This window comes from Delphinus delphis, chromosome 6 (genome assembly GCF_949987515.2).
Source record: "Delphinus delphis chromosome 6, mDelDel1.2, whole genome shotgun sequence".
Taxonomy (NCBI): Eukaryota; Metazoa; Chordata; class Mammalia; order Artiodactyla; family Delphinidae; genus Delphinus; species Delphinus delphis.
This window is the reverse complement of record NC_082688.1, coordinates 99,242,721-99,386,899: the sequence shown is the minus strand read 5'-3', so window position 1 is coordinate 99,386,899 and position 144,179 is coordinate 99,242,721. Positions and strand designations below refer to the sequence as shown.

The 144,179-nt window shown below is 42.1% G+C and overlaps 2 protein-coding genes across 4 annotated transcripts in view; both read right to left on the bottom strand.

Moving 5' to 3' along the window:
- SLC39A14 (solute carrier family 39 member 14) overlaps positions 1 to 45,516 on the bottom strand; it is a 47,946-nt gene extending 2,430 nt beyond the window's left edge. Inside the window, exons 1-9 of one of the 3 annotated variants that reach the window (XM_060015140.1) lie at positions 45,342 to 45,516; positions 13,276 to 13,553; positions 11,143 to 11,329; positions 10,148 to 10,317; positions 5,501 to 5,623; positions 4,830 to 5,018; positions 4,505 to 4,712; positions 2,977 to 3,161; positions 1 to 951 (exon numbers count right to left, since the gene is read on the bottom strand). The exon at positions 1 to 951 is cut by the window's left edge and continues 2,430 nt beyond it. In XM_060015140.1, the coding sequence (XP_059871123.1) occupies positions 805 to 951; positions 2,977 to 3,161; positions 4,505 to 4,712; positions 4,830 to 5,018; positions 5,501 to 5,623; positions 10,148 to 10,317; positions 11,143 to 11,329; positions 13,276 to 13,539 (1,473 nt within the window). In that variant the 5' untranslated portion in view covers positions 13,540 to 13,553; positions 45,342 to 45,516 and the 3' untranslated portion in view covers positions 1 to 804. Of the gene's footprint in view, positions 952 to 2,976; positions 3,162 to 4,504; positions 4,713 to 4,829; positions 5,019 to 5,500; positions 5,624 to 7,926; positions 8,097 to 10,147; positions 10,318 to 11,142; positions 11,330 to 13,275; positions 13,554 to 45,341 lie in introns of all 3 variants that reach the window. The other 2 variants (XM_060015141.1, XM_060015142.1) reach the window with 2 other exon arrangements.
- An 8,277-nt stretch (positions 45,517 to 53,793) lies between these two features.
- PIWIL2 (piwi like RNA-mediated gene silencing 2) lies at positions 53,794 to 142,442 on the bottom strand. The gene is made up of 23 exons (XM_060013563.1): positions 142,388 to 142,442; positions 140,383 to 140,581; positions 138,730 to 138,817; positions 138,445 to 138,583; positions 137,737 to 137,943; positions 137,002 to 137,112; positions 134,597 to 134,714; positions 134,018 to 134,142; positions 132,879 to 132,959; positions 132,476 to 132,589; positions 94,187 to 94,375; positions 93,526 to 93,610; positions 92,753 to 92,842; positions 91,126 to 91,266; positions 88,552 to 88,665; positions 87,146 to 87,334; positions 84,744 to 84,845; positions 84,088 to 84,204; positions 83,417 to 83,505; positions 82,193 to 82,298; positions 55,303 to 55,556; positions 54,746 to 54,853; positions 53,794 to 53,950 (listed from the first exon to the last, which is right to left on the bottom strand). The coding sequence occupies exons 2-23, from the start codon at positions 140,572 to 140,574 to the stop codon at positions 53,794 to 53,796; spliced, it is 2,916 nt and encodes a 971-aa protein (XP_059869546.1). The 5' UTR covers positions 140,575 to 140,581; positions 142,388 to 142,442.
- Between the last annotated feature and the right edge of the window lie 1,737 nt (positions 142,443 to 144,179).

The window sequence follows — 144,179 nt, the reverse complement described above, 5'->3', positions numbered from 1 at the left end:
CGGATTTCTCACAGGTCTCTCTTCTCTGCCCTCCAGTCTGCCAGTGTTCATCCAAAAGGAGGGGAGGTTCAGGCAACAGAACCTACCTGCTGGCTCACCTGGACGGCCACGAAACACCAGGTGCAGAACCGGTGCCAAGCATCCCAGAGGGAACAGGTAACCACCCTGACAAGACACACACCCCCATCTCAGGGTGATCCTTGCCTCTCCCTCCCGCCCTTCTCATCTGTTTCCAGCTTTCAGTTCTCTTTGAAAGAATAGGCAACTGAACAGATTTTGAAAGAATAAGAGGGATTCCTGTCTTCTATACCTTTTCTGTAAAAATAGGCGGATTCGCTTAAAAATGGGTCACCTTGAGGCCGAGGAAACACATTCAGATTTGTGGGCCCCAAACTATAGATTCACCTCCTGATATTTCTAGCCAAGTTGTGAGCCCTGGCTATCTTTTTGCATTGTCGGGCAAAGGATTCAGAAGGTCTCAGTGCTGGTTGGAAGAGAAAGAGGCCAGGGCAACCAGAGAAAAAAGTTAGTCTTGTCTTTTAAGCTGCATTCAGTTCCAGAATCACTCTGAGAAAGAAGAGGAAAGGGGGAGAGGCACTACCTAGAGGCTGGTTACCAGGGCAGCTTATTCCTAGGATACAGCATTTTAAAAACAGCTAACATTTGAATGCAGGGATACAGTCTCCATGTCACAGTTTTTAATAGAACTGCCTCTTCCGAGGTGCTTCCTGGATGAGGAGTCCTTGGGCCAGGGATCAGCGGCCAAGGGCCCGACTGCCAACCCCGCCGGCTCCTGGCAGGGCCCTACCCGATCTGGATCTGTCCCGAATACATAGTGAGGACCAGCATGATGCTGAAACCAGTCAAGAGGCCCACGTTCTGGATGACAAAGGGGATCAAGACACTGCCGTTCCTTTCATCCTCTTGGCAGACCTCGTTCATCTCAGGGAACTGGGGAAGAAGAAAAAAACACGAGAGCTGCAGTTCCTTTCTTAACCTTTAAGTGCAGGACAATTCAGTCATATGTATATTACCTAACAATTATTACAACATTTACTATTATTATATTTTTGCATTATAAGGCTACCACAATCATTAGTATAAATATATGATTATAATAGTTATAATTAAGATATATAATATACGATTGGTTTACAAAGAAAATCAACAGCACTAACTTCTAGAACTTAAACATTAGAGCCTTTCTCCAAGGTGGTTACCACTACTTTACAGCTATGGAAGTGAAACAAAGTACGACACGTGCATGTAACCCTGGATGTGTTTAGATGCGGACTAAAAATAACCACTCTGCTAAAAATTACTGTGATCTTTAAAAACACATCAAAAGGTCTTTTTGCTATCAGAATGTTGTCGCTTGTTTGGGAAACTCAGCAACCATGTAAGGGGCCAGAGAATGGAACTAAGCATTGCCGTGACTCAAGGCCTCTTGCTGCTGGCCAGCAAGGCAGGTGACAAAAATACCCTAACCCCAGGGAGGGCCACCCACCGGAGGAGAGAATCTAAGATGTTTCCATGGGCTGAGGATGGACCATGGTGGTCAGTGCTCTCATCATCTCATCAAAAATACTACTTTCCGGGACTGCTCTGCTGGCGCAGTGGTTAAGACTCTGTGCTCCCAGTGCAGGGGGCCCAGGTTCGTTCCCTGGTCAGGGAACTAGATCCCACATGTCACAGCTAAGGAGCCCGCTTGCTGCAACTTAAGACCCAGCATGACCAAATAAATAAATAAATATTAAACAAAAACAAAAAACTGCTTTCCGAGGATATGGAAAATAATTCATGCAAACCTGCCAAAGAACCGTCATGCCAACAAGGAAGGAAATCAACCTTGTTAGTTTTAAAGATGCAACAAATCAGGTATTAAACTAGCAAACGCAAAACTACTTAAACGGTTATACCAAACGTTAGCGGGTACGATGTACACTTTCAGACACCGCTAATGATGTAAATTAAAGGAGGGTAAGCTTTTTAGAAAGCAATTTGGCGATACATATTAAAACCTCAAACCACGCATCCCTTCTGAACCAGCAATTCTTGTTCTGGAGAAGGTAAATCCCCTCACCAAATACTACTGATAATGAGAAAAGGATGCTTTTAAAGAGTATGCAACATGAAAAATGTCTAGGATGTAGTAAGTAAAAAAAAAAAAAAAAAAGAAACCAGGACATAAAATTGTGTACTCCATGTGATTAGAGTTATTTAAAAACAAACACAATGCATTGAGATGAAAAAGAAACAAACCCAAGTGTTGTTATTTTGGGGGAGAATAATTATGGGTAATTTCCTCTCCCTTCCTTCCCTCCCTTCCCCATTCTTTATCTATAAGTCTCTATTCTGTAATACTTAAAGTAAGGACCCCGGAGTTGAGATACATCATTTTCTTTAAGGACATATGCTAAAGGAACATAGGCCTTTCATCCTTTGAAATCTAATGTCCCCTTAAAAGGCATTGAACAGTACACTTTTATTTACAAATCGTGTGGCATGTGACTTGATTCCTCAATAAAGTTATTATTGGTGGCGCAGCGGTTAAGAATCCACCTGCCAATGCAGCGGACACAGGTTCGATCCCTGGTCCGGGAAGATCCACATGCCATGGAGCAACTAAGCCCGTGTGCCACAACCTCTGAGCCTGAGCTCTAGAGCCCACGAGCCACAACTACTGAGCCCCCACACTCTAGGGCCCGCGTGCCTAGAGCCCGTGCTCCACAACAAGAGAAGCCACTGCAACAAGAAGCCTGCGCACCGCAACAAAGAGTAGCCCCCGCTCGCCGCAGCTAGAGAAAGCCCGCGCACAGCAACAAAGACCCAATGCAGCCAAAAATAAATAAATAAATAAATAAATTTTAAAAACAAAAAAACTAACTAATGCCCCTTAGCTGTCCTCCCAATCCAACGAATTTCATAACCCGATCCAGTTTTGCCTACAAGGCATTAAAACTATGGAAGACTTACCATATCAGCCAGAGAAATATACAAGAACATTCCTCCAGCCAGGGCAAAGATCCAGTTGGCAGAGAAGTGGCTGCCAGCTAAGATGCCGAAGGCCAGGCCCACGTAACAGCAGCAGGCAGAGAGGAAGTTGAAGAAGAGAGCCTGCTGGATACTCATGCCGGCATTGAGCAGGATGACAAAGTCTCCTATGGTGGGGACAACAAGAGGGGAGGGTGTGGACAGAAGATTCATACTAGGTCGTGGGACACACAGCTTGATGAGGACATGCTTAAACGCTGGATGGAGTGTGGGTGAAAATCAAGATGGCCCCAGACTGGAGATCACGGTGACAAGACTAGGGCCCCCTTCACCACCACGCCGAGGAGCTGTCTCCATCTGTGAGGCTGGGAGCGTACAACCAGCCTAGAGGCTGAAAACAATGCACAGGATTTTCAAAAGAGAAAACCATCTAGCAATGGCCTCATTTCTCTCTTTTCTTTCTTTTTTTTCTTTTTGCAGTCCGCGGGCCTCTCACTGTTGTGGCCTCTCCCGTTGCGGAGCACAGGTTCCGGACGCACAGGCTCAGCGGCCATGGCTCACGGGCCCAGCCGCTCCGCGGCATGTGGGATCTTCCCGGACCGGGGCACGAACCCGTGTCCCCTGCATCGGCAGGCGGACTCTCAACCACTGCGCCACCAGGGAAGCCCTCATTTCTCTTTTGATTGATGGTGAAACAGAAGGAGCTTCCTTCCTCAAAACTGTAATGAATGGTATTTTTCGAAAACAAAATTGAGACCGAGAGAAATAGTAATTTGCCCAGTCACAAGCCAATAAATGGCAAAGCCAGGACATGACCTTGAGTGTCTGAGCCTTCAAAAAGTCTAGGCTTTTTACACTCTCCCTCTGATAAAACCAAGGACCTTCCAGCCCCTGGTTCATCTATTTCTTCTACCCACCAGACTTCTAACATACATCTCAGCCTTTGGAAGATTAATAGGATGTAAGAGATAACCTATATTGAGCACTTAGAATAGCGTACGGCACGCAGTAAGTCCTTTTCACTATTTTTTCCTTTTGCTTTTTACGATGAATCAATGAGGTAGGTACCAGTATTAAGCCCAGTGTAGAGGTGAGGAAACAGCCACAGGTTATGGGACTATGGGGAAACAACCATCCCAGTAAAAAATGCCATCATTTCCAATGATCAATTTTCTTTCTTCCTTCCTTCCTTCCTCCCTCCCTCCCTCTCTCTCTCTCTCTCTCTCTCTCTTTCTTTCGCCATGCTGTGCAGCATGCGGGATCTTAGCTCCCTGACCAGGGATCGAACCCGTGCCCCCTGCAGTGGAAGCGTGGAATCTTAACCATTAGAAAGCCAGGGAAGTCCCGTCCAATGATCAATTTTCAATTATTAACTCAGCTGTTGAGAATTAGTGGTTTGATTTCACATAGCATAGAAAATGTGTTCATTAATCATAATGTGTGTTCTGAAGTGGGGGGAGGAGTCGGCACATGCGGAAGGGGCTGGGGGGCGGGGTGTGAGCACACTTACCTAGCTCGTGTGGGAACTCCTCGCAGAGGATGGCCACCGAGGTGCTGATGCCTTGGAAGACAGACACGGTGAAGGAGGCACCAATAGCCAGGCCATCGATGAAGTTATGGAGGCCGTCGCTCAGGGTGATCATCCAGGCCAGTGTGCCAATGTCAGAGTAGCGGACACCTTTCAGCCAGTAACAGGCGCTCTGGGAGGCCTGCAGGTCCTGCAAGAAAGCCCCCCTGTCAAAGGGTGGACGACGGACCTTCAGGGTAGGCCCGAGTCATCAAGGCCATTACCACTTAAGGGCCCCTGCCCCCCCAGCAGTGGATGGCCCACTGACCTGGACAGAGAGGGAGCCCACGATGACCTTCTCGTCCATCACAGGGGCCTTCCCATCCAGCTCGCCACTGCAGCGCTGAGAAATCATGTGGTCCAGATCCCCGTTCTGCAGCTTCTCCGTCACCCCCTCCTCCTGGTCCTTCTGGGAAGGGAGCGTCTCAGAGGCATAATGGCTGTGTCCGTGATGATGCTGGAGGGACCACAGGGAGGGGTCGGGTCAGTGCAACACTCACCAAAACCACCCACCCGGCAGGAGCTCCAAGCACCGGGAAGACCTCACTCCCACCATCCAAGAAAACACAAGTAGGCAATAGGACAGAAACCTAGGGCAAGGTGTTGGAGAAAGCTGAATCGAAGGGCACGTGGTGCTGCCACGGGACGGATCTCAGAGGAGGGACCTCAGGGCCAACACTCATCCCTGCCAGGAGGCACAGCAAAGAACATTTACAGCTGCTCCTCGCAATGGCTAATGATTCGCCCTCACCCACTGCTAATACCCTCCCGAGGTGAAGTGAGACATCTACTCATGAAATAGTTTGTGGGTTTGAATCCATGGCGGGAGGATCCAGGTAAGCTCACTGGGTTGGCACTGAGGTAACACCACCACCGGACACAGTTCTGAGATGGATGCTCTCCCTAGAGGCGCTTCTTTTACCAACGATTAGGCCTCACCTCATTTTTCTGCTTAAGAAGCATCTTCAAGACCTTCTCTGTGAAAAAGAAGAGATAAAAGCCCCCAAACACCACTGCAGACTTGGAGACATAATAATCTTCCAGAGGGTTGAAACCAAAAGCCTGTGGATCCAAGAAAACAAAATGAGTTTAAGAATATAGAAAATCTTCACTGGTCCCCTCTCATCTCTTTAACCACTTGACTCTAGGAAAGGAAGAGACCGGGACAACTCTGCCATGTACTCAATCCCTTTCCAGCAAAAATCTAACCCTCGATGTTTCCCTAATGTCACATCACCAGACCCGCTGGGTTCTCTCTAGCTTATTTGCTGATGCAAAAGACAGATCGTCTTTAGAATTTTACTCTCAGGAAGAACAGCCTTGGATGTGGCCTTTCTACTTTTAATGAGGACTCTGTCTTCACTTCTCCTGGAGCTTTGCTACAAGGACAGACTCTGCCGGCAGATTCCATCTTTAAGGAGGAGACACTCGTGTTTGTTTTCATCGTTATATAGCGTTCCTGGCTGATCTGCCTGTAAACACACAGGGAGATGGTACAGTTATACTTTCTAAAATGGGAAATCCTTTCTCCAGTTAAATAGTGAGAATTGCGGCATCTTTCTGACCGCAGACCTCCCAGTGACCACAAAGCCAAGAAAGCAGACTGTGTGACTGCACGTGTCAATTTTGGGGGTTTTGTCTTGGTTTCTGGAAACTTCACTTACTATGGCCAAAAGAAAGAAGGAAAAAAAAAAAAAGAATCCATTGGGAAGCAGATAGGAGTAGAAATGAGGAGAATTCCATTCTCAGTGATGCTCCTGACTTGTGCGGGGGGGCCCTTGGGAAAGTGTCTGCTGACCTGCTCCTAAGTTTTCTGATAGGAAATGGGCCTCTCGAATAAACGCCAGCCTTCTCGTGAATAGGTCCCAGATAAAAGACCACCAGTACCAGGAACTCCGGGCTGCTTTAAAGCTAAGTGTTTGTCTTTTCTATTTTAAAGGGACGAAATGCAATCTCTTAGGGTAGTTTTCTAAGAGACATTAAAAGTCAAGTTCTAGAATAGAAATTACTCATTCCGGCCAACTTTCCAGGAGAGTCCAATCATCTTACGGAAAAGTGAGGTGGAAAGAGGCAACTAACAGTTCTCCACAAAAAGCACTAAGATACGAGCTCTTGTGCAGGTCAGATTCTGTATCTGTTAAATGGGTACAACATTCCTTGTTTCCTACACATCACAGAGGTGATCTAAGGATCAACTCAGAAAACACAAAACCGCATCTTGGAAAACAAAGTGCTCTAAGGAGCCCGGGGCGTCATCTTTCTGCTTCACCTCTGGCTCATCCAGGCCCGTCAGACTACCCAGTGTAGTGCCTCAGGATTCCTGCCATCAGCAGGTCTACGCAGAGACCACATGGGATGAGAAACTCCTCCAAGGCCCTGCTAATAAGCCTTACAAACACTGGGCTCCTCCTCTCTCATGGAGGGTTTCCTGGTTAGCCCAGGCGAAGGGGCAAAGGTACCATCAACATGTGTGAGGCCAGACTGGTGGGTTCTCTCCAGCTTATTTTCTTTCTTTTCTTCTTCTTCTTTTTTTTTTTATTTTGCCAACAGCAAAACTTTACTGCGCACCTATTATATAAAGGCCCTTCCATGGATTAGGAGCTCGTTATTTAATCCTCATACCTCTCTAGCTTATTTTCTGATGCAAAAGACAGGTTGTCGGGCTTCCCTGGTAGCGCAGTGGTTGAGAGTCCGCCTGCCAATGCAGGGGACACGGGTTCGTGCCCCGGTCCGGGAAGATCCCACATGCCGCGGAGCGGCTGGGCCCGTGAGCTATGGCCGCTGAGCCTGCGCGTCCGGAGCCTGTGCTCCGCAACGGGAGAGGCCACAACGGTGAGAGGCCCACGTACCAAAAAAAAAAAAAAAGACAGGTTGTCTTTAGAATTTAATGTCCTACTGAGGAGAAGTGAGCTTTTCATTGAGACCTACGGATTCTGTTTTTGGGGCCAAAAGCTCCAAATTGGGAGCCATAACGTGACCTAACTACACTACCTCTGTTTACCCAACAGATAGCGAGCACCAGGTGTTTAAGAAACATTAACTCACGTAACCCTCACGGCATCACCCTGAGGTCCACCCTTTTTATTCTTCCCGTTTTACGTATGAGGAAACGGAAGGACAGAGAGGTCAGGTGACTTGCCCAAGGGCACAGAACTTGTGGCCGGTGGAGCTGGGATTTGAACCAGCTCTCAAAGCCTTCTCTAAGCTGCCTCTCCTCGCTCGTGCCTACATCCTAGTAGCTTCACTTTCCAAAAGGAGAGGACCTCCTCTCTAGGCCTTCTGTGGAGATGGAGGGCCCGCCCACTGTGTCCCGCCATCCCCCAGGAGGCGGCGTGCTCCTGTGCAAGGGCCCTAGCTTGCCATACCTCGGGGATGAGCTGGAAGAGGGCGTTGGAGTAGAGGGTTCCAATCGCCAGAGCTATGAAGTAGAGCAGCAGCCTCTTGTAAAAAGTCTTCTTCATGAAGGGCACCACGCTGGCCCCCATCAGGGAGCAGAGGGAGATGACGGTCACACAGAGGAGACCGTACCCCCAGACTGCCGGGGAGGGGGAGCCAGCCCCACCCAGGACAGGGACAAGGGCAAACGCCCCACGGCACGGCAGCCACCATTCAGGGAGAGAGGTGGAGAGGGCGGGAGGTAGAGTGGGAGGGGGTTTTGGTGGATATTAACAAAGGAGGCAAAACAAGAAAAATCAGAGAGACAAGCAGGGAGGGAGAGAGAAACAGAACATTTGTTAGTGATTCAAGTCCAATGAAATTTCCTTCAATCGGCTCAGGAGAAACGGGGAGGAACTCGCGGTGGCCTTGGAACCCCGCGTCTCTCGCCCCTGCTGCCTGGTGGCTGCTGAGTCCCACCTGCTAGCTGCTGTGCCTGGCAGGGCAGGTCCTGCCTTGGCCTGTAGCCGAGGTGTGCTCAGGCCTAGCCAGGGGCTGCCTAGCAGACTTTGGACTCGAGAGCTCTAGGGAACAGGAAACCAGAGCAAGGGGAAGAGACCGACAGATCACTGGGCTGCCGTGTTGGCACGTCTGACCCTCGCTATGCAGGCACATGGGACACTCCCCACACCTGGTCTGCTCTGTGCAGGGCAGAAGGGACGGACAAGTAAGGCCCGATGGCCACAAAATCCATTCTCTTAACATCTCAGGTTTTGTTTTTTTCCTATGACCTTGTTTTGTTTTTTCTTTTTGTTTTCGGTTATGCCCCGAAACTTGCAGGATCTCAGTTCCCCGACCAGGGACTGAACCTGGGCCATGGCACAGGAAACCTGGAATCTTAACCACTAGGCCACCAGGGAACTCCCTCAGGTTTTGCTTTATTTGTTTGTTTCCATTTGCTTTGAGAGGGCTGCAGTGTAGAGAACAGAGTTCCAAGATCACCCGTCAAAAAATATTTCCTCTACCATTTCCCAGTGTCACACACTCCGGGCAGGACAAAAGTGAGCCAGGATGAGGCCTCCCCTGTGAGCCCAGGGGCGGAGTATGTACCATTATTGTATTCCCATTCAACAGGCAACACAGCATTTCATTTCCAATCTTGAAAAAAAATTAATAAATTTAATTTCTGGAGCCGAAAAAAAAGTAGCCCAAGATGAGGCCTGCCCTGAGAAGTGCTTGCTAGATTCATGTGGAATTCTGACATAGCATCAAGATGGTTCACCTTAAACCAGATTTCTCTCCTCATCATGAAGAGGGAACAGGCAAGGCAAGGATAGGCATCCCGTAGAGTCTTTTGACTGGAAAGGCCAGGCAGCTGCCTATGGAAGGCGGCCATTACATTCCCAAAGAAGGTCCACACATCACCCATCGCCCCACTGCACGTCCTTGCCTGAGCTGACAGGTGGGCAGACTGTCACCTTGGGTCTTATTTTTTTTAGCTCCTCAGTGGTTACAATTAAAGAACAAAATCAACAAACATTTCAGAACAGTCAAGTAAGGGTGCCAGGAAGTCAGTCCTATCAGGAAAAAGTCAAGATGCAAGGTGTGAAGGACGGTGGGTCCCTTTCCTTTATTTGGTAATTTTGATTTCGCTTTTTTCATTAAATAGTCTTGATTCTATGTTTGGCCCTCTATACTGTGGATTAGGGCCTGCTTAAAAAAAAAAAGGATCACGTACTTTTTAGGTCAATACAACTTTTCAGTCGGTAACCTCTTTCCTTCCACTTCATTCCAGGTGGATCATCTCTTGGTGGCCACACCTGAGTACGGCCAGGTCCTCTACTTAGAACAGAGGGGGTCTGGAGGACCAAGGGCAGGGACAGCCACCACCGGCTGCTTTCCTTTCCAGTCCTGCCGACAGGGTTTAGGAAAGGCACCTCCTTCCTTAGGGAAGGAGGCTGACAGGTCCCCAGCATGGGGGACACGTGCTGAGAGCCTTGCATCTGACATCCCCTGAAGAGGCCAGAGGCAAACCTGGGTGCCCCAGGAGTGAGAGGAGGCCCTTGAGATCCAGAGGCAGAAGTCATTGCACCCCTTGACATGAGGAAGAAGTTAATGTTTCAGGTGGCGGCTGTCAGGTGCCTTGGAGCACAGGGTCGGGGCGGGGACGCCCCAGGGAGACAGGACGCGCACGTTTCTTTTCTACTGCACCTCTGGGATGAGCTGGAAGAGCGCGTTAGAGAGCAGCGTTCCAATGGACAGGGCGATGAAGTAAGTGAGCACACGGCTGAAAAACGCTTTCTCCGTGCACGGCAGGACGAGGACTCCCAGGAGAGAGGCCAGGTTAATCAGTGAGACACTGAGGAAACCAAAGCCCCACACTGTGGAGGAACAAGAACAGACGAGGGCCTCCATTACTGAGGGTGGAGGTACTCTTGCTGCCGGGGGGCAGCCCGTTCTGAACTCAGCGGCAATCGGGGCAGAAAGAGATCTGCCAACCCATCAGTAAATGCTTGTTGAGTCCACCTCTTGCTGGGTGCTGTGGAGAAGCCTAAAAATATACACCAAAGCTGCTATCCAAAAGCAGCTTACCTTTCAGATGGAGGGGCAGATGAAAGGCTATAGACCACAGGAGTTAAATAACGACAGCAGGAAACGACGTGGGGTGTGACACAGGTGGCACATGCTAGGTACCAAGTGCCAGGCTGCTCACACCAGCACGACAGGATTGCAGAAGGTCGATCCAGGCCCAAGGGAGCCGTGTGCACACACAGGCCACGGTGAACCACTGCGGCTGGAGCAGGGGTACCAGGCAGGGGAGGGGGAGGAGGGTGAAGTGGATGAAGTGGGCCGAGGGCAGACTGTGAAAGGCCTTAAATGCTAAACTCAAAAATCAAGGTGTTGGCCCCCTGGTAGTTTAATGAAAACCAAAACGGAAAAGTGACCAAAAAGAGCACCTCGAGGCTGGTCCAAAAGCCCCACGACGGAACGCTCACCAGCCACGCTGCCCGGCCTGGCAATGTGCTGGACCGGTCTTGGGAGTACAGGAGATACCGGTATAGTCATTACTCTAACTCGCCCCTCCCAACGATGATAAGAGGATGATAACCGGTCAAACATTCAGCGGGCAGCTCTATCTGATCAGCCCAGCGGTCCTCATGCAGACAAGCACGGACACCAGGCCCTGCCTTCCCGTGCTGGCTCACCTTCAACTGAGCTGGGCCTCCCCTCTTCTGTCTGCTCGTTCTCCTCATTCTCCTGGTTCTCGGAGGAGCAGGCCCGGGAATCCAGCTGCTGGAGGATGGTGGGGCAGAACTCCTGGAACTCACGCCCCCCAATCCGCAACTGGTCGCTGAGGTTGTGGGCAGCAAAGAGGTCTCCAGAACTGAAGCACTGAAACCAAGTGGGAGGGGCAGAAAGCTTCTTAGGACCCAAAGTCACACCTTGCCCCTGATGAGCCTTCCAAGACGGAAAACAGAAGATGCAACTGTCCAAATTTCACGGAACCTGCAGACTAACGTCCAAGGATGAGAGCAAAGTCGGCCCTAAACTTGAAAGACTGATAAGTAATCTTAGAGATCAGCCACCCATACATACCTTCCACTCACCCATCTGCAAATGGCTACCTAGAAGTTCTGGGAGCAACCGAATTCCAATCATTATGACCAGGGTGTGGCTTCTGGGGAACATACCTCTATGTGCATACCTGAAGATACAGCTTCTCCCAGATACCAAATCTGGCCACATTAAAACAGCCCAGGGAGCTATGACAGTAAAATGCAGATTTCACATACTTCTCCAGAGCTATTGAGCACAGGTGTCTAAGAGGAACAGCAGTCTCCTGGACCATATACAGTAACGTCCCCAGACTGCAGGATGTGTTGGCGGAGATTGGGAAAGGAAGCGGGGGAAATCTGAAGACTCAGGGTCTGCCATGGAGCAAGTGTGGGCTGCCCAGTGGGCATGAGCTCTGAGTTCCCTTGGGAAGCATCAGGTTAAGTGGTTCTCACACACCGTTCCCATGAAACACTGCCATTCTACTTCTAATTAAACAGTTACACGTCAGCCTTTCGCTGAGTTTGGTTTTACGTGGCTCTGTCTCTGAGGGAACCAGCCCGCTGGGAGTGCCGACGAGTGAGGGTTTCTGGGCCTGGTACTTCCATGGGGTCCAGTGGTTAAGACTTCGCTTTCCAATGCAGGGGGTGCGGGTTCAATCCCTGGTCAGGGAGGCTGGGATCCCATATGCCTCGCGGCCAGAAAACCAAAAAACAAAACTGAAGCAATACTGTAACAAATTCAATAAAGACTTTAAAAATGGTCCACATCAAAAAAATCTTAAAAAAAAAAAATGCTGGGGGCTGGACTCAGTGACCCCAAGATCCTGCTGCTGAGCCGGGAGGCCTCTGGGGTCAGGCTGCATGAGCCCCCCAAGGCAGCCACCCCTCCGACTCAGACGTGCACCACGCCCCTGTGGTTCTGCATACACGCCACATGGCTCCCCCAGCCTAGCGACTCGGTCTCTCCAAACTCCGCTCTCCTTCAAGGCGAAGCTCCAGGACACCCCACACAGAAGCTTCCTTGACCATCTAGTGCACACTCACCCGCTTCTCTCATTTCTGAATCCTATAATGACTATGCAAGCCACAGCATCTAGCACTTCATCTGAATATCAGTTAACTCTATTCTTGGTTGGCTGAGCTCCCCATCTCAACAGTAAACTCCCTAAACATGACTCATTTTCCTCTATTTCTCACCACACTCAGCACAGGGAACAAAGTAGATATGCAAAGACGTTGCTGGCTGACTTATATTTGGCTGCCACACACAGCCTCAGACTCTGATTAGCCAAGAAGATATGGAAGACAGAACAGAGAACCAGCAGCCAAAAGACCTGAGTCTTAATCCTGGTCCCTCCAGAACTCACTGTGGGTCCCTTAGTATCTCAGTATATACAGGATATAATGAAGATCTGCCACCTGCACGTAGAGGTACTTTGAGGCTCACCTAGGATAACGGGCAAAGGGCTTTGCAGAAACTCTATAAGAAATATTAGCTGACCCGGGAGCTCCAGCTTACCAGCAGTTCCAGGAGATCCCAGTGCGGCTCTGAGGAAGGGTCTGGAGGGCTGAGAGCTCCTACTTCATGGCTGCCCTTTGCTAAGGGCTTCAAAACACCCATGTAGGAGGTTGGGAGGTGCTGCTGGAGACTCAGACTAGCTGATCCCGACCGCAGGGGAAGAATTGGCCCCTCTGCTCTGTCATCAAGGCTCGCCCGCCCCCAACTAGATTGGGAACCTTGAAAGGACAGAGACGGTGCTGGGCAGAGCCAGGGAGCCTTACCGTCGAGAGGTTCCTCGGTCCCTGCACGGACTGGGAGACGTTGTCCCGGCCCACTCCCACGTCCAGGTGGTTGAGCAGGGCCTTCAGCTGCTGCAGGGTGAGGCTGTCGCCCTCCCCGTAGCGATGCATGAGGTTCTGCAAGAAAGAGGCTGCGCTGATGGCGGGTGTCCCCATGGACACAGCATGAGCCTCAGGAGCAGCTGTCCACACAGCGAGCAGAGCCAGCAGGAGGCAGTTGGGGAGGGCTGGGTGCAGCAGCTTCATGGTGACAGGTGAGGCTGCAAGAGGAGAAGGCCAGGTGAGGGCAAGGCTTAGGACACCCATCCTCTCCTTCCACACCAGACCCGTCAGCTGTGCTCCAAACAGGAGGGTCTCTCTTCAGACTCTGAATCCAGTTGGTGTCAAAACTGACCCTTCGGGCTTCCCTGGTGGTGTAGTGGTTGAGAATCTGCCTGCCAATGCAGGGGACACGGGTTTGAGCCCTGGTCTGGGAAGATCCCACATGCCGCGGAGCAACTAGGCCCGTGAGCCACAACTACTGAGCCTGTGTATCTGGAACCTGTGCTCCGCAGCAAGAGAGGCTGCGACAGTGAGAGGCCCACGCACCGCGATGAAGAGTGGCCCCCGCTCGCCGCAACTAGAGAAAGCCCACGCACAAAAATGAAGACCCAACACAGCCAAAAATAAATAAATAAAATTTAAAAAAAAACAAAAAACAAAAAACAAAACTGACCCTTCACCCCTTCTATAAGGCCTCTGCCTAGCTTTTGAGAAATATCCTTCTTTTGAAACAGAAGATAAAAAAACAAATTCAATAGGTTTGACCAAATTTGAAAAGAAAAAAGTACAGAAAAACTATGGGTGTTTAAAGTCCTTATCTTTTTAGAGATACTGAAATCATCATGGATTAAATATCTTACTTGGGATTTGCTTCAAAATAACCAAGGAGTGGATATTTGCATTAGAGTACAGATGAGACAAGACTGAGCATGAGTTGATAATTGTTGGAAATGAGTGATGGGTAGGTGGGAATCCATGATACTATTCTCTATACTTTTGTATATGTTTGAAATTCTCCAAAGGAAAATCTAAAAAAAAAAAGAACACCACCACTTAAAGAGGGGGGATAAAAAACAGACTGGAAAAATTATACACCATCAAACATGCCAAAGGATTATTTCTATACTACCTAAATTCGGGAACCAACATGAAAAATACTCAGTCTCCCCGGCTTGTTAAGAATACAAATTTAAAAGATGGAGGGTGCTACTTTGCTACTTATTAAAATAGCAAAACACATTTTTTAAAAAAGATATAAAACCAAATGTTAGTGAGGTTAAACAACAGAATAACATACTTCTGGGGGCTGTATACATAATATGACTCTGGAAAAGTTATATGATAATAAATGTATTTAAATCCTTTAATAACTCTACTTCTAGAATTTACACTAAGAGAAGCAATCCAAAAATAAAAAGGCTATTGGCAGAAAGATGTGTTGTGGTCAAGTGGATTACATCAATTTCATGCAATAGTATGCAGCTATAAAAAGGAGAATCGTGAGTTTAATGTTAAATAAAGAAGCAGAACAATTATGTAATCAGAGTTAAGAACTGAGAAGGAACAGAGAAAAAATGAAACCTTCCAGTAGCAGGATGGATGATTTTTCTTTTGTTAATCATTTCCCTTAGTATAGTTATAATTTAAACTTGTGAAATAAACAAACACCAGGAGGGGAAAATGAGCCTCCTATTTAATCCAGGCCTAGGAGCCCAGGCACTGTAGCTATTCCCATGCTTCCTCGGGGACACCCGGGGCTCTGGCATGATGCCTCACGTGGATCACTCCATCTCCCCGACCTTGCTTGGGACAGAGGAACCAGAGCAAAGTGGTTAAGAGCAGGCTTATCTGCATCCTGACTCTGCCGTTTACCAGCTGTGTGATCTTGGGCAAGTTATGTAACCAGAGTCAACATTCTACAATCACCCAGAGCGGTGATAGAGCGTACCATGGCCTTTAGGGTCAGGAAGACCTGGCTTGAATTTCCACACTGCTGCTTCCCAGCAGTGACCTTGGCCAAGTTACGTAGCCTCTCTCTCCACACCTCAGTTTTCTCATCTATAAAATCTGTACCCGCCTCACTGGACTATTGTGAAGATTTAACGACATGAGCTTTGGCAAGGGACTAGACTCAAGAAAGCGCTCGATAAAACATGGCTATGATTATCGTAAGACTTATAATTGGCAAGGCTCCTCCGCTTTGACTCCCTCTCAGATATTAAGCTGCCAATGGAAGCACAGTGGCCGACTTTACTCCACGCCTACATCGCACAAGTCCCCGACCGCAAGCATACCCGGGACATTCCAGGCTTTAGGTTCCACATGTGGGGCACGCACAGAATCTGGAAACATAAACCATCACTCTTCAGTGAATATACTTTGAGTCACACAAATGAATGGATTAGGCATCAGCAAAAACGATAGTCTGTACAAGTGCTACTTTGAAACTAAAAGCTCTCAAGTCTCCACCAAGACCCAAAAGTTAACTTATAGTGAGTAGGGTGGACCTTATCCAAAACAGCTAAACCCCACTGTACAAAGAAAGCTGTTCTCCACCCGACCACACTGTGATTTGTCTAAGGCGTGTGCTGTACTGTTAAAACAAAGGGGAGGAGGGCTGCATGGGTTTAGGAAAGGGGGGGCAAAGAGATGAGGACAGCAGTTAGCAGTCCCAGTGTGACCTTACCTGAAGCACCTGACACTCACTGATTCCTTTAAAAGAAGGCAGGACATTTATCCCCACAAAACAGATGAGGAAACTGGGGTTTGGGGATCAGGGAACGTGGTCCATAACCAGCAAGTAGACCAGAAATCGAATTCTCCGTGAACTGAAGCCAGGTCTGAACGACACTAAAGTCAGGGCACTCTTAGCCACTGTCCCCTCTGTGTGGAGACACACACATACATGCCCCAGGTCCCATGCAGAAGCCACCAAAGCCCGCGTGTCTCTGGGCAGATCTACCCCGGTTTCTACCAGTCCCAGCAAGCACCCCAAATCCAGGCGTAAGGTGCCCTGAAGACCTGTGAAGGAAACCCCCCAAGTGTGTGACACAGACAGGCTGTGTTACAGGGTTCCCTCTGCCGAATCACTTCAACAAAACAATCAAATCCATCTGCAGCAACTTCAGAACACTCACAAACAAGAGACATGTAAAAACACTTCAAGGCCGAGACACCTGGGGTACTTGTAGCTCTACCTGGACAGGCGTTCAGGTCAAGGTAAGCATCGACTCGGCATTTGCTCTTCAGTGACCCAGAGGCCCCTGGGAGTGGGTGGGGAGGAGCCCTCCCACCTGGCCTGCACTCCAGACAGGATGCCCACCCCGGAGAGTCAGAGGAGAATGTAGAAACAGCTGGAGGGCAGTAAGGAGTCCTGGTCCAGGGACCCTGGACTCGTTAAAGACACTTCAAATCCAAGTGACCCTGGCTTTTTGGCAGACATGAAAGGGGAGCTTTCTGCTCCAAAGGAGATGTAAGTTATTCTTAGGAAAAAAAAGAAAGTTTATAAGAGATTCTTTGGAGGAAAGAAAGAAGAGAGGAAGAGAACACATACAGCTCCGGAGCAGCGGGATGGTGAGGCTGGGCAGGGGTCCTCGCCTCCAGCTCCAGCTGCAGGCGGAAGCCCAAGCCCGTTCTATTAAGTCCATGGAAATGGGCGGCCCCAGGTGGGCCGTTCCCGCCGGGGAGCTGAGCCAGCCGCCCTCAAGACCACCTTCCTTCCAGGAGGAGTAAGAAGAGCCCATGGGGCCAGGCATTAAAAACAAGCTGCAGGGCTTCCCTGGTGGCACAGTGGTTGAGAGTCCGCCTGCCGATGCAGGGCACACGGGTTCGTGCCCCGGTCCGGGAAGATCCCACATGCCGCGGAGCAGCTGGGCCCGTGAGCCATGGCCGCTGAGCCTGCGCGTCTGGAGCCTGTGCTCCGCAACGGGAGAGGCCACAGCAGTGAGAGGCCCGCGTACCGCAAAAAAATAATAATAATGAAAATTAAAAAAAAAAGCTGCAGACAGACAAAGGCTCGAGTATACTGTTGGCTCAGAGGACCAGGCTCCCTGACTAAAGAGAAGCTGGAGTCTTCTCCACCCCTTTGTTCACCTGGCTCAGGTTCCAAGAAGTAAATTATTTTAGTGCCTTAGGTCTGTCTTCAAGGCACCAGACCCAACCTCCCCGGGACGGGGTCGGGTGCAGGGTGAGGTGAGAGTCGACAGGAGATGCTTTGGCTCTGGACCCTCTGTGGAGCTTCAGAAGTGCCTTCCTACCTTGGGGGCTCCCAAATCAGATTCCACCTGCCTGTGGTCCCTTCACCTGGCTCAGAAATATCTCATCCTGGAAGCGGCACTTCTGTCCCGCGGACATAACTTTACTCTTATATTTACCATGCTGCATTTTTTCCATGCCCACCCACTGTCTCAGAGATGAGCAAACATTTACTTCTCTTCGTGGGGACAGAGTAGTGACTTTCCGTGATGCTTGGTCCAGGGACTGGACATTGATGTGAGCAGAACAGGCAACGGAGACCTGGGGGGCCTGGGAGCTGCTGGGCCTCCCAACACCCACTCCCTTCCCTAACCATGCACTGGCCAGACAGCCCACTGTTCTCCCTCTCAGATTCCTCTGGGCTGAGGAATGGAACGCGGAAGGTAAGATCTAATGCTCCAGAGACAAACATGGCTAAGGCACAGCGGTTTCCAAGGCCAACTGGTAAGTCACAGGAAATGGGCAAAGGATGTGTTTGGGACCCTATCTTCTCTGTGCAGCACCCTATGCCTACTCTGTGCCCCCTCAAAGCATGGGCTAGGTGGGAGCACAGTGAATTGGAAGACTCGAACTCTTCAGCTGCGATGCTAGTCAGCGGCAGGCCAAGGCGTGGCGTGTGTGCAAGGGCAGTCTGAATTGGGCTTTTGCAAAGCACTTGAGTTAAAACTGAGAAAAGACTGATGGTCCAGGACTTCCCTGGTGGCACAGTGGTTAAGAATCCGCCTGCCAATGCAGGGGACATGGGTTCGAGCCCTGGTCCGGGAAGATCCCACATGCCGCGGAGCAACTAAGCCCGTGCACCACAACTACTGAGCCTGTGCTCTAGAGCCTGCGAGCCACAACTACTGAGCCCACGTGCCACACCTACTTAAGCCCGCGTGCCTAGAGCCTGTGCTCCACAACAAGAGAAGCCACTGCAATGAGAAGCCTGTGCACCGCAAGGAAGAGTAGCCCCCGCTTGCTGCAACTACAGAAAGCCTGCGTGCAGCAACAAAGACCCAATGCAGCCAAAAAAAAACAAAAAACAAGACTGATGGTCCACACTAAAGAATGACCAGGGGGTCAGATGGGTGGATAAGGAGGTGCAGGTGAGGGGGCAGGGGAAAAGGAGAGGCTACAGTGACATGAGTGATGGCTCCCGAGGTCCTTGGCTGCGCTACTGACTGGCCTTAGTGAATCATCTTAAGCCTTCTCCTCAACTGTCTCCTCCCCACTTGAAATCCAAAGGATGTAAAAAGAGGCATCAAGTTCTCTTATATTCCTCTTGGGGACAGACAGCAGGGGGTCTCTGAGGTGCCTGTGCTCTCATACCCAACTAACAACCACAAGGCGGCTGCCATCTCCCTGGGGGCTCTCTCCCCACAGCTCATTGCTGCAGAAGACTGTCAGATAGACTGGTCTTCCTCCAGTCCCCATCCCCTCCCCATTCTAAGGCTGTGACCCGTCAGCCTAATAGGAATGTCTCCCCAGTGGACACTCCCCACGAAAGGTTAACCGGTGAGGGGTAAAACAGACACACATGGTCTGGGTGAGCCAAGGGGGCACCTTCCAGAGCCCACCTCAGGAGACGTGTATAAAAATCCCCGAAACTTGCAGACCAAAGACAAAGCCAGGCCTCAGGGTGGAGGTGGAGGCCCTGAGGACTCAAAAACTCTGGCCTTTGTCTTCCCTGCTGTGGGTGCTGGTAACTAGGAAAAGTGCAGCTCTGGCAACAGAAGGACCACTGGGTTTGGTGGGAGAAGTCCAATCTGTACCTCACTGATCTCACTAGGTTGCCTTCCTTATACTGGAAAGAGGAAAACAAACCCACAGAGCTTTCTTTGAGTACTAAGAAAGATAAGGTATGTTGAGACACTATATAAAAATAAAGATTTCTGAATTAAGATGGAGAACTGAAATGGCAGCATTTTCCCTTCAACTGATAACTAACTTTTGAGTTAAAAACAAAAATAGTAAAAAGCAAGCCAAAAAAAAAAAGTCACCCACAGCAAGCAAACAAGGAAAGAGACATAATCTGATATAATAACTTCCAAACCAGAGGCAAGGAAAGGAATGCAGGAGGTACCACACGTGGCTGGTCTCCTAGCCCTGGCCCGGCCCCAGGAGGATTCTCACTAAACCGCCCCAGATCTGAAGAGAGGCAGACTGCCGCCAAGTCTTCCTCCCCTTCCACTGGGGAGTAGTGGGAAAAGGTGCTGGGAAACAAAGAAACAGGTGGCAGGGGAACAAGAACAACAGGCTGACTCCCTCTGAGGGAAATAAGGGCTGCAAGGCTGCAGGCTGAATGAACTGGGGAAGCTGTCCAATTCCAGTGGGTCCTCCTCCCCCTCCAACAGCACCTCCCCAGTCCAGGGTCGCCACCAGGGCCACCACCAAAGTCCCAGAACACAGGCCCAATCCATGCCCTCCACCCCCAACTCAGGCTACAGAGGACACGCCATAAATACCCAGCACTCGGCACTGCTGTCACTGGGGTTGGGGACAAACCAGCCTCAAAGTGGTGGGAAGAAAGTCACTGCCTTATTTTAGAGCCAAAAGAGCCAAAAAGCACTAGCATGAATATGACGAGGAGAAGCTGCAGGCCAACCACGCAGAGACAAAGATGTCGATGGAAAGGAAAACATCACTCCAGAGACAGCAATCCCTCAAAACTGCCCACTCTGTGGAATAACTCAATTAGAACATGCACACAATAAAACCAGGGCTCAGAGGTGGGGCTGTAAGACAAAAGGAGATGCAGGCTTACCAAAAAAAGACCAACAAAACATCACTGAAGAACTAATATACAGATTCTAATGAACGGAGAACAGAATTCTGCCAGAAATTTCAAATAGAGATACTGACAAAAGAAGGTTTGAGATAAGCACAGTGAATGCGGACGGAAAAGACAAATTAAAGCACATAGTGACGACACGACACCAACGCCAGGATAACTGGTGTTCCTGAAGTAGAGAACCTGAGACCGGAATAAAAAATATGCTCAAAGATAAAAAAACACATGATTTCCCTGAAATGAAAGGAAAAACAGAATCTGATGATTGCAATAATACACTGTACTCCACAAAAATTTCACGCAGAAGGCTCAACACTGGGATGCTGCCTAGTGAAGTTACCGAACTTAAAAAGAAGGCTTTTCCAGAAATCCAGAAGTAACTCCCCCGTCCCATAATATTTTCTTCCAAAAACTGTGAAATGTACTAAAACTTCTTTTAAGTGGCAGAAAATTCAGACTGCCGTCATCTTCTCCATAGCAACATTTAGCATCAGAAGAAATGCAACAGTGTTTACATAATTCTGAGAGAAAGAAAATAGGAACCAATGAATATTATTCCCAGCTGTGATGTCGTACAAATTGGTAAAGACAACAGGCAGAAATTCTCAAGCATGAAATAAGTCAGAGACTTCAGTCCCCTTTCTAGGGGGGAAGAAAATGACATGATAATGAAATGCAGCTAATTAGCAGAAAAATAAAATGAAGGCTCAGGAATGCAAAAACCATGGGTAAGCATTAAAACCCTTCAAATAAGAAATAATTAAAAACTATGGGGATTACGGTTATAGGACAGAATCTAAACGTTATAATCATGGACAATTTAATAATATAATTAATATAATCAAGAGATGGAAAGAAAGGAGATGAGAAAAAAATGTGAAAATGCTAATGTCCTGGGATTTCCCTGGTGGTGCAGTGGTTAAGAATCCGCCTGCTAATGCAGGAGACACAGGTTCGAGCCCTGGTCCGGGAAGATCCCACATGCCGCAGAGCAACTAAGCCCGCGTGCCACAACTATTGAGCCCACGTGCTGCAACTACTGAAGCCTGCGCACCTAGAACCCATGCTCCGCAGCAAGAGAAGCCACCGCAATGAGAAGCCCGCACACCACAACGAAGACCCAACGCACCCAAATAAAGAAAAAAAAGCTAATGTCCTCATTTTTCATAGCAGAGTCAATAAATACCATCTAAAATGGAAACAAGTAATTATAGATATGACTCACAAGCTTTTTTTGTTTAGTCTTTTTGGGGTCTTTTAGGAAATCATCTCTCTTGTGAAAGACACATTTCTTCATAGTTTAATAATTCCTTTAATTTTACTATAGTTTTTCTTTGGTTACATTCAGGGAAGTTTTCATACTTTTTTATAGGAGTATTTTCTTTAATTTTTATTGAAGTATAGTTGATTTACAATGTTGTATTAGTTTCAGGTGTACAGCAAAGTGAATCAGTTATATATGTATATATATATATGTATATGTATATATATTCTTTTTCAGATTCTTTTCCCATATACGTTATTACAGAATATTGAGTAGAGTTCCCTGTGCTATACAGTAGGTCTTTATTAGTTATCTATTTTATATATAGTAGTATGTATATGTTTATCCCCATCTCCTAATTTGTCACGTGCTCCCACGTTTTGGAGTATTTATATCTATTTCTCTATATGCATTTTATCTGTGAGCATGTCTGGAAGGTTGTCTGGAATAATGTTCACCTAATATTAGTGATGACTATTTCTGAGTGGTGGGATTTGGAGTGTTTTGTTTTGTTTTGTTTTTAACCTTTTTAAATGCATCATTGATGTGTCCCAGTGGGTTGTGTAGGTACAACAATATAAGAAAACATGGGTGATTTTTTTTATAATCAGGGAGTTAGGGAGAACTTTCTAAGTATGGGACAAAACCTAGAAGCTGTAAAATTAATAATGTGACTACACAGACTGCCAAGTGTTCTATAAATAATTAGTGTGCTCCCAGCACGCATGGTCAAACTAACGAAGGTACAGTTCTCTGTGTAAGTCCCCATAGACACCGTGAGAAAACCAATAGTCTCGCAGCATGTACTGAAGTACATACACTCCCTACAGGCTCTCTGGAGTCCAAAAAGCTTTGAGAAAAAATACTGAGCCTGTGGTCCTCCCTGCCCACCAAATGAACATTGTCCAAGAGGCCACTCTCCTCTCGGACAAGACGAAACTCCCTCCCAAGTACAGTGCAAATATCACGGCCTGAAAGCAAGTCCTCAGCCTTGCCCAACAGGCCCAGGGCTCAACAGGCCATTTCTTCTCCTGCTTCGCTAGGCCCTCCCTCCTAACTGCTCTCCCACATACCCTACAAGGATGTGCTCTCTCCTCTTCCAGCTCGCACTCCCAGAACCTTAGCCTCAGGCTTTGGCTCAGCCAAAGGCCACCCAGGGTGGGAGATTTCCACTGACAGCGTAGGGGAGCTGGCAGGGAGGAAGGCAGTGGGGGTACCTGGAACTGGTGACCCACTTACTATACTGTCCCCATGGAACCTCACATCGCTGGGAGAGGCAGGATGGGAAAACTTTAAAAAAAAAAAAAAAAAGAGTGGTGACCCAGAAGCAGAGAACAAAATTTTAACCACTAGCCTGCCGTTCATGGACCAATATTTACTGAGCCCCCATTGTGCGAGTCACTGCCCGTGGGAGGGAGGTTGGGAAGGGCAGAGGCCAGCGGCGTCAGGGCCCTGGGCAGCCAGCACAGGCAGCTGGGACAGCTGATTTAGCCACATGCTGAGCCCTGAGGGCTGGACCAGCAGGGGAGAGTTGTGCATCTGCCAGGCTCTACCGTCCCAGCAGAGCCTGGGCTTGCCAGAGCAAGGAAACCTTCCAAAACCAACTAACGAGTCAGGAAGCTCGGTAAGCAGGAGCCTGCAGGACTCCCCCTACCAGAGGCCAGGGCAAGAGTCACCTCTATTCTCATTCATCCATCAACATTTCCCAGACACTCCATTGCAAAATTCTGACCTATTGTCCCTCTAAGTCCACTTCTGTTTGTCAGACCACGGGGCCTGGCATGTGGCTTAGGAAACAAGGTACTCACATCCACCACTTACGTCACCCATTTGAAGCAAAACTTCCCAACTTGTTATTCAGGGTCAAATAAATAAGTAAAATGTATGATCTAGTGGCTAAATCAGACAGCATGATGAGTTGGGCAGGCTTGGGTTCAAACTTGGGGCCTGCCGCTAACCTACCATGTGCCCCCAGCACAATTAGGCTGTGAAACGTCCAGGCTCTCAGGGGCATTCTGATAAACGAGAGAGAGAGCTTAAAGGTCATAGCACAGCGGGTACTTAGGTCTGTTCCTTCTGTTCCTTGTTCTCCAAGCTCTCAGGCCAATCCCCTCACCTAGACCTGAACCTGCCTATTCTTGGATTACCTCCTCTTCCAGGAAGCCTTCTGGGACCACCCTTTGAGCACTCATCTCCAGCTACTTTGGACTCCTAATGACCCGGGCTCCCAGGGAGCCTTCCAGACAGATTTTTGTTCCTTGAAGGCAAGGGGGTCCTCCCCTTATGCTTCCCCATAGCATAGTGTCTGGACCAGTGCTGGGCACACGAGTGGGGAGAAGCAGAGAATTTCTGCTGGAAGATGCCAAATCCAACCTCCCATCTAACTGATGTCTGCTGGCATCGCCCCTACAGCTTGATGAGGAACAGGTAGCTCAGTGCCTCCTTCCACAGACATTCTAACCCACCCACTACCACAGCTCCCCACCCCGCCCCCGGGGCCTTCAGACATTCCCCAAAGTCAGATATCCAGACCACTTATTACCCTAGACTAAACAATCCCCATTCCTTCAATTTTGTTTATATTCATTGAACAAAAGGCTAGCTACACCTGCCAGACTTTAAAAAACTCAGTCCAAGAGTTCATTCATTCAACACATATTCATTGCCTACTGGTTTCATACCGGGAATAATGCTAGGGAATGCCTAGAACCTGCCCTCACAGAGCAGGGAAAACAAACAATTCAACAAGCAACTTACAAGAACAATGATGACAAGGGTTGTGTATTGATCCGGGTTCAGTTAGGCAATTTAAGCAGAGATTTTGTGTAACATATTAAATGGCCCAGAGAATCATGGGAAGAGCTGAAAAAACAGACTCTAGTCTGAGTGTCCAGGAGCTACTCCCAAAATCACAGTGCAGAGCCAGTCGGCCAAGGAGCTGCTGCCCGCCGCCACCATCAGGAAGCTATGGCACAAGGAAGCTGCCTGCTCCAGGATTATGCCACAACTGCCATGATCCACACCAGCAAATGGATGTCCCAGGGTCCATCCTGAGGAAGAGGATATCTACATATTTAAGACTAGATGGAGTGTAGCTAATTGGCAGAATGCATGTCACATTGGGAATTCCAGTGAAAGGACGTCTGGAAAGTGTCGTTTTTTGATTCTCTACTTTTAGTAGCTTGGACCATAATTTATTATCCAAAGTAACGCACTTGCCAGTGAAAGGAGGCGCTATTACTAAACACACCAGGACAACAAGAGTAAACCACAGGGTTGCCTCAGCGTGGATGCCTGGGGAATAAGCCAAACAAACCGTCCGCCATAGGTCACAACGAGGAGCACAGGAAGCTTAGAGAACACAGCAGGGCGGTCAAGTCTAGCGTCAGGGGTCAGGCGAGGCCTCCAGAAAGAGACGTTATTTTAGCTGAGACCTCCAGGGCGTGTAAAAGTGGGCCAGGTGAAGGTGACAGGGTGCGGATGGGGCAGAATGTTCCAGAAAGATGCAGCTTCGTTTGGAATGCCTCGGCCAAGATGCCGCATCTAAGAACTTAAGAGCCCAGGTGTACACAAGAGGATGTGGCAGGGGCCAGGGCAGGCACAGGCCTACAGGCCACGCGAAGGTGGCTAGACCCCATCTGGAGGGCAGTGGGGATCATTTTCAGCAGAGGTACCACCAGATCTGTGTTTTTAGTATACTGGTCTGGCTGCAGTGTGGAGAACAGACTGGAGGTGGGCAAGAACAGAAGCCAGGAGCCCAGGTAGGAGGTTCCCTGGGTTCCAGGTGGAAGAACACAGCACCCAGTCTGGTCTAAAGAGCAAGGCTTCTTTTTCCCAGGTTCGATCCAGCCTGGGGTGCTTCCCTGCCCCTTGGGGCTGCTGGCCCCACAGTTTTCCATTAAAGACCTGCAGAGGCTCTTCTTTAGCGGTTACCAGGAGAGAAACAAGCCACATCACTGTCCTGCTAACCACAAGTATCAGAGTGAGTCGGAAAAGACCGCCCTCCACCCCGTCATCATTTCCTCAATCAGGCTGAGACCTCAACTCTCTTGCTGTAGCAGGAGGGTTATTCATAAATGCCAACTCCAACTCCCGGGCAGCAACACTGTGTGGGCAGACTGTGCCACAGAGGGCCTCTCACAAGAAGTCCCCAAATGGCTAAGAAGAGTCCTCTGAGAAGGGAGGTGGGCTCTTTCCAGACAGTGACCCCTTACAAGACCCTGGGCTACAGCAGGCAGAGGCACACCTGGTTTTCCTGGTGCAGGGAACATCTCTCTACTAGAAGCCAGGTCGGAGGACAGCACCACTGCTCTGCCTGCAGCAAAGACTCTCCCTGCCCTGACGCCAGCCCACCCATCCCCCTCCCTCCATGTCCTGCTGCACCACTATCTCCCCCTTTTAACCCTCCCATCCTTAAGCCAGCACAAGCGCCCCCCTCGCCACCACTCCTCCTCAAAGATTCTGACCGTGCCATCTCTTCAGCTGAGATGCTGAATTGGGAGTGATAATTTCTCCAGGAAAGTAGTTCTCAGAGTGTGGTCCCCACCAGCAGCATCACCATCACCTGGGAACCCCTTGGAAACACAAATTCTCAGCCCCACCCGAATCTGCTGACTCAGAGACTCCAGATGGGGTCCAGCAATCTGTGTTTCAGGAAGCTCTCCAGGTGATCACGATGCACACAGAGGTCTGAGGACCGCTATTCTCAGAGGAAGGTGGTTAGATTACCAGATTTCTTCACCAGAGAGGGCAAGGAGCACTGCTGTGCAGTGGCGGCCCCTTCCCCGAGTTACTGCTCATGAGCACGTGGCCAGGGCCCGGGTAGGAGGGCACAGGCTGCGTCTTGGGCCTTATATTTACCAGCATGAGTCATAAACGAGCCCTACTCTCAGGAGAAAGAGGGTTATTGGGAAAAAGAGGAAAAAGGCCCATATTTCCAAACCAGAGACAGGAAGGTGGCAAGAAACAGAGAGAGATTGAGTAATTACATGCCTGAATCATAATTCCTCCAGTTTCCCTCCCATTTCCCAAACCTCCCACATGGTTCATTCCCTGGCCCAAGGTCACTGGCAGTCATCATGGGATTACTGAGGTGAAAGGCCTTCCCTCAACCTCTGCTTCCTCAGCATGGGCCTCACCACGTGACAGGAGCGCCCCTCTTCTTGGGATTCAGGAGGAGAAAGTACTGCAGCGCACCACCCGCACTAGTCACTCACGCCAGCTCCATGCCACCCTGTCCCCTCCGAGGATCATGCTAAAATACCTACCTTCCATCACTTCCCCTACCCAACAGGAAAGTTTAGTCCCTCTGCCTGGCAGGCAAGGGTCCCTCCAACTAGGCTCCCATCATCTTTCACCCTCAGCTGCCACTACTCTCTTGCCGGGACCCTGGACTCCACCTGAGACGCCTGACCCTCCTCCCTTTCACCCCTGCACCCTCCTGTCTCCACATGGCCCACAGGACCAGGACTGGAAAGGCTGATTAACATATGGTAGAGACATCAGTCAGAAAGTTGAATGTAGTCTGAATGTGTTCCAAGCACTCTCTCCACAAGTGTGAAGGGCCTGGATGTGCTGGGGTTTTTTTTAAAAAAAGGATGAACTGCAGGAAAAAGCACCGTCTCTGGTCCACCCCGAATCCTCCCCAGCACAAGTCCTACCCCATCCTCCTCTCAATCCTACCACTCTGTCTCAATGGTGTACTGTCTCACAGTGAGACTCCTAACACTTTCAGTTAACTTTCTTGGTTGTTTCATAACAATCCTAGGAAGTTGGCAGGATCTAAATAAATACTTGCGGCTCGAATATGTAAATACAAATGCATACGTAAACAGACATACCTTCACTTCTCCAGAGAGTGCAGAATGGCTGGGATACACTGCACTGGAGATGCAGTATTTAGGGCCAAGGGCTCAAGGGCAGGAATGCACAGTGTCTTCTCAAAGCTCCCTCTTGCCAAAGGTGCTAAGGACAGCATAAGGACCCCGATACTCTGCCCTTCTGCTTCTCCGTCTCTGCCCGGCCAGAGCTCTAGAGAGGGGCTGTCAAGAGCACACTCAGATGGATTCCAGAGCAAAGGCAACCACGTTTCTGGCTATCATCCTCAGATACAGATCAGGGACAGCAAAAGACCCACATGGACAAGCTCCCCTTTCTCAGGTTAAAATACCCCTCAAGGCAGCAGTCTCTAGACAACATGGTGCCATAGGTGACTTCCCTTAACAACACGATGTATTTCCACTTGCCCTCCCCCTCCCCCCCCCAAAAAAACTGCTTGCCTATTAAAAAGGGATCAACATTCTAACCAGACTTAAAGGCTTACCCTCTCCTGCCAACAGCAACCCCAAGGGGCAATCAGAATGCCACCTGGAAAGGGTATTTGATTTTAGCTTGCAACTCAGACATCCTCTAGTTGGGGTGACTTTCTGCCCCAAACGGAGGAAAAAAAAAAAAAAAAGACAGATACAAGAATTCTTGCGGCAGCACTATTCACAATAACAAAAACTTTGGAAGCAACCCAAAAGCCCGTCAGCAGGAGAGTGGATAAACAAACTAACCACTTTCACACCGGAACAGTATAAAACAAAGTGAATGAACTACAGCAACATTAGCACTGCGTGCATATTACAAGTTTTCAATAACTGCCTTTCGGGTGCTACTCACAAGACCAATTCATGCCTCAAGACCTCTCCTCCAGATGACTGGAAGGATTGTCTGAATCTGAAGACAGGAAATCTGAGTGAAGGAAATGTTGAAATGCTGGTTGAAATAAAAATACTAAAATAAAATAAAATCTCTTAACCAGGCTTCCAGCTTCCACTGAGCACTCACCCCCAAACTGTCTGAGTCCCTTCTCTCTCTTTTTAAGTGTAACATATATACACGTGAAGTGTCCAAGTCTTAAGTGTACAGCTCAATGAGAGAGTCATCCTTTTAAAGTACAAATCTGATCACAGCACTTCCTTTGCTTTGAACCCACGATGGCTTCTCAGTACACGTGGAATCAAATCTGGGACTTCCCTGGCAGTCCATGGTTAAGACTCTGAGCTTCCACTACAGGGGGCACGGGTTCGATCCCTGGTTGGGGAACTAAGATCTCGTGTGCCGCAGCCACACAAGCAAAACAACAAATGAATCAAATCTAAACCACTTCTCCTGGCCTATATGTCACTGTGAGGTCTGGCCCTTGCTAACCCCACTGACCTCACTAGGATCCAGCCACCCTGGCCTTCTTTCTGTTCCTTTAGCACACCAAGCGCATTCTGACCTCAGGGCCTTTGCACTTGCTGTTCCCTCTGCTGAGAATGCCCTTCCCCCTAGATCTTCATATCAAGTCTCAGCTCACAGGTCACCTTCTCAAAGCGGAGGGCCGCCTGGTTTCCAAAAAAAAAAAAACCTACTCACAAGTCATTCAGAATCCCAACACCCTGTTTTATTTTCTTCTTACCATATATCACTATTTTACAGAGTCTTCTTTCTTTTGTTTTGTTTTTTTTTTACATATTTATTATCTATCTCCTCCTACTGACTGTAAACTCCACAATGGTGGAGACTCACGCCTATCTTCTTCCCGGAGCCTGGAGGAGTGAGTGCCTGGCACCAGGAGAGCCCCCGAAGGATATCTGCTGAATGATGTATTAATTTCCCACGACCCCCTTGTCCAGGGCCCCCAAGTTTAGAACCTTACTGTTCTTTGATCTCAACCCCCAGTCGAACTATTAGCAGTTATAGGGGGAGGGACACCCTCTCCTGCAGCTTCAAGAGAGCTGAAGACCCCCAGAGAGCCAGAGAATTCTGTCTGGAGTTGGAATATAAAACATAAGGTAAAAAATAAAATAAAATAAAGTAGAACATAAGGTGGGGTGGGAGACCCAAAAGTAAGGTGGTGGGAGAGGCACAGACAGGCAGCCTTCCTTCCCCATCCTGGAAGCAAATGTGCCGAGGACAGGCAACCATCTGATCGCCCTGCCGAAAATTCCACGTTAACTTTTCCCTGTGGCAGGGAGAGAAAAGGAAAGGAAACCCCGCAAGTACAGGCTGTTTCTAGAATTTCTCAGCTGGTCATGGAAACTCTGAGTCCCGGTCCCGTTGCTCACAATCTCTCTCAATGTGCCAACTGCACATATCCTGAAGTGCGGGGGTGGGGGGGGGGAGGGGCTCGTGGCCGCTGCCAAAAAGAGGGACTGGTGTGAGTGGCCAAGGTCACAGGCAGAATCTGGCCAGCAGAGCGGTGCACACCACGGTTTACCCATGGTCAAGGCCTCTGCCGTGGGACACACCTCCACGGCATCTGGTGGATGGCAGGGGGCGGCCGAGGCGGGAGGAACAGGAACGGGGACAGAATCTGTTCCTAGGGCTGGTCAGGCTGCCCCAGAGGGCACTTTGGCTGGCGGCCCGAGTCTGGGGGTGCAGGCGACTTTGTACTTTTTGCGCTTTTCTGGGAAAGGTGATGAGAACAGTTGTGGCTTGCTATCCCGGTTAACTCCCCAGACACCTGGTATCCGGAGAACTTGCCCAGCCTCTCAGAGGGGAAATGGTCAGCACTGAAATATACATATGCCAATCAATGTCACTGGCCGGCCTTCAGGAAGCAGGGGGAGAGGAGGAGAGGCGGGGAGGGAGTCCAGGGCCTTCTGCCGCTGGCTCGTCCCTGGTAGAGAAAGCCAGGCCAGCTTCCCTGCAGGCCAGCACGGCTCCACCTCGCCCCATGCCTCACGTACTCTGTGCTCTGAGAAAAGCGAGTCCTGGGGGTTGGCCGGGAGCCCTCTCGCTTCCAGGAAAGGAGGAGGGTAGCCTGCCGTACAGCCTGCTCCCTGGGATTTGCAGGGCTCTCCTGATTAGCAGGACACGCGTGCCCCACCTCACTTTCTCCCATACAAACCAAACTTTCAGGCTTCCAGTAAAAGTGAGACAAACAGTGGGTTTGGGTTTGGGTCTGGGTTCGGGTCTGCCCTCCCCCGCCTTTGGGAGAACAACCCAGAAATCCTGGGAGCCAGGGGGTAGAATGCAAGGCCTTCAGGTGAGCTGGCTGCCTCCCAGCACCCACCCAGCCCAACCTGACAGCAGGGCATAGGGAAAGACGGCAAGGGGAGAAGGAGACCTGCCTAGAAGGAAAGGAATCAGTGAGATCCAGGAGCAAGGTGGCCCAGGGCCAGTCCCTGCCCCCAGGGCTGCAGTCAACAAATATTTATTAAGAACTTACTACATTGGGATTGACATATATACACCAATATGTATAAAATGGATAACTAATAAGAACCTGCTGTATAAAAAAATAAATAAAATAAAATTCAAAAAATTTTTAAAATAAATATAAATAATAAAAATTTTTAAAAAAAGAACTTACTACACAATTTGTTAAACTACGCTTCTGAGAAATTTACTACTCCTACTATCTGTGGATAAGGATGCCAGCTTCGTAAGATTCTCACCAACGCTGAGTATTAAAATAGGATTCCAGGGCTTCCCCGGTGGCGCAGTGGTTGAGAGTCCACCTGCCGATGCAGGGGACACGGGTTCGTGCCCCGGTCCGGGAAGATCCCACATGAAATAGGATTCCCTCTTTGCCAAACAGGTTAAAAACCATTTTCATCATTCTTTTAATTTGCATTCCTTTGACTACCAGTGTGGCTAATTGCCTGTCACTCTCCTTTGCCCATTTTTGCTGACCCCCATTTATCTTTTTTTTTTAATTGGTGTACTTAAGAGTTCATCATATGGTAAAAATATTAACCTTTTGTCACATGTTACAAATACTCTTCCTAATTAGTCATCTGCCCTTTAATTTTATTAACTGGTCTTACAAAATTTTTAAGCAAAGTCAAATATATCCCACTTTTCCTACAAGGTTTCTGCTTTTAATATCATGCCTGGAAAACCCTTTCTCATCCTGAAATTACAGAAATATATACCTATTTTTTCTCACATTAAAAAAATTTAAATCTCTAAGTCATCTACAATTTAATTTGACATAGCGTGACACAGAGAATCTAACTTAAAAAAAAAAGCCAATTATCCCAATGTTTTTTAATCAACAGTCTATTGTCCTTGTAAACTTCAACTGTGGAAGAACCAGAGGTGAAGTCAACTACATCCTTTGCGCTAAGAAAGGCCACAGGTGGCTGTTCTGTTGGTGAAATCTAAGTGCAGGGCTGTGGTGCCATCTCTTTCTCTTCCTCCCTCCTGCTCAGAGGTACAGGCTCGACTACCACGAGAAGGAAGTCCTATGTGCTAAGGATGGCAGAGCAGAAAGATCCATTGAAGACAGCCTGGGTTCCTGCAGGCACCACTGAGCAGGAACCCAGCCTCCCACGGTTAATCGCCAGATGCTTTACCTGCTATTTGCCCAAAGCAGCCTTGACTGGACTCTGGTATTTGCATCTGAACACTCCTGTAACTCACCCACAATCCTTTCTTCCCTAATTTTATAATAATAAGAATTGCTAGGATTTATTGGTGTCTGCCAGGTACTGTGCTAAGCAATTTGTTTTCATTATCTCATTTATTCTTCTCAACAACCTTATTTTAGATTCCATAGTACTTCCTTAATTATAAGTATCAATGACAGCTTTTCAGAGCAGAAGAAGATACTGCATTAAATGTACACATTAAATGTACACATTAAATGTACACATCACTGAGACACCTCCCTATTTCAGAAACATGAAAATAAAACAAAAAAGCATTTTAAAATTGAGGAAATATGGTATCAATCCCATTTTACAGATGTGGATACTGAGGCTAAGAAGACTTGCTCAAAATCATACCACAACTAGTAATAAATAATACCACTGTTGTTTGCTAAATTCCTACATGTACTGAGGTCTGTTTTTGGACGTTTCTGGTCTGTTCTATTTATCTATCCTGTGTCAATGTCACATTTAATTTTTTATTTTTTCTGGTAAAGCAAGTTCAACTTCACTATTTTCTTTTAAAAATTGTTCTTGGCTATTCTTACACATTCATTCTTTCAGGAAAAACCTTTAAAAGTCATCTTATATGAAAAGACAACCCTCAGAATGGGAGAAAATATTTGCAAACGAAGCAACTGACAAAGGATTAATCTCCAAAATATACAAGCAGCTCATGCAGCTCAATATCAAAAAAACAAACAACCCAATCCAAAAATGGGCAGAAGACCTCAATAGACATTTCTCCAAAGAAGATATACAGATTGCCAACAAACACATGAAAGGATGCTCAACATCACTAATCATTAGAGAAATGCAAATCAAAACTACAATGAATGGGCTTCCCTGGTGGCGCAGTGGTTGAGAGAGTCCGCCTGCCGATGCAGGGGACACGGGTTCGTGCTCCGGTCCAGGAAGATCCCACATGCCGCAGAACGGCTGGGCCTGCAAGCCATGGCCGCTGAGCCTGTGCGTCCGGAGCCTGTGCTCCGCAACGGGAGAGGCCACAATAGTGAGAGGCCCGTGTATCGCAAAACAAACAAACAAAAAAAACTACAATGAAGTATCACCTCACACCAGTCAGAATGGCCAACATCAAAAAATCTACAAACAATAAATGCTGGAGAGGGTGTGGAGAAAAGGGAGCCCTCTTGCACTGTTGGTGGGAATGTAAATTGGTTCAGCCACTATGGAGAACAGTACGGAGGTTCCTCAAAAAACTAAAAATAGAACTGCCATATGACCCAGCAATCCCACTACTGGGCATATACCCTAAGGAACCATAATTCAAAGAGTCATGTACCACACTGTTCACTGAAGCAGGACATGGAAGCAACCTAAGTGTCCATCGACAGATGAATGGCTACAGAAGACGTGGCACATATATACAATGGAATCTTACTCAGCCATAAAAAGAAACGAAATTGAGTTATTTGTAGTGAGGTGGATGGACCTAGAGACTGTCATACAGAGTGAAGTCAGTCAGAAAGAGAAAAACAAATACCGTATGCTAACACATATATATGGAATCTAAAAAAAAAAAAAAGGTTCTGAAGAACCTAGGGGCAGGACAGGAATAAAGATGCAGACATAGAGAATGGACTTGAGGACATGGGGAGGGGGAAGGGTAAGCTGGGACGAATTGAGAGAGTGGCATGGACATATATACACTACTAAATGTAAAATAGATACCTAGTGGGAAGCAGCCGCATAGCCCAGGGAGATCAGCTCGGTGCTTTGTGCCCACCTAGAGGGGTGGGATAGGGAGGGTGGGAGGGAGATGCAAGAGGGAGGAGACATGGGGATGTATGTATATGCATAGCTGGCTCACTTTGTTATACAGCAGAAACTAACACACCACTGTAAAGCAATTATACTCCAATAAAGATGTTAAAAAAATAAATAAATAAAGTCATCTTATAAAGTCCCAATACTGTGGAAATTCATCCCATGGAAATTATCCTGAATGGGGGTATTCAGCTTTAAGGAATTTGATAGAAGTGCATGTTCAACAACAAATATCTATCAAGTACAAACTTTTGTGGGCACAGGGAATAAAACAATGACCAAAAAGACAAAAATCCCTACCCTCCTGGAGCTTGCATTCCTTCAGGGCTCATAATAGTGAAAAACTGCAAGCAATCTAAACATACAATAGAAGGGGATTGCTAAAGTAAGGTAATCCATACAATAAAATATATGAAGTTCAAGTCAGAGATTAAGAGCTTAGGGTCTGAATGCGACAGACCTCAGTGCGGATCCTGAATCTGTATTTACTAGGCTTTGAGTCAAGTCACTACTTCAAGACTTATTTTCCTCCTACAAGAAAACAAAGCTACTAACGGTCTCTCCCTCAGAGCAACTGAGAAAATTAAATGAGATACTGAGTATAAATACAGTGCCTGATACACAGTAATTGCTCAATAAATGTTAGTATTTGGTGAAACAACAAAGGATTAATCTCCAAAATATACAAACAGCTCAGGGAGCTCAATATCAAAAAAACCCAGACAATCCAGTTAAAAAATGGGCCGAAGACCTAATTAGACATTTCACCAAGGAAGACATACAGATGGCCAAGGGGCACATGAAAAGATGCTCAACATCACTAATTATTAGAGAAATACAAAATCAAAATTACAATGAAGTATCACCTCACGCCGGTCAGAATGGCCATTATCCAAAAAGCTAGAAGCAATAAATGCTGGAAAAGGTGTGGTGAAAAGGGAACCCTCCTACACTGTTGGTGAGAATGTAGACTGATGTAACCACTATGGAAAACAGTATGGAGGTTCCTTAAAAAACTAAAAATAGAACTACCATATGACCCAGCAATCCCACTACTGGACATATACCCTGAGAAAACCATAATTCAAAAAGAGTCATGTACCACAATGTTCATTGCAGCTCTATTTACAATAGCCAGGACATGGAACCAACCTAAGTGTCCATTGACAGATGAATGGATAAAGAAGATGTGGCACACACATACAATGGAATATTACTCAGCCATAGAAAGGAATGGAATTGAGTTATTTGTAGTGAGGTGGATGGACCCAGAGTCTGTCATACAGAGTGAAGTCAGTCAGAAAGAGAAAACGAATACCATACGCTAACGCATATATATGGAATCTAAAAACGAAAAATGGTACTAATGAACCTAGTTGCAGGGCAGGAATAAAGAGGTAGACACAGAAAATGGACTTGAGGACATGGGGTGGGAGCAGAAGTGAGGGTAGCATCAACATATATACACTACCGAATGTAAAACACTTGGCTGGTGGGAAGCAGCAGCACAGCACAGGGAGATCCGCTTGGTGCTTTGCGATGACCAAGAGGGGTGGGATAGGGAGGGTGGGAGGGAGGCTCAAGAGGGAGGGGATATGGGGACAGGTGTATGCATATGGCTGATGCGCTTTGTTGTGGAACAGAAACTAACACGGTATTGTGAAGCAATTATACTCCAATAAAGAGCTATTAAAAAAAAAAAAGTATTTGGGGGAATGACATGGAAAGATGTTCACATGTTAAGTGAAAAAAAAAAGTCTACAAAACTATGTACAGCAGACCAGTTTTCCTTAAAATGTATGCATTCATAGAAAAAATTAAAAATATATAACAAACTGTTATTTCTTCGTGGTGAGTTTAATGGTAACTTCTGTTATCTTTTTATTAGTCTGCAGTTTCTACAATGAACTCGCATTACTTTAAGAAGGTTAAGGGAGTTTCCTGCTTGCTCTAGTGGTTAGGATTTGGCATGCTGTCACTGCTGTGGCTATAGGGTTCAATACCTGGTTGGGGGAACTGAGATCCTGCAAGTTGGGCAGGGCAGCCAAAAAAAAAAAAAGAAGAAAGTTCATTTTAGAGTTCAATTAGGAAACGGGGAAGGCTTTTTTTTTTTAATTTATTTTTGGCTGCATTGGGTCTTCATTACTGCACATGTGCTTTCTCTAGTTGCAGAGAGCGGGGGCCACTCTTCGTTGCAGTGCGTGGGCTTCTCATTGTGGTGGCTTCTCTTCGTTGCAGTGTGCGGGCTTCTCATTGTGGTGGCTTCTCTTGTTGCGGAGCACGGGCTCTAGAGTGCAGGCTCAGTAGCTGTGGCGCATGGCTTAGTTGCTCTGCGGCATGTGGGATCTTCCCGGACCAGAGCTCGAACCCGTGTCCCCTCCATTGGCAGGTGGATTCGTAACCACTGTGCCGCCAGGGAAGCCCAGGAAAGGCTTAATGATGACCAAGTGGAAGCCTTTTCTCTCCCCTTTTTAAAGATCTTCACTTGAAGTCTGGAGGTGGATTCCAGTCCTAATCTGCCATGGGCTGGACTTCATGTGTTCCTGGTACCCCAACCTGGCTGCCCCAGTGAGCAGGGCCTCACCTCAGTTCTCCTGAATCAGAGCTTCCTGGGTGAGATCCAGGTATCTGTATGCGCAGTTCTGACAGATCAACCTGGCTCTTGTCTGGTGCACTGGTCTGACATTTCAGTCTAGTCAGGACTGCTGGACTAGACACAGACTAGCTCCAACACTCTGTGATTTACAGAAACTCTTTGAAGTCAGTTCCCCCTCTCTGCCAAATGGGTACTACAATCTCTGCCCTGCCCTTCCTACAGGGACATTAACACTCAGTGAAAACTCCTTGCACAGAGATGAACTGTTGGCATTGCAAAGTGTCTAGCATGTAGGGACTCTGAAGCCAGAGTCCTCAATCATTTATACTCACCTGGCTCTCAGATCTGTGTCAACACGAGGGGAGAAGGCAGCCTGAGGCTGGGCCCTTGCCTCCTGAACAGCCAGGCCTGCTCTCTGACTCTGGTCAAAAAACAAATCTCCCTTCTCTTTTGCAGCTCTGTGAACCACAGTTTACAAAGCACAGTTCCCCCCATCCTGAGCGTAGTGGGTTGAATAATACCCCCACAAAACCTCAATAAGGTCTACCCAAAACCTCAGAATGGAACCTTATTGAAAATTATGGTCTTTGCAGATATAATGATTTAAGGATCTCAGAGATGAAGTCATCTTGGATTTAGGGTAGTCCCTAAATCCAATGATGACTATGTTTATAAGATAAAGGAGAGGGAGATTTGGACACAGAGACACACAGAGGAGAAGACCATGTGAAGACAGAGGCAGAGATGGGAGTGATGCTGCCACAAGCCAAGGAACACTTGGAGCCACCAGAAGCTGGAAGAGGCAAGGAAGGATTCCCCCTAGAGCCTTCAGAGTGAATGTGGCCTTGCTGACCCCTTGATTTCGACCTTCTGACCTCCAGATCTAATAAATTTCTGTTGTTTTAAGCCACAGAGTGGGGTCATTTGTTAGGGTGGCCTTAGGAAACTAATACTTTGATGATGGAATTAAGGCTCGATAACTTTTATCTGAGACTCTCTTGCTATGGTTGGCAAAATTCCAAGATGGCCCCCAATGACCCTTGTCTTTGTGTATGGGCAGGACCTGAAAATGAGATATCATTCCTGTTATTAGGTTACATTATCTTCCAAAAGGGATTTTGCTGGTATCAGCTGACCAAATTAGTTGACCTTAAGATAGAGAAATGATCCTGTATGGGTCAGAACTAATCAGGTGATAGGCTCCTCCTGGCGAAAGGGATTTGAACCAGAGAAGGATTCAACATGAGAGTAACTTTTCCAGTGTGGAAGTCCAGCAGACCCCGATTTAACCAAGTGATCCAGGAAAACATCACTAGTAATGAGACATCAACATCATGAATGCCTTGATACGATGCTCTTAAAAGGATGCAACATCATTTTTGTGATATTCTTGCTAAAAATGCATGACCTTATGCTAAGGAAGAAAGATAGAGGAATGGTTACAGATTGAAGGTGACTAAAGAGAAATAACAACTAAATGCAACATGGGATGGCAGACTGGATCCTGGGACAGAAGAAAGATATCAGCGAAAATATTGGTAAAATTTAAGTAAGGCCTGTAGTTTAAAGTTTTGTACCAATGTTGATTTCCTGTTCTTGATAATTATACTATGGAGTGAGGGATGTAAAGGAACCCTGCTATATTCTTTGCAACTTTTAAGTCTAAAATTAGTTTTTAAAAAAAGGTTTAAAATGAAAGGAAATGATTGAGCAGATTAACAGAGGTTGCCTCAGGGCCACAGGATTAGACTTCTCCCATACTTCTTTATACTTGTCAGTAAGTATGCATTACTCTCGATATCAGTGGCAGGAGGTTGGATGGAGTAAGTGGACTGGTGCAAAGGATGTAGATTTGGGGCCACTGGAGTTGCTCTGGATAAGAGCAGGCTAGACCCCAAGACACCACTGCTGAAACGAGCAGCAAGTCTTTGATAGAGAAACAGCTAAGACTTAGAGAATATTGGTACCTTAGACCCCAGAGCCCTTCAAAATAACTGGATCCAACCTAAATTTCTAGCCACGTCACTTGCTCTTTCCTCTAACAGCCACCCTGACCTAGGGTGACCACCCCTGCCCCAGGAATATACATCTCAGTGCCATTATCCACACAACTCTCCCGGCCAGGAGCCCTCCCTCTCCTCTTAGCTTTCAAAACTTAGCTCAATTCCACCTCTACGAAGCCTTCCCAGACCACTCCTGCCCCCCATCGCCTTGCCTTCTACCTGCCTCTTTAAGTATCTCTTGTCTGTTCCACTCAATGGAGCTTAACGAATGCCACCGATCTCATGTTAAGTTTCCATATGTACTCAGCTCATCCCCACACATATTTTACAAGCCTCTTTGGAACAGAGACAGTGTTTGCCTGTCTTCATGGAGCGGGAGCTCTCTCAGCTGAGCTCTGCTGGCTGGGCCCATCCCTGCAGCAAAGAGGCCCCCTCTGCTGTCACCAGTCCAGGATTCATTGACCAAGAGTCTGTTGTGTCTCTTCCCAAACTCCTTCTTTTTTCTTTTTTTAAATAAATTTTATTGATTTTTGGTTGTGTTGGGCCTTCGTTGCTGCACGCGGCCTTTCTCTAGTTGCGGCGGGTGCTACTCTTCGTTGCAGTGGGCAGGCTTCTCATTGTGGTGGCTTCTCTTGTTGCAGAGCTCGGGCTATAGGCACACAGGCTTCAGTAATTATGGCTTGTGGGCTCTAGAGCGCAGGCTCAGTAGTTGTGGTGCACGGGGGCTTAGCTGCTTCGCGGCATGTGGGATCTTCCCGGACCAGGGATCAAACCCGTGTCCCCTGCATTGGCAGGCAGATTCTTAACCACTGCACCACCAGGGAAGTCCATTCCCAAACTTCTTTATGCCAGTTGTTTGCTTTTATGATTCTGATTTAATTAAATAGTAACTGAAATATAAACGGAGAAAAAGTTTTGATTTCTACAAAAATGAAACTAAGTGATCTAGAAGAGCAATTCTGAAACTGTGGTCTTAGATGACACCTAGGGTCACTGAGACTGTTTCAGGTCTGCAAGGTAAAAACTAGTTTTATTACAAAATTAAGATGTTAAAAGCTTTTTCATGCTCATTTTTGAGGCTAAATGAAGTGTGATGAATGTGTGCCTATGCAGTCTTAAGTTTTCTGAAAACTTCTAAGGTAGAAGTTTAGGGTATGAATGTGTGTGTTCTCAGAGATTAACTCAGTTTGTTTTCAGAGATCAACTCGGTTTGTCCACCGAGTATTTACCAGCAAAGGTATGCTATACCTATTTTAACCTGTTATCTCATTATTATCTAATAAATCATTATTTTGAAATCCTGAAGATGCACAAAAATGTAAAAATAATGCCACTTTTTCCTCGACTTTTTTTTTATTTTGGAAAGTTATTTTTCATAAAAATATGAGTTTTATGTTAACATGTAATGACCTTTATTTTATTCATTTAAAATAGTGAATGAATAAACAACTTTTTATATGTTTTAATTTTTAACATGGTAAATAATAGATATAGCCAATAAATGAAAGACAATATTAAGGAATCCTAGGATCAGAACGTTTGAGAACTGCTTATCTAGAAAGATGTGTTACAAATGGAAAAAAAAAAGATTAAATTAGGTGTGTGCATTAAAAAAGTAGAATTCTGCACATGGACTGGCTTGCAAATGTCTTAAATTCTTGCTCTATTATTATTATTCTGTTTGTTTGTTTTTTGCAGTACGGGCCTCTCACTGTTGTGGCCTCTCCCGTTGTGGAGTGCTCCGGACACGCAGGCTCAGTGGCCATGGCTCACGGGCCCAGCCGCTCCGCGGCATGTGGGATCTTCCCGGACCGGGGCAGGAACCCGTGTCCCCTGCATCGGCAGGCGGACTCACAACCACTGCGCCACCAGGGAAGCCGTATTATTATTTTTTAATGGAGACTAATTAACAGATGTATATATGCTGTCACCCAGCAATCTCACTTCTGAGAATTTCTTCTGTAGTCATTTGTAAAGTTATTCACTGTAGCACTGTACGTAATGACAAAACACTGGAAACAACCCAAGTTGGGGGAAAGAGGGAGGCAACATATGTTGGTTTAAAAATCACTTTTGCTTTCCTATTCTGGAATAATATGCAGCTATAGTAAAAGAATAATAAAAGTATTTCTGTGCCGATGGGGAAAGATCTAGAATAGTTGCTAGGTGAAAAAAGCAAGGTGCTAAACAATGCCTAAAATGTTAACTTACAGCATTTGTAAAAATGGGGTGGGATGGGCAGAGGTGAGACTCTTCACTGTATGGGGTGAGGGGGGGGGTGTAGTTGCTTTTTCAACTTTTTTATCCTCCTGATCTTTGAACTATGTGAATATATAGCCTAGTGAAAAAATTTTTTTCCATTAAAAATTTTTTTCTTCCAGTTTTATTGAGATATAATTGACATACGGGGAAAAAAATTTAATAAAAGAAAAGAAACAAAAAAAAATCACAGGTGTGATTTTTATATACAAACAATTTGCAAGTTTAATTAGGGGACCTAGAGACCCAAAGAAAAAGGCTTAGCCCTAAATCAAGCTTTGGCAAATAAAGATATATGCACATTGGGGATGGGGGAACTGGATGAAGGCAGCCAAAAGGTACAAACTTCCAGTTATAAGAAAAATAAGTACTAGGGAAGTAATGTACAACACGGTAAATATAATTAACACTGCTGTAGGTTATATATGAAAGTTGAGAGTTAAATCTTAAGAGTTCTCATCACAAGGAAATAAATTTCTTCTCTATTTCTTTAATCTTTTCTCTCTATGAGATGATGTATGTTCATTACATTTACTGTGGTACTCATTTCATAACTGTATATAAATCAAACCATTATGCTGTACACCTTACACTTACACAGTGCTGTATGTCAGTTATATCTCAATAAAACTGGAAGAAAAAACTGGAAGAAAAAAATGCATGCACGTTTTTAAGGAAAAATGAATTGTTTAAAACATGGATTTAAAAAAAAAAATTCCCAACGTTTAGCTGACATTTTTTTTTTTTTTTTTGCGGCACGTGGGCCTCTCACTGTTGTGGCCTCTCCCGTTGCGGAGCGCAGGCTCAGCGGCCATGGCTCACGGGCCCAGCCGCCCCGCAGCATGTGGGATCCTCCCGGACCGGGGCACGAACCTGTGTCCCCTGCATCGGCAGGCGGACTCCCAACCACTGCGCCACCAGGGAAGCCCCTGACATATTTTATTAATTACTAATTCTGAGTGCACTGAGTAAGAGCCTCTAGGGACCCAATGGTAATAAATTCAGGACAGTCACATTCTCATTCCACCAAACCCCAGGACTCTCCTGGGCCTGAGGCTGGAGGAAGGTTAGGAGGTCCGATGATGCAGTCAGATCTGAGGCAGGGAATCTGGTTTCCCACATAGGGGCATGCCAAGCGCTCTCTCCAGGCTGATTCTGTGGCCACCTTCCCTCCCACAGGGGGCTCTGCCTCTGGATCTCACTCGGGGCCCAAGAAGGGGTCCCCCCTGGGAGCCTCGATGGCCAAAATAAGGGTGAGAACAAGGCAGCTGGGCCTCGGAGACCTTGTGGTGAGGTTACCCTTCTTTCCCCCAGGAGGGCAAGAGGCCCCTGGCTGGCGGTAGACTCTGGACTCCTTATCTGCAGGCATTCTGCCAGCCCGCCAGCCTCGAGGTCAGCAAAGTCCCATTGTAGACATCAAGAGTCCTGCCTGGGGCCCCATCACCATGACCCTTCTTCAGCCTCTCCCCACCCTCCTAGGTCTCCAGGGAGTCAGGAAGAGAGGGGAGAAGACTCCTCCAGAAGAAATTTCTATCCACACAAGCAGAGAACTTCCCAAATAAGCACAGGGACAACTGGCTCCTTTTTCTTCATGTTTTCAAGGAAAAGTCTAGAGGGGCTTCCCTGGTGGCGCAATGGTTGAGAGTCCGCCTGCCAATGCAGGGGACACGGGTTCGTGCCCTGGTCCGGGAAGATCCCACATCCCACATGCCGCAGAGCGGCTGGGCCCGTGAGCCATGGCCGCTGAGCCTGCGCATCCGGAGCCTGTGCTCCGCAACAGGAGAGACCACAACAGTGAGAGGCCCGCGTACCGCAAAAAAAAGAAAGAAAGAAAAAAAAAAAACTCTAGGATTATCAGCAATTTTATCATCACACTTAGGAATAAAAACTGCACCTTTCTTTGGTCCTCTCAATCAAGCCTCTTGGCCACTAGCAAACAATGTGACTTGCAAACACCAGTTAACCTCTCTAGATCCAGTTTCTTTAGTTGTAAAACAAAGGGCCTAGACTCGAAGATTCCCGAAGTCCCTCCAGTTCAATATCCTATCATGGGTGGTTCTGCAAAACGCTTAAGCGTTATTTTCTGCAGGCATCAAGTACGAAAAGGCTGAATTATTCTGGAGGAGATCCCGATTTCCAGACATATGGCACTGCCACTTAGATCGCAAGATCCTGTAAATATTGGACATGGATTGATGGTCCTCCTGGAATTGAGTGAGGTGTGAACAGGTAAGGAAGAGAAGATGGTGTAAGGGGTTTGAAAACCGAACCAGTCCAATGACTGATAATTTACTGTGCGTGCGCATGCGCGCAGATACACACGCAGTGTTAAGTCCTACCCGCCTATTATCAGCCCGGAAACTGAGTATCTCCGTTACCTGAAAGAATCAAAGTAGCTCCCAAAACCAAAGGTTGAAAAAAAGTCTTTGTGGGACAGTGAATATGTGGAACAATCCCTAGCAGGCCACTGAAAAGAAGTCTATCCGGAAAGACATGGAAATTGCGTCCATGTTCCCAAGGAGGTGATGAATCAACCCTACGTCTGGGCTCATACCATTCCTACAACCCAACCTACCTATCAGCTCCTGGGACCCCTAAATAATCCACTCCATCCCAGAGAAGATGATGATAATGATGATGTAGATGATCACAAACCTCTACTATGCTCCAGGCACAACCACAACATGATGCACAGCAGTGAGGACAGGTCTACAGAAGTTAAGAAATGTCTCCTGGGGGCTTCCCTGGTGGCGCAGTGGTTGACAGTCTGCCTGCCGACGCAGGGGACACGGGTTCGTGCCCCGGTCCGGGAAGATCCCACATGCCGCGGAGCGGCTGGGCCCATGAGCCATGGCCGCTGAGCCTGCGCGTCCGGAGCCTGTGCTCCGCAACGGGAGGCCACAGCAGTGAAAGGCCCGCGTACCGCCAAAAAAAAAAAAAGAAATGTCTCCTGCTGGAGAGTGATGGGGCCAGGATGTGAACAGATTTACCTGGCTCAAAAGCCTGGAATTCTCCTGTCACCTTATACCATCTCTAGTAGAGTGCTGTCTTCTCTGAACTTGACCAAACACAACAGTGTGACCTCTCTTGTGCTGCTACCTTACTCTTCATGTATGGATGTTCTTTCTCCCCCCCAACAAGTGTCTCCAGGAGCCAGGCCCCATCCCCTCTTTGCACTCTCCAGTGGCCAAGTGCAGAGCCAAGCACAGACCAGGCACTGTATATTTACATACTGAAGTGATGAAATACTGAGAGTCACGGGGCCCTGGTACCTCAACGTAGTCTTCTTGCCTAAATGACAAGGCCAATCATTCTGTTTGGTGCTCTCTAGTCATACCTGCAACCCAGGAGGAGCACCACTAGTCTATATAGTGGCTATCACACAATTTATGAAAAACTCATCTCTGAGCCTCCAACAGGAAATGGAATATGCAGTTTTCAATTTCAGGTGCTAAAAGTTATGATTCTCGACATTCTTTCTCTTGCTTCATTAAGTTTCTCTCAGTTTTTATGTCTCTTGTTTTAAGAGTTAAGGATTAATCGTAGATGCTATGGGTAAGAGACCACAGATCTAATCTGACTCCTTCTTCCAGACACAGGGCAAGTTAGGAGCAGAGTTGGGACAGAGGCCAGGAAGCCAGGCCAGTACCCACCACATTACCACCACCACTTCCCAGCAGCCGACCTAACTGGCCTGGGGTTCTTAGGAAAGAGTGACTCCAGACAAAAGCAAGCCCAGGGAAGCTCCAGGAGGAAGGGTCAGGTCAAAGCTGCTCCTCCCCCCACCCTTTCTTAGGCCCCCAGGAGAGCCCTCAGCCACTCTCCAAATCATGCTCACATACTCATGGACACCCAGGCCCTAGCAGACTCTAGATCCTCAAAACTGAAGCCACAAGCCAGAGCTGCGGAAAATTTCTTGACTCAATTGGACCCCAGGATCACACTGTAAATTGCTTGGATGGTATTTTTTCCCATTGCCCCAACCCACCAAAAGAGGGCAGCCTGAGCCAGACCACCTAACCCGGTCGGTGGGGACCAAAAATAGCTAAAAAGCCATGCCCACGGGATAAGCCAGGTCGGAGTTTAGTTAGTCCCTCCTTTGCCATCCTCCAGCTCCTGCTCCGGGCCAGCCGGAAGATACGGGTCATTTATCTCCAGCTGGGAGGCGGTCTGGCCAGGGTGGGGTGAGGGACTCAGTTCCTGAAAAGCAAAGTCCAGACACCAGTGCACCATCAGAGCCGCCCCGTGCGCTGCCCACCAGATTTGCCCATCTACTCTGATTTTTCTGAGCCCGAGTTTATGGGCTCCAGGAAACCTCTCAGTCTTTTAGTGCGGCTATCGACATCCTGCTCCGGCTCCCACATCCCGCGCTCTTCAGCCAAAGGGACCGTGGCTGCGCCTTTTCTTGCCTCGCCACGAAGTAACCCTCGTCGTGGCACCGCGGCCAGGTAGCCAGGTGTCGCCTCCATCCAGCGTCCCGGTCCGCATGCGGGTGCGCCGGAGCGACTCCCGAAACCGCTGCCGGCCTCGGGGTCCTCTGCGCAGCCGTGCCCCCACCCCCACCCGGTGACCCCGAGCCCCGGAGGCGCACTGCTCCCGCGCGCGATGCCCTATCCCCGGGGCACGGAGCCGCCCCTCCCGCACGCCCTCCGCACCTCACCTGAAGCTGGGCGGACGCCACCTGGCCCGGCGCACCCTCACAAACCAGGCCCTCGGGCGGCCCGAAGCAGCAGCAGCAGCAGCAGCACCAGCGCAGCTAGGTCGGCGCGCCCGCGCAGGGAGCCCGCCTGCCCTCTCCCCCAGGCCTGCGTCCTTCCCCCGCGCGGCGCGCATGCCCCGCTATATACCCTGCGCGTCACGGCCGGGCCCGCCCCCGCTCTCGCCCCGCCCCGCCCCCGCCCCACCCCACTCTCCCCAGGGCCTGCCACGTGGGGCCCTGGCTGGCTGTAGGGCTACGTGTGTGAGCTGACTGCCAGCCGCCCGCTAGACCCGACCAGCGCTTGGCTTGCCCAGGCTTGCGGGGCGAGCCAGCGCACTTCTGCGCCTAGCCCGCCGAGAGCCTAGCTTCATCTCGTAACCCTGCCGCGAATTCCATCCCACAGGCTCCTCCTTCCGCTGGAAACCTCCCATTAAGACCTTTCTCTCCTTACGTGGGAAGTTCTCACAACCCGGCCTCCATCTCCTCGGAGTAACACTGCTACCCATCTAATATGTATGTGTGTGTGTGTGTGTGTGTGTGTGTGTGTGTGTGTATATATATATATATATATATATATATATATATATATATATACATCTGAACACTTTTGATTAATGTAAAAAGCTCGATTCTGAAATACTCCCTGGGAGGGGACGTACCCATAGATAATGTTTTTTTCTGCATTTTCCCACCACACGAAAGAACAAAAAATTCCTGTTCAAGTTCTAAATAAGCCATATTATACTCACTTTCGAATTGGATGTCGCACCACATATTGCTTAACCGAAAGCTGGGAGAAATGTTAATTTTTGTGTGAGGAGTGTCTTAGGAGTCTTTTCTGATGTGGAGTAGTTCTATTGAGATGGATATCAAGCCTCGGAAATGCAAATTTCTTGAGAAAATAAGCCACCCATTAAATTCCCATTGTTCTGTTCTGCTGGACGTCATGATTGTTTCCTCTGCAGCTAAGCCAGCTGCCACCTCGGTCTATGGGACCCAAAGGAAGGGCTTTCTAAGCAGAATTGTAGCCTGTTAGTACCCAAGTCCCTGTTCCAGCTCAATGACTGGTGCTCAGCCGACACTAAGTGCCTCTGTATTTGCACAGGGAAGGGGGACCACATCCCACTCTGCAAGTCCTGGGGAAAGGAAGGCCCATGATGGCAGTGCTTGTGATGAAAGGAAAGCAGACAATCCCTGGAGTGGGTGGCAGGAAGAATCCAGGCCTCGGTGGCAGCCTGTTCCTCCTTAGGAGGAAGGTGGAGAGGGAAAAAGAGAGAAAGCACTGAAGCAAAGCCAGAGCAGGCCAGACTGTTTATGCCACTCTTGAAGAGACTAGCTGGGCCGTGGGTTTTTCTAAAATTTAATTATCCTCACCCTGCAATTACAGTGCTCCAATTGAGTAAGAGGTGGGGTGATATTCCTCTCATTTTCCAAGGGATTTCAAAGTAATTGTATCTCTTGCAGAATCTCCCTCAGAGCCCCTTCATCTTTGTAATAACCCTTTATATTTGTCTTTCTTGGTTAAACTCGAGTATTTTTCAGACATTATGTCATTCATTTGGGACTCTCAACCCCAAATCCAATGGGCTGTCAGAAATGGACCAGTCTATACCATGCATTCCTTTTCTTGAAGTTCTGGAAAAGGAATGAGAAACTCACCCATTGATTAAGTAAAACAAGCATGCTTCTAACACACGGAACTCTGAAAAGTTTGAAGCCCATAAATACATATTACAAAGAGGTGTTAAACTCTTCTTAAAAAACTGAGGTCTAAAAGCAATCCCAAAGGCTCTTCCAGGCAATGTGTCAATACTACAAACAGGGGGGAAGGTACCTTCAGAGAAACGGGAGGGGAGGCAGGACAAGACACCCCACCACAGGCCCTATCACAGCATTCTCACTTGTTTGCAACCAGAAAGGGGTAGAGCTGCCAAAGTCCACCAGAGCTGATAAGCTATCAGTAATCCATTAGGGAATTCAATTAATTATTAACACAGCTAAAAATCAAAAGGTCTTAACTCTCCATAACCACCCCCACACAAAATTCTTTAGGGATACCCAAAGTCCTGCCTTGTCCCGCAGTCTTTCCTGCCTAGTGCCAGGTTTGGAGCCCCAATTCTATCTTTCTCTCTACCTAATATAGCCCTTTTTCCTCTTATTTCCCCATTTCCACTTGTTAAAATTCTAACTCTTCAAAGCCACCTCCCTTCAGAAAGATTCTTGATTGTCCTGAAGCATATTCGACCTACCTTTTCAAACTCTTTTTACTGTAACCAACAGTAAAAAATATTTTACACTGCATCTCCAGTACAAATAACAACATAGCGAACAAAAATCTTACAAAACTTCCTTAGTATAGTCAACGTTCTGATATTTTATATTGTTTCAATTTTTAAAAAGTGACAGCAAACCCACTAAATTGATTTCATTGGATCATGATTCACAGAATTAAAACATTTTATATGGTTTATGTACTTGCTTTTCCCCTTAAAAATTATTTCATTTCCATCTCTAACCTCTTTATTGGACCTTAATCTGTCTTGCTTACCAAAGATTTCTGTATATACCTGCATCCCCTAACATAACATCTTGCACATAACAGATGCTCAATAAAATATTAGCTGGATGACTGAACAGGTCAGCTCACTAGAAGTTTGATGTTGGGCAATATTTAAGGAAGTAAACATAAAAATCTGACATTTTCATGACTGCTATTTCTCTTCTGACAAGATGCCACAGCCGCCTGCCTTTTCAAAAGATATGCAGACAGATTTCTTGTAACCGAAGTTAGTGGAACAGCCTTGAGAAAGAAGCCAGGGAAATGAGACCCTGGCCCAGACAGTGTACAAAGTGGGACTGGGGACTTGAAATCAAACCCCGCTCTGTGGTGTGTTGAAAGGTAGACAATTTGATCAGCAGGGTGGGGCAAAGATCCCCCTTCCACCCTCCAGCTATCAGGCGAGCTCTAGAGAGACTGGAGAAACCAATGGCGAGGTTTCTAAGACACTTTAAGGGGAAAAATGAGTTTTCTCTGTTTTGGCATGTCTTAACGAATTCAAGAGGATCAGACGGAATGTGAAGGTTCTAGTTCACCCAAAATCATGTCAGAGGACTAGGACCCCACACTCTGTCAGACAAAAGAAAACATCTTTAGAAGCCACATTCGTCATTTCTGTTATCATCCGAGGGTTTCAGTGGGCAAAAAAAGATAACTGGGAAAAATAACACTTGGTTCAGTAGCAAGTTATCTATAGGAATTTGTTCATTTCATCTAAGACACCTAATTTGTTGGCATTTAATTGTTCATAGTATTCCTTTATAATCCTTTTAATTTCTGTAAGGTTTTTTTTCCCCTGGCCAGTCCAGCTAAAGGCTTGCCAATTCTGTTAATCTAAGGAACCAACTTTTGGTTTTGTTGATTTTCTGTATTATTTTTCTATTCTCTATCTCATTAATTTCTGCTCTGATCTTTATTAGAAAATATTGTTATTTTGGTCATCTTTTTATTTATTTATTTATTTATGGCCGCATTGGGTCTTCATTGCTGCCCGCGGGCTTTCTCTAGTTGAGGCAAGTGGGGGGCTACTCTTCGTTGTGGTGCGCGGGCTTCTCACTGCAGTGGCTTCTCTTAATTGCGGAGCACGGGCTCTAGGCGCACAGGCTTCAGTAGTTGTGGCAGGCGGGCTTCAGTAGTCGTGGCACGTGGGCTCAGTAGTTGCGGTGCACGGGCTTAGTTGCTCCGCAGCATGTGGGATCTTCCCAGACCAGGGCTCGAACCCATGTCCCCTGCATCGGCAGGCGGATTCTTAACCACTGTGCCACCAGGGAAGCTCCAGTCCTCATCTTTGAATGAATGTTTAGATGGGAACAGAATTCCAAGTTGACTTTGCATTTTTAAGTTATTATTCCTTTTGTCTTCAGCATCTGTTGTGGTTGGTAACAAGTCTGCTGCCAGTCTAACTTCTTTTATAAGCAATCTCTCTGGTTGTTTTTAAGATTCTGTCTTTGGTGTTCTGTAGTTTCACTACAGTACATCTAGGAGTGGTTGTTCTTTTCTTTATCCTCAATGAGTTTCTTCAGGTATTCATATTTGTCTCTCATTCTGGAAAACTCTATCTTTATATTGTCCATAATCGTGTGGCTTATTCTATTTTAACCTGCAGGAACTCCTATTAGACCTTCTCATTCTCTCCTATATCTTCTTTTTCATAGTTCCCATTTATACCTGTGTGTGCTGCAATCCAGTTGATTATTTGTTTCTCCAGGGCTCTGGGCTCTCACCAGTCTGGGCCAATCTTCATGGTAATTTGTCAGCATGTGGTCCTTCCACATGCTAATATGAATTCAGGCTGCACACACCTGTCTGTGGCCCAAGCTTGGGGATTTCTCAGAAATGCCTTTCGTCTAACTTTCTTGCTGCTGCCCCAGGATGGATGGTTGGCACAGACCTTCTACTCTACTCCCCTTCCAGGCTCCAGCTCTCTTCATCTAGGAGAATTCACCCCAGCAATCCTGCACCTCACAAGGTCTAAGGCTGCATCTTCTATCCTTATCTGAAATGAAAAAGCTCAGTGCTCCTGTCCCTGCATTTTGTCCATAACCCTGGTATGCCGTGTTGGCATCAACTATAACCACTCTGGCTTCCCTTTCTTTCTTGTTCCTCAATATTTTCCCTCCTTCCTCCTTCCCCCACATCTTCCTCTCTTCCCTCGTTCCATTTCCTGAAAATCCAGCTACTTAACATAAAAAAAATTTTTTTTTCCTATTTCGGCCAACCTTCGTCAGTATGGTCAGCTCAAGTCTGCCGTGTTGCCAGAAGTCTCCCGTACTCATTCTTTTTCTTTTTTTGTGTGCCGTGCAGCTTGGGGGATTCTCATTTCCCTAACTAGGGATCCAGGGATTGAACCCCAGCCACGGCAGTGAAAGCGCCAAATCCTAACCTCTAGACCGGCAAGGAACACCCACACTTACTCATTCTTAAAAATATGTATGTATCTTTTAGAATAGCTTTAGGTTCACAGCACAGTTTGCAGAGGGTAAAGATTTCCCATATACATACAGCCTCCCCCATTATCAACATCCCCCACAAGAATGGTACATGTGTTACAATTAGTGAACCTACATCAACTTATCATAATCACCTAAAGTCCCAGTTTACATCAGGGTTCATGCTTAGTGTTTCACAGTCTATGGGTTTACACAAATATATAATAACATGTATCCACCAATACAATATCATACAGAATAGTTTCCTTGCCCTACAAATCCTCTGTGCTCTGCCCATTCATCCCTCCTCTCCCCTAACCCCTGACCCTTTAACTGTCTCTATAGTTTTTGCCTTTTCCAGAATGTTATATAGTTGGAATCATCCAGTATGTAACCTTTTCAGATTGGCTTCTTTCACTCAGTAATATGCATTTAAGTTTCCTGCAGGTCTTTCCAGTAGCTTGATAGCTCATTGCTTTTTAGCACTGAATAATATTCCATTGCCTTGTCGTACCATAGTTTATTCACCTACTAATGGACATCTTGGTTGCTTACAAGTTTGGCAATTATGGATAAAGCTGCTTTAAACATTCATGTGCAGGTTTCTGTGTGGACAAAAGTTGTAAACTCATTTGGGCAAATACCAAGCAGTGTGACTGCTTGATCATATGATAAAAATATGTTTAGTTTTGTAAGAAACTACCAAAGTTTCTTCCAAAGCGGCTATACTATTTCGCATTCCCTCAGGCAATGATGAGTTCATGTTGTTCCACATCCTCACCAGCATTTGGTGGTGTCAGTATTTTGGATTTTGGCCATTCTAATAGGTGTGCAGTGGTATCTCATTTTAATGTGTAATTCTCTAATGACATATGATGTTGAGCATCAACATATGATGTTCGAGCCCTGGTCTGGGAAGATCCCACAAGCCACAGAGCAACTAAGTCCGTGCGCCACAACTACTGAGCCTGTGCTCTAGAGCCCGCAAGCCACAACCACCGAAGTCCGCACACCTAGAGCCTGTGCTCCACAACAAGAGAAGCCACCGCAACGAGAAGCCCACGCACCACAACGAAGAGTAGTCCCCGCTCGCCGCCAACTAGAGAAAGCCTGTGCACCAACAAAGACCCAATGCAGCCAATAAATCAATCAATAAATTTTTTTAAAAAAGAAATTTATTTTTTTTAATTTTAAAAAATTAATAAAGAAGAAATTGGATTCTTTCTAGAATGAGTTCAAGAAGCACTGCATCATCTAAGATGGAGTTTCTAAATAAATAGAAAAGGACGTAGTGGTGAGGCAAGCAGCCAGGGTGCTTTGGGAAGGTATTTTTAAAGGTTACAGACACACCATGAAGTACATGCAAAGAAGGGCAAGCATTAGGAAAAGGTGAGGAGGGAGGGTCACCCTTAGGAGCTGGCTCTCACTTAGGCTAACGGAAATTGTCTGATGGGAAAACAGATTTTTGAAAACAAGACAACACACACACACACACACAGTTGCCTCATTTGTCCCAGAAGTAAGACTGTTAGAGTCTTTTCCAAGAAATCTTACTGCCAGATCTCAGTGAAATTACCTGGGTACTAATACTGGAGCTGCGTCCAGCATGCCTAGTAACAAATTAGTAATTTTAACAAGTGTTACAGCTCTACAAAGGAAAAGAACTATATCAATATCGTATGTCAATGACATTATTTCAAACACAACTACCCATTTATACAAATTTGTTTTTATTTATTTCCTACCCCATGACTCAGTCATTTCACATTAAGACTGAAATAACAAGACAAGAAAACCAGGCATAAAAAGTGAAATTTTTGTATTATATTCAAGTATTTGTCTTTTCTGATTATATAAGAGAAAACGAGTATTAGGAAATCTAACTTCAAAAGACAAATTCAAAATGCTTCCAAAGAGAATCAGAGACTGTTAGGCCAAAAACCAGTGATCCAATGTGTCTGATTCCATGGTGTTTAAATCCCAGGTCTCAGCCTTCTGCTGGCCCTCACTCCAAACGGAACCGAAGTGCACTTAAGACCACTGACACCCAGAGCCGCTCCCCCTCTGCCAACGCAACGTCTGCTCAGTTTTCTTCTAAAGATTTCTAAGCTGAAGTTTCTCTTCTCACACACTGTCATATAAAATAGGGATTTCTGCTTCGTCCCCTCCCTGCCATCATACCAAAAAATAAATAAATACAAATTTGAAAAGATTAAATGTAACTGTCTTTTAAAACCCAGGTAAAGCAAGGTATGACTGAATTAGCCCTGAAGGGACTGGAAATTTTTAAACGGGGAAAAATAAACACACAAAAACAGTGCTTCCCCAAAACACTGAAACCCACAGACACAGTGACAACTTTCTAAACTGAAACGTCTGGACTTTGGAAGGAGTGTCATGTTTCCCAAAACCAACTTCTAGAAATCGTAACATGGATTCAGAAAAACTCCTAACAAAATGAGCCAACAGCCGGGAAGAGGGTATTGAGCAAGGGAAATGAGTGATTCAATTTGCAAACGTATCAACAGAAAAGAAGGTGACACACTGGGGAGAAAGGGTCGAGAAAAGCTCATGCCCCCTCATGAACCTTCCAAGCTGCTGAATTTCACAGGTTCTGATGCTTAATTTAAAAAAAACTGAAACTTACTAAAGGTCAGTAACAAGAAGCAAAGCTGTCTTCCTGCCTGAGTGTGTGTATATGTGGCAGGGAGGGAGGGAGGAAGAAATCAACATGGCATGCTATAAAGCAACTGAAATATACAGAAAAAACTGCATTTGGCCTCTCTTAGGAGGCCAAGGAATAGCTAAACGCCTCTTTCAAAGCCAGCTCAAGTCATGTGTCATTAACTCAATCCCTAGAGAAGATTAGGTCAGCAAGGGCCTGACTATCCCACCAGCTGGTTTTACTACATGCCTTTCACATTTTCCAGCAATAGGCATATCTTGAAAAACCTTGCCTTCTTACCTTTCCCAGTTGCCCAAATAAAGTAGCTCTCTACTTTAAGAAACTTGCAAAGACTTCATTCATAATCACCTCTGGCACCAGAAATGGGAACTGCTTATTAGTAAACAGAGTTGGTAAGTGCAATCGCTGCTTCTGCGGGTTTCTACAGCTCAAGTTGGCTTTGGAGGCTCCTGAAGGGTCCCCTGTCTTCACCCACCCCATCTACGCAGTAGCAGACTACCCCCATGTGCTCTACAAAGGCAACGAGACAATTTCTAGCTGATCCTTAGGGTGGAAACTGCTTCTTGGTGATATCAGGTTTAAAAGAGAAAAGAAAAAAAAGATATCTTATTCTACTGGGTTGGTGAAAGGGAAAACACCAACACAAAACCCCTTTCAGTCACTGTTAATCCTGCACAGCTGAGTTCACAGCTGAGTTCAGAAGTCTGATTGCTCTGACCAGCCCATGTCCTGATTGTTCAGTCACAGGAAGAACAGGTTCTCACACAGCTGGATGGCTGGTTCATGATGCAAGATTTGTCCTGACAGGAAAGCTAGCCTGTGGGCATACTTGCAAGGAGCTGGAACTCTAATGGTACCAGGCCAATTCCAGTACATGTGGCACAGTTTGAAAGTCAACCTGTAGGCCAAGAAGAAAACATGATCCTTTTCACTTTTCATCTTCAATTTGGAGCACATTATGTACTTCTGGGTGTGTGACACAGCATACTTACCAGCAAACTGGGGGACTGAGGAATAGATGATGCAACTTTTGGGAATCATTATTTTTAAGTGGAATTGTATCTATTTCCACTATTTGTAAGTCAAGAGGGCATGGGGAAATTCCCACTTTAGGTTCTCCTCTTTTTATATCAAAACAAGGAAAACAGTAAGGAGAACATGTTTTTGTTTTTGTTTTTGTTTTCTGCCTCAAGAAAAAGCTGCAGAAAGGTAAGTACCCCAGCAAAGTATTTATATAATCTGAGCGCAAGAGCAACGCATCTCAAACCTGGCTGTGTGTCATAATCATTAGAATCAGTTTTTAAAAATGCGAATGCCTCAGAATGCTTGGAGTTCGTGAAGCCTGGGTGTATTTTTTGAAAGGTCTCCAAGTAATTTTAGTGTACAACAAGGATTATCAGTCGCACCTCAAAAAGATACCATTATCATGAAAGGCAAGAAGAATCTCAAGGGGTAAATATTCCTGGCAGTGGGCAGTATTTGTCTTTTCTGATTATATAAGAGAAAATGAGTATTAGGAAATCCAACTTCAAAAGATAAATTCAAAATGCTTCCAAAGAGAATCAGAAAATTATTAAGCCAAAAACCAGTGATCCAGTTTGTCTAATTCAGTGGTTTTAAAATTCCAGGTCTTAGCCTTAGCTCCCTGGCCTGAATTATTTACAAGTGAGGAGTAGGTTACTGGTCAGCTCACCTCTGCATATGATCAGGGCTCAGGTGTGCAGTGTTGAGAACACAAACATAATGGGTAGGAATGCCACAACCCTGTCGTACATGATGGGCAAGAAGGTAGAAGTCCACCCTAGAAAGGAAAAAGTACAAAGTAATGGTATAGTTGGATTTGGCCAGAGCTGGAAAAGATCTTTGAGATCATTCTAGCTCCTTCACCTAAGGCTCAGAGAGGTCAAATGACTGGATCAAGGACATACAAGGACCAAACTAGGCTGAGAATTCAGGTCTCCTGACTCAACAGGCTATTTAAGAATGGTGGTAGAAATGACATCTGTGTGCAGAAGGTTAAGCATGCATAGTCTTAGGAAAAGACTGTATGTTCAATATTATATACTTAAGAGGGAAAAGCTTCATTGTTGGTTTGTGTGTTTTTAAATAGTTTTTAAAATTTTACTTTTTAACAGTAAAATCTCTGATCCCATTCCACATCTCTCTAGGCAACCTCCCCATTCCAATACCCAGGGAACAGACAACTTCTCCAACCTATTCTTGTTGAAATACTGTGTCTCGCCCACTTACCACTCACAGCTTGTTATTGTATGATCTACCACAGTCCCGGGGGAGGGAGTCATAAAGTGCTCGGTAGCAGACAGGTACACACTGGTGCTGATTTTCTTCTGAACTACAAATACCACCATCTTGGGATGATAATTCTCAAAAGCTTCAAAACACTTCTGTAGCTGAGGAATCTCATAGCTGGCAACTGTCTTTAGTTGGCCATCAGACACTCCATCACGGTACACCACAATCTTCTCTGGGAGACAGTGGTTCACCTGAAACAACACCCCGCTGAGGTGAACTGTGTGGCCCTGGGGCTAATGACCACAGACAGAGAAAGGCTCACTCAGTGAACAACCTGGAGACACGGAGTAGGTCCCTTTCACAGCTGGACCCAAAGCCATCATGTTGGAAGGGCAGGGAGAAGCAGCTTCTAGTCATTTCTAGACTTCCTCAGGGTAGTAAAACCGGTCTGGTACACCAAAGGTGTTATAAAATATGAAACCAAATAAGCAGGCTCTGAGTCACATATATACGGCTTACACTGAAACGGTGTGAAAAGAAGTTAAAAAGAAGGAAAATTATGGGCTGAATCAATCTTCCTACTACTTGGATTTAACACTAATTACCTGTCTAGGCAAAAAACAAGGTGAACTGCTGTAGAAATTCTAACATACAACTGCACATCCCACAGATCCACCATCCTCACGTTTCTGTGTATCAGCAACATCCAAAGTTGCTGACAAATGAAAGGGGATCCTTTACTAAATATTATCCTACCATCAGGTATAGTGTGAAACATTCTTTTTTTTTTTTTAAATATTCTTAATATAACTAAGTAAACTTCAGTCCTGGTAAACTGTCCATGGATCCAAATCAAATTAAATGCTGGCTTGAATCAGTTTTGAAAAATAATTTTTTCCCCATTTAGAGAATATAATTATGTTCTAGTTGTATGTGACTTCAATAATTTTAAAAAATAAGCTGTTTCATTTTAAACTATAAGTTTTCTTTAAAGTGCTTTGGTTTAGGGACTTCCCTGGCAGTCCAGTGGTTAGGACTCCATGCTTCCACTGCAGGGGGCACGGGTTCGATCCCTGGTTGGTGAACTAAGATCCCGCATGCCATGTGGCATGGCCAAAGAAATACATAAATAAATAAAGTGCTTTGGTTTAATTCAGTTAGTGACAGTTTGATTCTGATTTTGGTTCATCCTAGGTTTTTGTTCACAATTCCCCTCAAAACCCTAATTTATCATTGAATTAGATAGACTTATACTACATATTCTTTATAGGTTACTCTACATGAAAATTTAAGTTTCATTTCAAAGAACCCTTTTTAATAATAAATAATCACCTAGCATCTTTTTGGAGTTTAAGTTTAAAATTCAAATATTTTATAAATGTCTCTTTTTTTTTTTTTTTTTTTTTTTTGCGTTACGCGGGCCTCCCACTGCCGCGGCCTCTCCCGTTGCGTAGCACAGGCTCCGGACGCGCAGGCTCAGCGGCCATCGCTCACGGGCCCAGCCGCTCCGCGGCACGTGGGATCCTCCCGGACCGGGGCACGAACCCGCGTCCCCTGCATCGGCAGGCGGACTCCCAACCACTGCGCCACCAGGGAAGCCCTATAAATGTCTCTTTTTTCTGAGACCCCGCAAGTACTGTATTTACAAACATGTGATGCATCTTCACATTCCAAGATTGGAATTATTGCCCCAGTCGTACTTTTTTGTTTTTATGTTGTTTTTGGCTGTCTAGCATCTATTCCACCTCTTTTTGGTAAGAGCATTTTAAGTGTCCTCCTGCCTCCAACAGGGTACATTGGAATTCGTGCGATTATTAATCAAGGTACCTTCCCCTAATCCAGGGCTTCTCAACCTCAACACTACTGACATGTAGGGCCAGTGAATTCCTTTTACTGGGGGCTGACACTAGAGGATGTTTAGCAGCATTCCTGGCCTCTACCCACTAGATGCCAGTAGCAATCTCTCTCAAGTTATAACCAAAAATGTCTCTAGGCTGCCCACTGGGGGAACAAAACTGCCCCAGAAGAACACTCCTCCCTCACTCTGACTCTTCGACAGAGAATAAGAAACACTTGGAGTTTTTCCCTTTGTGGTGGTGCTTCTTCAGGTCCCTGCTTCTGGAACCCTATCCATTTCCCAGCTTGACGCTCAACCTTCTCACGAATCCTCTGAGACTCTCCATGATCTTACCAATTAATCCCCATTTTGCTAAAGTTAGCACGTTTCTGTGACTTCCCAAAGACCCCTAACTGATACATTGTGTAAAAGGGTGGGTAACACAGGCACTTAGATCTGGAAGAAAACCTGATTTCACAGATGAGGAAGCAGAGAAGAATTACACTGGGTCTGGGGTCAGGGGACCTGGGACTGAGTCTGAATGTGCTGCTCCTCAGCTGTGCTCCTGAAGACTCAGCTTCCTCACTTGAAAAATGGATGTAAATAAGCACCTTACTTTTCTTCTTCTCAGGGTTAAGAGGGATAAAGTGTGCGTATATACGTATATAATTTTTTTAAGCTACAAACAAAAGTTGAGAACAAACTAGATCAAGGACATACAGATATTCTGAAGCACAGGGAAGGGATCTAACAAGATCAATGGAGTGAAAAACAGAATCAAATTCGTCTGAAGTATTCACTGATATTACCTCTTTCTTTAAAATCTGCTAACCAACTCCTGAGTGTGAGACATTATACTTGGCCCTATGTAAGATTCCAGTAGAAGTGAAAGGCATGATTCCTGTTATTAAGGAGCTTTCAAATCTAATAACAGTCAACAATGGTAACTTCTCTAGGTCATCTAGTCCATTCTCTTCATTTCATAAATGATAAGACTACGATCTAGGGGGGTCAAAATATGAGACAAATCACAATACTGAAACATAAACGTTAAATATACATTATTAAATCACTTCAGTACTAGGGTAAATACATGAAACAATAAATTAATGAAAGCAGGACTGTGCTTGTTGGCTTACTATCCCTAGCACTGAATACAACGGTGAGGATCAAGTAGAAAATAAGTATCTGCTGGAAGTCTGAGATGTTCTTTTATGTGTGATTCCATTCATTCACTGAACAAACACTTAATGACCACTAGATATGAGCCACTGTGCTAGCCTCAGAAAATTTAAAAATTATCTTGATACCTTCCAAATATTAGTGGAACTCAAATTAACACTGGGGAGACAGACACAAAGTAAATACTCTCAATACATTACAAATAACATAACAAAGAATATAAATAAAATGCTATGGGAACAGAGAAGTATAAGACATTTGTTCTCTAGAGGAAAAAGTGAATATTATGCCTCAGTGAAAGAACTAGCAGACAATTCAGTCAGCAAGACGGGTAAAGGATTCCAGGTAGCACTGCAATGTTTTGAATACTACAACATGGGTCAACTCTGAAGACATTATGCTAAGTGAAATAAACCAGTCACAAAAAGACAAATACAGTATGATTCCACGTGTATGAGCTACTCAGGGTAGTCAAAATCAGAGACAGGAAGTAGAAGGGTGGTGGCAACGGGCTAGGGGGAGGGCAGCATGGGGAATTAGTTTTATGGGGACAGAGTTCCAGTTTTACAAGATAAAAAAAGAGTTATGGAGATGGATGATGATGATGACTGCCCAACATTCTGAATGTATTTAATACCACTGAAATGTTATACTTAAAAATGGTTAAGATGGTAAATTTTATGTTATGTGTATTTTACTCAATTAAAAAAAAATGGGGGAAAAAAAGGAAGAAGAGGCCAGGCAAGCTACTAGAAGTGGCAGGTGCAGAAAGGGCAGGCTGAGGTCTGGAAGAGTCCCCAAATAATCACTTGCTCAAGATAACTCTCCACCCTAAGATCCTCCCAATTGTGCTAAGAAAAGGGAAGTGAAGGTGGAACTGAGAAGCAGAAAGAACCTATACTCTCACACATTGGAAACTGGCTGCCTGAAGCTTTTGATTCCAAAGGCAATACCGTGGCCCACTCCCTTCTGTCTCCAGGGTTGAACACTAGTCAGACCAGTCCAGCAATATGAAGTCAGAGCCAGAGCCAGAGCCACAGCCACAGGAAAAGCAAAAGGGGCTGAATTAACTACAGCTGAGTTTAATCTTCTCAACCCTCAGGCCAAATAACAGATGAACTCAACATTAAGTGATTACTAATCATGAGAGCTAAAGCTAAGGCAAGTGTCAAGAATGTAGCTTGGTTTTGATTTTCACACATGAGTGGAAGGCAACACTGGCACTCAGACTCACATGTGGTCTAGGAGCTCAGATGAAGGGTATGGGCCAGAGTGATTCTCAATGGGTGCTCTGGGCTCCAATTCTTCCCCTTAGATGTTGTAGAGAGTGCACAGAGTCAAAACTAATTTCACAATACTCCTACTACATTACTTGCCATTTTCACTCTAATTCGCTCATAAATATCCAGTAGAATTTTCCAGAAAGTAAATGATGTGTGACACTGCAATAAATTAAATGTAGGATATTCACTTGCCTTTTACTAACCCAAACATTAAAGCCATTTGCCAAAATGTAAAACATCACCGAACATTTTGAAAGTAATCTTTAATTTAAAATGTTATTTATGGGACTTCGCTGGTGGCACAGTGGTTAAGAACCCGCCTGCCAATGCAGAGAACATGGGTTCGAGCCCTGGTCCGGGAAGATCCCACGTGCCACGGAGCAACTAAGCCAGTACACCACAACTACTGAGCCTGCGCTCTAGAGCCCGTGAGCCACAACTACTGAGCTCACGTGCCACAACAACTGAAGCCTGTGTGCCTAGAGCCCATGTTCTGCAACAAGAGAAGCCACCGCAACGAGAAGCCCACACACCGCAACGAGAAGCCCGCACACCACAATGAGAAGCCCGCACACCGCAATGAGAAGCCCACGCACCACAACGAAGAGTAGCCCCCACTTGCCGCAAGTAGAGAAAGCCCGCGCGCAGCATCGAAAACCCAATGCAGCCAAAAATAAATTAACTAATTAAAATAAAAAATAAAATAAATGTTATTTATGTTATTAACTATATTGAGCTTATTATTTTTAAAGTAAATTAAAAAACATTAAAAAGTTCTCAGTTTTAACTTCTAATATGGTAATTATTGATATATACCTATACAAACAAAAAACTCAATAATATTTAAGAAGGTAAAGATTTCCTTAGACCAGAAAATTTGAGACCAGAAAATCTGCTGGACCAGAAATATAAATCTAAATACAGATATTAAATAAAACCACAGGGCTTCCCTGGTGGCACAGTGGTTGGGGGTCCGCCTGCCGGTGCAAGGGACACGGGTTCGTGCCCCGGTCTGGAGGGATCCCACGTGCCGCGGAGCGGCTAGGCCCGTGGGCCATGGCCACTGGGCCTGTGCATCCGGAGCCTGTGCTCCGCAATGGGAGAGGCCGCCGTGGTGAGAGGCCCGCGTACCGCAAAATAAATAAATAAATAAAATAAAATAAAATAAAATAAAAACACAGATGAGATTAAGCTTGCCAACAAGGCTTCAGGTGGTGGACCAGGATTTCTAAGAAACTCTGCCACTGAGGACAACTGGAAAAGCTGGACAAAATATAAAAACATCTACCTGAAGGCAGTATCAGAGGAAGGATGGGGGCCCAGAGGAATAAGCCAGCCTTTTGAACTTGTTTTTCCCCGGCAGCATGTGTTGATTTTGCTGATTCCACAAGGGTACGTAAGCTAGACGGATGTTTGGGAGTGGTGCTTTTTTTTAAATCACAGCTTTATTGAGATATAATTTGCTATACCATAAAAGACACTCTTTTAAGGTATAAAAGTCAAAAGTTTTACATTTATCGAATTTTGCAACCATCACCACTATCTAATTTTAGAACATATTCATCACCCCAAAAGGTAATCTCATACCCATTAGCAGTCATTTCCCATCGCCCACCCTAACCCCAACTCCTGGAACACACTAACATACTTTCTGTTTCTTTGGATTAGCCTATTTTGGACAAACAGAATCATGTAATATGTGGTCTTCTGTGACTAAATATTTCACTGAGCATAATGTTTTCATAGTTCACCCATGTTGTATCAGTCCTTCATTCTCTCATGTTGCCAAATGATATTACATTACAGGCTATATCACATTTGTCCATTCATCGATTATATGGGTTTTTTCCAGTTTTGGCTATTATGAATAATACTGCTATGAACATTCATATATAAGTTTTGTGTGGACATATGTTTTCAATTCTCTTGGTTTATACCTAGGAGTAGAATTGCTGGGTCATATGGTAACTCTATGTTTAACATCCTGACGAAATACCAAACTGTTTTTCAAAGAAGCTCTACCATTTTACAGTCCCACCAGCAATGTATGAAGGTTCCAATTTCTCCACATCCTTGACAACACTCTTATTATCTTCTTTATTTTAGCCATCCTAGTGTGTGTGAGGTGGTATCTCACTGTGTGTGCATGCTTTTAAATAGAGACTTTATTTTTCAGACCAGTTTTAAGTTTACAAAAAACTTGAGGCCATGGTACAGAGTTCCCGTATACACCTTCCCCACCAACTATACACATGGTTTCCCCTATTGTTACCATATTACATTAGGGTGGTGCATTTGTTACAACTGATAAATATTGATACATTACTATTAACTGAAGTCCACAGTTTATATTAGCATTCACTCTCTTCTACATTCTATAGGCTTTAAGAAATGCATGTCATTTATCTACCATTATAGTACTTTTACAGCCCTAAAAACCCCCTGTGCTCCCTATTTATACTTCCCTTCCTCACCCTCCCAAACCTCTGGCAATCACTGATCTTTTTACTGTGTCCGTAGTTTTGTGTCTTTCCCAGAATGTCCTATAGTTGGAATTATATAGTATGTAGCCTTTACAGATTGGGTTTTTCCACTTAAGTTATATGCATTTAAGATTCCTCCAGGGCTTCCCTGGTGGCGCAGTGGTTGAGAGTCCGCCTGCCAATGCAGGGGACACGGGTTCGTGCCCTGGTCTGGGAAGATCCCACGTGCTGCGGAGCAGCTGGACCCATGAGCCATGGCCGCTGAGCCTGCGCGTCCGGAGCCTGTGCTCCGCAACGGGAGAGGCCACAACAGTGAGAGGCCCGCGTACCACCAAAAAAAAAAAAAAAAGATTCCTCCATATCTTCCCATGCCTTGATAGCTCATTTCTGTTTACTGCTGAGTATTTAATTGTCTGGATGTACCACAGATTATTTGTCCATTCATCTACTGAAGAACATCTTCGTTGCTTCCAGTTTGGGCAATTATAAATAAAGCTGCTATAAAAATCTTTGTGCAGGTTTTTGTGTGGACATATGTTTTCACCTCATTTGGGTAAATACTAAGGACTGTGACTGCTGAATCGTATAGTAAGAGTATGTTTAGTTTTGTAAGAAACTACCAAACTGCCTTCCAAAGTGGCTGTACCATTTCACATTCCCTCAGACAATGATGAGAGTTCTCATTGCTCCCCATCCTCACTAGCATTTGGTGTTGTCAGTGTTTTAGGTTTTGGCCATTCTAATAGATGTGTAGTGGTATCTTGTTGTTTTAATTTGCCATTCCCTAATGTTATACTGAGTATCTTTTCATATGCTTATTTGCCATCTGTATATCTTCACTGGTGAGAAGTCTGTTCAAGTCTTTTGCCCATCTTTTAATTAGGTTGTTTTCTTATTGAGATTTTAAGAGTTCTTTGTATATTTCAGATAACAGTATTTTATCAGATATGTTTTGCAAATATTTTCTCCCAGTCTGTAGCTTCTTTTCATTCTCTTAATGCCTCTCACAGAAGTTTCACAGAAGTTGTTTTTTTATTTTAATTAAGTCCTGTTTATCAGTTCTTTATTTCATGGATAGTGCTTTGGTATCAAAAAGTCATCACCAAACCCAAGGTCACCAAGATTTTCTATGTTATCTTCTATACTTTTTAAACTTTTGCATTTTAAAGATAAGTTTGTGATAATTTTGAGTTAATTTTTGTGAAAGGTATATGATCTGGGTATAGTTTTTGTTTGTTTTGTTTGTTTGCATGTGGATGGGCAGCTGTTCCAGCACCACTTGTTGAAAAGATTCTCCTTTTCCATTGAAGTGGCCCATGATCTTTTATCAAAGATCACTGGGATCTATTTGTATAGGTCTACTTCTGGGCTCTCAATTCTGTTACCTTGACATGTCTATTTTTCTTTTTGTCAATACCATACCATCTATATTACTGTAGCTTCATAGTAATGCTTTGAGTAACAGAAGTCCTCTGATTTGGTTCTTAGGTACTGTGTTGGTTACCCTGTGTCTTTTACCTATTTAAACTTTACAATCTGTTTGTAAATATCTGCAGAGTAACTTGCTGGGATTTTGACTAGGGCTACAGTGAATCGATAAATTGGGAAGAACTGACATCTTAACAATATTGAGTCCTCCTATCAATGAACATGGGATATCTCTCCATTTATTTAGATATTTGATATTTTTCATGAGAGTTTTAGAGTTTTCTTCATGTAAATCTTATATAAGCTTTGTTAGACTTACATCTAATGTTTCATTTTTTGGTGCGAATACAAATGGTATTGTTTTTAATTTCAAATGCCAATTGTTCATTGCTGATATATAGAAAAGGAATTGATTTTGTGGTTTTTTTCAGCAATTTAATTTTGTATATTTATGTTGTATTCTGCAACCTTGTAATTCCAGCAGTTTTGTTGTTGATTTCTTGAGCTGTATACATAGACACCATGCTACCTGCAAAGTTTTTTTTCCTCCTTTTTGACTGTATAACTTTTACTTCCTTTTGTCTTTTTGCATTAGCTAGGACTTCCAGTATGATGCTGAATAGGAGTGGTGAGAGAAGAAATAACTGTCTTGTTCTTGATCCTAGGGGAAAAGTATCTAGTTTCTCACAATTAAGTACAAGGTTAGCTGCAGGATTTTTGTAGATGTTCTGTATTAAGTTCATGAAGTTCCCCCTATACTTCTAGTCTGCTGGGAGGTTTGTTGTTGTTTTTTGTTTGCTTGTTTTTCTTTTTTGTTTTTTTAATCACGAATGGGAGTTGACTTTTGTCAAATACTTTTTCTGCATCTGTTGACATGATAGGATTTTTCTTCTTTAGCCTGTTGATGTGACAGACCACACTGATTGATTTTCAAATGCTGAACCAGCCCTGCATAACTGGAATACAAACCACTTGGTTGTTGTATCCTTTTTAAGGGTTGCTGTAACCACCACAAACTGGGTTGCTTAGAACAGCAGAAATGTATTCTCTCACAGTTCTGGAGGGCAGAAGTCCAGAACTGTGGTATCAGCAGGTTCGCACGCTTCCTCCAAAGGCCCTAGGAAAGAATACTTCCTTGCCTATTCTAGCTTCTGGTGGTTTCTGGCAATCCTTAGTGTTTCTTGGCTTGTAGATACATCACTCCGATCTCTGCTTCCACCTTTCCAGTGCCTTCTCCTGTGTGTCTGTGTCTCTGCTCCTTCACATGACCTTCTAAGACTCTGACCAAACTTCCCTCTTCTTAAGAATACATCATTGGCTTAGGGCCCACCCTAATCCAGCCTAACCTCATCTTAACCTGACTGAATCTGCAAAGACCCTATTTCCAGATGACATCACATTCACAGGATCGAGGTGGACATGAATTTGGAGAGGCAGTATTCAACTCAGAACAGTTATGGTGTATAATTCTTTTTATGCATTGTTAGATTTGCTTTACTAATATTCTGTTGAAGATTTTTGCATCTATAATCATGAGAAATATTGATCTGTAGCTTCCTTTATTGTAATGCCTTTATCTGGTTTTCATGTGAAGTGGTACCTCATTGTGATTTTGATTTCCACTTCCCTAATGACTAATGATATTAAGCTCTCTTCATGTGCTTCTCGTCTATTTGTATATGCTCTTTGGAGAAATGTCTATTCAAATGTTTGCATATTTTTATGCTGGGTTATTTGTCTCTTTGTTTTTCAGCTGTATATTCTGGAAACTATACCTGTACTAGATATACCAGATGAATGATTCTGTCCCATTCCATGGGTTGTCTTTTCACTTTCTTGTACTTTGAAGCACAAAATATTTTGAATTTGATGAAGTCTGATTTATGTTTTTCTTGACTTGCTTTTTGCTTTCAGTATCATATCTAATAAACTGTTGTCTGTTAAATGGTCACAAAGATATAAACCTATGCCATCATCTAGAGTTTTACAGTTTTAGTTCCTATATTTAGGTCTTTGATCCATTTGAAGTTATTTTTTATATATTGTGTGAGGCAAGGATCCAACTTCATTCTTTTGCATGTGGATATCCAGTACTCCCTGCACCATTTCCTGAAAAGACTATGCTTTCTCGCCATTGAATGTCACCCTTGCAGAAATCAGTTTACCATAAGCACACAGGTTTACTTCTGGACTCTCAACTGATCTCTACGTCTCTTTCCATTTCAGTACCAGACTGTCTTGTTTATTCTAGCTTTGTAGTAAGTTTTGAATTCAGAAAGTATGAGTCCTTCAATTTTCTTCTTTTTCAAAATTGTTTTGCCTATTCTGGAATTTTTCACATTTCCATATGAATTTGAAAATCAATTTGTCTATTCCTGCAAAAAAACATGTTAGACTTTTGATATGTATTTCCTTGAATCTGTAGATTAATGTAAGGAGTACTACCATTTTAACAATATTAAGTCTTGAATATGGGTTGTCTTTCCTTTTGCTTAGGTCTTCTTCAATTCTTTCAACAATGTTCTGCAGTGTTCAGTATATTTTTTGCACTTCTTTTGCTAAACATTTTCCTACATAGTTCTCTTTTATGCTGTTATAAATGGAATTATTTTAATTTCATTTCTGGATTGATCATTGCTAGTGTAAAGAAATAGTTGACTATTGTACAGCAGTCTTGTATCCTCAACCTTGCTGAACTCTTTTACTAGCTACAATAGAGTGTGTTTATTCTTTAGGGTTTTCTATATGTAAGATAATGTCAAATAGAAACAGACATAGTTTAACTTCTTCCTTTCCAGTCTGGATGTCTTCCGCAGTTTTCTTGTGGTATTTTTGTTTAGCTTTAGTATCAAGGTAATATTGGCCTTATGGTACGAACTGGGAAGTGTTCCCTCCTTTCCTATTTTTTGGAAGAGTTTGTGAAAGAGTATTAATTCTTAAAATGTTTGGTATAACTAAAAAGTTTTGATAGTTTGTGCCCTTCTTGGAGTTTGTCCATTTCACTTAGGTTACCTAATTTCTTGGCATACAGCCATTCATACATAGTATTTTCTTAAAATCCTTTTTTTATTTCTGTAAGGTCAGTAGTGTAGTCTTTTTCATTCCAGATTTTAGTATCTGATCTTCTCTTTTTCATGGGTGGTCTAGCTAAAGGCTTATCAATTCTGTTGATCTTTTCAAATAATCGATTTGTGGTTTATTGATTTTCTCTGTTGTTTTTCAATTTTGCATTTCATTTCTCTATGCTATAATCTCTATCAATTCCTTCTTTCTTGCTTTGAGTTTAGTTTGCTCTTCTTTTTCTAATTTCTTAAGGTGGAACTTGGGCTATTTGGAGATTTTTCTTCTTCTTTATTATAGGTGTTTACAGCTATAAATTTTCCTTCGAAGCACTTTTTTACATACATCCACAAGTTTTGGTATGTTTTGTCTTTATTTTCATTTATCTCAAAGCGTTTTCTAATCTCCTTTTGATTTCTTCTTTGACCTCCTGGTTACTTGGGAATATTGTTTAATTTCCATATAGTTGTGACTTTCCCAAATGTCCCACATATTATATTCTAATTTCATTCTATTGTGGTTTCAGAACATATTTTGCATGATTTTAATCCTTTAAGATGTACTGAGTCTTGTTTTATAACCTGACATATGTTCTATCATGGAGAATGTGTCACGCACATTTGAGAAGAATGTGTGTTCTGTTGGTGTGTGTTCTGTAGATGTCTGTTAGTTTGAGTTGGATCGCAGAGTTGTTCAAGTATTTTATTTCCTTGTTGATCTTATTTCTAACTGTTCTATCCATTATCAAAAATGAAGTTTTGAAATCTCCATCTATTACTGTAGAATTGTCTATTTCTCCTTTCACTTACGTTAGTTTTTGTTCCATATATTTTTGGATGTATGTTGTTAGTTTCATATATGTTTATATTTTATGACTTCCTCATGGATTGACCCTTTTGCCATTACGAAATGTCCTTTCTTGTCTTTAGTAAGAATTGTTATCTTAAAGTCTGTTTTGCCTGTTATTAGTATAGCTACTCCAGCTCTCTTTTGGTTTATCTTGTTCCATTCTTTTACTTTCAACCTCCTATGTCTTTGAAACTAAAATATGTCTCTTGGAGAAAGCACATCTTCATATTTTCACTTAATCCAAGTTGCTAATCTCTACCTTTGGTGTTTAGTCCATTTATATTTAATGTAATTACTGATACGGTTAAGATTTACATCTGCCATTTTACTATTTTTTTCCGCATGCCTTATATCTTTTTTGTCCCTCTATTCTTCCTCAACTGCCTTAATTTGTATTAAATAGACACTTTCTAGTTACCATATTAATTCCCTTGTCATTCATTTTCTTTTATTTTTCAGAGTTATTTTCTTAGTGTTTCACCTGGTGATTACAGTTAACATATTAACTTGTAACAATTTCATTTGGTCAGTTAACACAAAAATTTTTTTTAAAGATTTAAAGATTCTTTTAAAGATTTAAACCACTGGTGGCGCAGTGGTTAAGAATCCGCCTGCCAATGCAGGGGACACGGGTTTGAGCAATGGTCCAGGAAGATCCCAAACGCCTCATAGCAACTAAGCCTGTGAGCCACAACTACTGAGCCTGTGCTCTAGAGTCCATGAGCCACAACTATTGAGCCTGTGTGCCACAGCTACTGAAGCCCGCACACCTAGAGCCTGTGCTCTGCAACAAGAGAAGCCACCACAGGGAGAAGCCCATGCACCACAATGCAGAGCAGACCCCGCTCGCCGCAACTAGAGAAAGCCCCCCACGTGCAGCAGTGAAGACCCAATGCAGCTAAAAATAAGTAAATAAATAAATTTATTTTTTTTAAGATGATTTATTTATTTATTTATTTTATTTACTTTTGGCTGTGTTGGGTCTTAGACGTGGGATCTGTCGTTGCACCGGTGCGCGGGCTCTTCGTTGTGGTACACGGACTTCTACTTGTGGTGTGCAGGTTTTCTCTTCTCTAGTTGTGGCACACAGGCTCCAGGGCATGTGGGCTCTGCAGTTGTGGCACGCGGGTTCCAGAGCACATGGGGTCTGTAATTTGCAGCATATGGGCTCTAGTTGAGGTGCGCGCGAGCTCAGTAGTTGTGGCACGTGGGCTTAGCTGCCCTGTGGCATGTGGGATCTTAGTTCCCTGACCAGGGATAGAAACTGCGTCCCCTGCATTGTAAGGCAGATTCTTTACCACTGGACCACCACGGAAGTCCCAATACAAAATTAATTTTGGTATTATTCAAAAACTTTGCTCCTGTTATGGCTCCATTCCCTCCCCTCTACTTTGTGCCTTTATTGTCATACAAATTATATCTTTATACACTGTATGCATATCCACTTAGATTTATATTTACCACTTTATGCACTTGTCTCTTAAGACACAGACTACAAGAAAAATTACAAACAAAAATAAATTTTTGCTCTCCTTATGTTTACCTATATAGTTACCTTTCCTGGTGGTACTTACTTCTTCATGTGGATACAAATTACTGTCTAGTGTCATTTCATTTCTACCTGAAGGACTCCCTTAAGTATTTCTCGTAGGACAGGTCTGCTAGTGACAAATCCCCCTAGTTTTTGTTTATCTGAGAGTCTTACTTTCTCCAATAAAAAAAAAATGATATGTAAATCACATAAAATTCACCATTTCAAAGAGTGTAATTCAGTGGTTTTAGTATACTCACAAAGTTATATACCTATCAACACTACCTAATTCCATAATATTTTCAACACCCCCAAAAGAACCCTATACCCCTTAGCAGTTACTGCCAGCATCCTATTCCTGCCAGCATCCTCAATGCCTGGAAACCAGTAATCTCTTTTCTGTCTCTACAAATTTTCCTATTCTGGATATTTCATAGAAATGGAATAATATAAATATGTGGCGTTTTATGTCTAGCTTCTTTCACTGAGCATAATATTATTGTCAAGGTTTCTCCTTTATTTCTCAACAGCAGCTTTTCTGGATATACAATTCTTATTCAACCTTCTTTTTCTTCCAGCATTTGGAATATGTCATCCCATTGCCTTCTGGCCTCCATGATTTCTGATGAGAAGTCAGCTCTTAATCTTATTGAAGATGCCTTGAACATAATGAGCAATTCTCTTGGTGCTTTCAAGATGCTCTCTTTGTCTTTTAGCAGTCTTACTTGGTTGTGTCTAGGTATGGGTATCTTTGAGTTTTTCCTACTTAGTGTTCGTTAGGCTTCTTGGATGAACTGATTACCTTCTTTATTAATTTTGGAAATTTTTGGCTATTATTCCTTCCAATGTCCTTTGTTCCCAATTCTCTCTCACTACTCCCCTTCTGGGAATCACATTATGTTTATATTGCTATGGCTGATGGTGTCCCACAGATCTCTGAGCCTCTGTTAATTTTCCTTATTTTTTTCTTTCTTTTCTTCACACTCAATAATCTCAACTGACCTATCTTCAAATTTGGTAGTTATTTCTTCTGCTTAATCCAATCTGATGTTAGGCCCCTCTACTGAAATTTTCATTTATTACATTTTAGAAATCCAGAATTTCTATATGATTCTTTAAATTTTTTTAAAAAAATTATTTATTCAGACATAATCCACACACCATATAATTCATCAATTTAAAGTGTAAAATTCAATGTTTTTTAGTATATCCACAGATATGTAAAACCATCACAACTGATTTTATAACATTTTCATCACCTCAACAAGAAGCCCCACACTCTTAAACTACCACCATTCTACCCACCTCCTATTCTCTCCCCAACTTAGCTCTAAGCAACCACTGACCTACTTTCTGATTCTGTAAACTTCCCTGTTCTGAACATTTCTTATGAATGGAATCATATAAAACGTCGTCTTTTATGACTGGCTTCTTTCACTTAGCATAACATTTTCAAGGTCCAAGTACTGCTTGCTATTTGTTCTATATTCTTCTCCTTTCTTCCTTAAAAAAATTTTTGTTATTTTCTCTTCTCTCATTTTGATTGTTACATAACTCTTTTTTCATTCTTTTAGTGGCTACCCTAGAAATTACAACATAGCTCTTAGTGTATCAAACTGTAATATAAATTAGTACTTTCACCTTTTCCTCAACAATTCAAGAAACTAAAGGCACTGGAACTTCATTTACTTCTTCCAGATATACATGCTATTACTGTCATCAATTTGAAATTTATACACACAAATGAATATATATCCACTCAAAAACATTATTATTTTAGATGGTAGGTATTCATTTAAATTTATCCCCATACTTGGCACTTTTATTCCTGTATTTATTCCTTTAACCATTTCTAAGTGTTTTCTGGGATAATTTTCCTTGTAGGTGAAAAATGCTCTTTTGTATTTTCCTTCAGTGCAAATCTGCCGGTGACAAGCATTCTCAATTTTTTATTTGCCACAAAGTGTCTTTTTTCACCTTATTAGAAGTTACTTTTAGTGGATATTGGATTTTATATTGGTAGTTATTTTCTTTCAGCATTTTGTAGCCATTATTTTATTATCTTGTGGCTTAAACTGTTTCTTTTGACTAGTTCACTATTAGTCAATTTGTTGCTCCTTGAAGGTAACCTCTTTTATTTTCCTTTGACTTGCCTTAATATGTATATATATATTTGTCTTTACTTTCAACAGTTTTACTCTAATGTGCCTAAGTGTACTTTTCTTTTTATATCTTGCTTGGGATTTGTTGGGTTTCTCGTATCTGTGACTTAATGTCTTCTAACACTTTTGGAATATTCTTTACCATTGTTTTTCTGCCCTCTGCTCTCTCTAACCTCCTTGTGGACCACTTACGTGTATAATATATTTTAACTCCATAACTCCCACGTCTGTTGCCTTGTTATATTTTCTAACCCTCCGTATCTCAGTGCAGTTTGATTATTTTCTTCTTACCTATCTTTCAATTGTCTCTTAATTTCCTCAATTAAGTCTAAACTACTGTTGCCCACTGTTATGCACAGAGCTGTGTTTCTCCAAAATTTGTGTTGAAGTCCTAACCTGCCACACCCAAAATGTGACTGTATTTGGAAACAGATATTTAGAGAGGTTATTCAGTTTAAAAAAGGTCACTGGGGTGGGCCCTAATCAAATATGACTGGTGTCTTTCTAAGAAGAGGAGACTGGGAGACAGACACACATACAGTAGAGACCATGCGACACAGAGAGAAGACAGCCATCTATAAGACAAGGAGAGAGGCCTCAGGAGACTCCAACCCTGCCAGCACAGCATCTTGATCTTGGACTTCCCATCCCACAGATCTGTGAGGAAATAAATTTTTATTGTTTAAGCCGTTGTTCTGGCAGCCCTAGCAACCTAACACACCCATTCACTAAGTGTTTAATTCTGGTTATTATAATTTTTAGTTCTAGAAATTTCCATTTTTCCCCAGTTTCTGTTTGCTAAAATTCTTTTTTTTTTTTTCTGTACACGGGCCTCTCACTGTTGTGGCCTCTCCCGCCGTGGAGCACAGGCCCCGGACGCACAGGCTCAGCAGCCATGGCTCACGAGCCCAGCCGCTCTGCGGCACGTGGGATCCTCCCGGACCAGGGCACGAACCTGTGTCCCCTGCATCGGCAGGTGGACTCTCAACTGCTGCACCACCAGGGAAGCCCTGCTAAAATTCTTAATGTTGTCTTCCATTTCTCTGAACTTAAGTGTAGCTATTTTAAAATGTGTCTGACTACTCATCTATCTGAATCCTCTGTGCATCTGGATCAATTATCTGTTGGTTTTTTTAGTTTTTCAGTCCCTTCATTTTCTCTCTTGTATTCTTGGTTATTATTTATTGATTGCTAGATATTGCAGAAAAATCTGATGCCCAGGATAATGTTATCTTCCTTCAGAGGGTTTTTATTTGCTTTTGGCAAGTGGGCAGTAAAACTAGCAGTCAGAGTTCATCTGAATCCATATTCAAGGACTAGTATCATTCAGAGTTGATCTACCTATAGCTCTTTACTCCTAGATTGCAGCTCTTCAGATTCACAGCCCAAATAGTGGGGAGAAGACTCACGACTACCACTGGCTTGGGGGCCCTGGCCTCCAGCTTTTGATCCCTAAGACTTCAAAAGTGCTCCACAGCTTTTCAATGTTTCAGCTGCCTCTTCCAGAATTAGCATATTTCCCTAAAGAAAAAGAACCCAAATGCAGCTCTCATCATCTCTCTGGGTTTCTGTCGTTTTGTATCTTCACCTTTTTCTTCTTTGCTTCATTAACTTCTCAATTAAATTCAAGTAGATATACATACATATATGTATATATATAATAAATACATGACATATGTATGTGTATATACACACACGTGTATATATGTAATATATATTCAAAAAATATATACACATATGTGCCTACATGTGTGTATAATATAAATATATTCCTTTTTAAAAATTGCCAAACATAGCACAGACGTACCTCATTTTATTGTGCTTCACTTTATTGCACTTTGCAGATACTGCATTTTTTTTTTTTTTTTTACAAATTAAAGGTTTGTGTCACCCTGTGCTGAGCAAGTCTATCAGTGCCATTTTTCCAACACATTGTTTTTTAATTAAGACATGCACATTTGTTCATTGCACACTTAACAGACTATAGCATGGCATAAACCTAACATTTATATGCACTGGGAAACTAAAAAATTTGTGACTCACTTTAGTGCAGTACTAGCTTTACTGTGGTAGTCTGGAACTGAACCCCCAATATCTCTGAGGTATGCCTGTATTTACAGTATTGTTAATAGAAATAACATGGCGCCTGGAATGATACTGTTCATACGGAGAAGATTCAAGTTTGTTTCTTCCAGGTGTCTAGAGTATTAGCACTATGAGAAACTTAGAAACACTAGCACGCTGGATCATCATATCTGATTCAAAAATTTAAAATAATTCAAAGATGAGCTGCAGTTTGCTTTCAATCACCCTTATTCCTAGAATGTAGCCCTTTGGGGCCCTAAAACAAAATGATGGAGGTTTTCTAGTGCAATCTACCCTTAGTGGGTTCTAAACTCTAATCACTGTCCACCTAGAAAAGCACTTGCACTTGACAAAAGCAGATTGTCAAAAGCACTCTTCAAGAACTATTTCTTGAATGAGAAAGTAAGGACCTCCAAAAATCTGTTCAACCATAAAAGCAACAAGCACACTGCACAAATGGTCAAAATCAACTTTTTTTTAGAACTGTGGAAACTAACCAGAGGCTTAAAACAATCTGAACAGCATTTATTCAATGAAATTGGCTGAATCTTGACCTTTGTGGTGTTTTAACTTGCTCTATTCATATTCCCCTTTCTCTGCGCTAGCTGTGACACCTGCAGCCTCACTACCATGGTAACTGAGAAAATAATCTAGCAATCACTGGAGGGTGCAAAACATTCAAGGCATTTGAAGAAATCTTTGTCCTGTCATTAGCTGATCACTAAGCTAAACTAAGGGGAGATTTCAGTGGCTACACACAGTTTAGATTACGAAGATTACAGAATCGGGCCAGGGAAAGCATCGAAGAGCAACAACAACAATCCCTGGGGGTGGAGATTTGATCTGCAGAGTTGCCAACATTATATCAAAAATGTCTAGGGACTTCCCTGGTGGTCCAGTGGTTAAGAATTCTCCTTCCAATGCAGGGGACACAGGTTGGATTCCTGGTCGAGGAACTAAGATCCCACATGCCACAGGGCAACTGAGCCCACGTGCTCTGGAGCCCATGAGCCACAAATAGAGAGAAGGCTGCGTGTCGCAATGAAAGATCCTGCATGCTGCAACGAAGATCCTGCATGCCACAACTGAGACCCGAGGCAGCCAAATAAATAAATAAATATTTTAAAAAAGAAAGACGGCTTCCCTAGTGGTGCAGTGGTTGAGAGTCCGCCTGCCGATGCAGGGGATGCGGGTCTGTGCCCCGGTCCGGGAAGATCCCACATGCCACGGAGCAACTAGGCCTGTGAGCCATGGCCGCTGAGCCTGCTCACCCGGAGCCTGTGCTCCGCAACGGGGGAGGCCACAACAGTGAGAGGCCCGAGTATCGCAAAAAATAAATAAATAAATAAAAAAGAAAGAAATGTAGCTTTAAATAAATTTTTTTTAATTAAAAATAAATATGTCGGGCTTCCCTGGTGGCGCAGTGGTTGAGAGTCCGCCTGCCAATGCAGGGGACACGGGTTCGTGCCCCGGTCCGGGAAGATCCCACATGCAGCGGAGCGGCTGGGCCCGTGAGCCATGGCCACTAAGCCTGCACGTCCGGAGCCTGTGCTCCGAAACGGGAGAGGCCACAACAGTGAGAGGCCCGCGTACCGCAAAAAAATAAATAAAAATAAACAAATATGTCTAGCTTTCAATAAAAAATTATGAAACATGCCAAAAAATAGTATACTACAGCCCATCCACATGAAAAAAAAAGGTAGTTAATAGAAACTGTATGGGGAGAAGCCCGGACATTGGTTATATTAGACAAGGACTTGAAATCAACCATTTTTATTTTATTTATTTTTTAAATTATTTACTTATTTATATTATTTTTGGCTGCTCTGGGTCTTAGTTGCTGCGCGCAGGCTTTTCTCTAGTTGCTGCGAGCGGGGGCTACTCTTCATTGTGGTGCGCGGGCTTCTCAATGCGGTGGCTTCTCTTGCGGAGCATGGGCTCTAGGTGCACAGGCTTCAGTAGTTGTGGTACGCGGGCTCAGTAGTTGTGGCGCACAGGCTTAGCTGCTCCACGGCATGTGGGATCTTCCCAGACCAGGGCTCGAACCTGTGTCTCCTGCATTGGCAGGTGGCTTCTTAACCACTGCGCCACCAGAGAAGCCCCCAACCATTTTTAAATAATGTTCAAAGATCTAAAGAAAACTATATCTAAAGACCTTAAGGAAAATCTCACAAAGTAAAGACTACCAATAAAGATAGAAACTGTGGGCTTCCCTGGTGGCGCAGTGGTTGAGAGTCTGCCTGCGGTGCAGGGGACACGGGTTCATGCCCTGGTCCGGGAGGATCCCACATGCCGCGGAGCGGCTGGGCCCGTGAGCCATGGCCGCCAAGCCTGTGTTTCCGGAGCCTGTGGTCTGCAACGGGAGAGGCCACAGCAGTGAGAGGCCCGCGTACCGCAAAAAAAAAAAAAAAAAGATAGAAACTGTAAGAAAGAACCAAACAAAAATTTTGGAATCAGAAAGTATAAGTGAAATGAAAAATTCACCAGAGGGGCTTAAGAGCAGATGTGATCAGGCAGAAGGAATAATCAGTGAACTAAAAGATAAATCAATCAAGATTATCCAGTGTGAGAAACAAAGAAAAAAAGGAAGAAAAATGAATGCAGCCTCTGAGACCTGTGAGACACCATCAAGCATAACAACATACGAATAATTGGAGTCTCAGTAGCAGAGGAGAGAGAGAAAGGGGCAAAAGAGTGTTTGAAGAAATAGTGGACCAAAAATTCCCAAATATGATTCAAAAGTTAACTGACACATTCAAGAAGACTAAAACATACCAAATAGGATAAACTCAAACTTGATCTACAACATCAGCCCTTCCCTGGGTCTCCAACCTGTTGGCCTACCCTGCAGATTTTGGACTTGCCAGCCTCCATAAATCACATGAGCCAATTCCTCAAAATACACACACACACACACACATACACATACACACGCACCCCGTATTGATCTGTCTCTCTGGAAACCCTAATATAAAATTAGCACAGGACTTCCCTGGTGGCACAGTGGTTAAGAATCCACCTGCCAATGCAGGAGACACGGGTTCGAGCCCTGGTCCGGGAAGATACCACGTGCCGCGGAGCAACTAAGCCCGTGCGCCACAACTGCTGAAGCCCACGTGCCTAGAGCCCGTGCTCCGCAACAAGAGAAGTCACCGCAATGAGAAGCCCACCACTGCAACAAAGAGTAGCCCCCACTCACTGCAACTAGAAAAAGCCCATGCACAGCAACAAAGACCCAACGCAGCCAAAAATTAATGAATTAATTAAAATAAAATAAAATAAAATTAGCACAGAGAAGGAGGGACACCATAGTACCAGAAAGGAACAAATTTTTTGTGTACTACTGAAATCAATTTGGTATTAATATGAATGAGACTGTTATAAACTAATATGCAGAAAAAGCATTTGATAAAAATCCAACACACTTTCACTATAAAAACACTCAGCCAATTAGGAACAGAAAGAAACTTCCTTAACATGATAAAGTGAGTCTATGAAACACCCACAGCTAACATCATACTCAATGGTGAAAGACTTAAAACTATCCCCCTCAGATCAGGAAAAAGACAAGGATGCCTGTTTTTACCACTGTTATTAAATATTGTACTGGAAGTTCCAGTCAGAGCAACTGAGCAGGATAAATAGATAAAAGGCATCAAAATTGGGAAAAAAGAAGTATGACTATTTCTATTTGCAGGTAACATGATTCTATATAGAAAAATCCCAAAGAATTGGGGAAAAAAATCTACTAAAGCTAGTTAAGTTCAGAAAAGTTTCAGGGTTAAAGATTAACACACAAAACAATTATGTTTCTATACACCAGCAATGAACAATCCAAAAATGAAATCAGAACTATTCCATACTCAGTAGCATTCAAAAGAATAAAATACCCAGAATAAATTTAACTGAGGAGGTGAAACACTTGAACCTGGAAACTACAAAACATTGCTGAAAGAAATTAAATACAACCTAAATAAATGGAAAGACATCCTGTGTCCACATATTGCAAGAGTGAATATTATTAAGATGACAACACTTGCAAAGTGATCTATAAATTCAATGCAATTCCTATCGCAATTCCAATGGCCCTTTTTACAGAAATGCGAGTGCCTATTCTCAAATTCATATGGAATTCCAAGGGGCTCTGAATAGCCAAAACAATATTGATAAAAACCCTGGAAGACTCAGACTTCCTAATTTCAAAACTAACTAAAAAGAAGCAATAATCAAAACAGTGTTGTACTGACATAAGGATGACATAGAGACCAATGGAACAGAACTGAGAGTTCAGAAATAAACCCAAACATCCAGGGCTAATTGATCTTTAATAAGGGTGCCAATACCATTCTATAAAGAATATAGTCTCCCCAACAAGGTGCTGGGACACGTGGATAACCACATGCAAAAGAGTAGAGTTGGACCTCTACCTCACTCCACATACAAAATGTAACTCAAAATGGATCAATGACCTAAAGGTAACAGCTAAAGCTCTAAAACTGTTAGAAGAAAACAGAGGCATAAATCTTCATGACCTCAAATTTGGCAACAGAGTCTTAGATTTGACAGCACAAGGAACAAAAGAAAAAATAGATAACGGGACCCCATCAAAATTTAAAACTTTTGTGCATCAAATAACATTATCAAGAAAGTGAAGACACTCTACAGAATGGGAGAAAATATTTGCAAACCGTACATCAGACAAGAGTTCTGTATCCAGAATATGTAAAAATAAAAACAAAAACTCTTACATCTCAAAAAGAAAAAGACAAATAGATCAACTGAAAAACAGGGAAAGGACTCAAAAGGACTTCTCCAAAGAAGTTATACAAATGGACAATAAGCACATGAAAAGATGTACAACATCATTAGTCATTAAGGAAATGCAAGTTAAAGCCATAATGAGATACCACTTCACCAGAGTTACAATTAAAAAAAGGAAAATAAGATGTGTCGGCAAGGATGTGGAGTAGCTGGAACCCTCCTATATTGCTGATAGGAACGTGAAATGGTGCATCCACTGTGGAAAACAGTTTGAGGGTTCCTCAAAAAGTTAAAGAATTATCATATGACCCAGCAATGTCACTCCTAGGTATATACCCAAAAGAACTGAAAATAGGTACTCAAACTAATACATATACAGGCATGTTCACAGCCTGTATTATTCATATTATTCACAATAGTCAAAAGGTGGGAACAGTACAAACGTCCATCAGTGATGAATGGATAAACATACAATAGAACATGATTCATCCATAAAAAAGAACAAAGTAATAATATAGTCTACAATTTAGATGAACCTTATAAACACGATCAATAAAAGAAGGCAAACACAAAAGATCATGTATTTTATTATTATCTCTATATAATATACACAAATCCACAGAGACAGAAAGCAGATTAGATGTTACCAGGAAGTAGGGGGAAGGATGAATGGGGAGTAACTACCTCCTTCCAGGATCAGAAAGTAGTTACCAGCAAGCTGATATCTTGGTGTGTCTGCTCGAGCGGTACCTGGGTCCATGAAATGAGTGGACACTGAGGGCTGAAGCAATGAAGAAATGGGCTAAATCTAGACATATTTTTCTCATACCCTCTGAAGTGCAAAATTCCAATAAACTGTTCTGTGTGCCAAGAGGACAGAGAATGCAGATGGCTCTGGGGTCAGATTCCCTGAGGGGAAGGCCCCGCACACTGGCAAATTGGACTGACTCTGCAGCTCCAGGAGATTACAAATTGTTCCTGACAGAAACGGACACCTATTCTGGACTGGGTTTTGCATATCTGCTGGTAGATACAAATTCTCAAAATACTATAAAAGAACTAAAACAGAAGACACTATACCAATCTGGACTGCCAAGTCACATTTCCTCAGACCAAGGAACACACTTTCATCCCCAGAGTAACAGTTTGACAGAAAATCAGAATGAGCAACTGAAACATTTATTGTTTAAAATGAAGGGAATAAAGGTGTGAAGGGCTAGCTTACATGATTTTATGAGTATGTACTCATATTCAACATGACAGGGGCCAAGGGAATGTCCCCACTAGATAAACTCCTCTCCTTTTCTGGGGGATCTAAAGAACAAGGGGTGGGGAAGGATGCTGCTATGACAATACTTTTTGTTTTCCTCCACATGACGTTAACCCTCTTTTTTACTACCTGATGCAGTGGTTCTCGGACCAGGACTGCAACATTGGGTGCTAGAAGCTGCGATGAACCATGCATTCATTTGCTAGAGCTGCCATAACAAAGTACCACTAACTGAAGTGTACTGTTCCACCGTGCTGGAGTCAAGTTTGAAATCAAAGTGTTGGCAAGGTTGTTTCCTTCTGAGGGCTGTGACAGAGAATCTATCATTCTGTGACTCCTGGTGGCCTCATGTGTTCCTTGGCTTGTAGATGGTGCACTCCCTGTGTCTTCACACTGCCTTTCCTCTATGTGTGTCTGTCTCTGGGTCCAAATGTCCTCTTTTCCTAAGAACACAGGCGTAATGGATTAGGGCCCACTCTAATGACCTCATCTTAACTTGATTATCGGCCAAGACACTCTTTCCAAAAAAGGTTACATTCACTGGTACTGGGGTTAGGACTTCAATATCTTTTTAAGGGGGCACAATTCAACCCATAACAGTCCCTAAGCAAGAAACTGTAATTAGAGTTCCTAAGGACCTAACGGGGTGGACTGTGCCTTCACCCCCTCGGGCAAAATTGAGGTTCACAGGACACGCATCTATACTGCCTAGGAGGTGAGACAGCCCACTCGTTCTGACCTATGTAATCCTACCCTATGTGAATGGCAGTGGACTGAGGGGGAGGCAATTGCTAGACTAGTATTGCTGGCAGCATCCTAGACCAGCACAGTGGCTAAACCTAATGTTCCATTTAAAGGTGGAAAAGTTTGGGTATAAATACAGAGAAGGAAGAATGGTAGTTGAGGATAAAGGAATGAATAAATGGTTGTGCAATGAGGAAAATACAACATTACATTGGTGCCTTAAAAGACACTCAGAGCAAGAGGTGACATTGTCTGTTAGCTCAAGTATACCAATGTCTGAAATGGCGAATGAACTGCTGCTTTCAGAACCTGACAATGTTGAATGGAAGCCTGCAAACTAAAGTGGCATGGCTCTGGGAGATATTTTGGTCCTACAATATAATGATGAACTGAACTAATTATTCATGCCTGCGTGGGTCTCTAGTAATGTGCCACTGCTGACTCTTATATTTCAGGTTATGTCTACTACCACCCTGCATCATGATGTAGGGTGACCTTGTTGGTAAGATTCAACTAACCTTGTTGGTAAGATTCAACTATACCATGTATATAAGTCTTATGATAATACCAATATTGATAAGCAAATATATTGGGAAATTGGGTTAAAGCCTCCTCAGGATGTAATATAAATGGAAAAACTACTGGCCTGAGGAAGAACAGGACTAGCTAACCACCAGCTAACTTCTATGCTAAAGAGTTCTGCACAAGTTTATTGTAAGGTACAAACAGTGCCTTATAATAGATGAAGGGGGGAAAGAGTAATTAGTACAGAAATATCAGAATATATGTAATGGCCTTATAGAGCATACCAGTTGTTTCTTTAAGTCCACCTCTACCCCACACTGGCTCCTCCAAAACTCAGGCATATTCACAATGATACTACTACTTGGCTTACAGAATGCAGTGGAAGTGACGCTACATGGCTTTCAAGACTAAGGTATACAAGGAAACACATTTTCTACCTGGCTCTCTCAATCTCTTGGAATGCTCAAGCTCTGAACCCAGCCACCATGCTGTGAGGAAGCCCAAACTAGCTCATGTGAAAAGACCACATGAAGGGGCCCAAATGGAGCAGAACTGGAGCCCACTGTGCCCTGTCCAACTTCCTGACAGCGAACATCATAAATGCTCACTGCATGTCACTAAGTTTTAGGGTAATATACTACAGAACCATCCATAACCAAACAGTGCTCAAGTAATTTACAACCCAGAGGGAGAGATAAATAAGGATAAAACAACTAATAAAAGGCAGGATGTGATAATCACTACACAGAATGTTAACAGAGGGCCTTGGGAGAGGATCATAAAGAAATAAGTCTAGCTAAGGGATGGAGCAGAGGAGGGGAAATGAGAAAGGTTTCACAGAACTAATCTTTGAGCTAGGGCTGAAAAGACATACACAACTTTGCAGGCAAACAATAGCGACTACAAGAAGGAAGGTGTGAGTGGGACTTCATAACAAAGTAGCATATCACATGGACCTCTACAGGGACAAAATTTAACTTCTGGTTTACATAATCTCTAATACTGAAACAGTACCAAACCATTGGAAGGACACTATAGGAAACATTATTCTAAAATGAAACAAGGTGGAGTTCTAGAGATTGACTTTAATCATGCGAAATCATTAAATTTCTTGCTGTTTAATCTCTATGCAAAGGGCTAACACTGAACCCTAAGAAATGAAAGCCACTTATCAGTGCTTCCTTTGATGTACTGGCCAAGGCAAAACCCAGTACCTTGCTTGCTCACTGTTCCAGACCCAATATCAGCTTAATGACAGCAATTCTCCATGGTTAGCATTCTTTGGAGTTCTAGGGGTGATTTTCAGGGAGGCACTGGTCTTGAACTTAAATGAAAAGAACCAGTGCCTAATGACAGCCATAGAAAGCTGAGAAAATTAATAAGCTGCTTTAATTACTAAAATGTACCCTGACTTTCCTGATAAGGGCCTGAAGATTATGCACACAGGCATCAGACTGACAACCAGGGAAATAATCATTACTTACCAAATCAAATCAAAGCACTGAGCTCTTTAAGCTGCTCTGTACAAGTAGAAGCCTGAAAACAGTGCTTCTGAGCTGCCTGTCAGTCTGTTTAGGAAACTCACCTTCGAGTTGGGATCCCTCTCACTAAATCAGACTTCCTCTTAAAGTGATCAGGAAGGCAGGCCTTAAAAACCCTGATACTTTAGAACTGCTGTTCTCCTCACCTCATAGAACTTTTTCAAGGAGCCCACCAGGCACAGCTTCAGGCTATCCACCATCTCCTGATGCGGCATCTGGAATACCACTCGTGAATACCATTTTGTGAGGGTGCTGGGGCAGAGGCAAGCAGAGAGAGAGAGAGAGAGAGAGAGAGAGAGAGAGATGAACACACACTCACAAAGGAAGGCCCACAGCTGAATGTCAGCATACACAGGCTTCTCCATGCACCAGTCACACAAGTACCCAGCAAACGCATTTACGTTACATGGAAAAACACACACTGATGTAGGGAAAAGATACATGTAAGCCAGCTACAGAATATAAAAATACAGGCATGGGCTCCCCTGGTGGCGCAGTGGTTGAGAGTCCACCTGCCGATGCAGGGGACACCGGTTCGTGCCCTGGTCCGGAAGGGTCCCGCATGCAGCGGAGCGGCTGGGCCCATGGGCCATGGCCGCTGAGCCTGCGCGTCTGGGGCCTGTGCTCCACAACGGGAGAGGCCACAACGGTGAGAAGCCCGCGTACCGCAAAAAAAAAATAAATAAATACAGGCATAATTGTGGATATCTGCTACAAAACTGCTTCCAATTGAAAAAATTTAACAACCTAGATATCCACCAACAGAGGACTAGTTAAATAGTGCTATAGCATATAATAAATTCCATGCAGCAGTTAAAAAGAATTGATGGAGATTTATTTGTGTCAATACAGGAAAATGACCAAAATATACAGTTTAAGTACATAAAAGAAGATGAGGAACAGTATACATAGTAATGTGCCACTTGTATGTGTATACCAGCTACCTATATGTTAATATATGCATAAAAGAGTAGCTAAAAGTATATACATACTCCACATCTTTGGTGGTGGTTAATGAAAGCTAGACCATGAGGAATTTTCACTTTCTAAATTTCTGGAGATTTTTGCATGAGCATGCTTTATTTTTACAATCAGAAAAAACAAACAAAACCCCTCATTTCTAGGGGAAAAACCCCACCACCAGCAAGACACAGACCCCATTCTGAAAGAGGTTACAGTGTAGTCAGGGAACAAACTTACACATGTGATAAGAGATTGTACAAATTAATATCACAGGAAGATAGAGAAGGAAGAATTTCAGTATACTTTTACTATAATATTAAATATTCAAAAATTTTTTCTGGCTTTACAGTAAGATTAGGCATTAAAATAAGGTAACCAAACACAATAGAGCCAGGAGTGGTACTTACAGACTGATGCTTGCGACAAAGCCAACCACGGAGCGCATGCTTCTGCTGGGGTTGTGGTAAACATCCACCCCGATCACCATTAATTGTCTCTGGGTTAGAAGACAAAAACAAACCAAAAATCCAAGCAACACATCACCCCATCTTTAATTGTTATCTGAACCCCAAAGCAACATACGAAAATAAGTTCTGGGAAAGGAAGAGAAAGAGTGCAATCAACTTGATATTTTTTAAACACTATGAACAAAGTCAGAGATCGTCAAGACCAGGGACTGGCAAACTTTCTGTGAAGGACTAAAAAGTAAATACCTTAGGCTTTGTGAGCCACACCGTCTCTGGAGGAACTATTCAATTCTGCCATTACGGCACACGAGCAGCCACAGGTAGTACGTAAAGGAGTATGGCTACGTTCCAATAAAAACGCATTTAAGGACACTGAAAACTGAATTTCATATAATTTTCATGTGTCTGGAGATATTAGTCTTATTTTCTTCAACCACTTAAAAACGTGAAAACCATTCTAAAGCTTGTGGGCTATACAAAAACAAGCAATGAACCACTCAGACTATAAGCACTGAGAATGAGGAAAATTCTAGGCGGAAAATTAGGAAAATAGCTAGGTAGGACTCTCTGGGATGCTGAATTGAATGAAGACATATCTCAGCATCACTCACCAGAGGAATATCCACTCCCCAGAGCTCACCACCCAATTTACAGTTAATCTGAAGTAAAATTTTCTGGGCCACACTCTGAAGCCTGGTGGGCTGGCCAATGGTTCGGACATTGATGACCTGTAATAGAGGGGAAAGCGGACACTATCAACCTTTCAAACAATGTAAACAATTCTAGAGCAAGTACTACATTTGTTTAAGAAACTCCGGCTGGCAGATAATGCACTGGGTACTAACAGTTCTAATTCTAGAGTTTCTGGTCAGGCATGTTGTGTGTGTGTGCACACACACGACACAAATCAAAACCAAAAAACAACAAGCCAACAAAAACTTTCAAAAAGATCTCATGCAGATTAAAAAAAAAATTAACCTCCGTAGGAAAACCAGCTTTCTCCTTTCAAAGGAAAGCCTATACTCTCAGAACCCAGTCATGTGAAACCACCTGGCGACTCACCCATGAACAAGCAAAAGTGCTCATTTGGGAACATGAAAGCAGCGTTTACAAAGAACATCTGCTATTAGCCAGGTTACTGTAACAGGAAAGTTTCACCAGATGGGTCTACATATGCTGGCTTCTAATAGTTACTTTAGTCCCTCTTTTCCAAGCCTCAAGGGAGGCTAGAGTTTCCCTCTGTGCCTCCTGCCCAGTTTCCACTCACTTGCGAGGGCACGGGAGTCTGCACACAGCACAGCTTTTTAATGGCCCTGTAGAGATCGTCACGTGTGCCCATGATGATGCAAACAACCATCTGTATCTTCCCCTTGAGGAGATAAAGTATATATAAGTCAGGCTTTGGAACTCTGAGCGGACCTTGATGGGGCTCCAGTCAGGGGCAGTTCAAGAGTCTGCAAAGCCACAGGACCTTTAGGGTAAAGAGAGGACTGAACCAAAGATGGTGGACATTCCAACAGAGAAAAAGGTCCTTGAACCTGAGTGAGTATTTGCTGGGTTCCAGGCTTCTTCGCTTAGCTACATAACATGTTAGCGTAAGTTACCTAGAGCTGGTCCTGACTACCTGATTAATTTATTAGGACACTTAAGATCCCTGGAAAAGAACCAGGCTTAAAAATATGCAAGGGTTTCTTATTAGTTGATGCTTTCAATGCACTATAATGTTTTTTGCCGCTCTCTTTAGTAAACTAAGCACCTTATTACATTCATGCCATAGAACTTTAACTAGGAAACATGGGATACAATACCAGAAGAAAGGATTCAGAGCCAAATGCAGAGGAAATGAAGCTACTGTCAAATCCATAAGTAGATCTTCCTAACTTTTCGATTAGGAGAGAGAATGATATTGCCAGAAGAATATCTTATATCAGCATCTTTTACCTCTCACTGCTTAAGAGATCTGACATTAAGAACAGAGGATCCTTCAAAATCTGAATAAAGTAAAGTAGCACACAAGTGAAATGAAGTTGCCAACGCTTTATGACAGAAACAGAAATCAACAGTATACTATTCCAAATCAAGATTAATTTTAAATGAAGACTTCTCAGAGGATACATGTTCCAGCAATCAGATCAAAGAACTTCCGAAGCCACGCAGAACATGGGCTGCATGCTGGGAGCCTGTGGGCTGGATCTAGGAAACAGATGTGGTTTTTTAGTCCCTATAATGATTCACAAGTCTTTTTAAAATTACCATTTAAACATAGGTAGGTGTACACATATGCAAATCTAGACTTTTGGCTTCTATTGAAAAATAAACAAACTAAAAATCAATTTGACAATGCTGGGCTGTTATCTGCAGTCATGGGGTTTACTCTCTTTAGTTCCCTAGAGTCCCCTCCTGGCCCACTTCACTCCCACAGACATCTGAGTTTATGACCCTGAAACAAAGAGAATAATAAAACAGAATGCCCTAGAGATGGCAGAGAGACAGCAAGACCAACAGGAGTCAACATTATGAATGACACTCATATCCATGCTACATGAAGACTGTTGGCAGTGCACTCTCATACATAAAAGAGGCCAAGTCGTGAGATGGGGGAGCTGAGGTGCTCAGCTGGGTTTTTCTTTTGAAAGCAGGGCAGAATTTATCAATGATCAGGCCCGGGGGAGGCCATGGCAGAGTAAGAAGGCATGGGAAGTCAGGAAGAAAATACAAAGAAAGAGAGAACATGAGTGTGCTGCTACAGATGACACACCCAGAGCGGTGGATGAACAGAGAAAAAAGTCATGACTGACTAGTATTCTAGTCAATACTAGAATATCAATTCTAGTATTGATCTCACAAGAACTGACTCTTCAATTCAAGGACTAGTTATTTCCAAAAACTTTTGGTCTGCTTTTTTTCCCTCCTTAATCTTCTTCCTCTGTTTTATGTACGAACAGATAAGAACTGCAGGCCTGAACTACTGAGTTGTGAACACTATGACCTGCTCAGCTCCAGTAGTCCCGTTCGGCTATCTGGACCAAGCTGATGGGCCCACTGCCAAGTTCATCACTGGAGCAATGTGAATCTTGAATCAAACCAGACTGTGACAGCTCAGTACTGAATCGTGCAAGATGGCACCTGGCCCAGGAAATTGCTTTCTGAGCACAACATGTTCTATATAGATAAAAAATTGAAGTTAAGTCAGCTATTATCTCAGCCAATTACGTGAGGAACAGAACGCTGGAGTGAGTGAGAGTGCCAACAAAGGAGGAGAGAAGCGAAACCAACCAAAGGGCATAACGACTACTTTGTTAATTCAGTATTTCACGTGCACATGAGTAAGATACAGATTCCTGGATATCATCAACAGCAGATCAATAACCAAGATAATTTAAAATCAAGTATTCAAGGGCTTCCCCGGTGGCGCAGTGGTTGACAGTCCGCCTGCCGATGCAGAAGACATGGGTTCGTGCCCCGGTCTGGGAGGGTCCCACGTGCCGCGGAGCGGCTGGGCCCGTGAGCCATGGCCGCTGAGCCTGCGCGTCCGGAGCCTGTGTTCCGCAACAGGAGAGGCCACAATGGTGAGAGGCCCACGTACGGCCAAAAAAAAAAAAAAAAAAATCAAGTATTCAACTATTTCAGAATGGACATCCTAAAAATTTACTCAAATTAATTTATTACCTCAGCTCCCAGCATGGATTGAATGGTTCTGACATAGGTCTCTATGCGATCATCCTTCAGTTCCACCCAGGCTGGCGGGCTCATGCGTATGCCAATGGGGCCAGCTACCTTCTCTAACATCTTCACCAGTTCTCGGGCTTGATCCATTGCTCTCTTTGGGTAAAACAGCGCCCAGAAATGCATGGGGACCTAGGAGCAACAACAAGTTATTTTTAGTACTTCCCACAACTTCCCCAACACCCCAACTTCATATCAGGAGATGTTATTCTAAAGAACAAATTGCTTTTCACTCTCTCTGCTTGAGTCCTGTCTTATCTAATGCTGATTACTAATGCAGATGTGTGTGATAAGTAAATTGTGGCACAGTCTCACAATGGAATATTACACAGCAATGAGAATCGAAGATCTGTAACTATACCTAACAGTATGGAGAAACTTACCAAACAAGGCTGAAGAAATGAAGCCAGACATGACAGAATATATACAGTATGGTTTCATGTATATATTAAGTACAAACACAGCTGAAAAAAATCAATGCTGTTAGAGGTCAGAATAGTGGTCATTCTTGGGTTGGGTAAGGGTGCCAGATAGGTAGTAATTAGGAGCATGGGGGTGGGGCTTCTGAGGCACTGGTAAAGTTCTGTTTCTTAACCCTCGGTGTTGATTACACAGATTTAACTTGTGAAAATTCATCAAGTTATATACATAAGTGTACTTTTTCTTTAAATATATTTCAAAAATAAAGTTTTAGAAACAAATGTGTGTACTTTATGCACGGCCATAGAGACCAGGTGAGCCAAAAACATTTAAAAGTAATTATATACTGGGCTTCCCTGGTGGCGCAGTGGTTGAGAGTCTGCCTGCCGATGCAGGGGACACGGGTTCGTGCCCCGGTACGGGAGGATCCCACATGCCGCGGAGCAGCTGGACCCGTGAGCCATGGCCTCTGAGCCTGCACGTCCGGAGCCTGTGCTCCGCAGCGGGAGAGGCCATGGCAGTGAGAGGCCCGCATACCTCAAAGAAAAAAAAAAAATACCATTTTGTTCTTTGGTTGCCTTGGTGGGAAACTGTTTTAATTTTATTTCTTTCATGGAAAACCTAGGGAAAAAGAGGAAGGAAAGAGAAAAGAAGAAGGAAGAACAAAGAGAGTGGGTAATAGGCTGGCACTGAATGAATTACCACGGCAGTTTATTTCCTTGTCCTAAGTCTGTGGTCAAGCAAAGGGGTTCCCTCTACCAACTCATCAACTCGCTCTTGTTCAAAGGACCTCTGTTTTGTAAATAATTCAGGATGGGAATTCAGTTGGTACTTCCTCTCAAAAAGAGGACACTAAATGATTCCTGCTTCCTAATTTCCACACTTCTAGGAATACTGGAACTCTCTTTACCACCTCACAAGTCACTTACAGTTAAGATGGAAAGGTCTCTGGTTACTTCCTTAATCCAGTTTAGTTCCTGAGATGTGATAAATGACGTATTCCTTAAGTTAATTCTTTCCATTGGCAGAACACGTCCTTCAATCTAAACAGAAAATAAAGTGCCTATGACATGAACCATCTGTAAACACTATTTAGGAAAACCCTGATACTGTTCTGGGGCCTGGTCAACTCTACCATATAGACCTGTCCCTGTCATAACTTCTGAAAATGGTAGAAAAATGCAACTGTTAGCAGTTAAGAGTCCACGTCAATACAACTCTGGACACACATACAGGTGAATTTTGATAGGCGCTGCTCTTTAATTATTGAAGCTTCCAACATGGTCCACAAGAAAGGAATCAGAAAACACTGTCTCTTTAGAACCAGGGAATTCATGTAAAATGCCTATAAATACAAGGTGAACAGGAAAATAATCTTTAAGAATATTTTAAGGGAAAAATTTCAGTAGAAAATTAGAGAATATTTCTTAATAAGGCTGAACATAAACTACTATTATACTTTATACAAAAGAAAAGCAGGAAAAAAAGCATAAATATAATGAAAGACCAAATTAAAGTTAATAATAATGAATCAATTAGATCTAAATATCCAAAAGTAAGAAGATAACTAAGTTGATGACATATCAATATGATGGATATTTGCAATTATTAAAAGAACTTTCTAAGTGCATTTAATATAATCCTGTTTCTGCAAAAAATAAATAGTAATCTATGCATTATAAAAACTGAATGAGTCCACATTTAGTAATGACTATCTCTGGGGGAATATGTAATTATGTAGGATTTTTACTTTTTATGAGCTCTACTCCTTGCTTTCTTAAAAATGTAACAAAATACTTATTTTACCTATAATCAAAAAAAATTTTAATGATTTTCTTAATATTATAAAAGTTTAACACAAAGAATAACAATACCTGTATTAGCAAGAATGTTCACCTTTGCTTATGAAAGTAAAAAACTGAACCTTTCTACGAGGCAGTTGGTAATATGTAATAAAAAGTACTAAAAACATAAATGTCCTCTGACCTAACAATTACACTTCCATAAATCTGACTATGAAAATAAACATCATGTGCAAAGATTTAGTTATAAGGATGTTCACAGATTCACTATTTATAACAGGAAAATACTAAATTCAATTTGAATGTAAAAGAATAGGAAATTACTAATAAAATGAATATCTGTTAGCCATTAAAATATTTAGAAAAATATTAAATGACATGGAAAAAAGTTCTAAATAAACTGAGTAAAAAAAAAAAAGAAAAGGAAACCATCTGAAAACATGCTGCATGTGATTGTGTGCATACACATACACACAGACAAAAAACACTGAAGGATATATACCAAAATGTTAACAGTGTTTATTCTGATACAGCATGATTATGGATAAACTTTTCTCTTCTCTGGCTTAAGTTTTCTGCCTCTTCAAATAATATTTAATAACATGAACACATGTTCAAGATATAATAATAAATGAAAAAGAAGATGCAAAACCATATAGTTATAAGCACAATTTTTTAAGAAAAGATTCATCCTCACAGAAAACAAAATATATTGAAAATAATATCATCTTTTATCATCTTTTATGTGTCTAAAATAAATCACTAAGATATTATCTTTGGGTGATGAAACTACTGATGTTTTTATTTCCTTCTTTACATTTTCTACACAGTACCCACATATTTTTTATTGACTTTCCATTACTTTTATTTAAAAAAGAAAAAAGTAAAAAGAAACAGTTTTTAACAAGGAGTCAATTCAGAGTGCAAGAGAACTAGAGAAAAGATAAAATTAATTATTTTGGTATAACCTAGAAAGAAAATTAAAAGTAATAAAAGCTAATATTTACTGAGCACTTGCTAGTGTCAGATAGTATGCTGAAGATTTTACCATTTAGTTCCTTTAACTCAATCATTATCTTTATTTCACAGATAAAGAAAATAAGAGATACTAAGCAATTTGTTCCAAGTAACTTAGATGGCAAGTGGTAGAACTGAGATTCAAAGCCAAGGACTTCACCACCACCTCATGCTGCCTCTGCACTATGGCTCACGCTGCACAAAATACAACAGAATGGACTCAGGCAAATTGCAGGCAGAAAGGGCCATGCGAAAATTAAAATGTTCAAGTCTGAGACTTTATGCCTACGGAAAGAATGAGAGTAGTATATTCAAAGAAACGCAAGTTAATTACTGGGAAAGATAAAGAAAAACGTAGGGGGAAAAATGGAAAAAGACATAGAGAACTTTAAGAATAATTTGGTTTGGAAAACTAAAAATGAGGTAAATTTTAAGTCAATATTCCTTTTGCTCGACTGGAAATTAACAGCTCAGATCCTGGGAAATACAAAAGAAAATCTGTAAGAGATACTAGCAAATTAAGGCAAGGAAATTCAAGTATTATGACTAGGACCAAAAAAGAAAAGTGTAATTATAAAGCAAAAACTGCAAAATAAAGACAAGATAGGAAGTTATCACCTAGTCTCACAAAGCTCTAAAATCTTTGGTTAATGCTGTTTCCTACCATCGTATTTTCTGGTTTACCTTATGTACATCCTTCTGCAGACAGAGTCCCCAACGTGTCAGTTCACTGTTGGCTGTCTCATTTTTTGAAATTCTCTGTAGCAAGCATTTCAAAGCATTATGGTGCTGTTTGGGGCTCAGGTTGATCTGCTGGGTCAAATCCTAAATAGAATCAAAATGGAGATACTAAGTTATTACCTTCTCCAGTATGAGGTTAAATAAACCCTAATGTATAACAAATTTCCATAGAAAACCTCCTTCCCATTGAAATCTATAGAAATTTAAAAATATCTCCAAGGACTTTAATAAATATCTCATGAATGTGAATGAAGTATGAGGTTAAAATGTTAACCACTGGGGTTTTTTATTGAAATACAGTTGATTTATAATGTGTTCATTTCTGCTGTACGGCAAAGTGATTCAGTTATACATATACATACATACTTAAAAGTAAGTATTTAAAATTGTCACTGTTTTTTTCTTATGACATCTAAATCTTATTCTTTTTCTCAAAGCCATGTAAGGGGGCTTGATTACATCTATTTAATATCTGGGGGCGGGGGGGAATGCCCTATGCCAGGCATGCAGGCCAACATAATGGAATGGAAAAACACATCCAGTCTTATACTTTATGTCACATGATACTAGCCACTTAATGTCACCAATAAGACACTTGTTAGATCCAGTGTGTGGCCCATAATAGGTGTTTTCTAAATATTTATTCTTGAATGAATATCTAATAGGTGTGCATGAAGATTCTGAATCACAAAGTGAGTTCTTTCTTCATTCTTCTGGGACTAATGAACTGTGCAGCTGTTGCTCCCTGTGTGGCAGTCATTAGGGCATTGAGTCTATGGGGCTATACAGGTAGCCCCATAGATTATAAAATCATTACGTTACTGAGAGCTGTAAGGAAGGAGCCTTGACCTACATACTAAAAGCAGAAGTATCAGAAGGTAAACATGAAAGACGTCTCTTACAGAAATTCATTTTAGCTCTTTGTGATGTTACTAAAAACAATACGTGGCATCTGAGACAGGGCCGGTGTTCCAAAACTAGGACAGACAAGGACTGAGAGAGAGGCAGCAGAGCAGTGTGAGGGTGGAAAGCCCCAAGCAGACAGTGTGGAGGTGAAGCCCTTGGGGTCTAGACCCACACTGCTGCAGACATCTCTGCCTCCCAGCTATTTCCTACAAGACTGTGCCCAACATGAGACTTCCAGGACACCCCGAGCCCCACAGTGTAAACTTCTATCCTTTAATTTCATCCTCTCACTTGTTGACTTTTTGCTACATTATCTCCTCCTCCCTTCAAATAAACTGAAGGCTTACAGAAATGTTAAAAAAAATTCAGTGCTCTCAAAGAACCTCATTTATGGTCATATGACCAGCTTACAGTCATCCATCTGATTGGCGAGGGTGATGCCAGAACTATTTGTTTCCTTTTACTTTATAATCCAGTCGTTCTACTATTGTAACAACATTCCAAAGAAAGTTCGGATTGGCTTTTTCACAGTGTGTGGGAAGGGACACAGATTATGCTTTATATAGAGGAAAAATGAACCTGCCCAGGTGACGTGCAAACCTGGCCCAGCTCTAGCTATATCTGCTATCAAAAAGGTCTTCGGTTCAAAGCAGGCACTTCTCACCTTCATGGCTCTAAAGTCCTTCTTCATCTTCTCAGGGATTCCAGTCATGAAGGAAAGCTCAGGCAGCAGCAGGATTTCGCCTTTTAGCAGCTTTGAGGAGAGAACAGAGGGAAAGCAAGGCAGTAAAAGAGAATCTTCTTCCCCTGACCAGTACAAGAGCTCCCAGGTCCAGAGCTGGTCTTGCAGGTGTACCACTGGCACACTAAGGAACACAAAACCCCAGAGAAGAGGGCAGGAAACACTACAAGTGTTTTACCCTTTTCTCCCTCAAATCATGATAGCCTGTTGTATTAGGTAAAGAGAAAAATATTCAAATTGTCAAAAGGAGAGAAAAAACTAGAAAAACTAAAAGTGTTCCACTTCGGCCTCCAGATAAGCTGAGACAATACCTCCTATCAAGCTGGTGCCTCTGTCTCATCTTAACCTATTGATCTTCATTCTCTACTCTGAAGACAGAGGCACTTTTCCCTGGCTCCCAGTTCTATTAAAATGCCTGTAACTTCCCTAATGGACCCAGTGTTTTCATCTTCTTTAGCACTAAACTCTCCTTATTCCTTAACCTAACTCGCTCTATGGATGTTTAGTTCCTCACTAAGGAGACTGCAAAAGCAACTCTGGCTAGAGGAGACAGACAAAACCCTACACAGCTTTCCCCAACCACACTGTAATCATAGCTCCACTGTAATCATAGGTCCCATGGCTCCCAGGGCTGATGGGTGGAGAACTTAGATGGAAGCATAGGCCTGACACCCTGAACCCCACCTCCAACTCACCATCCCTTGGCTATTCTGTCGCTCACTGGGCCTGTGGATCAGCAGTGGCTGGTCCTTTTCCTTTATTGTGATCCCATAGTTTTTGCTAGAGCCGAACAGAGGCAGGGGAAAAAGTCAGAAGCAGCATCACCACTCTTACGGCATCACAGTCAAAGTGTTAACCAGGACTGAGGTACACAATCTGCATTATACCCTTGTCAAGGATCCATCAGAAACTCACCATAGCATACACATAACTGGAAAAAGCAGGCTCAAGTTAACATTGCAATTAAATAGAGGGGAAATAGGATAACAGTCCAGGAAAGAATTTGTTTAAAAACTGTATCAGGTTCAAGGACTTAGGTAACTAGAAAGGCAAAATGATAGTCAAATGATTAATGACTTGAATTTAATCTCTCCAAACAGACTTGTAACCAAAACAGCAAAGGAAACACAATTCGAAGCCCTGAGATTAACTTATGAAATAACTTCCAAAAAGTACTGAAAGAAGTAAAACTGTAAGGGTAGCAAATTCAGGTCAAATCCCACAAATGAGCTCATCAATCTTGGGTGCATTACCAATCCAATTATTTTTGGAGTGTCCTGCTGTGTGCCACTCCTCCTACAGAACAGGAGACTACAGCCCCAACCCACAGGCCCAAGCCCAGTCTCTTCCCTCTACCTGTAGTATTCCAAGAATGTAATCTCCTTCCCATCAGACATCGTGAAGCTATCTTTTGGAGTCTTATTCCAATCCACATCATCAACACGATAGGTACGATTGTTGTATCGGGTTATGACAATACTGCCAACCAGAAGCTTAGTGCACTCGTCCTGGAAGTCTTCTTTGTGCTCTTGGTACATGGCATGCCTTTGGAAAGAGACAAAAGACCTTTGGATCATATGCAGTATACACAGAGCAGCATGAAAGGCACAGGGGATGCAAATAAGTACTTTAGAGTTACAATCGCAACTATATAGCACCGAAAGTTTCCAGCTGTCTCTTTTAAGAGATAGGACCCTCATCTCTTTCCTTTTTAACATTACCCAAAAAAGTGAAAGGATAGGGCTTCCCTGGTGGCGCAGTGATTGAGAGGCCGCCTGCTGATGCAGGGGACACGGGTTCGTGCCCCGGTCCGGGAAGATCCCACATGCAGCAGAGCGGCTGGGCCCGTGAGCCATGGCCGCTGAGCCTGCGCGTCCAGAGCCTGTGCTCCGCAACGGGAGAGGCCACAACAGTGAGAGGTCCGTGTACCGCAAAAAAAAAAAAAAAAAAAGTGAAAGGATAAAAATGAAATTAAAAACAGCAACTATAAATTGACAAAATTCACTGTATTCCTTAAAATAAGGTACACTGATCATCAAAATAATTTGTATCATTATTAGGAGATAGTCTACAGAAGAACAATAAAACATTCTTTAAACTATATTTGCCCTTTCTAGCTGAAGGAAGAAATTACAACTACCTATCAGAAGACACCACTGGTGAAGATGCTAAATATGAAGAGATGAAAAGACTCACCACAGACAAATGTACTCTCGAGCCAACCTCTATAACAGTGCCATGAACAAGGTAACAACAGAAACTCACAGAAAGCATGTCTGAGCATGCACAGGAAGTCAAGGAAAGTTTACAGAGGCAGGTGATACTTGAAGGAGCAACCTGCCAGGCAGAGACGCCACGGCAGCCGGTAAGTAACACCCTAGGCAGAAGTATAGGTATGCAGGGGACAATCAGGGATCTGGGACTGGGGCGAGCAAGGAGGTGAAAAAGGGTCAGAAGATGGTCAGTGTAGGCTGAAGACAGACAGGGACCAGATATGAATTCCTTTGTGGGTCAGAGCATGGACTCTTCTATGGGCCAGTGTCAACTACGGTACATTCCTCAGGAACACTGGTCCCTTGAGAGGTCCTGAGGGGGGGTGAAAAAGGTTCTACAATCAAAAAAGTTGAGTCCATTCTGCATAATATAATCCCTTCTTAGAGGTTCACAACATACATTACCACATCAGGCTGATAAAAAAGAGAAACATATTTAGTTTCATTTACCTACAAATTTATTGAACCACAGACTCTTCCTTCCCTTTTCCCTCACTGAACATCTATTACCATTGTAGGCAATTAGTATCCTGCAGAACTTGCTGCAGTAAGTGATGAAAAACCATCAGAAACTTGAAACAGTTCAACACTGACTACAGACCCTGGAGCCAAAGCCTAGGTTCAAATCTTGGCTCTGCCACTTAGCAGCACGTGAGACCCTGAGCAAGTTACTTAACCTCCTTGTGCCTCAGTTTCCTTGTGTGAAAGTGGAGTCAGAAAAAACCACCTAACTCACAGTGTTGCTGAGAGAACTCCATGACTTTATACATATAAAGCACTTAGAACATAAAGCTGTTTTGAAATAAGGTTAGAGATTTTATCTCAGATAGTTTCATGAATTATTGCTTCCTATTTGCACAGTTTTAGTCATCAATACATTTTGTGCTTGTCTAACTCACTACTGTCTATTAAATGCATGCAACATTGTAGAAAAATTAATTAAAAGTATTTTAAATGAAAATCTTCAACTATGTTAATGGTTCCATAATACTATTTCACTAAGTGGAGGGTACATTAATTCACTGGCTTTACTTTTTAAATAATAGTTCTATTGTTTCACTCTTAACAAATAATTCTGGATGAACATCTTTTATAAAGATTCTTCTATACTTAAAATTGCTTCTTTGAGACAGATTTCCCATAAGTGAAATCACTAGATTAAAAGGTTAGAACTGGACTTCCCTGGTGGTGCAGTGGTTAAGAATCCACACGGGTTCGAGCCCTGGTCTGGGAAGATCCCACATGACACGGAGCAACTAAGCCCATGCGTCACAACGACTGAGCCTGTACTCTAGAGCCCACAAGCCACAACTACTGAGCCTGCGTGCCACAACTACTGAAGCCCGAGCACCTAGACCCCGTGCTCCGCAACAAGAGAAGCCACTGCAATGAGAAGCCTGCGCACCGCAACGAAGAGTAGCCCCCACTCGCCGCAACCAGAGAAAGCCCACACACAGCAACAAAGACCTAACGTAGCCAAAAATAAATAAATAAATTTTTTAAAAAAATAAATAAATATAAGATCAGAACTTTAAGATTCTTGTAATGAAAGCCTAATGGCATTTAAAATTATCTTTTTAAAAAATTTTCTTACTTTCAAATAATTATAAAATCAAAGGAAGTTGTAAAATTCGTACAGAGAACTTCATGTGTGGAATTGGCACTGGTTACAATATCATTAACTGAACTGCAGACCTTATTCCATCTTCACCATTTCTTGCACACATTGACGTGTGTGTGTGTGTGTGTGTGTGTGTGTGTGTGAGTGTGTGTGTGTGTGTGTGGTTCTATGCAATTTTATCTCATTTATAGGTTTGTGTAGCTACCATCACAGTCACAGAACTGTTCCATATCATCATAAAGGGAACTATCTCATGCTATCCCATCATGGTCACACTCCTTCCCCTTCCCTGTGCCCCAGAAGCCACAGATCTGTTTTCTACTATAGTTCTGTCATTTTGAGAATGCCATATAAATGGAACTTTATTATGCAACCTTTTGAGACTGACATTTTCCACTAAGCGTAATGCCTGAGGATCCATCCAGGTTGTTGTATCAATAGCACATTTGTTTTTAATGCTGAGTAGTATTCCACTGTATGGAGGTACTAGAGTTTAACCATTAACCTGCTGAAGGCCATTTTGGTTGTTTCCACTTTTTTGCTATTACAAATAAAAGCTGCTATGAACATATCTGTGTATCAGTTTTTGTGCGAACTTAAATTTTCATTTTTCTGGGAAAAATGCCCCAAGTGTCTGACTGTGGGGTCGTATGGTTAAGTGCATGCTTAGTTTTATAAGTATATGCTTAGCTTTATAAGAAACTGCCAAAAAACTCTCTGGCATAGCTGAACCATTTTACATTCCCACACACAAGTAAGCGAGGGACAGTTTCTCTACATCCTTACCAGTATTTGGTATTTTCACTAGTTTTTATTTTAGTTCCTCTAATAGATGTATACTGGTATCTCACTGTAGTTATAATTTGCATTTCCCTAATGGCTAATGATGTGGAACACCTTTCCATGTACCTATTTACCTTACAAATCAGCTCTTTGGTAAAATGTCAGTGCATATCTTTTGCCCAATTTTTAAGGGATCATTGTTTTTCTTTAATCTTTACTATGGTTTTGCTTTAAAAGTGTTACATGTTGCTTATAAAATACAAGTGTTACTATAAAAAAACAGAAATTGAACATGGTTTGTAATCCATTCGTGAGAGACCCACTTTTCCTCAGCTTTTCTTAAATTTGTGAATACTAATAATTTCCCCCTGAAGTGTATAATCATATCAGATACAGTGTTTTGTAACTTGATTTTTAACTTAATATAGTTTAGATAGTCTTCCATGTAAATACAAATACATAAGGTTCTTAAAACAAAGGACTACTTTTGAACAAATTGTTTTAGATCTCAAAGAACTGACATTTGCCAGTTTTGGTTTTGATTTATGAAGAGAATCTGGTACAGGAAGAATCTATGGATAGACCAATATAATAATGATCATAAGAAATTTAAAATTTAGGTGTAATAATGACATTATGGTTATGTTTTAAAGAGAGAGTCAATTTAGGAGATAAATACTGAAATATTTGTGAAAGAAATAAGATGTCCAGGATTTGCTTCAAAATAATTAAGTTTAGTGGGAAAAAGTGGTAGAAGACCACATGAAACAGGTTGCTCATGAATTAATAATTATTGATTGTATAAAATAGGAATGAGGGGGTTTATTATCCTATTCTCTCTATTTTTGAAAATGTTTAAAATTTTTCATAACTAAAGTCTTTTTTTTTTTTTTTTTTTTTTGCAGTACGCGGGCCTCCCACTGTTGTGGCCTCTCCCATTGTGGAGCACTGGCTCCGGACGCGCAGGCTCAGCGGCCATGGCTCACGGGCCCAGCCGCTCTGCGGCATGTGGGATCTTCCCGGACCGGGGCACGAACCCGTGTCCCCTGCATCAGCAGGCAGACTCTCAAACACTGCACCACCAGTGAAACCCTAAAGTCTTTTAAACATAAAAAATATGAAGCAAAAAGAAACAAAAAATAAATTAAAAATAATAATTAAAACATAAATACAAACACTGGAAAGAGGGAAAAATAAACTCAACACTAAGTTTTCTAATTCTAGAAAAGAAAAAAGCATATATAAAATAAAAAATATTTTAACAGTAATTCTTATTTTTAATGATATTCAAAAGACTACTGAATTTATGAAAGGACAATAATTTGAAAGCAGTAGAGATTGCTTTAATGAAAAATAAAGCGCGGCTTCCCTGGTGGTGCAGTGGTTAAGAAACCACCTGCCAATGCAGGGGACCCGGGTTCGAGCCCTGGTCCAGGAAGATCCCACATGCCGCGGAGCAACTAAGCCCGTGCGCCACAACTACTGAGTCTGCACTCTACAGCCCACAAGCCACAACTACTGAGCCTGTATGCCACAACTACTGAAGTCCGCATGCCTAGAGCTTGTGCTCCGCAACAAGAGAAGCCACCACAATGAGAAGCCTGTGCACTGCAACGAAGAGTAGCCCCTGCTCGACGCAACTAGAGAAAGCCCACGCACAGCAATGAAGACCCAACGCAGCCAAAATAAATAAATTTATAAAAAATAAATAAAGCAAGAGTGCCAACCATTAGAAATTTTAGCAAAGGTAACAGAGGCAGCGAATCTTGGCCTAGAAAATCAAATTTATGAATTAAAAATTGGTCTTAAGAAGTTGTTTTAAGCAACCTAAATGTCCATCGACAGATAAATGGATAAAGAAGATGTGGTACATATATACAATGGAATATTATTCAGCCATTAAAAAGAATGAAATAATGCCATTTATAGAAACATGTATGGACCTGAAGATTATCATACTTAAGTGAAGTCCGACAGAAAGACAAATGTAAGATACCGCTTATATGCAGAATCTAAAAACAAATGATACAAATGAACTGATTTACAAAACAGAATCAGACTCACAGACTTCGAGAACAAATTTATGGCTATCAGGGTGGAGGGTTGTGAGGAAGGAATAGATTGGGAGTTTGGGATTGACATGTACACCCTGCTATATTTAAAATAAAATGCCTTTCCATGAAAAAAGAAAGAAATTGTTTTAGCACTCTGAGGAAATAGAGATGAGTATGATAAAATGAAGGATATCCAGACACAGAAGACAAGTCCAAGGGATAAAAGATAAATACAAAATAATTTACAGAAGGGAAACAAAGAAAAATTTTTAAAAGCTGAAGGAAGAGTTGGGTCCAGTTGAAAGAGCTCAAAAAATGGCTGGCAAATTAATGTAAAGGAACCTGAATCTGAAAGTTCTGAAAAAATTTACATTTCAAATATAAAAAGGGGTAATAAGTAAGGGGGTTCTTTTGTGGGTTGTGATGAAAATGTTCTAGAATAAGATAGTAACCTTATTTAGCTTTCACCATTTTTTACATACAGTGATTTGTGTATATACTAAAAACCAGTGAATTTTAAAAGTGGCTAATTTTATGGCATATTAATTATACCTCAATAACAAAAAATGAAATTAAAAAAAGGACCTCTCATTACAGCAGTATGAAGATGTCAGCAATTCCTTTCTATAAAAATCAAGTATAAAACTAGACAAAATTGTTAAAAACAACCATTTTAACACACTGGAAATCAACCAAAGGCAGACAACAAATTGAGAAGCATTTTTTTTTATTTTAAACAACACCTAAAGTTTCTGGTAAGAACAGCAGGAATTTGTGACCTTTCCTGGGACGGTCCCCATCTTTTCTATCCCACCCTTTCAGTCACCGAGAAAGGGTAGTTTTACCTGCCAGAGTGGGAAAATACAACCTGAGGATGGAGTGGAAATGGATAGCAAGCCAGCTACCTATTGTAATGGGTAAAACCAAAGTTTTGCTAGTCCAAGGTTGTACCCCAAGTACAAGGAGCAGAGTAGCTAGAAATTTAACAAATAGATTCTAGAAATCAGAGGGCAATAGAAAGGTTTAAGATAAGCTCACCACACATCTTTGCCTGACTAGGAAACTTACGTATGCTCAGGAGAAAGCCAGGAGAGACTTGCTAAAAGTGAAAGCCAAGACACATGTGAGAACTACCCATAACTTTGATTGAGCTTTTCAACCCACACATAGATTCATCAGCAGAGAATGAAAGCCTTATGGGTTCAACCTATAAGGTACAACCTCTACTCAAATTATTGCCTGAGCCTCTAAACTATACAAAGGTGTGATCCCAAGGAAGCTAGGCTAAAATATCAAAACAAGAATAGAAAAATTGAGCAGAAACATCAGCAGCAGCACTCCACAGAGGATACAGAGTCCACAGTTTAAGTAGGAACAAGTCATAATTTTTCAAAACTCAGAAAAATAAAACAGGATCCAGATTTGCTACAATATGTTATCTGAAATGTTTACTTTTCAATTACAAATTATTAAATGTGCAAAGAAACAGGAAAGCATGGCCAATAATCATGAAAAAAAGCAGTCAACAGAAACTTATTCAAGAGGGTTTACATGTTGGACTTTGCACACAAAGAATTCAAAGCAGCTATTATAAGCATCTTCAAATAACTAAAGGAAAATATGATGACAAATTGCCAAATAGGGCACATCTCGATAGAGAAATAGAAACTGAAAAAAAAAAAAAAACAGGAGGAGGAGGAGGGGAAGGAGGGGGGAGAAAGGGGAGAAGGAGGAGGAGGGGGAGAGGGAGGGGGCAGGGAAGAAGAAACCGTGAAGTTGGAAAATACAATCAAAATGAAAAATTGGGGCTTCCCTGGTGGCGCAGTGGTTGAGAGTCCGCCTGCCAATGCAGGGGACACGGGTTCATGCCCTGGTCCGGGAAGATCCCACATGCCACAAAGCGGTTGGGCCCGTGAGCCATGGCCGCTGAGCCTGCGCGTCCGGAGCCTGTGCTCCGCAACGGGAGAGGCCACAACAGTGAGAGGCCCGCGTACCGCAAAACTAAAACAAAAACAAACAAAAAAACAACAACAAAAAAAGAAAAATTGATAAGATGAACTCACCAGCAGATTTGAAATGTCAGAATAAATAGCCAACAACATAAAGATAGATCAATAGAAAGTACTCAATGCCAAGAAGAGAAAGATATTAAAGACAGATGACACAAAATCCTATGAGACAATATAAAGAGTGACAACATAAATATACTGAGAGTCCCAGAAGGCGGACAAGAGAGGAAAGAAAAATATTAAAAGAAAACAGTGGCCTAAAACTTCCCAAATTTGATTAAAGAAATTACTTATAAATCCATAATCTCAATGAATCTTAAGTATGATAAACGCAATGAGAACCACACCTAGACACATCATGGACCAAAATCCAAAGCCAAAGAGAAAAATATTGATAGCAGCAAGAGAAAAATGACGCATCATATAGGAGAACAACAATATGGTTAAAAACCTACTTCTCGGGTTTCCCTGGTGGCGCGGTGGTTAAGAATCCACCTGCCTACGTAGGGGACACGGGCTCGAGCCCTGGTCCAGGAATATCCCACATGCCGTGGAGCAACTAAACCCATGCGCCACAACTACTGAGCCTGAGCTATAGAGTCCGCGAGCCACAACTACTGAGCCCAGCCCACGTGCCACAACTACTGAAGCCTGCGCCCCTAGAGCCCATGCTCCGCAGCAAGAGAAGCCACTGCAATGAGAAGCCCCCGCACAGCAACGAAGACCCAACACACCCAAAAATAAATAAATAAATAAACAGATAAACCTACTTCTCATCTGAAACAATGGAGGCCAGAAGGCAGTGTAATGACATGTTCAAAGGGCAGAAAAGGGCAGGAAAAAAAAAATGTCTAACAGAAAAATCTATATCCTTTTTTTTTTTTTGACCACGCCTTGTGGCTTACGGGATTTTAGTTCCTTGACTAGGGATCGAACCTGGGCCCTCAGCAGTGAGAGCATGGAGTCCTAACCACTGGACCTCCAGGGAATTCCCGAAATTGTTTTTCAAAGATGAAAATGAAGTCACAAAGGACCATATACTGTATGATTCCTATATGAAATGTCCAGAACAGGTAAATCTATAGATATAGAAAATAGGTTATTGGTTGCCTAGAACTGGGGAGGGAAATTTGATAGGGAGTAGGGGTGGGTAATGGCTAAGGGGTGTAGGGTTTCTTCTGGGGGTAATGGAAATATTCTAAAATTGACTGTAGTGATGGATGCATAATGAATATACTAAAAGCCATTAATGGTATCCTTTAAATGAATGAACTGTATGGTATATAGTTCAATCTCAATAAAGCTGTTTAAAAAAAATGAAGGCGACATAAAATCATTCCCAGGTAAACAAAAACTAAGAGAACATATTGCTGGAAGACCTGCTCTACAGGAAATACTAAAGGAAGTCCCTCAGGCTAAAAGAAAGCAAAACCAGATGGCAACCTGGATCCACAGGAAGGAAGAATACTGGAAATGATATATATGTAGGTAAATATAAAAAGACTATATATGAATATATTTTTTCTTCATTTCTTAAAAAAATCATAAGACTGTTTATATTGATTGTTTAAAGCAATAACTAAAATACTGTACTGTTGGGTTTATAACATATATACTGTGTGTGTGCGTGTATGCATAAAGAGGGGAGAAATATGGAACTATATTGGAGCCAAATTTCTAGGTTTTACTAGAATTATGTATTAATGTAAAATAGACTACGATACGTGTAAGATACTTACTGAAGTCCTCAGAACAAACACACACACACAATCAACAGAGGAATTTAAATGGTACACTAAAAAATACTTAACACAGAAGAAGGCAATAAAGAAGGAATGAAGGGGAAAAAAGACAGGAGACATACAGAAAACAAAATAGCAAATGACAGACATACAGCCAACAATGTAAATACTAATGTTTAATATAAAGGTATTAAACAGGGCTTTCCTGGTGGCACAGTGGTTAAGAATCTGCCTGCCAATGCAGTGGACACAGGAAGAACCCTGGCCCAGGAAAATCCAACATGCCATGGAACAACTAAGCCCGTGCGCCACAACTACTGAGCCTGCGCTCTAGAGCCCATGAGCCACAACTACTGAGCCTGCGTGCCACAACTACTGAAGCCCACGCACCTAGAGCCCGTGCTCCACAACAAGAGAAGCCACCGCAATGAGAAATCCACACACCACATCGAAGAGTAGCCCCTGCTCGCCACAACTAGAGAGAGCCCATGCGCAGCAACCAAGACCCAAGGCAGTCATAAATAAATGAATAAATAAATAAAATTTTTAAAAAGTATTAAATAGAGCTTCCCTGGTGGCGCAGTGGTTGAGAGTCCGCCTGCCGACGCAGGGGACATGGGTTCGTGCCCCGGTCCGGGAAGATCCCACATGCCGCGGAGCGGCTGGGCCCGTGAGCCATGGCCGCTGAGCCTGCGCGTCCGGAGCCTGTGCTCCGCAACGGGAGAGACCACAACAGTGAGAGGCCCGCGTACCGCAAAACAAACAAACAAAAAGTATTAAATAGGCCAATCCAAAAGCAGAGATTGTCAGACTGGATGAAAAGCCCAAAATCCAGATATATGCTGTCTACAAGATACACATTTTATATTCAAAGACATAAACAGGTTGAAAATAGAAGAACAGAAAATATATACCAAACAGTAACCATAAAAAAGCTAGACTGGCTACATTAATGTCAGACAAAATAGACTTCAAGACAAAATCATTACTAGAGACGAAGAGGCACATTTCACAATGATAAAGGGGTTAACACATCAGTAAGATATAGCAATAATAAATATATATATTTATGTAAATATAGATGTGTGTGTATCCAAAGGAAAATATCCGAAGGAAAAACTGACAATTTAAAGAAGAATTAAACAACTTGACAAGATTTCAATATTACTCTCTTAGTAACTGATACCATAAGTAGAAAATCAGGAAAGATATGGAAGACTTGAACAACACTATTAAACCAACTGAACCTAACTGACATATATAAAAAAGTCGACCCCAAAACAGCAGAATGCATATCCTTTTCAACAACAAATGGAACTTTCTCTAGAACAGATTCTATACTAGGCCATAAAACAAGTTTCAGTAAAATTAAAACACCTGAAATAATACAAAATATGTTCTCCAAATACATCAGAATAAGACTAGAAACCAAACACAGAGAGAAAAGGAAATATCAAGAAATTAAACTTCACCCTCTAAATAATTCAAAGAAGGCCACACAAGAGAAATTAGGAAATATCTCAAACTGAAAGAAAACAAAAAAACCAATATATCAAAAAATCATGAGTTATAGCTAATGCAGTGGTCAGAGGGAAGTTTATAGCTTTAAATTATATGAGAAAGAAAGGCAGAAATAAACCTACATGTTTATGATAAAGGTGTCATAGGTAAATCGTAAGAAAGGAAAGTCTTTTTTAAGAAACAGTGTTATGATAATTGGGTATTTATATGCAACAAAATGAACTTAGACCACTACCTCAAACTGTCCACAAAAGTTAACTCAAAATGGATCACAGACCTAAATGTAACAGCTAAACAATATGCCTCCTAAAATAAAACACAGAAAATCTTTATGACCTTGAGTTAGGCAACAATTTCTTAGATATGACACCAAAAACACAATCCATGAAAGAAAAAACTAATAATAGACTTCATCAAAATAAAAATGTTCTATCCTTAAAAGACATCATTAATAAAAATGAAAAGACAAGCCACAGACTGAGAGAAAAGTTTTGCAAATAATGTATCTTGATAAAGGGATTATATTTCTCACATATAAGAATTCTTACACAAAAGATAACACCAAAAAACATAGGTGAAAATTTTGAACAGACATTTCATCAAAGTTGGTAAATGAAAGGCAAATAAGCACAGGAAAAGATGCTCAACATCATTAGTCACTAGGGAAATACAAATTAAAATCACAATATTCTGTAATAACCTAAATGGGAAAAGAATTTTTAAAAGAATAGATACATGTATATGTATAACTGAATCATTTTGCTGCACACCTGAAATTAACACAACATTGTTAATCAACTGTACTCCAATATAAAATAAAAATTTTTTAAAAACCTTTAGAAAGCATTAAAATCAAACACAGGATCTTAAATGTTCTCACCGCAAAAAGAAATAAAATAAAACAAAATAAAACCACAACAGGATACCACTATATACTGATCAGATTTTCTAATATTAAAAAGACTGAATATATCAAGTGTTGGTAAGAACGTAGAACAAACTGCAATCTCATACACTGCTGGTGGGAATGTAAAATGGTACAGCTACTTTGGAACACAGTTTCTTAGAAAGTTAAATGTACACCTATCACATGACCCACCATTCCACTTTCCAGGTATTAACTAAGAGAAATAGAAGTATGTGTCCATAGAAAGACTTGTGCCCTAATATTTACAGTAACTTTATGTGTAATAGCCAACAAGTGGAAACAACAGGTAAGTAGATTTTAATAACTACAGTATATTCACATAAAAGAATACTACTCAGAAATAAAAAAGGAACAAACTTTTCATACCTACAACTACAACTAAGTACATACTGGGATTTTCTTGGCAGTCCAGTGGTTAGGACTCTGTGCTGTCATTGCCAAGGGCCTGGGTTCAATTCCTGGTCAGGGAACTAAGATCCCACAAGCCACGTGGCATGGCAAAAAAAAAAAAGTATATACTATATGATTCCACTTAATAAAATTCTAGAAAATGCAAACTAATCTCTAGTGTCAGAGAGAAGATCAGCGTTTGCTGCCCACAGGGCAGAAGAAAAGTAAAAGTGAGAAGAGGTTTCAAAGAAACATGAGTAAATTTTGAGAGGACAATGGATATGTTCATTTTCTTCATTATGATGTGTCATAGATACAAAAATATGTCAAAACTCATCAAAGTGTATACTTTAAATGTGTGCAGTTTATTGTGTGTCAATTGTGCCTTAACAAATATGAAAAAAAGAAAGAATAAAGGAGCCAGAACTAGACTGAAATACAGATTAGGATTGAGTACACAGTAATTACTTGTGGCATTTCAAATTAGTGAGAAAAAAAAGGATCATTAAAAATGCATAGAGACAAATGAAAATGAAAACATAACTTTACAAAATGTATGGAATGCAGCAAATGCAGTTCTAAGATGGAGGTTCATAGTGATACAGGTCTTCCTCAAGAAACAAGAAAAATCTCAAATAAACAACCTAACCTACCACCTAAAGGATTAGAAAAAGAATAAACAAAGCCCGAAGTCAGCAGAAGGAAGAAAATAATAAAGATCTGAGAGGAAATAAAATAGAGTTAAAAGAACAACAGAGGGACTTCCCTGGTCGCACAGTGGATAAGAATCTGCTTGCCAACGCAGGGGACACAGGTTCGATCCCTGGTCCAGGAAGACCCCACATGCCACGGAGTAACTAAGCCTGTACGCCACAACTACTGAGCCTGCGCTCTAGAGCCCACGAGCCACAACTTACCTAGCCTGTGTGCCACAACTACTGAAGCCCGCGTGCCTAGAGCCCATGTTCCACAAGAAAAGCCACTGCAAGGAGAAGCCTGCACACTGCAACGAAGAGTAGTCCCCGCTCACCACAACTAGAGAAAGCCTGCGTACAGCAATGAAGACCCAAGGCAGCCAAAACTTAATAAACAAATAAATTTATATATATAAAAAATAAGAAACAGACAATTTAAACAGACAGATCACTAGAACTGAAATTGAATCTGTAATTTTAAAAAACTCCCTGCAAACAAAAGTCCAGGACCAGACTGCTTCACTGGGGAATTCTTTCCAACTTATAAAGAACTTATACCTACCCTTCTCAAGCTACTCCAAAAAACTGAAGAGGAGGGAACACTCCCATAATCATTCTATGAGGCAACCATTACCCTGATACCAAAACCAGACAAAGACACTACAAAAAAAAGAAAATTACAGGCCAATACCTTCAATGAATATAGATGCAAAAATCCTCAACAAAATATTAGCAAACCAAATTCAACAATACATAAAAAGGATCATACACTATGACCAAGCTGGATTCATTCCAGGGACAGAAGGTTGGTTCAATATACTCAAATGAATCAATGGGATACACCACATTAACAAAAAAGAAAGCCAAAAACCACATGATCATCTCAATAGACACAGAAAAAGTATTTGAAAAAAATTCAACATCCATTCATGATAAAATTGCTCATCAAAGTGATACAGAGGGAACATATCTCAACATAATAAAGTTCATTTACAACAAACCCACAGCCAACGTAATACTCAATGGTATTGAGCTGAAAGCCTTTTCACTAAATTCAGGAACAAGACAAGGGTGCCCACTCTCACTGCTTACATTCAACATAGTATTGCAAGTCCTAGCCACAGCAATCAGACAAGAAAAAGAAATAAAAGGTATCCAAGTTGGAATGGAAGAAGTAAAACTGTCTCTACCTGCAGATGATATGATACTCCATTTTCAGAATGCTAAAGTCTCCACACAAAAACTATCAGAACTAATATATGAAGCGAGCGAGGTAGCAGGGTGTAAGATCAATACACAGACATCTGTTGCATTACATATACTAATAATGAAATATCAGAAGCAGAAACTAAAAAAACAATCTCTTTTAAAATTACATCGAACAAACAAAGTTTACAGGAATAAACTTAACCAAGGAGGTGAAAGACTTACACTCTGAAAACTATAAAATAATGATACAGGAAATTAAAGATGATTCAAAGAAAATGGAAAGCTATCCCATGCTCTTGGACTAGAAGAATTAATAGTGTTAAAGTGGCCATACTACTCAAAGCAACCTACAGATTTAATGCAATTCCTATCAAAATACCCAGAACATTTTTCACAGAACTAGAACAAATAATCCTAAAATTTATGTGGAACCACAAAAGATCCCAAACTGCCAAAGCAATCTTGAGAAAAAAGAACAAGTTGGGGTATCACCCTCCCAGACATGAAACTATACTACAAAGCTACAGTAATCAAAACACAGTGACACTGGCACAAAAACAGACTGTAGACCAATAAACATAGATCAATAGATCAGAGAGCCAAGAAATAACCCCATGCAGCTAGAGTCAATTCATCTATGACAAAGGAAGCAGGAATATACAATGGAGAAAAGACAGTCTCTTCAACAATGGTGTTGGGGAAAACTGGCCTACGTGGAAAACAATGAAATTAGACTTTCTCACACCATATACAAAAAAAAAACCTCAAAATGGCTTAAAGATCTAAATGTAAGACATGACACCATAAAACTCCTAGAAGAGAAGACAGGTGAAACTTTGACATAAATTGTAGCAATATTTTCTTAGATCAGTCTCCCAAGGCAAAATAAATAAATAAATAAAAGCAAAAATAAAGAAATGGGACCTAATCAAACCTAAAAGCTTTTGCACAGCAAAGGAAACCATCAACACTACAGACAACCTACAGAATGGGAGAAAACATATGCAAACAATGCTACTGCCAAGTGATTAATTTCCAATATACAAACAGCTCAATATGAAAAAAATAAACAATCTTATCAAAAAATGGGCAGAAGAGCTAAACAGACATTTCTCCGAAGAAGACATACAGATGGCCAACAGACACATGAAAAGATGTTCAAAATCGTTAATTATCAGAGAAATGCAAATCAAAACTACAATGAGGTATCACCTCACTCTGGTCAGAATGGCCATTATCAAAAAGTCTATAAATAATAAATGCTGGAGAGTGTGGAGAAAAACGCACCCTCTTCTACACTGTTGGTGGGAATGTAAATTGGTTCAGCCACTATGGAGAACACTATGGAGGTTCCTTAAAAAACCAGAAATGGAACTACCATATAATCCAGCAATTCCAATCCTAGGTATATATCCAGAAAAAAACAAACACTCTAATTTGAAAAGATACATGTACCCCAATGTTCATAGTGGCACTATTTACAATAGCCAAGACATGGAAACAACTCAAATTCCCATCAACAGATGATTGGTTTAAGAAGATGCAGTATATATACACAATGGAAAAATACTCAGCCGTAAAAAAGAATGAAATATTGCCATCTGCAGCGATAAGGATGTACCTAGAGAATATTACACTTAGTGAAGTAAGTCAGGCAGAGAAACATAAATCACTTGTATATGAAATCTAAAAAAATATACAAATGAATCTATATACAAAACAGAAACAGACTCAGAGACATAGAAAACAAACTTTCGGGTACCAAAGGGGAGAGAGAGGGGGAGAGGAACAAATTAGGAGTATGAGGTTAACAGATACAAACTACTATACATAAAATAGATAAGCAACAAGAATTTACTGTATAGCACAGGGAATTATACCTAGTATCTTGTAATAACTTATAATGGACTATAATCTGCAAAAAAGAAGAATCACTATGCTGTACACCTGAAACTAACACAATACTGTAAATCAACTATACTTCAATTAAAAAAAAAAGAAAAAATAGAATAATTTCCTACTCATTTAAAAATTAAAATTCTTTATGAATTTAAAATTAATATGTAGAGGCTGCCCTGGTAGCACAGTGGTTAAAATCCACCTGCCAATGCAGGGGACATGGGTTCGAGCCCTGCTCCAGGAAGATCCCACACTCCATGGAGCAACTAACTACTGAGCCTGCGCTCTAGAGCCCATGCTCCACAACAAGAGAAGCCACCACAATGAGAAGCCCGCGCACCGCAACGAAGAGTAGCCCCCACCCGCTGCAACTAGAGAAAGCCCACATGCGGCAACGAAGACCCAACACAATCAAAAATAAATAAATAAAATAAATTTTAAAAATATTTTTAAAAATTAATATGTAAAAAATTAAACAATGAAACTGGATGAAAACATAGATATTCATACACTCTTGGGAATAAAAAAAATCCCCACAAACTTCAGAAAAGATGGATTGTTCTGTAGTAATGGTAACAAGTAGTCATAAGAACCAATTTTAAACCTGCTTAATTAATCTACATCAACTCACCTCAGAAAACACACTTTTGCAAGCCAACTCAACCAGTGTCATCCCCTTGTTTCTGGAAATGAGGGAATGATAATCCAATAAGCATCCCACCAAGTGCTAATCAATCAATAGTCTCACCTGAGCAACAATGCTTTTACAGACGATGTTGACCTACTTGGCCCGTTGTAAGTCTGCAGTCCTGAACTACACACTTCTCAAATACAGTACTCTATATAAGATCAACAGTCTCTTACTGTAGTAAGCAGTAAATCAGCTTTCTCTAAAAGGTCTCATCATCCTTTGATAATTCTGGAGGTCTCAGCAAGATAACTGTGAAAACTCTTCCCAGGCAACACTCCAGGGAGTCTCAAACCAATAGATGCACTCATTGGGCCCCTTATGCTTAATTCCACTGTCCTTCAGATCTGCTGACAAGTTAGTCAATCCCAACAACCATCTGACGTCTAACTAGTTTCATTAGGCTCTAGTTGCTTTAATAATATTGACCTTTCAGTTTAGAAGTGCATTATCTGGTATATAATTAGACCTAGCTCTTTGTACAAGGTTTTTAGGCTTTTTGTTTTGAAGATATACTATTTGAAAATACTTTTGCTATTAAACTGATTATTCTTCATTTGCTTATTTTGCTTTTGCTATTACTTGTCAATATGCATAAAGTCTTCTTTTATTTGTTTTTGTTTTGTCCTCAATTTCCTTGTCTCTGTTAAATGTACGTGGGAGTGTTTGTTCTATAAGGAATGGATAGAGGCATAGCCAGATAAGTCTTGAAAACAAGCCAACCTACTCCCGAGACATTATGGTTGGAGGTCCATTAGATCAGCAACCAATTTGTAAAAAAGCAAATTTCTCAAATGTCATGAAGGCATTCCTTGTCAATTTGTGAAAGAAGGTGACTGTTTATTTAGTTCAAATTCCAGGGTCAATGATAGTTGGGTCACTGATCTCATGGCCCCTTCCTATCTGTGGTTGGAACCTGAGATACAGTTCACAAACACACATCCTTAGATGACCTTAGTGCTTCTTTCTCTTGTTTGTCATGGGTTTGCTAATGTCAAAGTCTCAACATCTCCCTGCTTCTGATATAAAGACACACTACAATCCTAACTCTTGCACTTTCCTTGGTAAATAGAAAAAAAAAGTTTTTTGAGTTAAAGTTAAAATGCCCAAAGTGCACATGTGACATTTTCCAGTATAGATCACATGCTAAATCATAAAACAAACCTCAATAAAAGGATAGAAATACACAAAGTAAGTCCTCTGACAACCACAGAATGAAATTAGAAATAAATAACAGGAAGAAATTTGGGGAAGTACACAAGTATGTGGAAATTAAACAATATATTACCCTAGATAATCAATGGGTCAAACAAGACATTACAAGGGAAATTAAAAAATACTTTGAGTTAGATGAAAATGAAAATACAACATAATCAAACTTACGGTATACATCTAAAGCAATACTTACAGGAGAATTTATAGCTGTAAATTCCTACATTAAAAAGAAAAAATACCTCAAATAAATAACCAAAACTTCTACCTTGAGACACTGGAAAAAGAAGAGCAAACTAAACCTGAAACAAGCAGAAGATGAGATGACAGGGGGTTGGGAGCCCATGAGTAGCTTCAGGACTGGGGATGGTCCCCAGAAAGACTAAGGCATAACCTAGTCTTTCAGCCCTATAACTGAGAACTTTCAGCCCCACCCCTCAATTTCTGGGGAGGGGAGAGGGGGCTGCAGATTGAACTTGGTCACCAAAGACCAATGATCTAACCAATAATGCCTACATAACAGAACCTCCATAAAAACCTCTAACTGATGGGTTTGGGGGAGCTTCTTGATTGCTCAATTCATGGAAGTGCTGGGAGGGTGGGTGTGCCTGGAGAGAGCATGGAAGCCCCCGACCCCCTATTCTCCTCCACTGCTCCAAGCATTTCTTCCATTTGGCTCTTCCTGAGTTTGCACCCTTTATGATGAACCAGTAATAGTAAGTTTTAAAACATTTAAAAATAAAGCAAGCAGAAGGAAGTAAATAATCAATATGGGTGGAAAGTAATGAAACAGGGACATCAACAAAACCAAACGCTGGTGTTTTTAAGAGAACAACAACACTGACAAACCTTTAGCTAGACCACCTGTGGAAAAAAGGAGACCCAGATTGCTAAAATCAGGAATGAAAGAGGGGACATCACTACTGGCCTCACAGAAATAAGAAGGATTATAAGGGAATACTTTGAACAGCAGTATGCCAACAAATTAGATCCCTTTAAATGAAATGGATAAATTCCTAGAAAGTCATAAACTACCAAAACTGACCCAAGAATAAATTAAAAATGTGAAGAAACCTCTAACAAGACAATGAATTAGTAATTAAAAAGCTGAACACAAAGAAAAACCCAAGCCCAGATGGCTTCACTGTTGAATTTCTACTGAGCATTCAAAGAAGAATGAATACCCATCCTTTACAACTCTTCAAAAAAATAGAACAGGGAGGGAATACTTCCCTTTTTTTTTTTTCTATAAGGTCAGTATTACCCAGATATCAAAACCAGACAAAGGCATCACAAGAAAACGACAGACCAATATCTCTTATGAATACAGACACAAAAATTCCCAACAAAATACAAGCAAACCAAATCCAGCAACATAGGAAAAGAATTAAACAATATGACCAAGTAGGATTTATCCCAAGAATGTAAGGTGGATTTAACATCCAAAACTCAATTTAAAAATCAGATAGAATTTTTAAAGTGGTCATCTCTATAGACCCAGGAAAAGCAGTCAACAAAATCCAACAGCCTTTCATGATAAAAACACTCATCAAACTAAGAATAAAAAGGAACTTCCTCAACTTGATAAAGGGCATCTTCAAAAACCCATAACTAACATCATACTTAATAATGAAAGACTGGATGCTTTTCCGCCCTAAAATCAGAACAGGAAAAGGATGTCCACTTTCACCACTTCTATTCAGCACTGTACTAGAGGTCCCAGCAGGGCAATTCAGCAAGAAAAAAATAAAAGACATCCATATTGGAAAGGAAGAAGTAAAAATATCTCTATTTTCAGATGACATGACCTCTTATATAGAAAATTCCAAGGTATCCATGAAAAAACTATTAGAATAAATGAATTCAAAGAGGCTGAAGGGGGCTTCCCTGGTGGCGCAGTGGTTGAGTGTCCGCCTGCTGATGCAGGGGACATGGGTTCGTGCCCCGGCCTGGGAAGATCCCACATGCCGCGGAGCGGCTGGGCCCGTGAGCCATGGCCGCTGAGTCTGCGCATCCGGAGCCTATGCTCCGCAACGGGAGAGACCACAACAGTGAGAGGCCTGCGTACCGCAAAAAAAAAAAAAAAAAAAAAGAGGCCGAAGGATAAAAGATCAATATACAAAAATCAACTGTATTTCTATACACTTGCAATGAACAATCCAAAAATGAAATTTAAAAATTCAATTTACAAAATCCTCAAAAAGACTAAAATACCTGTACTTAGGAATAAATGTGAAACTTATACTCTGAAAACTACAAAACACTGTTTAAAGAAATTAAAGAAGATCTAAATAAATGGAAAAACTCTTCTGTTCATAGATCAGAAGACTTAATTTTGTTAAGATGGCAATACTCTTCAAATTAACCTACCGATTCAACAGATCCCTATCAGAATTCCAGTTGACATATTGGTGGAGTTTGACAAGCTGATTCTAAAATTCATATACAGTGCAAGAGATCCAGAATTGTCAAAACAATCTTGAAGAAGAACAAGGTTGGAAGACTCGTATTTCCCAATTTCAAAACTTAATACATAGTAACAGTAATAAGACAGTGTGGCACTGTATTAAGACAGTCATATAAACCAATGGAACAGAACTGAGAGTCCAGAAATAAACCCATGTGTTGAACTGATTTTCAACAAGGGTGCCAAGAACACTCAGTGGAGGAAAGAACAGTCTTTCCAATAAATGGTGCTGAAATAACTGGATATCCACATGCAAAAGAATGAAGTTGGACCCCTACCTCATACCACATACAAAAATTTATTCAAAATAAATCAAAGACCTAAATATAAGAGCTAAAACTGGAAAACTCTCAGAAGAAAACATAGGGGTAAATCTTTATGGACTCAGATTTTGCAATGGATTTTTACATGACACCAGGAACACAAGCAGCAAAAGAAAAAACAGATAAACTGGACTTCATGAGACTGAAAATTTTTGTGTTTCAAATGACTTTATCAAAAAACTGAAGAAAACCTACAGAATAAGAAAAAATTCCCAAATCATGTATCTGATAAGAGACTTGTATCTTGAATGTATAAAGAAATCTTGCAACTCAGTAATAAAAAGGCAAATGACTCAATTTAAAAAGCAGGCAAAGGATCTGAATAGACATTTCCTCAAAGAAGATATACAAATAGCCAATAAGCACATAAACAGATTTTCAACATCATTAATCATCAGGGAAATGCAAATCAAAACCACACCATTTCCCATCCACTTGGATGATTAGAATCATAAACACAGATAATAATAAGTGTTGGTGAGGATATGGACAAATCGGAACCCTCACACACTGCTGATGGGAATGTAAAACAGCACAGCCACTTTGGAAAACAGTGTGGCGGTTCCTCAAATGGTGAAACATAAAGCTAACACATGATCCAGCAATTCCACTTGTAGGTATCTACAGAAGAGATGAAAACGTAAGTCTACAAGAAACACTTGCACGTGAATGTTCATAGTAGCATTATTCATAATAGCCCCCGAAGTGAAAATAACTCAAATGTCTGTCTATAAACGAATGTATAAAACAAAATAAGATACAACCATTCAATGCAATATTATTAAGCCACTGAAAAGGAATGAAGTACCTATACAGGCCACAACACGTATGAACCCTGAAAACATTGCTAAGTGAAAGATTATTACACATATATTATGTGATCCTATTTACACAAAATGTCCAGAATAGGCCAATCTATAGATATAGAAAGTATATCAGTGGTTGCCTATGTCTGGGGGAAAATGAGGGAATTAAAAAGTGATGGCTAAGGGGTGCAGGATTTCTTTTTCTATTTTTTTAATAAATTTATTTATTTTACTTATTTTTGGCTGCGTTGGGTCTTTGTTGCTGTGCACAGGCTTTTCTCTAGTTGTGGTGAGCGGGGTCTACTCTTTGTTGTGGTGTGTGGGCTTCTCATTGCAGTGGCTTCTCTTGCTGTGGAGCAAGAGCTCTAGGCGTGTGGGTTTCAGTAGTTGCGGTGCACAGGCTTAGTTGCTCCGCGGCATGTGGGATCTTCCTGGACCAGGGCTCGAACCCGGGTCCCCTGCATTGGCAGGCGGATTCTTAACCACTGTGCCACTAGGGAAGCCCCAGGATTTCTTCTTGAGGCCATGAAAATGTTCTAAAATTGACTGTTCAGATGAATGTACAGCTATGTGAATATATTAAGCCACAGTTAAAATGGGTGAATTGAATGGTGTGTGAATCATGTCTTAATAAAGCTGTTAAAAAATATCACACATAGGGCTTCCCTGGTGGCGCAGTGGTTGCGAATCTGCCTGCCAATGCAGGGGACACGGGTTTGAGCCCTGGTCTGGGAAGATCCCACATGCCGCGGAGCAACTGGGCCCATGAGCCACAACTACTGAGCCTGTGCGTCTGGAGCCTGTGCTCTGCAACAAGAGAGGGCGCGACAGTGAGAGGCCCGCGCACCGCGATGAAGAGTGGCCCCCGCTTGCCACAACTAGAGAAAGCCCTCGCACAGAAACGAAGATCCAACACGGCCATAAATAAATAAATAAATTTAAAAATTCACGACATATGTCAATATTAAAAATATATATATATATCACACATATTAATTACTTCACAGTTTCACTGGGTCAGTAATTTGAGTGTGGCTTAATTGGGTGCCTCTGGTTCAGCATCTTGCACAAGGCTGCAAGCAAGGTGTCAACCAGGGCTGCAGACATCTCAAGCCTCAACTGAAGGAGGATCTGGTTCTAAGCTCACTTCATTGGGGTGCTCCACAACCTGGCAGCTGGCTTCCCCAGGGTGAGTGACCTGAGACAGCAAGAGAGAGCACCCAAGACAGACACCATAGTCTGTTTATAATCTCACTTCAGAAGTGACATCCATTGACACCAAAAGCAAAGGCAACAAAGGCAAAATTAACAAGTAGGACTACACCAAACCAAAAAGATTGGGACTTCCCTGGTGGTGCAGTGGTTAAGAATCTGCCTGCCAATGCAGGGGACACGGGTTCAATCCGTGGTCCAGGAAGATCCCACATGCCGCGGAGCAAATAAGCCCGTGCGCCACAACTACTGAGCCTGTGCTCTAGAGCCCGCGAGCCACAACTACTGAAGCCTGTACACCTAGAGCCCATGCTCCACAACAAGAGAAGCCACTGCAATGAGAAGCCCGCGCACCGCAAGGAAGAGTAGCCCCCGCTCACCACAACTAGAGAAAGCCCACACGCAGCAACAAAGACCCAATGCAGCCAAAAATTAATTAATTAATTTTAAAAAAAACCCACCCATTTCTCTTAAAAAAAAAAAAAACCCAAAAGCTTCTGCACAGCAAAGGAAACCATCAACAAAATGAAAAGACAACCTACAAAATGGGAGAAAGTATTTGCAAATCACATATCTGATAAGGGGTTAATATCCAAAATATATAAAAAACTCACATAACTCAATAGCAAAAAAAAAAGCAAACAATCTGATTAAAGAATGGGCAAAGAATCTGAACAGATATTCTTCCAAAGAAGACATACAAATGGCCAACAGGTACATGAAAATGTGCTCAACATCACTAATCATCAAGGAAATGCAAATCAAAACCACGAGATCACCTCACACCTGTTAGAACGGCTATTATCAACAATACAAGAAACAAGTGTTGGTGAGGATGTGCAGAAAAGGGAACCCTTATACGCTTTGGTGGGAATGTAAATTGGTGCAGCCACTATGAAAAACAGAAGGGAGGGTCCTCAAAAAACTAAAAACAGAACTACCATATGATTCAGCAATTCCACTTCTGGGAATTTACCTGAAGGAAATAAAAACACTAACTCAAAAAGATATATACACTACCATATTTGCTGCATTATTTACAAAAGCCAAGACCTAGAAGCATCATAAGTGTCCATGAATAGATGAATGGAAAAAGGAAACGTATATATAAGTATACACACACACACACACACACACTGCAATATTATTCAGCTATAAAGAAAAGAAGGAAATCCCGCCATTTGTGACAACACGAATGGACCTCAAGAGCATTTATGTTAAGTGAAATAAGGCAGACAGAGAAAGACAAATACTGTATGATTTCATGTATGTGTGAAATCTAACAGAAAGGAAGGGAGGGAGAGAGGGAGAGAGGGAGAGAGGGAGAGAGAGAGGGAGGAAGGGAGGGAGGGAGGGAGGAAGGAAGGAAGGAAAAAAGGGAGGGAGGGAGGGAGGAAGGGAGGGAGGGAGGAAGGAAGGAAGGAAGGAAGGAAGGAAGGAAGGAAGGAAGGAAGGAAGGAAGGAAGGAAGGAAGGGAGAAACCAAACCTTCAATTCATACAGAGAACAGATTGGTGGTTGCCAGATGCAGGGGGTAGGAAATAGGTAAAATGGGTGAAGGTGGTCAAAAGGTACAAATTTCCAGTTATAAAATAAATATGTCCTGGGGTTGTAATGTACAACATGGTGACTATAGTTAATAATAGTATACTGGGCTTCCCTGGTGGCACAGTGGTTGAGAGTCTGCCTGCCGATGCAGGGGACACGGGTTCATGCCCCGGTCTGGGAAGATCCCACATGCCGCAGAGCGGCTAGGCCCGTGAGCCATGGCCGCTGAGTCTGTGCGTCCGGAGCCTGTGCTCCGCAACGGGAGAGGCCACAACAGTGAGAGGCCCGCGTACCGCAAAAGAAAAAAAAAATAAAAAATAAAAAATAAAAAAAAATAATAGTATACTGTATATTTGAAAGTTGCTTTCAAATCTTAAAAGTTCTCACCACAAGAAAAAATTTGTTCATGTCTGGTAATGGATGTTAACAAGACTTACTGTGGTGATCATTTTGCAATATATACATACATTATGTTGTACACCTGAAATTAATATGACATATGTCAATTACATCCCAATTTTTTTAAAAGTAATATTCTATCCAATCCCTTTTGTCATTTTTTTTTTTTTTTTTTGCGGTACGCGGGCCTTTCACTGTTGTGGCCTCTCCCATTGCAGAGCACAGGCTCCAGACGCGCAGGCTCAGCAGCCATGGCTCACGGGCCTAGCCACTCCGCGGCATGTGGGATCTTCCCGGACCGGGGCACGAGCCCGTGTCCCGTGCATCGGCAGGCGGACTCTCAACCACTGCGCCACCAGGGAAGCCCTGCCATATCTTTTTTAAAAACTGTAGTATAGTTGATTCACAATGTTGTGTTAGTTTCACGTGGACAGCCAAGTGATTCAGTCACACATATATATCTATTCTTTTTCAGATTCTTTTCCATTATAAGTTATTACAAGATATTGAATATAGTTCTCTGTGTTATACAGAAGGTCCTTGTTGTTTATTTTGTATACAGTAGTGTGTATATATTAATTTTAAACTCCTAATTTATCTCTCCCCATCTTTCCCCTTTGGTAACCGTGAGTTTGTTTTTTTATGTCTGTGAGTCTATTCTCGTTTGTAGATAAGTTCATTTTTAACTTTTTTTTTTAAGATTCTACATATAAGTCATATCATATGATATTTGTCTTTCTCTGTTGACTTATTTCACTTAATATGATAATCTCTGGGTCCAGCCATGTTGCTGCAAGTGGCATTATTTCATCCTTTTTTATGGCTGAGTAATATTCCATTGTGTGTGTGTGTATGTGTGTGTGCATACACACACACCACATCTATATCCATTTATCTGTCAGTGGTCATTTAGGTTGCTTCCATGTCTTGGCTATTGTAAACAGTGCTGCTGTGAACATTGGGGTACACGTATCTTTTCAAATTACAGTTTTCTCTGCATATATGCCCAGGAATGGAACTGGTGGATCATATGGTAACTCTATTTTTAGTATTTTAAGTAATGGAGGTTCCTCCATACTGTTGTCAATTGTGGCTGCACCAATTTACATTCCCACCAACAGTGTAGAGGAGGGTGCCTTTTACTCCACACCCTCTCCAGCATTTATTATTTGTAGACTTTTTGATGATGGCCATTCTGACCAGAGTGAGGTGATACTTCATTGTAGCTTTGATCTGCATTTCTCTAGTTCTGATTTGCATTTCTCTAATAATTAGCAATTTTGAGCATCTTTCCATGTGTCTGTTGGCCATCTGTATGTCTTCTTTGGAGAAATGTCTATTTAGGTCTTCTGACCATTTTTTAATTGGGTTGGTTGTTGCCATATTTCATTCATTAGAAACAAGTCAATAAATCCAGCCCACACTCAGGGGGGCAGGAGGAGTTGATTACAGAAGGGCCAAGCAGCAGAAATACTGGGAAACCACATCTAGACACATTACAGGTATTCCTCAGAGATACTGTGGTTAAGTTACAAACTGCAATAAAGCGAGTATTACAAAGCAAGGCCCTCAAAATTTTTGGTTTCCTAGTGCATGTAAAAGTTGCATCTGATGAAACTGTAAACTCACAGATGTTCAATGAGCCCAAGTAATTTAAAAAATATAAAGAAAACTAAAGGCAGTTTTTAATCAAATTGATTAAATCAAGTTGGTTTAATCTGAAAAACAGTCTAAGAGGAAAAATTATGCAGGATAACACAGATAAGAATGATAGCAAACTTCTTTGTGGAGACATGGAAAGCCAGAAGAGGAGTGCCATCTTTGAAGCTCTGAAAGAAAACAATTTTAAGCTAAGATTCCATACTCATCAAAAATATCTTTCAAAAATGAAAGTGAGGGCTTCCCTGGTGGTGCAGTGGTTGAGAGTCCGCCTGCCGATGCAGGGGACACGGGTTTGTGCCCCAGTTCGGGAAGATCCCACATGCTGCGGAGCGGCTGGGCCCGTGAGCTATGGCTGCGGAGCCTGTGCATCCGGAGGCTGTGCTCTGAAACGGGAGAGGCCACAACAGTGAGAGGCCCGTGTACCGCAAAAAAAAAAAAGAAAGTGAAATAAACACTTTTTTTAAAAGTTGTGTTTACACTATACTGTGGTCTATTAAGTGTGCAATAGCGTTGTCTAAAAATTGTACGTATCTTAATTTAAAAATACTTTATTGCTAAAAAATGCTAACCATCATCTGAGCCTTCAGCCAGTTGTAATCTTTTTGCAATAGTAATATCAAAGATCATTGATCGCAGATCACCATAACAAACATAATAATGATAAAAAGTTTGAAATATTGTGAGAATTATCAAAATATGACAGTGACACACAAAGTGAGCAAATGTTGTTGGAAAAATGGTGCCAACAGACTTTTTTGATGCAGGGTTGCCACAAACCTTCAACCTGTAAAAAACACCATAATGCATAGCGCAATAAAATGAGGAATGCCTGAATAGCGAGACTGCTGAAAACCAAAGGCAAAAAAAACCAAACAAACATATAATATCTTAAACAAAAAAAAAGATATGTCATTAGCAGATTCCACACTAAAGGAAATACTACAGGGGGTTCTTCAAGCAAAGGCAAAATAAGATAGAATCCTAAGAGATGCAGAAGAAATGAAGAACAAATAAAATTTCAGAATACTGGAGTAAAGAGGGGCTCCCAAAACTCCCAAGGGAGCATGTGGGAGAAACATAGATTCTGGAATCAGAAATCAGAATGGAAGATGGCAGAGAAGGAAGACTCTGAGCTCACCTCCTCTCATGGACACACCAATATTACAACTATTTACAGAGCACTACTGATAAGAAAGATGGGACTCTACCAGAAAATTATCTTCTACAACTGATGATATAAAGAAGGAAGCACAATGAGATGGGTAGGAGGAATGGAGTTCTGATATAATCAAGTCCCATACCCCTGGGTGGGTAGCCCACAAACAGGAGGATAATTACAATTGCAGAGGTTCTCCCCAAGGAGTGAAGGTCTGAGCCCTGCACTGGGCTTCCCTGCACAAGGGTCCTACACTAGGAAGATGAGCACCCAGAATGTTTCACTTAGAAGGCCAGTGGGGCTTATTTTCAGGCGATCCAAAGGGCTGTGGGGAATAGAGACTCCACTCTTAAAGGGCTCACACAAAATCTCACATACTCTAGGACCCAGGGCAGAAGCAGTAATTTGAAAGGAGCCTGGACCAGACCTACCTGCTTATCTGGAGAGTCTCCCAGAGAGGCAGGAAGCAACTGCAGCTCACACTAGGCACACGGACACTGACAGCATTTTGGGGAGCTTGTTCTACCACATGAACGCTGGTGCTGGTAAGCACCACTTTGGAATCCTCCCTCTAGCTTGTCAGCCTCAGGACCCAACCCCACACCTCACCCACCAGCTTGTAGGCACCAGTACTGGGATACCTCAGACCTGGCAACTACCCAGGCAGGGAAACAGCCACATCCACCAGCAGGCAGGCTACCTTAAGACCCGCCTGAGCTCACAGCCACCACTGGACATGACCTTCTCCACCAGATGGCCTATGACCTGGCTCCACACACCAGTGAGCCAGCACTATCCCTAGGACCCCCTGGGCCCCATTCCTGCATACCAGCAGGCTGACAGCCCCAGGAGGTCCTGGGCCCCAGCCCTACCCACTAGCAGGCCAACACCAGCTCTAAGATACCTTGGACTCTTCAGCCAACCACTCCAGGAACCAGTCCCACTCACCAATAGGCTGGCATCAGCCTTAGGACACCCCAGAACCTGCAGTCAGCTGTGTCAGGAACCAGCCCCAATCATCTGGGAACACCAGTCTCACAAACACCCATGCCAGAAGCCAGCTGTGCTCACCAGTGAGCCAGCACTCGTCCCAGGACACCCTGGAGTTCCACAGCCAGCCACCTTGTGACTGGTCATGCCAATCAGAGGCTGGTAGCCTCTGCACAATGCAGGGCCTGGCAACCAACTGGACCAGGGCCAGCCACGCCTACCAGACCACCCACAATAGTCAGTCCACCACAACTGAAGGACCCATGCAGCCCACATGGGGACACCCATAGGGCATATAGACCAGAGGGGACCAAGCTGCTAGGACACATAGAATGTCTCCAAAAAAAGCCACTCCACCAAAGTCAGGAAATATAACCAACCTACCAGATACATAGAAATAGCAAGTTAGGCAAAATGAGGCGACAGAGGAACATGGCCCAAATGAAGGAACAAGATAAAACCAGACCTAAGTGAAGTGCAGACAGGCAATCCACCTAGTAAATAGTTCAAGGTAATGACCATAAAGATGATCAAAGAACTCAGTAGAAGAATGGATAAACAGAGTGAGGAGTTTAAAAACGAGTTAGAATACATAAAGGAAAATCAAAAGGAGCTGAAGAATACAGTAACTGAGATGAAATATATACTAGATGGAATCAACAGTAGATTAAATGATACAGAGGAATGGATCAGCAAGCTATAAGTCTGAGTAGTGCAAATCACTGAAGCTGAACCAAAAAAAAAAGCAAAAAGAATAAAAAGAAATGAGGACAATTTAAGAGATCTCTGGGACAACATCAATTGCAATAACATTCGCATTATAGGGGTCCCAAAAGGAGAAGAGAGAAAGAAAGGGGGTAGAGAGCATATCTGAACACATAATAGCTGAAAATCCCCCTAACGTGGGAAAGGAAACAGACATCCAGGTCCAGGAAGCACCAGAGAGTCCCAAATAGGATCAACCCAAAGAGGACCATACCAAGACACACTGTAATTACAATGGCAAAAATTAAAGATAAAAAGAGAATACTAAAAGCAGCCAGGGAAAAGCAACAAGTTACATACAAAGGAACTCCCGTAAGGCTATCAACTGACTTTTCAGCAGAAACTCTGCAAGCCAGAAGGGAGTGGCACAGGAGACACTGCTTTGGGAAACAACCCCGGTGTTCTCCTTACTTGCTGCAAGTAATAATAAATCCTTCCCTCTCCCAGAAAAAAAAAGGAGGGGAGGAGTGGCATAATATATTTAAAGTGATGAAAGGGGAAAATCTAAAACCAAGGACACTCTAACCAGCACGGCTCTTGTTCAGATTTCATGAAGAGATCGAAAGCTTTATAGACAAGCAAAAGCTAAAAGAGTTCAGCACCACCAAACCAGCTTGACAAGAAATGTTAAAGGGATTTCTCTAAGCAAAACAGAAAAAGCCACAACTACAAACATGAAAATTATGAAAGAAGAAAGCTCACTGGTCAAGGTAAATATACAGTAAAAGTAGAAAATCAACCACATACAAAGCTGGTAGGAAGGTTAAAAGACAAAAGCAGTAAAATCATCTATATCCACAGTAAGTAGTTAAGTGATACACAAAACAAAAAGATAAAAATATATCAAAAACAGTAATCATTGGGGGAGAGGAGTAAAAAATGCAGAGCTATTAAAATGTGTTTGAAATTAAGACAGCAACTTAATCATATATATAAACCTCATGATAAACACAAACCAAAAATCCATAATAGATATACACAAAAAAGAAAAAGGAATCCAAACATAACACTAAAGATAGTCATTAAATCACAAGGGAAGAGAACAAAAACAGAAAAACGTAACAAAAAAGAACTAAAAAACAACCCAAAACAATTAAAAGAATGGCAATATGTACATACCTACCAATAATTACTTTAAATGTAAAGGCACCAAATGATCCAAGCAAAAGACAGAGGAGCTGAGTGGATACAAAAACAAGACCCATGTATATGTTGCTTACAAGACACTCACTTTAGATCTACAGAGATACATAGACTGAAAGTGAGACGATGGAAAAGTATTCTGTGCAAATGGAAATCAAAAGAAAGCCAGGGTAGCAATACATATATCAGACAAAATAGACTGTAAAAACAAAGACTGTTAAAAGAGACAAAAAAGAACACTACATAATGATCAAGGGATCAAGCCAAGAAGAAGATAAAACAATTATAAATATATATGCAACCAACATGGGAGCACTTAAACACATAAAAAAGTACGAACAGACATAAAAGGAGAAATTGGCAGTAACACAATAATAGTAGGGGATTTTAACACCCCACGTACATCAATGGACAGATCATCCAGAAAGAAAATTAGTAAGGAAACACTGACCTTAAATGACACATTAGACCAAATGAACTTAATAGATATATATAGAGAACATTCCATCCAAGAGCAGCAGAATACATTCTTTTCAAGTACATATGGAACATTCTCCAGGGTACATCACATACTAGGCTACAGAACAATTCTCAGTAAATTTAAGAAAATTGAAATCATATCAAGCATATTTTCTGACTATAACACTATGAGACTAGAAATCAACTACAAAGAAAAGAAAACTGCAAAAAACCAAACACGTAGAGGCTAAACAATAAGCTACTAAAAAAGGCGTCACTGAAGAAATTTTAAAAATACCTGAAGACAAATGAAAAAAAACCCACAATGATCCAAAATCTATGGGACACAGCAAAAGTAGTTCTAACAGGAAAGTTTATAGTGATACAAGCCTATCTCAAGAAACAAGAAAAATCTCAAAGAAACAACCTAACCCTACACCTAAAGGAACTAGAGAAAGAAGAACAAACAAAATCCAAAGTCAGTAGAAGGAGAGAAATCATAAAGAACACAGCAGAAATAAACGAAATAGAGACTAAAAAGGCAACAGAAAGGATTAATGAAACTAAGAGCTTGTTCTCTGAATAGATAAACCTTGAGCTAGACACATCAAGAAAAAAAGAGTGCCCAGATCAATAAAATCAGAAGTGAAAAAGAAGTTACACTGTCACCACAGAAATACAAAGGATTACAAGAGATTATTACAAACAACTATGTGAATAAAATGGACAACATAGATGAAATAGACAAATTCCTAGAAATGTACAATTTCACAAGATTGAACCAGGAAGAAATGGACAATCTGAGCAGACCAATTACCAGTAATGAAATTTCAATAATAAAAAAACTCACAACAAACAAAAGTCCAGGACCAGACGGCTTCACAGGTGAATTCTATCAAAAATTTATACAAGAGTTAACACCTATCCTTCCCAAATTGCTGCAAAAACTTGCAAAGGAAGGCAAATTCTGAACTCATTCTATAAGGCCAGTATCACTTTGATACCAAATCCACACAAAGATATCCCCAAAAAAGAAAATTATAGGCCAATATCACTGAAAAATATAGATACAAAAATTCTCAACAAGATATTAGCAAACTGAATTCAACAATACATTAAAAGGATGTATATACCATGATCAAGTGGGCTTTATTCCAGGGATGGTTCAATATCCACAAATCAATCAGTGTGACACACCACATTAACAAACTGAAGAATAAAAATCATATGATCATCTCAGTAGATGCAGAAAAAGCTTTCGACAAAATTCAACACCCACTTATGATAAAAACTCTCTAGAAAGTAGGCATAGAGGGAACCTACCTCAACATAATAAAGGCCATATAATGACAAACCCACAGCCACCATTGTTCTCAATGGTGAAAAACTGAAACCATTTCCTCTAAGATCAGGAACAAGACAAAGTTGCCCACTCTCACCACTATTTTTCAACATAGTTTTGGAAGTCCTAGCCACAGCAATCAGAGAAAAAAAAGAAATAAAAGGAATCCAAATCGGAAAAGAAGAAGTAAAACTGTCACTGTCTGCAGATGACATGATACTATACATAGAGAACCCTAAAGATGCCACCAGAAAACTACTAGAGCTAATCAATGAATTTGGTAAAGTAGCAGGATACAAAATTAATGCACAGAAATCTCTCACATTCCCATACAGTAATGATGAAAACTCTGAAAGAGAAATTAAGGAAACACTCCCATTTACCATTGCAACAAAAAGAATAAAATACCTAGGAATAAACCCACCTAGGGAGACAAAAGACCTGTATGCAGAAAACTATAAGACACTGATGAAAGAAATTAAAGATAATACAAACAGATGGAGAGATATACTATGTTCTTGGAAAGGAAGAATGAACATTGTGAAAATGACTATACTACCCAAAGCAATCTACAGATTCAATGCAATCCCTATCAAACTACCAACAGCATTTTTCACAGAACTAGAACAAAAAATTTCACAATTTGTATGGAAACACAAAAGACCCCGAATAGCTAAAGCAATCTTGAGAAAGAAAAACAGAGCTGGAGGAATCAGGCTCCTGGACTTCAGACTATACTACAAAGCTACAGTAATCAAGATAGTATAGTACAGGCACAAAAACAGAAATAAAGATCAATGGAACAGGACAGAAAGTCCACAGATAAACCCACGCACATATGGTCACTTTATCTTTGATAAAGGAGGCAAGAATATACAATGGAGAAAAGACAGCCTCTTCAATAACTGGGGCTCAGAAAACTGGCCAGCTACATGTAAAAGAATGAAATTAGAACACTCCCTAACACCATATACAAAAATAAACTCAAAATGGATTAAAGACCTAAATGTAAGGCCAGATGCTATAAAACTCTTAGCAGAAAACAGAAGCAGAACACTCTATGACATAAATCACAGCAAGATCCTTTTTGAACCCCTCCTAGAGAAATGGAAATAAAAACAAAAATAAACAAATGGGACCTAATGAAACTTAAAAGCTTTTGCATAGCAAAGGAAACCATAAAAAAGACGAAAAGACAACCCTCAGAATGGGAGAAAATATTTGCAAACAGAGCATCTGACAAAGGAATTATCTCCAAAATATACAAGCAGCTCATGCAGCTCAACATCAAAAAAAAACTCAATCCAAAAATGGACAGAAGACCTAAAAAGACATTTCTCCAAAGAAGATATGCAGATTGCCAACAAACACACAAAAAGATGCTCAACGTCACTAATCATTAGAGAAATGCAAATCAAAACTACAATGAGGTATCACCTCACACTGGGCAGAATGGCCATCATTAAAAAATCTACAAACAATAAATGCTGGAGAGGGTGTGGAGAAAAGGGAACCCTCTTGCACTGTTGGTGGGAATGTAAATTGATACAGCCACTATGGAGAACAGTACGGAGGTTCCTTAAAAACTAAAAATAGAATTACCATATGATCCAGCAATCCCACTACTGGGCATATACCCTGAGAAAACCATAATTCAAAAAGAGTCATGTACCACAATGTTCATTGCATCTCTATTTACAATAGCCAGGACATGGAAGCAACCTAAGTGTCCATCAACAGATGAATGGATAAAGAAGATGTGGTACATATATACTATGTTGTATGTTGTATGTTGTAATGGAATATTACTCAGCCATAAAAAGAAATGAAACTGAGTTCTCTGTAGTGAGGTGGATGGACCTAGAGTCTGTCACACAGAATGAAGTAAGTCAGAAAGAGAAAAACAAGTATCATATGCTAACACATATATATGGAATCTAAAAAGAAAAAAATTGGTTCTGATGAACCTAGGGGCAGGACAGGAATAAAGACACAGATGTAGAAAACGGACTTGAGGACACGGGGAGGGGGAATGGTAAGCTGGGACGAAGTGAGAGAATAGCACTGACATATATACACTGCCAAATGTAAAACAGATAGTGGGAAACAGCTGTATCGCACAGGGAGATCAGCTCAGTGCTTTACGACCACCTAGAGGGGAGGGATAAGGAGGGTGGGAGGGAGATGCAAGAGGGAGTGGATATGGGGATATACATATGCATATAGCTGATTCATTTTGTTATACAGCAGAAACTAACACCACACTGTAAAGCAATTATACTCCAATAAAAATGTTAAAAAAAAACATAGAAAACACAATGAAACAGCACCTCACACTTGTCAAAATGGCTATCATCAAAAAGACCACAGATGGGGCTTCCCTGGTGGTACAGTGGTTAAGAATCTGCCTGCCAATGCAGGTGACATGTGTTCGAGCCCTGCTCCAGGAACATCCCACATGCCACAGAGCAACTACGCCTGAGCGCCACAACTACTGAGCCACAACTACTGAGCCTGCGCTCTAGAGCCCACGAGCCACAACTACTGAAGCCTGTGTGCCACAACTACTGAAGCCCATGTGCCTAGAGCCCGTGCTCTGTAACAAGACAAGCCACTGCAGTGAGAAGCCCACGCACAACAAAGAGTAGCTCCCACTCGCTGTAACTAGAGAGAGCCCACGCGTAGCAAAGAAGACCCAATGCAGCCAAAAATAATAAATAAAATAAATTTTAAAAAGAAAAAAAAAGATCACAGATAGCAAATGTTGGCAAGGATGTGGAGGAAAGGGAACTTCTGTACATTGTTGGTGAGAATATAAATTTGTGCAACCTCTGAGGAAAACAGTATTGAGGTTCCTCAAAAAACTAAACATATATCATATGAGCCAGCAATTCCACTCCTGGGTACATAACCAAAGAAAACACTAATTCATAAAGATGCATGCAAACCACTGCTCACAACAGCATTATTATTATTTACAATAGTCAAGATATGGGAGTAACCTAAGTGTCCACAAACGAATGGATAAAGAAGAACTGAGATACATACATACACATACACACACACATACACACACACACACTGCAATACTACTTAGCCATGAAAAAAGAATGAAATTTTGCCATTTGCAACAATATGGAAGGATCTGGAGGGTATTATGCTTAGTGAAATGAGTCAGAGAAAGACAGATACTGCATTTTATCACTTACATGTGGAATCTAAAAAAACAGACTAGTGAATATAACAAAAAAGAAAGAGATTCACAGTTAGAGAGAACAAACTAGTGGTTACCAGTGGGTAGAGGGAAGGAGGGAGGAGGAAGATAAGGGCATGGGATTCAGGGGGGTCCCAACTATCATGTACAAAATAAATAAGCTACAAGGATATACCATACAGCACAGGGAACATAGTCAATATTTTATAATAATTTTAAATGGAGTATAATCTATAAAAATTTTCAATCATTTCATTGTACATCTGAAACTAATATAATACTGTAAATCAACTATACCTCAATAAAAAATAAACTTAATTTCAAAAAGGAAATCAGAATGGCTTTAGATTTTTTCAACAGTAAACCTGAAAGCAAAAAGAAAATGGAGCAAAACTGCAGTGGCATTTTCTGGAGAGATCAACAAAAATATTCTGAAATTAATCTGGAAAATAAATGTGAAAACTAGTTACAGGAAAGAAAAAGGAAGATAGTGGATATAAGAGCAAGGTAGAAGGACTTGCCTTACCATACTAAAATATATTACTAACCATAATAATTTTTTAGAGGTGTAGTACCTACACAACATTTAACATACCAAATCCAAAATTAAAATATGAAAAAAAAGAAGGGATGAAGCAATATTAAAATCAAGTTTGGGCTTGCTCAAAAGGTACAAATAAGGTAAAAAAGATATAAGGATGGTGTAAGAGGTCGTTGTTTACTCACTTACAGAATGAAAAAGTGGAAAAATTCAGAAATAAGGTGTATTCAAATAGAGCGGTACTATGAGAACACCCAAAGAGTTAAATTTAAATAAGGAAATAGTCTCACTGTGAAAGAATATGTGAACATGAATAAAGATTATACCGAAGGAAAAAAAAACCAATGGAACCATGATTTTTAAATTCCAAGGGAAAACTATCTCCAAACTCAAATTTTATGCCCAATCAAACTAAGGTAAAATAAAGAGATTTCAAACACGTAAGAGCTCAGAAACAAGAGAGTAAACCGGGAAGAAGTCGTCATGGGATCGAACTACAGGATACCTGTGGTGAGAGGGAAAGGGAGTCGTCGCCACAATGAAGGGGAATCCCAGACAGTAACTATCAGCTACGCTGGAGAGCAACCAGTCCAGTGTCACTGAACACTCTCCCTAGTCAATATCAATCAAATTGCCAATTGACTTTCTGTCTTATTTTCACTAAATTATTCAAAGTTTCACACGAAGGAGTAAGGGGGGGTACAGAATAAAAATTCTGAAAACAGAATTCCTTGACAAATAATAAAACCTAATAAAACTGCAATAATTAAAACAGTATCACACTGGTTTGAACCAGTGGTTCAAAATGAAATATTCAGAAATAAATCCAAGTATTTTAGCATTTGATAGTGATTTAAATCTAAAGAAGAATGTTTTTCAATAAATTGTGTAACGGCACCAAAACAATCATTATGATCCTAACATCACACCAAGTTCCAGAAGGTTTAAAACACTGGAAATTATAACAAGTAGACCTTTCTAAGTAGAAAAACAAAGACAGTAACCATAAAGAAAGAAAGAGTGAATTTAAAGACATCTATTTTTATGTAATAAACATTCTTGAACACTTACTACAGGCTAGGAATAAACTATGTCTGGGTGTACCATGTGAGAGAAAGAGAGATGGTCCCCACTATCAAGGAGAGAGAGTCTAGGAGAGACAAAATAAATAATTACAAATTCAGTCAAAAAGGTCTGAGTCTTCCTTAACCTCTCTCTTTCTCTCACACTCCACCACCCAGTTGGGAAATTGACTGAACGCTACTTTGAGAACATATCCAGAGGCCAACCCCTTCTCACCACCTTTACTGCTGCCACCCCCTCATTTCTCCACTGGATTAATACAAGAGCTTCCTGGCTGGTCTCCCCACTTCTACCCCATCCCACCAAACCTATTCTCCACGCAGTAAGTAACAAGAGGGATCCTTTCACAACTCAAGTCACATCGTGTCACTCCTTGGCTACAAGCCCTATGTTTCACTCACACTAAAACCGAAACTCTTGACAACAGACTTACAAAGCTCTATATCCTCAGCTCTTCCTTCCAACTACTTCATCCTTCCACTGCCCTCACCTCACTTGCTCTGCTCTAGCCACCCTGGCTTCCCTGCTGCTCCTTGAAGAGCCAGACATATTTCTGGCTTAGGCCTTTACCTCAGCTGTCCCTCTAACAAGAATTCCCTTAGCCCAATTATTTACCTGGCTAACTCCTTCACCTGTTCCAAGTGTTGGTTCAAATGAGCTTGACATGTTACTGAAATGACAGCTCTCTCCCCTCTCCATCCCACCCCTAGTACTCCTGATCTCTCCTACCCTGTGTTCTATCTTTTCTTTCCTCCATAACTCTTATCACTTCTAGTACCCTATACAATTTACTTATCAGCTTATTATTTACTATTTATCTCACCTGACTACAATGCAAACTCCATGAGGAGAGGGATCTTTGTGTTGTTAACTGATAAGTTCCAAAACTCTGGTACAAACTGGAGCGCTATACATATATGTTGATGGAATGAATGAATTTATCAGATAAGCAAAGATTATAAGCTTGGTAACACCCAGTAGTTATACATAGCTGGTGAGAAAATAAACTAAGTAAATTTTCTAGAGAGTAATCGGTCAATATATATTTAAACATCTTATTATAGTAAATATTTCAAGTCTTTAAAATGTTCGAACTTTTCATTAAGTAATTCCACTTCTAGGTACACAACCTAAAAAAATCATAGATGCACACAGATTTATGTATAAGACAGGATTTCATGTAACAATTACAAATTATACACATCTATATTTACTACAGTAAATATTTACTAGAGTAATACACTTAAACAAGCACTCAGGGTAGGTGTATATTAAACCAAGTCTTCGTAACCAGAGACTTACATACATTCCTCCTCAGTCTAAGTGCAGCAGGTCTCTATTCAGATGCCTATCCTGGTAGGACTCACAGAAAGAGCACATCAATTCAGCATTCTCAATCTATTCTACAATTTAAAACCCAAACGGAACAATGGCTTATCTGTATTTATTACCAGCTATTACTGAACTTCTCAGAAAATTGTTTGTTAAACGTAGATGCCACCATCCACTCACATGATGTCCAGCACAGAATCATTCCGAATGACCTTATGGGAGACATCAGCTAGCAGGAAAAGACCTCCATCTGTCCTCCGGATGCTAGCTGCATAGCCCGGCCAGATCTGCAATCTGAAGACATACGTGGCCTTTACGCTGGGGTTCTAAAAGAACCACAGATATTTCCATGCCTCCATTTGAGGCAATACTTTGAGCAGATACTGCCCCTCCCCAATAACAATGAGAAAGCAACAGGAAACAAATTAAGTCAACATCATTGTGAACTTACTGAAAACCTAAATTATGGAAAATAATTAACTCATAAACTGTACTCACTATCATAAAATACTAATATGGTGATTGCAATGAAAAATTTATTTCCAGAACATTCAAAAGTGAGGAGGAAGAAAACACCACCAACCTGTGTTGCTGTAGTACCATAGCACTTGTAGGGTCAAAGAAGTTTCTCCCCACCAGCTTCATATCTAAAAGTTTCATTACCCTGAAATAAAGAGCAAGAATGGGTTTTCTAGTAGAAGAATTAAAAATAATTAAGTTCAATTGCTCTTAGCTACATTTTCCTTTGAAAGCCTAAAAGAGCAGAAATGTTGATGCTCTTTGCACAATATAGCTTTTATGCTGAGAACACTCTTGCCAAAAGAAAAATAAAAATTACCAAAGTATTTATCTTGCAGTATATGCAACTGACTGCAGCTTTTTCTGCTAACGAGGTAACCAAAAATCAAGTTGACTTCCCAAGCTCGATTTACATTACTTTTCCCCATTAACTAAAAACAGCACAAGAAAGTCCATTTCTGGGCTTCCCTGGTGGCGCAGTGGTTGAGAGTCCGCCTGCCGATGCAAGGGACACGGGTTCGTGCCCTGGTCCAGGAAGATCCCACATGCCGCGGAGCGGCTGGGCCTGTAAGCCATGGCCGCTGAGTCTGCGCTCTGCAACGGGAGAGGCCGCAACAGTGACAGGCCCGCGTACCGCCAAAAAAAAAAAAAAAAAAGTCCATTTCTAAATTTGTGACTATCAGTCAGGCTTAGGAAGTTATGTTTGTTCCTGGCAGTTCAGCTGACTAAGTAGAAATCAGGTTCTATGTTTCATTTTTAAAAAGGTGGTTTGGGAATAACAGTTTTATGAAAATTTGGGAGTCTTCAGAAAAGTTAAAAAATTATGAGCTGTCTGTATCCAAAAATTCAAAGGACTGGGAAAAATTCTAGCAAAAATTTTTACATGCTACCTCTTCCAGTAGGCCCATCACTGACACCATTAAATATGTACCATAAACATTGCTTTTAAAGTTCCTGAATGAATGGAAGGAAACCAGTCCCCTCTGTCCAGCTACTTCAAACCTACTTTCATATACCCAAATCTGGACAATCACTTGAGATAACTTTTAATAAGTCAGCCTTAATGTCATCCATTTATTTATTAAATGTTTCCAAACTCATCTATATACGCACTGTATTTTAATACCATCCAAGCTTCCTGAAGAGCTCTGTTACAAATACAAGACTGAGGTTAAAGAAAATAAGACTTCAGCCGTTTCTCACCGACGGAAAACAACATTGTAGAACGGAACGCACAAGTCAGAACAGGGCTCCAGGATCTTTGTCAACTGAATCTTAATGATGATCTCGGCACTGTCAGTTTTCCTTTGACTTTTTAACTCAAGAACCTAACAAATAAACATATGCAAGTAAAGAGAAATTACAACACTACCAAGCGCTAATCTAATCCAACTGTGTTCTAGAACACTATAATATCTTAAACATGTTTTATTCTTTACTGTTACTTTGCTGTCCACACTAGACAAAATCACAGCATGACAAGTAGGACTTATGAAAGGATTTGGTAAGAGAAACCCAATGGAGAACTAGCAATAGAGCCCTTCGAATTTGCAATCTTGAATATTCTTTGTCACTAAGGTCAAAGGCTTCCAACCACTTCTCTTAAGAGAGAAGGGACTAGAAAGAACTCAGATGTAAAAGTTTCTCAGTTTGCAATTTCTTTGTTATGGGGAAGTCTGCCTTTCCTCTCAGAATAGGAAAGTACAACTCAAATGTTCAGGGACACTATGATTTCCCACCACCCGTGCTTCGCCCCCAAGTGCACTTCCTATTTGGTCTCACTTGTTTTAGCTTAACAGGCAGATAGAGAATGGATCCATCGAAAGCAGTGATGTTTCCGGTGACAGCTTGATGGTCCTTCAACATGCCAAACTTCATGCTTTTGCACTCCACATTGGGGCTAGAAAATAATAAAGAGGATTTTATTTCGGCTTGACTTTACAGCTGCGTGGTAGGTCTGTTAGAGATGCAGTCACTTATGACTACTGCTCCATCTAGTGGTCATATTAAAATATTGACATACATCTGACTAAAAAAAGAACTCTGACCCAAGGATACTGGCTCACAGAAAATAAAAATAATCCATAATTCCACCACCCAAACACAACTGCCTTAACATGTCAGTGTACATTCTTCGAGAGTTTAGACCAGAGGGTCAGAAAACTTTTATGGAAAGACTTTACACGTCATATGGTCTCTGCTACAACTATTCAACTCTGCTAACATAGCACAAAAGCCTCGTAGACAATACGTAAACCAATAAGTATGGCTATGTTCCAGCAAAACTTTATTACAAAAACAGGCAGTGGGCCAGATTTGCCCAGCAGGCCTGCCACAGTTCGCTAATCCCTGCTCTAGCATCTATAGAAATATACACTTTTAAAAATATATTTTTAAAAAACATAGGATTTTACTCTAACCATTTTTCACTCACAGCAATTTCAACTTTTTATCAATTCACTGTCACAAATCTTACAGCTTTGAAAAAGTCCAGTAGCTACTTTGTACAATGACTGTCCCAACAGATCACAGTAACACACAACCTATTCTACAACTTCGAAGTTTAAACAAATCCAAGGCTAAAAAGGGTCAAGCATGTTCAAGTACATGAAGAAAGATAACATCAACAAAAAAATCAAGCGGTAATCCAATACAGTCATCGCCAAAACTAAGCACTCACATGCTAACATCACATTCCAAAATGCTTCTTCTAAAAAATTCACACATACGTGGCATTATGCCCAAGACACTATATTTAAATTTGTCTTTTTAGAGCCCCACGATGTCAAGGAAGCTACAGGATGACCAGTCACGGTAATACATCCTCTCGGTATTCTCTCATCCTCTTCACATTGTGGCTTCAAAGGTCTGCATCTACAATCTCGAAATTTATAGAATCCATGTCTTCTCCAGAGCCTGGTCAATGCAGAGACCCGTGAGGAGTCTCACACTCCTTTCTGTTTCATTATCAGTTATCAATCCATTTCCAGAGCAAGTACTCTTCCCTCTCATTAACACCCATCTCCATCCCTTACATTCCAGAACAGGCCCATTCCCACCACCTTCCCCTCTTGCTAGTTCAATTTCACCCGGTTTCCTCACTCCTTCCCTTCACTTGTCATATGTGTTCACGTCCAGTTTCTTACCTCACCGAAACCTTTAAAGCAATTATCATTCCATTTCTCATTCCTCTTACATATTTTTAAAATAAGTGGCCAATCCACTGGCTATTTCTCATGGCCCAGGCTCTCCTTTGTTCTTTTAGTCTCATTTTTTCCCCATAACACTAACAAAGCTACTAGAAAATCACCAAGGGTGCCTCTTGAAAGCAAATTCAACAACTTTTTTCCCTGTGGCCAAAGTCAACCACCTCTCCCTCATTCAAATGGGTCCTTCTTTCTGGCTTTATAACCCTGTCTTCAGGGTATTGTTCCCCTAACTGTTCCTTTCTTCTCTCTTTCATTCCACTTCTTCTTCTTGTACCAATTAATAGCTGTGCTTCAAAAATTCAGTCTTCCATCTTCCTTTTTCTCCATAAATATTCCAGAACACTCATTTATTTTCACAATTCCAGCTAATAACCTTCAGTTAATGGCTCTCCTGAGATTTTAAAAAAGAACACAGACTAATATAAATTCTTAACTTTTAAATAAGTATGATAAATCCTAAAAGTTATTGATATAAAATTAAAGTTATTTTCTCTGGTTTTTTCACCCTCAAGTTTAACCCTAGACTATCACTGGTGAGCCATCAAATGCTGGTATAGCACTCATGCAGGGAGGATCCAGGTATTGTGGGGTGTGTTTTTGATACCACTGTGGGGGGGGGGGTCTCTTTAAGAAGAGGAATACAAAACTACAGATACAAGATAAGTTAAAAAGGTTATGAAGGGGTCTATGCAAGTAAAAGGCCCTGAACTTAAGTTTCATTAACTTTACAGAAAATCCACCTCTAATCTCATGCATAAAATTGCACCTATTAAGTTAAAATCTGGATTGGTAATATAGCTAAACACACACAAAAAATGTTAACTTTAAACTTATTGCAAGGATATGAATATACGAATTACTGTAGGGGGAGCTGCATCAGGAGTTATACACAAAAACAATTCAGTTATTCCTGTGGAACTATTTCATTACTGTTCTCTAAGAAGTGAACAATACAGGGGGGAAAAAAGCTGTGAATACCTGAAAGTCACATGATATTGATAAACTGCTTCATTACGACACTGTATTTTGATAAGGTTCAATCCCAAAGATTGAGGTGTTCCTTTCGATCCTTGCTTCACAAAAGGCTCTCTAGAAAATAAAAATAAAAAACAAAAGCACCCACATATGCCAAAAACAAACAAATAATCCATGCCACAAAAATGCAATGAAAGAAAAGGAAAGGAAAGATAGATTGGGGGAAGTAGTATTTCACACTTTGCTTACAGGTACACAGACCAAGAATCAAGACATACAAAAGAAGCTTTGAAAGCCAGAAGGTAAATTCTTAGCAATCTCTAATTAGAGAAGCAAGGTCACCCTATTTGTCCTAGTAATATCACTAGAATAACTAGGCCAGCTAACTAAGAACATAAGAATTAGTTCTATAGAGAAAAATGAACTGCTGCAATGTACTTCCTAGATAATTTCCTTATCTTCAACATGACAAAGAATTATCTATGTCTGAATTGGGAAGGAAATGAAAAGCTATGAGTAGACTCTAGATAAATACATACTATCATCACTAACCCCATTTCACCACATCAGGAATTGCCCCACCTCTCTGTCATTCTCCCCACTGGCAAAAAACAAAACAACCCTGCAGTACCTACCACCCAAGGAGGACTTTAGACACAACAGAACAGGGTTTGCAATACTATGCGAAGGCCTCCTCCACATCATCACCAAGCAGGGATGGCAGCACTCCTGACTTACTTTTCCTTGTGTTCTGCAGTCCCAAGTGGTGGGCAATCCAGAGAATGCAGTGGGGCTGGGGTCAGAGGTGGCTGAGATGACAGCTGGGCAGGATCCTGAGAATTCAGGCTGAGAGCACCGGGAGCCTTGTATACTCCTCTGCCTATACCACCAGCTGCTCTTCCCATCGGTAATAAAAAGGCATCCAAATTCCCTCTTCCAAGCGTTCTGAAATGTTGAAAAGAGGCAAATCAGAACTTTCCCAATCATGCTTCTATCTATGCCCTATCTAAATGAGTCCCCCAAATCTATATTCTCTTCCTGGAGGAGTCAGCAAAAGGGACCCAAGCATTGGGATTCTCTCCAAATCCAATATGCTAACATGACTTATGCATCAATTGTTATTAATATTGACTCTCAGGGCCAACTTCCACAGCAGAAATTGAGATGGAAGTTTGACCCACCTGGGTTAAAGAACCACTACCACCAGGCTGAATTCTTAAGAGGGCAAACAGGGTGGTGAACTGTGCAGTGCAGTACTGCTTTTACCCTCGTCCAAAGACTGACTGCGTCAGTAGCTGCTGACTACTCTTGGAAAATACCCATTCTTACCATGAAACCATGCATTGTTTCTTTGTGAGATAATACAGCCCACTTTAGAGTTTCTCTCTGGACTTACAGATATTTCATCTGAATTTGATGGCTACCCAAGAAGGCAACTTTACCCACCTACTCCAACCAACGGAGGCCTCTGCCATCTTGCTATCTCCAGATGCCAACACTGAAGGATCCAGAAAAGTGGGATGGGGTGCTTCTTTGTCCTTGCGTGCCATACTGGTAGACAAGCCTCGACCTAAAATGCCTCTACCTAAACGGAAGAGTCAAACCCCAGCTGTAACCGTGAGCTGAACATTTTATAAAGTACAGTAATTTTTCTGAAGATAAACTGTGTGAATTTAAGAACAAAGCAATCATATATAACACCACGTTTTCTCAAGTTAGTCTTCCACATACCTAAAGGAGGCATTTCCTGTTCCACAGGGGTCCGGGACACTGTTTCAAGGCCCAGTCCTCGGAACATTGAGACCAAACCCATAGATTCCTATAGAAAGTCAAAGAATAAAGTTATTCTAAGATGTAGTTTAAAACCTCAGTTTTGGTTTTCTTCAAGTCTTGGTAAATAATAAATAATAAAAAATAAATAATAAAAATCATAATAAAAATAAATAATAAAAATAAATAAAAAATAATAAAAATAAATAAAAAAATAATAAAAATCATCCACTTCAAATTCTATAAATGTTACAAGAATAAAAATACCTTATAAAAATTGTTTAAATCCTTATGGTCTTAAAAAAAACACTTCTGTCGGACTTCCCTGGTGGCACAGTGGTTAAGAATCCACCTGCCAATACAGGGGACACGGGTTCGATCCCTGGTCCGGGAAGATCCCACATACCGTAGAGCAACTAAGCCCATGCGCCACAACTACTGAGCCTGTGCTCTAGAGCCCACGAGCCACAACTACTGAAGCCCGCACACCTAGAGCCTGTGATCCGCAACAAAAGAAGCCACCGCAATGAGAAGCCCACGCACCACAACAAAGAGCAGCCCTCTCTCGCCGCAAATAGAGAAAGCCCGTGCACAGCAACGAAGACCCAACGCAGCCAAAATAAATTTATGTAAAACAAAAAACAAAACACTTATGTCATATTAGGTTTTCAAGCATAAACAGTTACAGTTCATGATTTGACATACAGTATAACAAATGCAACAGAATTATTTTTCTAGTTCATTTCCTGTACACCTAAGGTAAGAGAGAACAAGTGTACTGGCTAATAAATTTTCCAAAAAAATGGATCATTTAAGGGTATCAGAATTTTGGTTTTTTTAAAATAACCTCAACAAAACTTGCTACTGTTTTCCTGTAGCAGTCTTGGAAGTTTACTACTGTTACACCAATTAGAGTTGCCACATATAGACTCAAGCAATCCATTTGAGTAAAAATACAGGATTACTGTCAATTATGTTTCTTCTTACAGAACGTTACATCTGACATTGTCAACCTACTTAAAATTGTCATAACTGCACTATTAGATTCTTCCTGTATTTGCTAACTCTTTATTCTTTGAGATTAATTATAGACAAATACCATTCTTAAAATTACTATATAATTAAGAGATTAAGAATGCATGTCCATGCGAGTATACACACAGCACTAACAATAGCTGAAGATCCTCTTTTTCTTTAAGATTCAGGCAAAGAGCCTTCTGAAAGAAACCATTCTTAACAATTATGACCTTAGAGGCAAGAGTGGCTGCTAATACCATAGAGTCAAACCCGGAGTGGAAATCTAAACACTCACAAAAAAACAAAAGACTGTACCTTTAAACCTATCATTTATGTATGTATATATTTATATTTATAGAAGCTAGAGAACTAAGGCATTTACCCAGGTCCATCTAACATTCATTACGAGGCCCTTTTTCTAGACTTTCAACTCAAGAATTTGAAATATATTCCAAGAGGCAACCACTTGTTCAAGGGAAAAAAAAACAAACCCTTGCTTTCATATAGGGCTTCCCAGTTTCCTAAGTACCTTGAAATCCCTTATTTGCCCTGATGAAAAGCTGTGTGCTGCTACTATGTATGCAGACACGGTCTTACCTTTTGCACTGGCCCACTCTGTGGGCCTGGCTCCTCTCGCTTTTCAAATACATGGCCTCTGCCTGCAGGTCCTGCCCTGCCCAGAGCTGGGTCCAAAGGTTTTGGAGCCTGTTGCCAAGAGCCCGGCATCCGAACATACTGAAATGGGTGCACAGGAGACGGGCCCCTGAAGGGTGGTCGGACAGGATCCATTGCAAGGCTGCAGAGGACACAGGTGTCAATCTGTTCTGGTTAATTATCTGCCATCATTTTATAATTTAAATGATTCCCAATTGTTTTCCTTTTCCTTCAAGGCAGACTCACAAAGCATTAAGAAAAAAAAAATAGCTACTTTGGATCAGACCAGTGATACAACCATCCTCCTATATTATGCTCACTTCAAAAGCTTCTGTTTAGCACAGAATATTCTAAACACTCTCCATCAGCAATCTCTTAAAGGCCAAGCCCTCCTTGAATTTACTTATATTTTCTACTCAAACGGCCTCTTACAGAACTCAGTCCTGTAAGTTAACTACCAGTTGTAGACAGAAACGCTTTTTATGTATGGGCATGATTTTGCTTTGTAAGTAAGTTTATAGTTAACATAGCCATATCATAAAATTTTTTTGTCCATAAATATTTATGGGTTTTGCTTCGTTTTGGGTCACTCTTTCTTCTACCAGAGTCCTAATATTTTTCCAGTCTATTTTCACATTAAACTTTTCCATCTCCTCCTTGGTTCCTTAGCTGCTTCTCCGAATCTTTATCCAATTCCTCTCTATAAAACTCTTCTTTCAAACTCTACCAGAACTGAGGTCTCCAGGGTACAGACCCTTTCTGGTTTGAGCCTATGATTCCTGCTAAGCCTCACAAGTGACATTTAACACCTCCCCCCACCTCCCAAGGTAACCAGGGATGATGCTCTTCTCGCCCCTCAAGTCTCAGACTCACTAAGCTTCTTCAAAATCACTTTATAATCTGTAGACTTCAGGACTCCTTCTTTCAGGGGCTCCCTTCATTGTCTGGACTCACCCCTGCTCCCTGAAGAATCTTTTGTAACCAACAAGTAAGCCTCTTCTTAACTTCTGCAAACGTGTCTTAAGTATTAGCTACAGAGAAATCAGGCCATGCATATAAAGAAAAGACTGACATACAATTCCTAAGTCAACTATAGGTGAAGGCGGTTCAGGATCTGGCAAAAAATTTTTAAATAAATTATTATCTTTTACACTAAAATGGGAGGATACCCTTACTCAAAGGCTACTACAGTTCTCCCCTTTAATTGTTTAAACTCCTTTTCAGTTAGCTTGGCCTCTTCACTCACAACTTCTCACCACCACTGCAAGAAACCAGAACATTCAGCAGCCTAACTGGTACACACTGAGAGGCACTATAACACCTACCAATCACTGGATTTCTGGAATCCTCTTCTTTCTCCACCCCTCCCTCACCTCCACCATCACTTCTACAGATTCATGCCCTCCCTTAATGTGGATTTTCTCATTTGATTAGTTAGCAGGTGGCTGGCTGACTATAAGGTACAAGCGGGGAGAGTCCAAGGACAGGCAGGTCCCAGGACCGGTGAGGCCTACGTTCCCCACCCCTCCAAGTGCGAGCTCCGGGCTGGGGCATATGACTGGGCCTAACCAGAAAAGAGGTTCCTGAAGGCAAATACTACATGCCTTCCACCCTGGAGAAAGCATCATTCCCCAAACCAAAACTCCCCTGGGGGTCCTGCCCACCCCTTGTGTGCGAGTAACACTCACGCCCGCCCAAACCCCTCTCCCCCTCAGAGTCCCCTCCCTCCCCAGGCACCACCTTCCCACCTCTCCCAGGTCCTGCGTTCCTCCTAACCACCCCCCCAGCCTCAAATAACAACTCCCCGCCCCCGCCCCCGGCCCAGGCTCCACCCAGGGGCCCACAGGCCCTCGCGGCTCCCCAGGGATATGGGGTGAGAGAACAGGGGAGGGTCCGAGTGGGCCGGAGGGGCCCCCGTTCACCAGCAAGAGCTTGAGCGAAAGCGCACCTGGCCTGTAGCAGAGCGACCTTGGCCTCCGCGGCCTTCCACACCTGCGTCCCCTCCTCTCACCAGCGTTCGAGCACTCGCGCACCTCAGCGAGTCCTCAAGCGAACCCTGGGCTCAACGCTCGCGCAGCGCCACGGTCCCACATGCTCCAGACCCCAAGTTCCCGTCTTCTCGCGGTGCCTCCGGGGCTGAACCCATTGGCCAAACGAAGTGCCACTCACAAGAACCAGCGGTCTCATTGGCTCTTCTGCAAAGAGTGCCTCCCTCTCCCGTTCCAGCAGCTTCGCTCGCTATAGCGCTAGGTTCATCCGAAAGGGGTGCTCCAAGTAGGGGTCCAGAAGTTAGGAGTGAACCTAAGCGTTAAAATGTGTTACTTTTTGTGTGTGTGTGTGTGTGTGTCACGTTTTTAAGATCCTGACTCCCATGCCGTTGGCAACTCCTGTAACAGAGTTAGCTTACACGCTCATGAAGAGATTGACTTGCCCCATCCTTCCCAGTTAGAGGATATAAGGATGTGGGTGATGAATAGGAAAGAGCTTGAGTTGACATTCAAACACCTAATTATGTGATCTCTAAGCCTCACTGTACTTATATATAAAACTGGAAGAAAATCATCCATTCATAGGATTGTATGGAAATGTATATACGTTAATGAGATGATGCGTGTAAAATACCTGGCACAAGGAGAAGATTGCCTGCAATAAATTTTGCCTATCATTATTATTTATTAATACCTGAATCTGTGAGCCAAGAAGAGCTTTCTTCAAACTATGTAAAAGCATTGGTGGTTAACTCTGCAGCAACTGTATAATTTCCAAATAAATAAAGATTTCTCTCCCTCTCCAATCATTTTGGCAAATAATTGCACCCTCTCCAACCCCAAGTTTTCTGAGGTGGTTGGGGTCAAGCTTCCAGAGACCTCGGCTGATGTTGTAGAGACATGTAAATACTCTATATGGAATAGGGCTAGACACGGCTTTTCCAAGCCTCAGATATCTCATACCTCGTTTTAATCCATACATTCAAGGACTCTCCTCTCCTTCCCAAGACAGAATAGCTTGAAAATGATTGGAGCAGGAGAATTTCCAAAGCGGGAATCTAATTGGTGGGATACCCCTTCCCTCTTTGTAGATGTTATTTGTTTAACACTATATGTGAGTTCTTCTACCTCACAGCCTTCCTACTTTACAATGTTACAATGTTATGTTATAATAACATGTATACTGAATTCTGTTGTTCATGCCAACATTTAGCAGCAAGTGCACTCAAAAATAGTTATACATGGGGCTTCCCTGGTGGCGCAGCGGTTGAGAGTCCGCCTGCCGATGCAGGGGACACAGGTTCGTGCCCCGGTCCGGGAAGATCCCACATGCCATGGAGCGGCTGGGCCCGTGAGCCATGGCCGCTGAGCCTGCGCGTCCGGAGCCTGTGCTCCGCAATGGGAGAGACCACAACGGTGAGAGGCCCGCGTACCAAAAAAAAAACGAGTAGACAGGATATAGAAATACCCTGTACAATATTTCTAGCCAACCCACACATAATGAATACTAGTTATTTCACCAAAGGAAAATCCACATAGTCTCAGTGTCGACTGGAAATAAAGATAGTTGAAGCTCTCTAAAAAGTGGACATCTGCTTAGAAGCTTTCAAAAGCTAATCAACCTCTCCTGGAGTTTACATTCCCCAACACTTCAGTTGTTAATTAACCATACCTAGGATATTGATTTAAAAGAGCACACACATATTGTACTGTTTAAAGTATTTAAAATTAAATTACAGATGATATAAGATG

What these genes read in the sequence shown, in the direction of transcription:
- PIWIL2 (XM_060013563.1), bottom strand. Translation starts at nt 140,574, where the DNA reads ATGGATCCTGTCCGACCACCCTTCAGGGGCCCGTCTCCTGTGCACCCA. An exon ending in GCCTCCGTTGGTTGGAGTAG is followed by an intron (nt 137,944 to 138,444) that starts GTGGGTAAAGTT and finishes TCAACATTTCAG; the next exon opens with AACGCTTGGAAGAGGGAATT. An exon ending in ACTGCAGAACACAAGGAAAA is followed by an intron (nt 137,113 to 137,736) that starts GTAAGTCAGGAG and finishes TTTATTTTCTAG; the next exon opens with AGAGCCTTTTGTGAAGCAAG.